We start from the raw sequence: 144,179 nt of genomic DNA, 5'->3' as shown, positions 1-144,179 counted from the left end.
TCTGTTCCATTGATCTATGTGTCTGTTTTTGTGCCAGTACCATACTGCTTTGATAACCATAGCTTTGGGGTGTAGCCTGAAGTCAGGGAGCATGATTTCTTTTGCTCTGCTCTTCTTTTTCCAGATTGTTTTTGCTACTTGGGGTCTTTGTATTTCCATACAAATTTTAGAATTATTTATTCTAGTTCTGTGAAAAATGCTCTTGGTATTTTCATAGGGATTACATTGAAGGTGTAGGTTGTCTTGAGTAGTATGTTCATTTCAGCAATATTAATTCTTCCAATCTAAGAACACAATATATCTTTCCATCTGTGTTGTCTTTAATTTCTTTCATCAGTGTCTTATAGTTTTCTGAGTACAGGTTTTTACATCCTTAAGTAGGTTTATTCCTAGGTATATTATCCTTTTGATGTGATGGCAGATGAGATTGTTTCCTTAATTTCTGTTTCTGATAGTTCATTGTTAGTGTATAGAAATGCAATAGATATTTGTATATTAAGTTTGTATCCTGCAACTTCACAGATTTTGTTGCTGAGCTCTAGTAGTTTTCTGATGGTGTCTTTAGGATTTTCTATGTGAGGTATCATGTCATCTGCAAACAGTGAAAGTTTTACTTCTTCCTTCCCAACTTGGATTTTTAAAATTTCTTTTTCTTGGCTGAGTGCTGTGGCTAGCTCTTTCAATATTATTTTGAATAAAAGTGGCAAGAGTGAGCATCCTTGTCTCGTTCCTGATCTTAGAGGAAATGCTTTCAGTTTTTCACCATTGAGAATGATGTTTGTTGTGGGTTTTTTGTATATGGCCTTTATTATATTGAGATGGGTTCCCTTTATGCCCACTTTCTGGAGATTTTTAATCATAAATTGTATTGAATTTTGTCAAAAGCTTTTTCTGCATTTATTGAGATGATCATATGGTTTTTATTTTTTCAATTTGTTAATGTGGTATATCACATTAATTTGTGGATATTGAAAAATTCTTGCATCCCTGGGACAAATCCCACTTGATTGTGGTGTATAATCCTTTTACTGTATTGTTGAATTCAGGTTGCTAATATTTTGTTGAGGATTTTTACATCTAGATTCATCAGTGATATTGGCCTGTAATATTCTTTTTCTGTGATATCTTTGTCTGGTTTTGGTATCAGGGTGATGATGGCCTCATAGAATGAGTTCAGAAATATTCCTTCCTCTGCAATTTTTGGAATAATTTCAGGAAAGGTGCAAACTCTTCTCTAAATATTTGATAGAATTCACCTGTGAAGCCATCAGGTCCTGGACTTTTATTTGTTCAGAGTTTTAAAATTACTGATTCAGTTTCATTACTGGTAATTGGTCAGTTCACATTTTCTATTTCTTCCTGGCTCAGTCTTGGGAGAGTGTACATTTCTAAGAATTTGTCCATTTCTTCTAGGTTGTCCATATTATTGGTGTATAGTAGTTCATAGTAGTCTCTTATGATCCTTTCTATTTCTGTGGTGTCAGTTGTACCTTCTCCTTTGTCACTTCTGATTTTATTGTTTTGGTCCCTCTCCCTTTTTCTTGATGAGTCTGGCTAAAGGTATCATTAAAAAATCTTTTCAAAGAATTAACTTTTAGTTTCATTGATCTTTTCTACTGAGTTTTTAGTCTTTATTTTATTTATTTGTGCTCTGATCTTTATGATTTCTTTACTTCTACTAAATTTGGGTTTTGTTTGTTCTTCTTTCTCTAGTTGCTTTAGGTGTAAAGTTAGGTTGTTTATTTGAGATTTTTCTTGTTTCCTGAGGTATGCTTATATCACTACAAACTCCCCTCTTAGCACTGCTTTTTACTGCTTCCCATAGGTTTTGGATTGTTATGTTTTCATTTTCATTTGACTCTAGGTAATTTTTAGTTTCCTCTTTGATTTCTTCAGTGATACATTGGTTATTTAGTAGTATATTGTTTAGTCTCCACATGTTTGTCAGCTTTTTTTCAGTTTTTTTTCTTATTGTTAATTTCTACTGTCATTGTGTTGTGGTTGGAAAAGATGCTTGATATGATTTCACTTTTATTAAATTTACCAAGGCTTGTTTTGTTGCCTAGCATGTGATCTATCCTGGAGAATGTTCCATATGCACTTGAAAATAAAGTGTACTCTGTTGCTTATGGATGCTCTCTATATATCAATTAATTACATCTGGTTTAATGTGTCATTTAAGGCCAGTAATTCTTTATTGATTTTCTCTATGGATGATTTGTCCATTGAGGTAAGTTGGAAGTTAAAGTCCTCTACTATTATTATGTTACTGTCAATTTCTCCCTTTACATCAATAAAATTTTCTGTAATACATATATACAATAAGCGTTCCTATGTTTGGTGCATTATTATAGTCTTTGTTTTAAAGTCTATTTTGTCTAAGTATACATAACCTGGCTTTCATTTGTTTCCATTTACATGAAATACCTTTTCCATCCTCTCACTTCCAGTCTGAGTGTGTCTTTAGATCTGAAATGAGCATCTTGTAGGCAACATATGTATGGGTCTTGGTTTTATTATCCATTCAGCCACTCTATATCATTTTATTGGAGCATTTAGTCCATTCCCATTTAAAGGAATTATTGATAGGTATGTACTTATTGCTATTTTGTTAATTGTTTTTCAATTTTTAAAAATTATCTTTTGTTCCTTTCTTCTTCCTTGTTCTTCTCTCTTCCCTTGTTATTTGATAACCATGTTTAATTTTACATTTGGATTCCTTTATCTTTTTTGTGTGTATCTATTTGAGATTTTTGGTTTATGGTTATCATGATATTTATGTAAAGCAATATTTGTAAATACATGAGTATTTTACATTGATGCTGTTAAGTTCAAGCACATTTTAACAACACTGCATTTTTTACTCCCCTTCCTCTTTTAATGTTTTTGACATCATGCTTTTCATCTATTTGTTTTTTTTGTTTCTTCTAACTACTTTTTGTGGATATAGGTTATTTTACTATTTTTGTTATTTAATCTTCCTTCTAATTTTGTAAATGGTTCATCTACTATCTTTACCTTCACCAATGAGATTTTTCCTTTTTAAGTTTTCATATTTCTAGTTGGGATATTTTCCACTTAAAAGAGTCCCTTTAAGATTTCCTGTAGAGATGGTTAGATGGTAGTGAACTCTTTTAGATTTTGCTTGTCTGTAAAACTGTTTATATTTCCTTCAAATCTGAATGATATCCTTGTCAGGTAGTGTATTATTTGTTGTAGGTTTTTCTCTTTCATTACTTTAAAATTATTGTACCGTTCCCTTTTGGCCTGCAGTGTTTCTGCTGAATATTCAGCTGATTGTCTTACAGGAGTTCCCTTGTATGTAACTTGTTGCTTTTTCCCTTGCTGCTTTTAATATTCTCTCTTTGTCTTTAACTTTTGTCATTTTAGTTCAATGCATCTTGATTTGTCTTCTTTGGGTTGATATTCTTTGTGGCTCTCTGTGCTCCCTTCACCTAGATAACTGCTTCCTTTCTCAGGTTAAAGAGATTTTCAACTATTAAGTCTACAAATATGTTATCAACCCCTTTCTCTCTTTTCTCATTCGGAGACCCCTATAATGAGAATGTTAGTACATTTAATTTTGTCCTAGAGGTCTTTGAAACTATCCTCATGTTTTTAAAACTTTCTTTCTTCTGATCAACTTGAATGATTTCTACTACTCTGTCTTCCAGTTCACTTATCCATTTCTTTGTATTATCTAATCAATTGTTGATTCCTTCTAGTGTATTTTTTGAGTTATTGTATTCTTCATCTCTGTTTTGTTCTTCTTAATATTTTCTAACTCTCTGTTAATGTTCTCACCCTGTTCGTTCAATCTTCTCCTGAGTTTATTCAGCATCTTTTTGATCATTAGCTTTAACTATTTTTGGACAAATTGCTTATCTCCATTTGGCTTAGTTCTTCTTCTGGTGTTTTGTCTTCTTCCTTCATTAAAAATTTTTTCTCTGTCACTCCATTTGGCCTGATTATCTATTTTTATTTTATATATTAGGTAGGTCAGTTACATTTCCTGATCTTGGAGAAGTGACCTTATGTAGGACACATTCTGTAGGTTCCAGCAGCACACTCCCCTCTGTTCACCAGAGCTATATGCTCTAGTGGTGTCTCCTATGTGGGCTGAATGGGCTCTCTGTATTGGTGGGTCCAACTATTATTGTGGGCACACTGATGAGTGTGACTGGCTCCTGGCCCATTTGGTTGCCAGGTCCTGCTTTATTCAGGGGCTGCTGGCTCCTTGTAGGTGGGTCAGCATGCCAGGGGAACTGGCTGAAGTCCTAGAATCCTAGAACTGGTGTTTGCCTGTTGGTGGGCAAGGTCTGTTTCAAAGGCTAGTGCTGAACCACTGGTGGTTGGTGTTAGATCTTTGGGCTGCTGGCTGTGGGTATCAAGGTGTCTCTAGTCTGTTGTCCACCTGCTGGTGGGCCAGCTTAGGGCTCAGGTGGTCCATAGCCTGGTGTCCACCCACTGGTGCATGAGGACAGGTTCCCAGGCTAGTGTTGGCCTTTGGTAGTATTACTGTTTTAACAATATTAATTCTTCTGATTCATGAACACAGGATCCTTTCCATTTATTTATGTCTTATTCAATTTCTTTCATCAATGTTTTTTAGTTTTCAGAGTAGACCTCTTTCACCTCCTTAGTTAAATTTATTACTAAGTTTTTATTATTTTTTATGCAATTGTATATGGGATCAATTTCTTTTAGTCTTTTTCTGAAAATTCTTTGTTTATGTATAAAAATGCTACTGTTTTTCTGTATGTTAATTTTGCATCCTGCAACTTTAATGAATTCATTGATTAAATCTAACAGTTCTTTGCTTGAGTTTTTAGTATTTTCTCTCTATAAAATCTTTATCAGCAAATAGAGACAATTTTACTTCTTCTTTTCCAATTCTGATTCTTTAAATTTCTTTTCATTGCCTGATTGCCCTACCTAGGACTTCTACTACTATGTTCAATAGGAGTGGTGAAAGTGGGCACATTTGTCTTTTTTCTGATCTTAGAGGAAAAGTTTTCAACCTTTCATCATTGGGTATGATGTTAGCTATGGGCTTATCATATATGGCCTTTATTATATTGAGGAATGCTCTTTCTATGCCTAATTTGTTAACAGTTTTTATCATGAATGGATGTTGTCAGATGCTTTTTCTACTTCTATTTAGATGATAATATGGTTCTTTTCTTTCATTCCACTAATGTGATGTATCACATTGATTCATTTGTGTATGTTGGACCAGCCTTACATCTCAGGGATAAATCACAGTTGATCATGGTGTATGGTCCTTTTACTGTGCTGCTGAATTTGTTTTGCTAGTATTTTACTGAGAATTTTTTACATTTATATTCATCAGGGGTAATGGCTAGTAGTTTCTTTTACTAGTAATATCCTTTTCTGGTTATGGTATCAGAAAAACGCTGGCTTCATAAAATCAAGTTGGGAATGTTCCCTCCTCTTTGATTTTTTTTAACAGTTTGAGAAGAATTGGTGTTATTTCTTCTTTAAATGTTTGATAAAATTACCAGTGAAGCCATCTGGTCCTGGGATTTTCTTTGCTGGTAGATTTTTGATTACTGATTCAATCTCCTTATTAGTAATAAGTCTCTTCAGATTTTTTATTTCTTCCTGATTCAGTAAGAAATTTCTGAATTTCTGAATTTCTTCAGTCAGTAAGTTGTATGTGACTCAGAATTTTTCCATTTCATCTAGGTTGTCCAGTTTCTTGGTGTATAGTTTTTCATTCATTCTAATTTTTAAAAAGGTTTTAGATATTATGTTTATATTGTTTGATTTCCCTTTGAATTCTCCTTTAAAAATCTCCATATTTTAAGTGGAATAACATATAAGTAATCACAATTTTCTAGTGAGTTTTAAAACATTGCTGAGTAAAATTTCAGTTACCTTCTCTGATGCTTTATCACCTGGAAGACTAGAAACAACTGTTTCTGATATAGTGAAGACAATATTCAATCTAATCTTCTGTCTAGGAATATCTCTATCCAAAAGAAAGCAGTTTAGCTGCTTTGAGAGTTTTTGGAGGGCTATAGTTAGTTTTTGTGTATGTGCCTGTGAGGATGTGGAACTTAGGAGGCAAGAAAGGTCAATCAATGGCAAACCTAAAATGCTGGTCATAAACAGCAATACTTAGCTCCTTCTCTCTTATAAATCTAAGGAAGCAACCAAGAGAAGAAATAGAGAAACATGTGAGGCAAAAAAACCACAGGATATTTTAGAATTGGAAAAAACTTGCTGAAATGTTTTACTTGACAGGTATCCAAGGCCATGGTACTAGAAAATTGGCAGGTACAACAACTTTATGATATAGGTATAATTTTTTTGAAATTTAAAATTTATTTTTGGCTGCATTGGGTCTTTGTTCCTGCATGTTGGTTTTCTCTAGTTGTGATGAGCAGGGGTTACTCTTCATTGCAGTGCACGGGCTTCTCATTGTGATGGCTTCTCTTGTTGTGGAACATGGGCTCTAAACAAGTGGGCTTCAGTAGTTGCAGAGCGTGGGCTCAATAGTTGTGGCTCATGGACTCTTGAGCACAGCCTCAGTAGTTGTGGCTCTTGGGCTTAGTTGCTTCACAGCATGTGGGATCTTCCTGGACCAGGGATTGAACTCATGTCCCCTGCATTAGCAGGCAGATTATTAACCACTGGGCCACCAGGGAAGTCCCTATATAGGTATAATATTTATATCAAATTTATGAATGATGAAATTGAAGTAATTCAGACGGAAAGTGGTAGATCTAGAATTTCAACCTAGATTTGGTTGGATTCAGGGTCTGTGTTTTAGTCTCTGTGCTATCTCATACACGTCTACCTATGAGGTCCTTTCTTACATTGGTTCGGTTTTTTTGTTCATAATGAGTGACTGCATTTATTCCACTGTGTTTTGCTTATATTCTCTAAAAGATTTAGGTGGTTTTAGTGTAAGGAAGAGACACTCCTTTAAGTTTGAAAGACTAGGATTAAACTTGTGCTTTTCCCCTCTAGAGAATTTTACAACATTCAGTGCATCCTGGGAGACAGAACAGGCAAAGAAAAAAAGGGCCTAGGAGTCAGGGAAGGATATAGAAGGGCCAAGCTGAGGGTCCAACAAAAACTGGGAAAAAGATGTGGGGAACAATGACCAAAGGATACTTCTAGCAAATTAATATCCTGAAAATAATGCTAATCATACTTTAAAATTGGCAAATAATGTTGGTAAAGGAGGTAAGTCAGATGAGTGGCTGAGTAAAAATGATCCTACTATGAAATAAAAAAGGACTCAATGATTTTGCCAAGGCCTGGCTTGACATTTTGAACATTTCATATATCTTTATATAATGAATAGGCAGGAAGAGAAAAGAAAGTGGGAGATCCTACATAAAGCACATTGCAGAGGATATATTTATTTCAAAATACATATATATATATATTCATATATATTATATCTATACCATTTCACCTATTCAGAACTTAAATTTTACTGAATACCTATTCTGTGCCAAGCCTTGCATAAGATATTACATATCAATAGATGACAAATACATCAATCCTAACCTCAACTTACTGCCCAGTAGTGGAAACAGACAATTAAGCCGACATTTGCTATATAATTTGTAAATAATAGGACAATAGAATTTTTAAAAAACTTTCCTCACTTCCCAGATATTTAACTAACTAATTAGTTAATTAATTATGGAAGTATAATTTATTTACATGTTATATTATTTTCAGGTATACAACAAACTGATTCAATATTTTAATAGATTATACTCCTTTTAAAGGTATTACAAAATAATCACTATATTCCCTGTGCTGTACTATATTTCCTGTTGCTTATTTATTTTATACATAGTAGTTTGTACCTCTTAATCATCAACCCCTATCTTGCCTTTCCACCCCTTCCCTGTCCCCACTGGCACCCAGCCTTTTTTCTCTATATCTCTGAGTCTGTTTCTGTTTTTTTATATACATTTGTTTTATTTTGTAATATTCTACATATAAGTTATGACAGACTATTTGTCTTTCTCTGTCTGACTTATTTCACTAAGCATAATACCCTCAGGTCCATCCAAGATTTTATGACTGAGTAATATTTCATTATATATATACAACTTCTTTATCCATTCTTCTACTGATGTGCACTTAAGTTGCTTCCAAATCTTGGCTATTGTAAATGATGTTGCAGTGAACATGAGGAGCATATATCTTTTTGGATTACTGTTTTCATTTTCTTTGGATAAATACACAGGAGTGAAATTACTGGATCACATGGTAGGTCTATTTTTGATATTTTTAGGAACCTCCATACTGATTTCCATAGTGGCTACACCAATTTACATTCCAACCAACAGTGTATGAGGGTTCCCTTTTCTCCACATCCTGGCCTACGTGTTTTTTCTCATATTTTAGATGATAGCCATTCTGAGAGGTATGAGGTGATCTCTCATTGGTTTTGATTTGCATTTCTCTGGTGATTAACGATGTTGAGCATCTTTTCATGTGCCTATTGACCATCTGTATATTTTCTTTGGAAAAATATCTATCAGGTCTTCTCCCCATTTTTTAATTGAGTTTTTTTTGGATGTTGAGTTGTATGAGCTATTTATATATTTTGGATATTAACCCCTTATCAGTTATATAATTTGCAAATATTTTCTCCCATTCAGTAGGTTGTCTTTCATCTTGTTGATGGTTTCTTTTGTTGTGCAAAAGCTTTTAAGTTTAATTAGGTGCTATTTGTTTATTTTTGCTTTTGTTTCTTTTGTCTTAGGGGACAGACACAAAAAATATTGCTACAATTTTGTCAAAGAGTGTTCTGCCTGTGTTCTCTTCTAGGGGTTTTATGTTTTCAGGGCTCACATTTAGGTCTTTAATTCATTTTGAGTTTTTTTTGTGTATGGTGTGAGAAAATGTTCTATTCTCATTCTTTTACATGTTGCTGTCCAGTTTTCCCAGCACCAATAATTGAAGAGACTGTCTTTTCTCCATTGTATATGCTTACCTCCTTTGTTGTAGATTAATTGGCCACAAATGTGGAGGTTTATTTCTGTTCTCTCTATTCTGTTCCATTGATCTTTGTGTCTGTTTTTGTGCCAATACCATGTTGTTTGGATTACAGCAGCTTTGTAGTATAGCCTGAAGTCAGGGAGCATGATACCTCAGCTTTATTCTTTTTTCTCAAGATTACTTTGGCTATTTGGGGTCTTTTGTGGTTCCATAAAAATTTTAGGATTATTTGTTCTAGTTCTGTAAAAAATGTCATGAGTATTTTGATAGGGAAGTGTTGCATTAAATCTGTAGGTTGCTTTGGGTAATATGGCTATTTTAACAATATTAATTCTTCCAATTCAAGGGTATGGGATATCTTTTCATTTCTTTGTATCCTCTTCAATTTCCTTTATCAATGTTTTATAGTTGTCAGAGTATAGGTTTTTCACTTCCTTGGTTAAGTTTATTTCTAGATATTTTACCTTTCTTGATGTGATTTTAAACAGGGTAGTGTTCTTGCTTTCTCTTTCTGATAGTTCATTATTAGTGTATAGAAAAGCAATAGATTTATGTATATTAATCTTTAATCCTGCAAATTAACTGAATCCATTTATTAGTTCTAACAATGTTTTGGTGGAAACTTTTGAGCTTTCTATACATATTATCATGTCATCTACAAATAGTGGCAGTTTTACTTCTTCCATTCCAATTTGGATGACTTTTTTTTTTTCTTGTCTGATTGCTGTGGCTAGGACTTCCAATACTATGTTAAATAGAAACTTCAAGATTAGGAATCCTTGTCTTGTTTCTGATTTTAGAGGAAGGGCTTTCAGCTTTTCACCATTGAGTATGATGTTAGCTGTGGGTTTCTCATACATGGCCTTTATTATATTGAGATATGTGTTCCCTCTATACCAACTTTGGTGAGAGTTTTTATCATGAATAGATGTTGAATTTTGTCAAATGCTTTTTCCATATCCATTGAGAGGATCATATGATTTTTATGCTTCAGTTTATTAATGTGGCATATCACATCGATGGATTTGTGGATATTGAGCCATCTTTACATCCCTGGGATAAATCCTGCTTGTTCATGCTGTATTATCCTTTTTATATATTGTTCAATTCAGATTGCTAATATTTTATTGAGAAAAATTTTTCATCTGTATTCATCAGAGATATTGGCCAGTAATTTTCTTTTTTTTTGTAGCATCTTTATTTCTTTTTGGTATCTGGGTAATGGTGGCCTCATAGAATGAATTTGGGAATTTTCCATCTTCTTCAATTTTTTTGAATAGTTTGAGAAGGAAAGCTCTTATTTATATGTTTTGTAGAATTCCTCTGTGAAGCCATTCAGTCCTGGACTTTTGTTTGCTGGGAGTTTTTTTAAATTAGAAGTTCATTTTCACCATCCTGATTCAGTCTTGAAAGGCTGTACATTTATAGAAATTTGTCCATGTCTCCTAGGTTGTCTAATTTGTTGGCACATAACTGTAATATTCTCTTATGATTTTTAAAAATCTCTGTGATACTGGTTGTTATTTCTCCTCTTTCATTTCTCATTTTGTTTATTTGGGTCCTCTCTCCTTTTCTTGATGAACCTGGCTAAATGTTTATCAATTTTGTTTATCTTAAAAAAACAGCTCTTATTTTCACTGTATTTTTCCTATTCATTTTTAATCACTGTTTATTTCCTCTCTAATCTTTATTATTTCCTGCCTTCTGTTGACTTTGAGCTTGTTTGCTCTTCTTTTTCTAATTCCTGTAGATGGTAGGTTAGATGGTTTATTTGAGATTTTTCTTGTTTCTTGAGTTAGGCCTGTATTGCTATAAACTTCCTTATTAGAAGTTTATTAGATGCTTTTGCTGCATCCCAAAGATTTTGGAAAGTTGTGGGGTTTTGTTTGTTTGTCTGGATGTATTTTCTGATTTCCTTTTTGATTTCTTCATTGACCTGTTGGTTTCTTAGTAGCATATTTTTCAGTGTTCATGTTTGTGCTTTTCCCACTTTTCTTCCTGTAATCGATTTCTAGTTTTATACCATTGTGGTTCAAAACAAAATGCTTGATATAATTTCTATCCTCTTAAATTTGTTGAGATTTGTTTTGTGGCCTAGCATGAGATTTATCCTGTGTACTTGAAAAGAATGTGTATTCCGCTGTTTTTGGATGGAATATCTATTAAGTCCAACTGGTTTAATGTGTCATTTAAGACCACTTTTTTCTTATTGATTTTCTGTCTGGATTTTCTGTTCACTGATGTAATTGGGGTGTTCAAGTCCCTTACTATTATTGTATTATTGTCAAATTTTCCCTTTATGTCTGTTAATATTTGCTTTCTATATTTAGATGATCCTGTATTAGGTGCATAGATGTTAATCAGTGTTATATTCTCTTCTTGTATTGATCCCTTTATCATTATATAATACCCTTCTTTTTATTTTTGCTATAGACTTTGTTTTAAAGTCTGTGGTCTGATATGAGTATTGCTACCTCTGCTTTCTTGTCATTTCCGTTTGCATGAAATATCTTTTTCCATACCTTCACTTTCAGTCTCTGTATCTTTTTAGCTCTGAAGTGTCTCTTGTAAGCAGCATATAGGGGAGTCTTGGTTTTCTTTTTTTTTAAATCAAATCAGCCACTCTGTGTTTCAATTGGAGTAGTTAGTCCATTGACATCTAAGTGATTATTGATAGATGTGTACTTATTGCAATTTTATTACTTGTTTTCTGGTTGTTTTTGTAGTTCTTCTCTTTCTATTCTTGTTTTAGTTTCTTCCCTTATGGTTTGATGTTTTTCTTTAGTGGTGTACTTGTGTTTGTTTCTCTCTAGTTTTTGTGTATTTATTATAATTTTTTAAAAAATAAATTTATTTTATTTATTTATTTTTTGGCTGCATTGGGTCTTCATTGCTGTGAGCAGGCTTTATCTAGTTGTGGTGAGTAGGGGCTACTCTTCATTGTGGTGCACAGGCTTCTCATTGTGGTGGCTTCTCTTGTTGCAGAGCACAGGCTGTAGGCACATGGGCTTCAGTAGTTGTGGCACATGGGCTCAGTAGTTGTGGCTCGTGGGTTCTAGAGCACAGGCTCAGTAGTTGTAGCATACAGACTTAGTTGCTCTGTGGCATGTGAGATCTTCCTGGACCAGGGCTCGAACCAGTGTCCCCTGCATTGGCAGGCAGATTCTTAACCACTGCACCACCAGGGAAGCCCTTATTATAGGTTTTTGATTTGTGGTTATCATGGGGTTCATATATTTTGACCAATAACGATATCTACTTGTTTTAAACTGATAGTCATTTAAGTTTAAACACATTCTAAAAGATCTCCACTTTTAAGTTCCCTCCCCCCACATTTTATGTTTTTGATGTCACATTTTACATCTTCATGTTTATTCCTATACTAATTATTGTAGTTATAGTTGATTTTAGTTTTTTTTCTTTTAATCTTTGTACTAGCTTAAGAGGTTGATTCTTAGCCTTTTTATATATTTTCACTTTTACCAGTAGATTTTTCCTTTCCTATAGATACTTACTTCTTATTATAACATTTTCATTTCTACTTAGAGAAGACCCTTTACCATTTCTTTTAGAGTAGGTTTAGTATTGATGAACCCTTTAATTTTTGCTTGTCTGAGAAGTTCTTTACCTCTCTTTCAATTCTAAATGATAATCTTGCTGTTTAGAGTTCCTAGGCTGTAGGTTTTTTGCTTTAAGCACTTTGAATATATCATGTCACTCCCTTCTGGTCTGCAAATTTTCTGCATAAAAATCAGCTTACAACCTTATGGGCATTCTCTTATTTATGACTCTTTGTTTTTCTCTTACTGCCTTTAGAATGCTCTCTTTAACTAACTTTTGTCGTTTTAAGTGTGATATGTCTTGGTGTGGGTCTGTTTGGACTCATCTTATTTGGGACTCTCTGTGTTTTCTGTACTTGAATATCTGTTTTCTTCTTCATGTTTGGGATGTTTCCAGCCATAATTTCATCAAATACATTTTGAGCCCCTTCTCTCTCTCTTCTTCTTCTGGTACCCTGATAATGTGAATGCTGGTACACTTGATGTTGTCTCAGAGGTCCCTTAAACTATTTTCTTTTTTTTTTTCTGTTCTGATTGGGTAATTTCCATTATTCTATCTTTCAGATTACTTATGTGTTCTTTTGTATCTCCTAGTGTGCTGTTACTTCCTTCTAGTGTGTTTTTCATTTCAGTTATTGTATTCTTCCATTCTGACTGGTTCTTTTTTATATTTTCTAGTTCTTTGTTAAATTTCTCCATGTGTTCATCTATTCCTCTCCATAATTTAGTTAGCATTCTTATTACTAATGTTCTGAACTCTTTTTCTGGTAAATTATTTATTTCTGTTTCATTAATTGTTTTTTGGGGGGGATTTCTTTTGTTATTTTTATTGAAACAAATTCCTCTGTCTGCTCATTTTGCTTAACTTTCTCTGTCTCTATGAAAGTAGGTGAAACAGTTACCTGTTGCTGTTTTGAAGGGCTGTCTTTATATGGGAGTGCCCCTATGCTGTCTGCACACTCCCAGTGGCTTTGGTGGGAGAATTAGATCTGAAATGAGCACAGGTCACATCTTTCCCCAGGGTGTGTTGGCAGCTATCACCTTGGTAGGATGTGGGGCTGGAGATGGAGGGGCAGGGCCAGAGCCACGTGTGACCTGGGGCTTTTCCTCTTCTCAGTGGCCAGCACCACCCTATTGGGAGTGGGGTCATGTCCCAAGTTTCTGAAGAAGAAGCCCTGAGGGTCATTTCCCAGCTGGCTCTATTCCTTTTAAATGTGTGCTCCTTTCCCCATCCCACAGTAGCACCCTTGCCCCAGAGGGGAGCAGAGCTGGAGCAAGAGTGGCTGGTTCATGTGCTCAGGTAGGTCTTGGAGTGGGCTGTGGCAGTCCCAGCAACAGTCAGAAACCTGGACCTCTTCTGGGGTTCTGCCTGCATAATCACCAGTAATGGCTGCCCCTGCCTTGGTCAGATGCTGCTCTGGGTCTGAGCCACCTTTGTCCCTCACAGCTGAGCTCTCCTCTCAGTCTCAGCAGCCCTTACCCCAGTGTGCAGCTGTGTCATGAAGCAAGTGGGGCTGGAGCAGGCACTTGCCTTGGGCTGTGGCACGTGCTGGCATGGTTGCAGGAAACTGGTTAGCATCTTGTGCACTTTCAATCTGCCCTCTATGCCCTGTTTTGGGATTACGCAAGCATGTGTGTGTTCCTCAAGAGCAGAGTCCAGGCTTCCCACAGCCTTCCTGTTAGTCTCAATGGCCCTCCAACCAGCCAAGGAGACTTGTGCTCCTCATGTCAGATCCCAGGGCTGGGGTGCCCAGTATGTGGCTTGAACCACTCACTGCCCAGGGAGGATCTCTTCCTGTGCAATCCCCCTCCTCTTCTGAGTCTCCTTCCAGGGGCACAGGTCCCAACCTGATTATTTCTCTTCCCTTACTACCTGATTCTGTGTGGAACTTTCTTACAGCCTTGGTTGTACAGGAGTCTTTCTGCCAGTCTCCAGTTAGTTTTCAGTGAGAATTGTTCCACATGTAGATGTACTTTTTTTTTTTTTGCGGTATGCCGACCTCTCACTGTTGTGGCCTGTCCCGTTGCGGAGCACAGGCTCCGGATGCGCAGGCTCAATGGCCATGGCTCACGGGCCCAGCTGCTCCGTGGCATGTGGGATCCTCCTGGACCGGGGCACAAACCCATGTCCCCTGCAACGGCAGGCGGACTCTCAACCACTGCACCACCAAGGAAGCCCTAGATGTACTTTTGATGTGTTCATGGGGTAAGGTGATTTCCACCTCCTCCTACTCCATCATCTTGATCTCTTCCCCAGTAGGACAATAGAACCTTAATACAACAATTTAAGCAAGGAACTCAGCTTGAGGTATCTGGGATAGCATCACAAAAATTTCTTTCAGTTGCATCCTAAAGGATGAAAGGAAGTTTGTCAGGTGAAGAAATGGAGGAAAAGGTATTTCAGGTGAGTGGCACTGCATGAGCAAAGAAATAAAATTATGAAAGGACATGCATGGAAGGTTTGGAGAAGTTAATATGGCTGTAGTTATAGGACTGAAGGTGGTGGCTACTATTATATTAGCTAGTCACAATGAAATTGTTAACAGTTATAATAACAAGTTAGTTCCATTTATGCTAATACCAGACTGGAATGTAGGTTGAGAAAGTCTGGGTCTAATAGAGTGAGAGAGAAAATTTCTGTATATGATAGAGGTTATTAAGATAAATTAAGAGAAGTTTCATATCAGAATGACTGACAATATAACCAAGCTTATTATTTGCAGAGTTTAAGGAAGTCTCTTCAACAAAGAGATAGCTAAATGGATTATTTAACTCTGAGATAGCAGTGGTATGTCATTTCTTGAAGACCAGATGAAACTTGGAGAAACCAGATGCAAAATATCATAGAATAAACAGAAAAATTTGTGCAGTACTCTTGAATTTTCTTTTTTCTTTTCTTTGGCCATACCACGTGGCTCGCAGGATCTCAGTTCTCCCACCAGGGATTGAACTTGGGCCACAGAAGTGAAAGGCCAAATCCTAACCACTAGACCACCAGGGAATTCCCATCTTTTTTTCTTTTTTCTTTTCTTTTTTTTTTTTTTCTTTTTTTTTTTTTGGCGGTGCCTCTCACTGTTGTGGCCTCTCCCGTTGCGGAGCACAGGCTCTGGACGTGCAGGCTCAGCAGCCACTGCTCACGGGCCCAGCCGCTCCGCGGCATGCGGGATCTTCCCGGACCGGGGCACGAACCCACGTCCCCTGCATCGGCAGGCGGACTCCCCACCACTGCGCCACCAGGGAAGCCCCTCTTTTCTTTTTTTAATAGAGAGAAATCAAGGAGTGAGCATTCTTCTTGTGCCTGGGTCTGACTGGCTCTGTGGGCAAATCACATGTTTATTAGTATAAATAATATTAATATTATTCTATTAACATATATTTATATTATGATAATTAGTGTTAATATAAAGAGTTAATAACAGTACAGTTCACCCTTGAACAATGCAGAGGTTGGGGCACTGACCCCGACACAGTTGAAAATCCAGATATAACCTAGAGTCTGCCTTCCATATCAGTCGTTCCTCCTAATCTGAGGATCTGAATTCTCAGTTTCAACCAAATGTGGATCGTGTAGCACTGTAGTATTACTATTGAAAATAATCCGTGTACAAGTGGGCCTTCACAGTTTGCCCGTGTTGTTCAAGGGTCAACTATATTTAAAAATATAACTTAATAGGATTAAATAAATAGTACTTAATTATATAATTAATATACATGATTAATAATAGTATTCATCATAATCATCATTAAAATGTAAATATTTGATCATGAATGCTCACAGCAGCACTATTCACAGTAGCCAAAGGGTGGAAACAACCCAAATGTCCATCAATTGATGAGTGGATAAACATAGTGTGGTAAATCCATACAGTGGAATTTTATTCAATTGTAAAAAGGGTTGAAAAACTGCTACATGCTACAAGATGGATGAACCTCAAAATCATTACTGTAGGTAAAAGAAACCATATGGAAATGTCACATATTGCATGATTCTTTTTATTTTTTATTTATCATTTATTTATTTATTTTTGGGCCACACTATGTGGCTTGTGGGATCTTAGTTCCCTAAACAGGGATTGAACCCGTGCCCCCCTGCAGTGCAAGTGCAGAGTCTTAACCACTGGCCCACCAGGGAAGTCCCTGTATGATTCTTTTTATATGAAATACCCACAATAAGCAAATCCATAGGGACAAAAAGTAGATTAGTGTTGGTCAGGGGGTAGAGGAGGGGTGACTGGGGAGCTAATGGATACCCATGTTCTTCTGAGGTGATGAAAATGTTTTGAAGCTAGAGAGAGGTGATGATTACACAGCATTGTGAATACATTTGATGCCACTGAATCGTGCACTTTAAAAAGGTTAATTGTATGTTGTCAGAATTTCACCTCGATTAAAAAAAAATGCATGTTTCAGTGCTTACTGCATGCTATGAATTTCTAGTTTACCAAGATACTGAGACTCTGTAAAGATAGGTAATTTACCATATGTCATACAGGTAAAAAGAGAAAAAAGGAAGATGTACAGCCTTCTCCTTTTCTGACTTCTCATTCCTGGGCATGACTCTCAAACACAAAAAATTGGGGTAACTCTGAATCTGTGCCTCTTCCACCCATCCCTGCCACACCAGGTCTTAGCGGAGACAGGTGACAATGATTAGGGGGTATTATTGAAAAGACACTTTCCTTGCTTGAGTGAAGACACTGACCCTCCCTCAAGTGTTTGCTGAGCTTTTTGTCATCACAGATACACCAAATATTCCAAAAGACTTGCCTCATCCAACACAGAGATAATAATTAGCCCTGTGACCACAGCTGGCGGAAATGGCTTTCCATCACATTTTTAAAATGCCATTTTCCTCTATGGAGACTGAGAGAGGCAAGGTAATGGAACCAAAGAGCTAATTAGTTCACAATGAAGGGAGACCTCGGTCAAAGGTGATGAGAACTGAAGATTCCTAGCGTCTCCTGCGGAGCTGTCTTGAGAGCCTCTGAAGACACCAGGGAGCAAATCTCTAGCCATCCTCTTGGATTTTCTTTTAAAGAACATGTCTAGGGAAAAGAATATGGCATTTGGAGTCTGAGAATCTGAGGTTTTGAATTCTGGCTCTGTCATTTACTGGCTTTATTGCTGCGGACATCTTGCCTCAGGAAGCCTCAACTACTTCATGTGGAAAATGGAAATTTAAGAGGTGCCTTGACATCTACATGTGGAACAACTCCTACAGAACACCTACTGAACGCAGGCAGAAGACCTCAGACCTCCCAAAGGCAAGAAACTCCCCACGTACCTGGGTAGGGAGAAAGAAAAAAAAAGAAAAAGAAAAACAGAGACAAAAGAATAGGGACGGGACCTGCACCAGTGGGAGGGAGCTGTGAAGGAGGAAAGGTTCCCCACACTAGGAAGCCCCTTCGCGGGCAGAGACTGCGGGTGGCGGAAGGGGGAAGCTTCAGAGCCACGTAGGAGAGCGCAGCAACAGGGGTGCGGAGGGAAAAGTGGACAGATTCCCGCACAGAGGATCGGTGCCGACCAGCACTCACCAGCCTGAGAGGCTTGTCTGCTCATGCGCCGGGGCGGGCGGGGGCTCGGAGCTGAGGCTCGGGCTTCGGTCGGATCCCAGGAGGAGGACTGGTGTTGGTGGCGTGAACACAGCCTGAAGGGGGTTAGTGCACCACGGCTAGCTGGGAGTGTGTCTGGGAAAAGGTCTGGAACTGCCAAAGAGGCAAGAGACTTTTTCTTGCCTCTTTGTTTCGTGGTGCGCAGGGAGAGGAGATTCAGAACACCGCCTAAACTAGCTCCAGAGATGGGCGTGAGCCGCGGCTATCAGCGCGGACCCCAGGGACGGGCATGAGATGCTAAGGCTGCTGCTGCCGCCACCAAGAAGCCTGTGTGCGAGCACAGGTCACTCTCCACACCTCCCCTCCCGGGAGCCTGTGCAGTCCGCCACTGCCAGGGTCCCATGATCCAGGGACAACTTCCCCTGGAGAATGCACGGCGCGCCTCAGGCTGCTGCAACGTTCTGCTTGCCTCTGCCGCCGCAGGCTCGCTCCGCATCTGTACCCCCCTCCCTACCGCCGGCCTGAGTGAGCCAGAGCCCCTGAATCAGCTGCTACTTTAACACCATACTGTCTGAGCGGGAAAAGACGCCCTCAGGTGACCTAAATGCAGGGGCGGGGCCAAAACCATAGCTGAACTGCAGGAGCTGTGTGAACAAAGAAGAGAAAGGGAAATCTCTCCCAGCAGCCCCAGGGGCAACGGATTAAATCTCCACAATCAACTAGATGTACACTGCATCTGTGGAATACCTGAACAGACAACGAATCATCCCAAATTGAGGCGGTGGACTTTGGGAGCAATGATATATATATATCTATATCTATCTATCTATATATATTTCCCCCTTTTTCTCTTTTTGTCAGTGTGTATGTGTATGCTTCTGTGTGTGATTTTGTCTGTATAGCTTTGCTTTTACCACTTGTCCTAGGGTTCTATCTCTCTTTTTTTTTTAGTTTAGTTTTTAGCACTTATCATTGGTGGATTTGTTTTTTTGGTTTGTTTGCTTTCTTCTTTCTTCCTTTCTTTTTTTAAATTACTTTTTTATTTTTAATAATTATTTTTTATTTTAATAACTTTATTTTCTTTTTCTTTCTTTCTTTTTTTCTCCCTTTTATTCTGACCCGTGTGGATGACAGGGTCTTGGTGCTGTGGCCAGGTGTCAGGCTTGTGCCTCTGAGGCAGGAAAGCCGAGTTCAGGACATTGGTCCACAAGAGACCGCCCAGCTCTACGTAATATCAAACGGCAAAAATCTCCCCGAGATCACCATCTCAATGACAAGACCCAGCTCCACTCAATGACCAGCAAGCTACAGTGCAGGACAACCTATGCCAAACAACTAACAAGACAGGCATACAACCCCACCCATTAGCAGAGAGGCTGCCTAAAATCATATAATGTCACAGACACCCCAAAATACTCCACCAGCTGCGGACCTGCCCACCAGAAAGACAGGATCCAGCCTCATCCACCAGAACACAGGCACTAGTCCTCTCCACCAGGAAGCTTACACAACCCACTTAACCAACCTTAGCCACTGGGGGCAGATACCAAAAAGAACGGAAACTACGAACCTGCAGCATGTGAAAAGGAGACCCCCAAAACACTAAGTTAAGCAAAATGACAAGACAGAAAAACACACAGCAGATGAAGGAACAAGGTAAACACCCACCATACCTAACAAATGAAGAGGAAATAGGCAGTCTACCTGAAAAAGAATTCAGAATAATAACCCAAAATCTTGGAAATAGAATGGAGAAAATACAAGAAACGTTTAACAAGGACCTAGAAGAATAAAAGAGCAAAAAAAACAATGATGAACCACAGAATAAATGAAATTAAAAATTCTCTAGAAGGAATCAATAGCAGAATAACTGATGCAGAAGAATGGATAAGTGACCTGGAAGATAAAAGAGTGGAAATAGCTACTGCAGAGCAGAATAAAGGAAAAAATAATGAAAAGAATTGAGGACAGTGTCAGAGACCTCTGGGACAACATTAACTGCACCAACATTCAAATTATAGTGGTCCCAGAAGAAGAAGAGAAAAAGAAAGGGACTGAGAAAATATTTGAAGAGTTTATAGTTGAAAACTTCCCTAATATGGGAAACGAAATAGTTAATCAAGTCCAGGAAGGGCAGAGAATCCCATACAGGATAAGTCCCAGGAGAAACATGCCAAGACACATATTAATCAAACTATCAAAAATTAAATACAAAGAAAAAATATTAAAAGCATCAAGGGAAACAAAGCAAATAATATACAAGGGAATCCCCAAAAGGTTAAGAGCTGATCTTTCAGCAGAAATTCTGCAAGCCAGAAGGGAGTGACAGGACATATTTAAAGTGATGAAAGGGAAAAACGTACAACCAAGATTATTCTACCTAGCAAGGATCTCATTCAGATTTGACAGAGAAATTAAAACCTTTAATTTCAAAAGGTAAGAGAATTCAGCACCACAAAACCAGCTTTACAACAAATGCTAAAGGAACTTCTCTAGGCAGGAAACACAAGAGAAGGAAAAGACCTACAATAACAAACCCAAAACAATTAAGAAAATGGTAATAAGAACATATATATTGATAATTATCTTAAATGTAAATGGATTAAATGACCCAACCAAAAGACATAGACTGGCTGAATGGATACAAAAACAAGACCCATATATATGCTGTCTACAAGAGACCCACTTCAGACCTAGGGACACATACGACTAAAAGTGAGGGGATGGAAAAAGATATTCCATGCAAATGGAAATCAAAAGAAAGCTGGAGTGGCAATTTTCATATCAGACAAAATAGACTTTAAAACAAAGACTATTACAATAGATAAAGAAGGACACTACATAATGATCAAGGGATCGATCCAAGAAGAAGATATAACAATCGTAAATATTTATGCACCCAACATAGGAGCACCTCAAAACATAAGGCAAATGCTAACAGCCATAAAAGAGGAAATCGACAGTAACACAATAATAGTAGGGGACTTTAACACCCCACTTTCGCCAATGGTCAGATCATCCAAAATGAAAATAAATAAGGAAACACAAGCTTTAAATGACACATTAGACAAGATGAACTTAATTGATATTTATAGAATATTCCATCCAAAAACAACAGAATACACTTTCTTCTCAAGTGCTCATGGAACATTCTCCAGGATAGATCATATCTTGGGTCACAAATCAAGTGTTGGTTAATTCAAGAAAATTGAAATCATTATCAACTATGTTTTCTGGCCACAATGCTATGAGACTAGATATCAATTTCAGGAAAAAATCTGTAAAAATACAAACACATGGAGGCTAAACAATACACTACTTAATAACCAAGATCACTGGAAAAATCAAAGAGGAAATCAAAAAATACCTAGAAGCAAATGACAATGAAAACACAATGACACGAAAATTATGGAATGCAGCAAAAGCAGTTCTAAGAGGGAAGTTTATAGCAATACAATCGTACCTTAAGAAACAAGAAACATCTCAAATAAACAACCAAACCATACACCTACAGCAATTAGAGAAAGAACAAAAGAAACCCAAAGATTGCAGAAGGAAAGAAATCATAAAGATCAGATCAGAAACAAATGAAAAAGAAATGAAGGAAATGATAGTAAAGATGAATAAAACTAAAAGCTGGTTCTTTGAGAAGATAAACAAAATTGATAAACCATTAGCCAGATTCATCAAGAAAAAAAGGGAGAAGACCCAAATCAGTAGAATTAGAAATGAAAAAGGAGAAGTAACAACTGACACTGCAGAAATACAAAGGATCATGAGAGATTACTACAAGCAACTATATGCCAGTAAAATGGACAACCTTGAAGAAATGGAAAAATTCTTAGAAAAGCACAACCTTCTGAGACTGAAACAGGAAAAAAGGGAAAATATAAACAGACCAATCACAAGCACTGAAATTAAAACTGTGATTAAAAATCTTCCAGCAAACAAAAGCCCAGGACCAGATGGCTTCACAGGCAAATTCTATCAAACATTTAGAGAAGAGCTAACACCTATCCTTCTCAAACTCTTCCAAAATATAGCAGAGAGAGAAACACTCCCAAACTCATTCTATGAGACCGCCTTCAACCTGATAGTAAAACCAAAGATGTCACAAAGAAAGAAAACTACAGGCCAATATTACTGATGAACACAGATGCAAAAATCCTCAACAAAACACTAGGAAACAGAATCCAACAGCACATTAAAAGGATCATACACCATAATCAAGTGGGTTTATCCCAGGAATGCAAGGATTCTTCAATATATGCAAATCAATCAATGTGATAAACCATGTTAACAAATTGAAGGAGAAAAACCATATGGTCATCTCAATAGACACAGAAAAAGCTTTCAACAAAATTCTACACCCATTTATGATAAAAACCCTCCAGAAAATGGGTATAGAGGGAACTTACCTCAACATAATAAAGACCATATATGAAAAACCCACAGCCAACATCATCCTCAATGCTGAAAAACTGAAGCCATTTCCACTATGATCAGGAACAAGACAAGTTTGCCCACTCTCAGCACTATTATTCAACATTGTTTTGGAAGTTTTAGCCACAGCAATCAGAGAAGAAAAAGAAACAAAAGGAATCCAAATTGGAAAAGAAGACTAAAGCTGTCACTGTTTGCAGATGACATGATACTATACATGTAGAATCCTAAAGATATCACCAGAAAACTACTAGAGCTAATCAATGAATTTGGTAAAGTAGCAGGATACAAAATTAATGCACTTGCATTCCTATACACTAATGATGAAAAATCTGAAAGTGAAATTAAGAAAACACTTCCATTTACCATTGCAACAAAAAGAATAAAATACCTAGTAATAAACCTACCTAAGGCTACAAAAGACCTGTATGCAGAAAACTATAAGACACTGATGAAAGAAATTAAAGATGATACAAATAGGTGGAGAGATATACCATGTTATTGGATTGGAAGAATCCAATGGCATGGACATATTTACACTACCAAATGTAAAACCGATAGCTAGTGGGAAGCAGCCGCATAGCACAGGGAGATCAGCTCGGTGCTTTTTGACCACCTAGAAGGCTGGGATAGGGAGGATCAGAGGGAGGGAGAAGCAAGAGGGAAGAGATATGGGGATATATGTATATGTAGAGCTGATTCACTTTGTTATAAGGCAGAAACTAACACACCTTGTAAAGCAATTATACTCCAATAAAGATGTTAAAAAAAAAAAAAAGGGTGCCTTGCAGAGATAATATAATGAAAGACGTAGCACAGTGCTTGGCACACACTGTGAACTCCCAACATGAGAGTTATTATTGCTGTGATCTCAGGGGTATTGCTTTGGCATAACTGAAGTTGCTGCCTTCTTCAAAAAACTATAGAGTAAACCCTTTGGAATAAGCTATATTCACCATGAACCATCTGTGTGGGAAGGTTGTATTGGTAGGATATATGTCTGTGGATAGGTAAGGAACTATGAATGAACTTGGGATGAATACCTGTGTTGAAAATTGGGGTTCAGTGTCGATTAATGCTTTGACCTAAGGTCTCTACAAGTATTTGTTTGTACTGCACTTTTTTTAAAAAAAATTGAAGTAAAGTTGGGACCTCCCTGGTGGCCCAGTGGTTAAGACTCTGCACTCCCAATGCAGGGGGCCTGGGTTCGATCGCTGGTCAGGTAACTAGATCCCATATGCTTGCCACAACAAAGATTTCACATGCCACAAGTAAGGAGCCCTTGAGCCACAACTAAGGGGTCTGCCTGCTGCAAAACTAAGACCTGGTACAACCAAATAAATAAATAAATATATATTTTAAAAATTGAAGTAAAGTTGATTGACAATATTCTGTTAGTTTCAGGTGTACAGCAAAGTTGTATATATATATATATAATTTTTCATATATATGAAAAAGAATATACATATTCTTTTTCAGATTCCTTTCTATTATAGCTTATTACAAGATATTAAATATAGTTCCCTGTGCTATACAGTAGGTCCACGTTGCTTATCAATTTTACTATAGTAGTGTGTACCTGTTAATCTCAAACTCCTATTTTATCTGCTCCCCGTTTCCCCTTTGGAATCCATAAGTTTGTTTTCTATGTCTGTGAGTCTATTTATGTTTTGTAAGTTCCTTTGTATAATTTTTTTAGATTCCACTTATAAGTGATAGCATATGATATTTATCTTTCTCTGATGTATTTCACTTAGTATGATATTCTCTAGGTCCACCCACATTGCTACAAATGACATTACTTCATTCTTTTTATGGCTGACTAATATTCCATTGTATATATAAACCACGTCTTTTTTTATCCATTCATCTGTCCATGGATATTTATGTTGCTTCCATGTCTTGGCTATTGTAAATAGTGCTGCTATGAACACTGGGGTGCCTGTATCTCTCCCCTTTTTTAAAACATCTTTATTAGAGTATAATTGATTTAAAATGGTGTGTTAGTTTGTGCTTTACAACAAAGTGAATCAGTTATACATATACATATGTCCCCATATCTCTTCCCTCTTGCATCTTCCTCCCTCACTCCCACCCTCCCTATCCTACCCCTCTAGGTGGTCACACAGCACTGAGCTGATCTCTCTGTGCTATGCGGCTGCTTCCCAGTAGCTATCTATTTTACGTTTGGTAGTGTATATATGTCCATGCCACTCTCTCACTTTGTCCCAGCTTACCATTCCCCCTCCCTCTCCCTGTATCCTCAAGTCCATTCTCTAGTAGGTCTGCGTCTTTATTCCCGTCTTGCCCTTAGGTTCTTCATGACCATTTTTTTGTTTTTTGTTTTTTTTTTAGATTCCATATATATGTGTTAGCATATGGTATTTGTTTTTCTCTTTCCGACTTACTTCACTATGTATGACAGACTTGAGGTCCATCCACCTCACTACAATTCACACAATTTCGTTTCCTTTTATGGCTGAGTAATATTCCATTGTATATATGTGCCACATCTTCTTTATTCATTCATCTGTTGATGGACACTTAGTTTGCTTCCATGTCCTGTATTGTAAATAGAGCTGCAATGAACATTTTGGTACATGACTCTTTTTTCTTTTTTTTAATTTATTTATTTATTTATGGCTGTGTTGGCTCTTCACTTCTGTGCGAGGCCTTCTCCAGTTGCGGCAAGTGGAGGCCTCTCCTCATCGCGGTGCGCGGGCCTCTCACTACCGCGGCCTCTCCTGTTGCAGAGCACAGGCTCCAGACACGCAGGCTCAGTAATTATGGCTCACGGGGCCAGCCGCTCCACGGCATGTGGGATCTTCCCAGACCAGGGCCCGAACCCGTGTCCCCTGCATTGGCAGGCAGACTCTCAACCACTGCGCCACCAGGGAAGCCCCAGTACATGACTCTTTGAACCATGGTTTTCTCAGGGTATATGCCCAGTAATGGGATTGCTGGGTCTTTTGGTAGTTCTATGTTTAGTTTTTTAAGGAACCTCCATACTGTTCTCCATAGTGGCTGTATCAATTTACATTCCCACCAACAGTGCAAGAAGGTTCCCTTTTCTCCACACCCTCTCCAGCATTTATTGTTTATAGATTTTTTGATGATGTCCATTCTGACCAGTGTGAGATGATATCTCATTGTAGTTTTGATTTGCATTTCTCTAATGATTAATGATGTTGAGCATTCTTTCATGTGTTTGTTGGCAATCTGTATATCTTCTTTGGAGAAATGTCTATTTAGGTCTTCTGCCCATTTGTGGATAGGGTTGTTTGTTTTTTTGATATTGAGCTGCATGAGCTGCTTGTAAATTTTGGAGATTAATCCTTTGTCAGTTACTTCATTTGCAAATATTTTTTCCCATTCTGAGGGTTGTCTTTTGGTCTTGTTTATGGTTTCCTTTGCTGTGCAAAAGGTTTTAAGTTTCATTAGGTCCCATTTGTTTATATTCCCATTTCTCTAGGAGGTGGGTCAGAAAGGATCTTGATGTGATTTATGTCATAGAGTGTTTTGTCTATGTTTTCCTCTAAGAGTTTGATAGTGTCTGGCCTTACATTTAGGTCCTTAATCCATTTTGAGTTTATTTTTGTGTATGGTGTTAGGGAGTGTTCTAATTTCATTCTGTTACATGTAGCTGTCCAGTTTTCCCAGCACCATTTATTGAAGAGGCTGTCTTTTCTCCACTGTATATTCTTGCCTCCTTTATCAAAGATAAGGTGACCATATGTGTGTGGGTTTAACTGTGGGCTTTCTATCCTGTTCAACTGATCTATATTTCTGTTTTTGTGCCAGTACCATACTGTCTTGATTACTGTAGCTTTGTAGTATAGTCTAAAGTCAGGGAGCCTGATTCCTCCAGCTCCATTTTTCTTTCTCAAGATTGCTTTGGCTATTCGGGGTCTTTTGTATTTCCATAGAAATTGAGAAATTTTTTGTTCTAGTTCTGTGAAAAATGCCATTAGTAGTTTGATAGGGATTGCATTGAACCTATAGTATGCTTTGGGTAGTATAGTCATTTTCACAATGTTGATTCTTCCAATCCAAGAACATGGTATATCACTCCATATATTTGTGTCATCTTTAATTTCTTTCATCAGTGTGTTACAGTTTTCTGCATGTAGGTCTTTCGTCTCCTTATGTAGGATTATTCCTAGATATTTTATTCTTTTTTTGCAATGGTAAATGGGAGTGTTTTCTTAATTTCACTTTCAGATTTTTCATCATTAGTGTATAGGAATGCCAGAGATTTCTGTGCATTAATTTTGTATGCTGCTACTTTACCAAATTCATTGATGAGCTCTAGTAGTTTTCTCGTCACATCTTTAGGATTCTGTATGTATAGTATCATGTCATCTGCAAAAGGTGACAGCTTTACTTCTTCTTTTCTGATTTGGATTCCTTTTATTTCTTTTTCTTCTCTGATTCCTGTGGCCAAAACTTCCAAAACCATGTTGAATAATAGTGGTGAGAGCGGGCAACCTTGTCTTGTTCCTGATCTTAGTGGAAATGGTTTCAGTTTTTCAGCATTGAGGACGATGTTGGCTGTGGGTTTGTCATATATGGCCTTTATTATGTTCAGAAAGTTCCCTCTATGCCTACTTTCTGGAGGTTTTTTTTTTTTTTTTTTTTTTTTTTGCAGGATGTGGGCCTCTCACTGTTGTGGCCTCTCCCATTGCGGAGCACAGGCTCCGGACGCACAGGCTTAGCAGCCATGGCTCACAGGCCCAGCTGCTCTGCAGCATGTGGGATCTTCCTGGACCTGGGCACGAACCCGTGTCCCCTGCATCAACAGGTGGACTCTCAACCACTGCGCCACCAGGGAAGCCCATCTGGAGAGTGTTTATCATAAATGGGTATTGAATTTTGTTGAAAGCTTTCTCTGAATCTATTGAGATCATCATATGGATTTATTTCTTCAATTGGTTAATATCGTGTATCACATTGATTTGCGTATATTGAAGAATCCTTGCATTCTTGGGAAAAACCCCACTTGATCATGGTGTATGATCCTTTTAATGTGCTGTTGGTTTCTGTTTGCTAGTATTTTGTTGAGGATTTTTGCATCTATGTTCATCAGTGATATTGGCCTGTAGTTGTCTTTCTTTGTGACATCTTTGTCTGGTTTTGGTACCAGGGTGATGATGGCCTCATAGAATAAGTTTGGGAGTGTTCCTCCCTGTGCTATATTTTGGAAGAGTTTGAGAAGGATAGGTGTTAGCTCTTCACTAAATGTTTTTGTTTTATGGTATGCGGGCCTTTCACTGTTGTGACCTCTCCCATTGCGGAGCACAGGCTCCGGATGCGCAGGCTCAGCGGCCATGGCTCATGGGCCCAGCCACTCTGCGGCATGTGGGATCCTCCCGGACGGGGCACGAACCCATGTCCCGTTCATCGGCAGGTGGACTCCCAATCACTGTGCCACCAGGGAAACCCTTCACTAAATGTTTGATAGAATTCGCCTGTGAAGCCATCTGGTCCTGGGCTTTTGTTTGTTGGAAGATTTTTAATCACAGTTTCAATTTCAGTGCTTGTGATTGGTGTGTTCTTATTTTCTATTTCTTTCTGGTTCAGTCTTGGAACGTTGTGCATTTCTAAGAGTTTGTCCATTTCTTCAAGGTTGTCCATTTTATTGACATATAGATGCTTGTAGTAATCTCTCATGATCCTTTGTATTTCTGCAGTGTCAGTTGTTACTTCTCCTTTTTCATTTCTAATTCTATTGATTTGAGTCTTCTCCCTTTTTTTCTTGATGAATTTCGCTAATGGTTTATCAATTTTGCTTATCTTCTCAAATAACCAGCTTTTAGGTTTATTGATGTTTGCTATTGTTTCCTTCATTTCTTTTTCATTTATTTCTGATCTGATCTTTATGATTTATTTCCTTCTGCTAACTTTGTGTTTTTTGTTCTTCTTTCTCTAATTGCTTTAGGTGTAAGGTTAGGTTGTTTATTTGAGATGTTTCTTGTTTCTTAAGTTACGATTGTATTGCTATAAACTTCCCTGTTAGAACTGCTTTTGCTGCATTCCATAATTTTTGTGTCATTGTGTTTTCATTGTCATTTGCTTCTAGGTATTTTTTGATTTCCTCTTTGAATTCTTCAGTGGTGTCTTGGTTATTAAGTAGTGTATTGTTTAGCCTCCATGTGTTTGTAGTTTTTACAGATTTTTTCCTGTAATTAATATCTAGTCTCATAGCATTGTGGTCGGAAAAGATACTTGATATAATTTCAATTTTCTTATATTTACCAAGGCTTGATTTTTGACCCAAGATATGATCTAACCTGGACAATGTACCATGATCACTTGAGAAAAAAGTGTATTCTGTTGTTTTTGGATGGAATGTACTGTAAATATCAGTTAAGTCCATCTTGTTTAATGTATCATTTGAAGCTTCTGTTTCCTTATTTATTTTCATTTTGGATGATCTGTCCATTGGTGAAAGTGGGGTGTTAAAGTCCCATGATATGATTTTGTTACTATCGATTTCCCCTTTTATGGTTGACTATCGATTTCCCCTTATGATTGAGGCGCTCCTATGTTCGGTGCATAAATATTTACCATTGTCATATCTTCTTCTTGGATTGGTCCCTTGATCATTATGTAGTGTCCTTTGTCTCTTGTAACAGTGTTTATTTTAAAGTCTATTTTTTCTGATATGAGAATTGCCACTCCAGCTTTCTTTTGATTTCCATTTGCATGTAATATCTTTTTCCATCCCCTCCCTCACTTTCAGTCTATATGTGTCCCTAGGTCTGAAGTGGGTCTCTTGTAAACAGCATATATACGGGTCTTGTTTTTGTATCCATTCAGCCAGTCTATGTCTTTTGGTTGGGACATTTAATCCATTTACATTTAAGATAATTATCAATATGTATGTTCCTATTACCATTTTAATTGTTTTGGGTTTGTTATTGTAGGTCTTTTCCTTCTCTTGTGTTTCCTTCCTAGAGACGTTCCTTTAGCATTTGTTGTAAAGCTGGTTTGGTGGTACTGAATTCTCTAGCTTTTGCTTGTCTGTAAAGGTTTTAATTTCTCCATCAAATCTGAATGAGATCCTTGCTGGGTAGCATGTATCTATTCATATTAGAGTTTTCTTCTTTTTTGGATATATGCCTAGGAGTGGTATTACTGGATCATATGGTAACTTTATTTTTAGTTTTTTGAGAAACCTCCTTACTATTCTCCATAGTGGCTGTAGTAATTTACATTCTCACCAACAGTGTAGGAGGGTTCCCTTTCCTCCACATCCTCTCCAACATTTATTATTTGAAGACTTTTTGATGATGGTCATTCTGACGAGTGTGAGGTGATACCTCATTGTAGTTTTGCTTTGCATCTCTCTAATGATTAGCAATGTTGAGCATCTTTTCATGTGCGTGTTGGACATCTGTATGTCTTATTTGGAGAAATGTCTATTTAGGTCGTCTGTCCCTTTTTTGATTGTGTTGGGGTTTTTTTGATATTGAGCTGTATGGGCTGTTTATATGTTTTGGAAATCAATCTCTTGTGGGTTGCATCATTTGCAAATATTTTCTCCTGTTCCATAGGCTGTCTTTTTGTTGCCAATAAGTGGTGCCAGACGGTTACATATAGAAGAATGAAACTAGAACATTCTCTAACACCATATACAAAAATAAACTCAAAACGGATTAAAGATATAAATGTAAGACAGATACTATAAAAAAAACTCCTAGAGGAAAACACAGGCAGAACACTCTTTGACATAAATCACAGCTATATATATATTTTTGATCTGTCTCCTAGAGTAATGGAAATAAATGCAAAAATAAACAAATGGGACCTAATTAAACTTAAGAACTTTTGCACAACAAAGGAAACTGTAAACAAAATGAAAAGACAACTTTTGTTTTGTTTGGGAATGGGAGAAAATATTTGTACTTCACTTTTGTGGGTGATATTGAGTCACCTGGAACCATCCTTGTCGGTCCACGTCCTTCTTTCAGAGTACTTTTGAGAGTAGATTTTCTTTTTTTAAATTTTTGTAGCACTCTAGGCCAAATAGCAAATATATGGATTTATAGCTTTCTTGGTCTGGCCATAAGTGTACAATCTGCTTCTGCAGCTGTACTGCCAGGTTCTTCAGGTATAAACTAAGAAGAATGCTGTGCCCACTTTAAAGGCTTAAGAGAGAGTTTTTCTTTGAAATAGTTTTAGAACAAAGAAAAGGAAATTCTACTTTACACAGTGGGCAAATGATAACTATGTGAAACTTTTTACCAGTTAATGTTATATGGTGACTGCCAATTCTCAGTGAAATCACAGACCCTTGTAAACCCCACAAGAGCTGGGTCATCTTCATCTTGTCATCATATCCCTAGTGCTGAGCACTGTATCTGACACATCACAGGCACCAAACAAATATCTGTTGAATAAATGAATGAAGGGTGAATAGTATTGAAAAGGTTTAGGTATGCTCAAAGATGGCAGAGCCTTAACATAATCCGAGGGAAAGTTGATAAGTATTTTTTGGGTATACTGGCTTGTTTATGTTGACACTGATGTAATAACTGTCATACTATCCCAGTAAATATTCCTTAGTACCATTTTCAGTGAGAGAATATTTCACTGGATGAATCCTTGAGCAGATGAAGTTCTTGAGAATTCCAGGTGGGTAGGTTTAGAGAGTTCATATCTGAATGGACATTGTTATACAAACAGACTGAAGAAAGGAATCAAAACGTTAATGAAGTTTTTACATTCCACTTTTAACCTGAAACCTAGGAGCCTTCAGATGCTTTCTGTACTCTTTTGTATTTTAAGCCACAATAGATTCTTTCTGCCTCTCTCAAAATTTCCCACTTGTTTTGTCATTTAGGAGGCCCCTTCTGAGTTTACCTCGTTGTTAAGCAGAACTGACAAAAGGTGAAGTTTTTCTGTTTAATGCAGACCTTAGAAGTTACCACCTGATTCTCAAATAGGGCTGAAAGACAAATGCTGGTATCATGTTCAAGATGCATTTTCCCTTGAATTCCTGTCTCTAAATATATCAGCCTTTTAACAGCAGCATGGTGATAACTAACGTGGAATTACTTACATTGGTAATATTTCTTTAGAAGGCAAAATTAGGCTTTTATATTTTGTTTTCATTACATTTAAGAAAGAATGTATCACATCCATATAAAGTAAAACTAGAAATTCCATTTTGGTGTTTTGTATTCAAAATGGTACAGCACCTTTATTACTATAAGAGGTTTCTGATGAAAAACACCTCCTCAAGTTAAAGAGTTTCTGGACAGTACGCAATTTTGATAACTTGTCATTTTATAGAATGATACCTGTTTTCAATAATATGTAACTGTCATATTTTCTCAATGAACCTCAAATATTTCTAATATTTTACATAACAATTTAGAGCATGTTTATGTCATCACATTTAAATTTTCTGAGGAAAAAGGGGGCTAGACCTTTATAATCTCAATTTAACCGATCTGTGGATATGGGCTTTCCCTGGGAAGGGGGTTTATGGCTGTCTCTGGCCAAAGTCAAGTCCCAAAGAGGGACTCAGCTGAGAGATGGTGGTTGCCAGCACTCCTAGGAGGTGTGTGTGTGTACTTCAGACCCAGGGTAAGGGATCTTGGTGGTACACAATGGCCTCTACTAGAAATGGAGGTGCAAAAAGTGTGTGTGACTGCCCATAGCTCGGGCTCCCTCCATTTTTTAATCATGGAAGCTCATATTTAACTTTAAAATTAGTTTTAAACTTTTTAATCATGACATCTAACATACTAGAGAACTTATAATACATGTATTACAAATAGACCATTTTCAATAACTTGGAAGCCCCCACACGAATCTCCTTAATTGTATTCTCTCCAGAGGTAACTGCTGGCCTAAGTTTAGTGTTTGTCATTTACTGGCTACTCTTCACAGCTTTTTTTTTTTTTTTTCTTAATAAGAATGTCAGGCAGATTGGGTTAGGGTACACAGTTCAGTCTATAACAAGATTGTTTTTTCCTTACAAACATCTTTATTACAAGTGTTCTTTTTAATAATCCTTCCTTCCTCCCTCCCTCCCTCCTTCTCTCTCTCCCTCCCTCCTTCCTTTCCTTCCTTCCTTCCTTCCTTTTTGGCTGCATTGGGTCTTCTTGCTGCGCATGGGCTTTCTCTAGTTGTGGCGAGGAGGGCTACTCTTCATTGTGGTGGATGGGCTTCTCATTGCGGTGGCTTCTCTTGTTGCGGAGCACAGGCTCTATGTCCGCGGGCTTCACTAGTTGTGGCATGTGGGTTCAGTAGTTGTGGCGAATGGGCTTAGTTGCTCCACGGCATGTGGGATCTTCCCAGACCAGGGATCGAACCTGTGTCCCCTGCATTGGCAGGCGGATTCTTAACCACTGTGCCACCAGGGAAGTCCACATGTGTTCTTAAGCACTTTTGTACATGCATTACAGAAAGGCTGCCTCATGCATTCACTGATATAGTACTGATTGTTCTCAACATGGCAAGCAAGTAGCACTCTTAGAAGCATCTTTCTTATATGTGTTCTTAAATGCTTCTCTGCATGCTTTCTTTTTATAGCTTTTTTTTGTTTTGTTTTTCACTATTTATTTAACATTTTTATTGGAATATAATTGCTTTACAATGGTGTGTTAGTTTCTGCTTTATAACAAAGTGAATCAGCTATACATATACATATAACCCCACATCTCTTCCCTCTTGCGTCTCCCTCACTCTCACCCTCCCTATCCCACCCCTCTAAGTGGTCACAAAGCACTGAACTGATCTTCCCGTGCTATGCAGCTTCTTCCCACTAGCTATCGGTTTTACATTTGGTAGTGTATATATGTCAGTGCCACTCTCTCACTTTGTTCCAGCTTACACTTCCCCCTCCCTGTGTCCTCAAGTCCATTCTCTTTTTTATAGCTTTTTAAAGCCATATAAGTAACTATTCCTAATCAATATATTTTTTAGTTTAGTTTTGTTTTTGAACTTTATATAAATGGAAACACCCCATTTTATATTGCCTTTTTCTGCTTAACATGATCTCATTTAGGTTTATTTTTATGGATGCTTGTAGCTGTAGCTCATTCTTCTTTACTGTATATCATCTCATTGTATGATGATTTATTATGTAATGCCACTGATTTGTTTTATATGGTCTTGTTTTGTTGGTTGGACTTTTGGTGTTACCTTTCCTTTCTTTTTTTAAATTTTAATGGAAGTATAGTTGATTTACAATGTTGTGGCAATCTCTGCTTTACAACAAAGTGACTCAGTTATCCACATATAGACATCCTTTTTAAAATTTTTTTCCTTTTTAATTAAAATTTTTTTAAAATTAAAAAAAATTTTTATTGGCGCTACCTTTCCTATGAGAATTTGTATTTTAAGAGCTTCTAATTTAACCAAAGCCTTAATCTCTAATTGTTGACTTCCAAGTACTGTGACAAACTAGATGTAAATATCTTATTCAAGTAGGAACCTTTTATTTTGATAGAAATATCTTCCTTATACCACCTAATCAGACTCTGTTGATCCACAAAGGATGGTTGATTTTTGTCAGGGCACAGTTAACATTATAAAATTCAACATTTTGTGACTTTACAGTTGAAAGACTATATTCAGGAATACCGTCTTTAAAAAAGATGTCTCGGGCTTCCCTGGTGGCGCAGTGGTTGGGAGTCTGCCTACCGATGAGGGGGACGCGGGTTCGTGCCCCGGTCCGGGAGTATCCCACATGCTGCGGGGCGGCTGGGCCCGTGAGCCATCGTCGCTGAGCCTGTGCGTCCGGAGCCTGTGCTCCGCAACGGGAGAGGCCACAACAGTGAGAGGCCCGTGTACTGCAAAAAAAAAAAAAAAAAAGACGTCTCATTTTTAAAAATGAGATTGAAAAGTTAACCAGGAGTCAGTAAATAACTGTGGTATATAGAAACAAATTTTGTGTATGGGCACCTCATGAATAATACTGAACATCATTTCTGAGTTTTATTGCTGTGATTGTCAAACATGGGGTCTTAGCCTGGAACACAGCTATTCAAAATAATGAATCATGGGCAATGAATCAAGAAATGTTGAACTTAAGCCTGCAACTCTAAGAATGAAGAATTCTGCTAATTGCTTGGGTTTTCATATTGTACTAATGTGGTGAATATCTTTTCAAAAAAGATTAATTTGCCTGGAAATGGCCTTTCTCTAATGGTTTTTCTCATGCAGAAGAAATTCCTACAGGAAACCTTGACCTTCAATGTAATTTCCAGTAGCTAAAGACAGAACAAATCAATAGCTTTTAGTTTGCTAAATGTCTAGGTCTACCCTGTTAGATCTATGAAGGCCCAGAGAGATACATTGAAATTTTGTGATTGTAGTTTAAACTGCTTATAATTAATGACGGTGTTAATTATTTGGGATTAATTATTCTGTTAAACTTATCAGTTATTAAAATAGTAGTCAAAGATCAAGTAAAAGGTTTATGGAAAAATTACTAGATTTATATTGAAAATGACCAGATATTTAAATTACGCTTATGTTTAAGAAATACAAAAATTTATGATATGCCAAAGATCCCTTTTTAACATTAAACAACTCGGTTAACAAACAAAATTAGGCTCTTCTGGGAAACTAATTTCCCTAATTCCTAGAAAACATAAGTGACTGGAATACCATATCGGGATTCAGTGAAGAAAACAGAATTCACTCTAGATATTTGAGTAGAGAGGACTTAACACAGGAATTTGGGTGTTTACACACTTGTGAAAGAGTTGGAGGAGCAGAAATCAGGAGGCCAGCTGCTGCTATTCCTGCCATCACATGTGTCGCTGACACGGCTGACAACTCACAAAGCTGGTAACTGGACACTGGCACACTTATATCTGTTGGGACTCGCTTCCCAAACACAACAGCAGCTGGAAAATGGCCTCCACATTCATACCCAACTGTGTCATGCTTGAGGAACCTAAGCTGCATCTAAAACCCCAGCTATAAGACAGTCTGAAAAATGTAGGTTTTTGCCTTCTAGCCCCTATGGCACAGGAGGGAATTCAGAAGAGGTGGGAGTGGGTGCTAAGTGTCCAAAGATAAGATCCATGAAGCAAAAATTCCACAAATCTATATAGGTCTATTTATCATGACTTGGTAATGTTTCCTAAATATCATGATATGTAGGTCAGATATTAGATGCCTTTTGTCAGACAGAGCCCCTGTGAGACGCATGGTATTAGACAACTGTAGATGGTTTTCCAGTTGACATTTTAAAAATGTTTATGACCTAAGTTAGGTGTCTACTTAAGTCTCTTTTCATTGCATAGAAACTATTTTCTCTTGACATTTGTCAGCAAATATATCGTAGAAAATAAGCTTTTATAGTCACATAGCTTTATGTACTGTATTTCAGCCACTACTTCTTCCCCCACCAGGCAATATGCTCCAGAACATGCTTCTCTGAGGAAATCTGATACCATTATTTATTTTTCCATTGAGTAGAATTAATTCCACAACATGGCTGAAGACTGCTTTGTAAAGGACTTTATCAACAGGTTAAAGGGATCTGAGGTCCAAAATTAACTCATTGAATTAACTTCCCTTTCTCTGTATTCTTGCTAACAGTTTAACTGTGTACTTTGCATTTTGATCTAGTACAGAGGCATTGTATTGATATCTTCTGGTTTGAAATTTTTTTAAAATTTGATTTTGTGCTAGATAATGGTATCAAGAAGCAATAGTTAGGATTAAGTTTTATCGTGAGTTATAAAAACTAAGATAATAATAGCATAAACCCAATAAAATTTTATTTCTCTCTCTTGTGTGCAATGTCTGAAAAAAGTGGTCTAGAGCTAGTGTGACCAGGTTCCACTCAGGTCACCGTGCTGCCATACCAGAGCGTGGCCTTCATCCCGTGGTCCAGGTGAGTATCATCAGCATTCCAGGAAGAATGGGTAAAGGAGACAAAAAGAGCAAAGGGCACATGTCCACTGTCTCTTAAGGAAGGTTTTGAGGAGCTGTTGGGTTACACTTCACCTACATCCCACTGGCTAGCACTTAGTCATATGACTTTACTCAGTTGCAGGTGAGGCAGAGAAATGTAGTCTTTATGCTGGGCACCATGTGTCCTGTTAAAAGTCAAGTGTATGCCTTACCCAACTTTCATACAAATATTTACTCTTGAAGGTTATCTGAATACTCTCCCCGCAAAATCACTTTTTTCAGAAAAGGAAATTAAGTTTTACTGTTTGGCTGACCTGACACATTATTTACCTTGGGTAGAACAAATTATTTTAATAGAAAAACATACTCAATATTTCCACCTAGGTTAGCAAGAACACATTGTCTCCTGCTGCACCCCTAAGCAGCAAGAAAGGGAATTGTTTCACTTTGTGCCCCTCGAAGTTTCCCCTGATTTGAATTCTTCAGGAGGATGGAGTTTGGTGTAAAAATGGGCAGGATAAGGGACTGTGGGGTTGTGGATCTCAGGTCAGCAGAAGAACAGTAAGCGAAACCTGGTGGCATGAGGAAGGGCTGGAGGGGGCAAGGAAATTCAACACCCAGGTTTTCCTTCCTCTATCATTTCCTGTTTTACCACTATGGAGTTTGCTTTCTGCTTTAAGGTGATCCCTGGGACACCGAAAAGCAGAGGAATAAAACTGAAGGCAGAAACTGAAGCCTGGGGACCTCTGGGCAGCAGCCAGATCTACAAAAAGGAAGTAATCACTAGGAGCCAGGCATTTTGAAAACATCATCTCAGTTTATTCCCTCAACAATCCTATAATCAATAATTTTCAACTCCATTTACCAATGAGGTAAAATTGACACTCAGGAAGTTAAACTCCCCAGAGTCACACAGCCATTGAGAAGTAAAGTCAGAATCCAAACCCAATTCTTTCTACTCAGCTAAACTAATGTCTCATTGAAGTAACTGGAGATTATCCAAACACCTCAAGCTCAAGCCAACTTTCTTCCAAGGTAATTTGGTCAATGAAGGTACAACTTCTGTTCCATAATTAGCAGGTAAAGGTGAGGAATAGTAGATGTCAAGAAAAGGAGAGAATGAAAAAAAAAAAAGGAGAGAATAAAAAAGAGACACAGTAGTTTCTGAAATGATTTTATTCTACCTCTACAGTTCAATTGAGCATCATCTTCTTTTATTGTTCTCCTTGAAATCATGATTATTCGCTTAACTGCAGTTCCTAGCTCTCCTATCATTCTTCAACCATAAACTTTCAAGGACTTTGTCCTAAATGCAATGCAACAGCCATAGTAGATAAACTTGCTCTTTTATCTGCAGCATTTGAAAGAACAGTTGTCTTATAAGTCAAATGAAATCAGTTTGCTAAAAAATGTTAATTCTTTTTTCTTTGAGTGTCTCTACATAGGGCAGGCAATGTTGGTTGATTATTCTGCAGCCCCCTTTTTCCTTGCTCAATTATACACTGACTTTGTTCAAGTATTCACCATTCATGAGTCTCAGGGAAGGTAGCCCCTGCCTTCGGTGAAATATGATTGGTTTAAGAAAGGAATAGTAGGGACTTCCCTGGTGATCCATCGGTTAAGACCCCGCGTTCCCAATGCAGGGGGCCCGGGTTCCATCCCTGGTCAGGGAACTAGATCCCACATGCCGCAACTAAAAGATCCCGCATGCCAGAACTAAAGATCTTGCACGCCACAAAAAAGATCACGTGTGCTGCAACTAAGACCTTGCACAGCCAAATAAATAAATAATTTTAAAAATAATAAATTTATAAAAAAAGAGAAAGGAATAGTAGTTTCATTTTTCTCACCAGGAATTGATTTAGGAATGGATGTGTGATGTAATTCTGGGCAATATGAAATGAGGGATGTCTGATGGAAGCTTCTGGGAAATTTTTCTTTGTTTTTAAAAAAAAGAATGCAAGAAAGGAATGTTTACTTTTCTGGCCTTTGGACGTGGCTCTGTGAAGGTGAGATGTTTGGAGTTGCTGCAACCATTTTGTCAACATGAAGAAATCAACCTGGAGACAAAACCTAATATGGTGAGGATGACAGCAGAAAGATTAAAGGAATCTGAGTTCTCTCTTTTTTAAAAAAATATTCATTTATTTATTTTGGTTGTGCCCGGTCCTATTTGCGGCATGTGGGATCTTTAGTTTTGGCATGCCTGTGGGGTCTGGTTTCCCGACCAGGGATCGAGCCCGGGCCCCCCTCACTGGGACAGCAGAGTCTTACCCACAGGACCACCAGGGAAGTCCCAGAATCTGAGTTCTTGATGACCTCAATGAACTGCTGAAATAACCAAACCTGAGCCTAAACCTGATGTCCCTGTTACTTAGGCAAAAATCATTTATTGCCTAAGCCATTTTGAGTTGGACTTTCTACTTACTCAACTGCAAATGAAGCATCTTAAGTGATAAACTAAAACAGGAGAAACACAACATGAGATGAAGAATTGGGTCATTTTAGAGATGAGACACCAAAAGTTGGAGTATGTTAATATGCTATTTAATATGTTCACACCTAATTCTTTTTAAAAAAAGCTGTTTTGACCGTACCACTAAAATAGATTATTTATGTCTTTTAAATTTAGGACTGCAAAAATCTCCAATTAGAGCAAGGAGTAAAAGAAACAAGTTCCTGAGGAAAATAAATTTTGTCTATTTTCAAAATATTAGAATTTTCATGCACTCATTACAGGAGTGTCAATTCTGACTTAACCCCTTCTGGCTAAAAACAAAGGTATTTTCTTAATTATTCTCTGCTTCTCACTCTAACCATTTCTTGTTTTATGAGAGAGATCTATTCCAGAAGACCTGTGTAGGTCTAGAGTGCCTTAACCCTCACCACACAGTTGATGACTTTTCATTTCCCAGGTGAAGCGAAGGGCACTGTAAACTGTCACAGTGAAGTCAGTTTCACGAAGAGCTGTGAGAGCTTCCTCAGAAAGGTACATCTCACTGGTCCTCAGCTCCAGGAACAAGTGCTCAATACATGTATGTTGAAAGATATCCTAATTGAAAATGGATACCCCTAACTTCCTTTCCAAAACAAGAAAACACCCAAAACACTGTTACTGGGAAGAACATACTGCAATGGTTCTAAGAAAATCTGCAACAATTTGGACTTGATTTTTATTCCTTGCCAGATGTGTGTTAGCAGCTTACAAGCAAAATTCAGGCTTCGGAGAGATTTAACTGCTTTTTGAAGTGGGATTTATGAAGCGGTCTGATCAGCCAGATGTAAGAATGTCTGTTGCTGTTTCAACCTGCTTCTCTGGGCTAATACGTACCTCCTGAGTTACCTTCTCATCCACAGATGCAGCACTCCAGGTGGGAATGAGACAAAATGTTCAGGAACTAGTCCTAAATCTATTGAAGTCGCTGATTTTCAGATTTTACTAAATGATGACTAAGCCCAGGTATGGTTTACTAGTAGTCCAGGTTTTAGCAAGATGAATTGGGCTAGACTGTGAACAAGATAAATGCCTTTTTTCCTCTTGACTATGGCTCACATCACTGCTGGTCACAGTGTTTACAACAGAAGCACAGCTTCAAGAATCATCTAGGTTCACTGATTGAACCAAAGGTTTGTGACATGCAACATACTGTAGCCCTTTTTGGAGATTTCACAATGTACGCTGCATATTAGGGGCTGTGAGAAGTCTTGTAATCCAGATTCTTTCAATATTTGTATAACTCAGCCCTTTTCAGACTTCAAGTATGGGATATTTCTTTGCGCATAACACTTATAAATACTCCCAAAGATCTTGTGTTCTGAAGAACAGACTTTCAGCAACACTTGTCTGGGCCATATTTATTTTCCTCATTTCTACCTGGCCTTCTGAGGGATGAATCAGTATGTGTATGTGTGGGTGTACAAAATGCATGGCTGGGGGGAAGGTCGGGCTTTTAATTGAACCAACCTATCTGAGAAGTGAGAAACTTCCCCCAACTAACCCTAACCTTAACCCTAACCCTTACCCTTACCCTCCCAGTAAGTAGAACAGTCACAATTTTGAGTTCAGGCTGGCTGGTCCTAGAATCAATCCTCTTAACCATTATGTCAGACTATCCTCTTAACTTGCCAAGAGACAAGCCAAAGAGAGCCCCACGTTTCCCTAGCACGGAGACCTGAGTCTTGCATTCTTGGCTCCCAGGGAACCCAGAGAGAAGCCATCCCACCTGGGTTTACATGGCCCCTCTGCACTTTCTAGCTATGCAGCTTTGGAATGTGACCTAACCTTTCTCTGCTTCAGGTTATTTTCATGTGTAAAATGTATTAAAAAAAAAAAAAAAGAAAGAAAAAGAAGTACATACCTCATGAGGAGGCCGTGAGAAGTGCTCAACATATGTCCACTCTGGTTCAGTCAAAGCCAGTCACACAAGCCTCTGCCTACTCACCCTGGTCTGTCTTCTACTCTGTCAGGAAGACTGTGTCATCTTCTACACCGTGGTCTCTCAGATATTTAAAGACAGATAACACAACACCCTTCTTCCAGGCTGGATATTGCTGGGTTCTTTGTGTCTCCCTATGACTTTCAAAATGCTTTCCCTTAACATATTTTAAACAACTTCTATGCCAATGTGTGGCATTTTGGTCTCTCTTTCTGAGTACATCATAAAAAAAGACGTTTTCCAGGCTTCCCTGGTGGCGCAGTGGTTGAGAGTCCGCCTGCCGATGCAGGGGACACGGGTTCGTGCCCCGGTCCGGGAAGATCCCACATGCCGCGGAGCAGCTGGGCCCCGTGAGCCATTGCTGCTGAGCCTGCGCGTCTGGAGCCTGTGCTCCGCAACGGGAGAGGCCACGGCAGTGAGAGGTCTGCGTACCTCAAAAAAAAAAAAAAAAAAAAAAAAAAAAAGAGTTTTCATTTTAGTTACAGTTCTTAAAGGGTTGAAGTTTATTTCATAAGAGATGAAACTGTCATTTCCACTATAAATAAAACATTAAATCTAAAGCCGAGTTTTGTTTTGAAGAGTTTGTTTCCTTTTTAATCTATTTTCACTTCCACAATGAATACTTTAAAATGCAACAGTTACTGAATTTGAAGATAGGCCAGTTACAGGGTCATGTTAGACATTAGTTGAATGAATGATTGCATGTTTTTCTTCTGTTACTTTAATAAGAACTGAGTCTTTTATGATACAAGAAGATACTCTAAAGAGGACTTGACCAGATGCCTTCTAAATTCCCTCCTAATCCTCAGATTCTGTGATTCAAGGCTTCTGCAATTTTGTTCAAAGTACACACATACCGAAGTCCTGCTCATTCCAATGCAGTGCCTTCATTATATATTTTATTCAGAGGAAATTTCATTTGTAACTATAGTATATAAATTACATATATATATACACGTTTCAATATATATTAAAACATACATATTATTTATATATTTAAAATTATTTATATATTTAAAACATACATATTATTTATATATATAAACGTATATATATACATTTCAATATATATTAAAACATACATATTTATATATATAAATATACATATTTATATATTAATATATAAAACATACATATTATTTATATATTATATATTTATATATATTTATATATAATATATATATTAAACATACATATTATTTATATATGTGTGTGTGTATATATATATATTTCTCCCCCAGCAGTTCCTTCTTTCTTCTAAGGAATTGCTTCTTCATAGGGTGATAAAATTGGTTTTAAAGTGGTTTATCTACTCATGCTGCTTATTTTCCCATTTGACATGTTAATCCCCTCTTTATCGTATCAAACAACCCTTTGGGTTTTTTCCATCTGGTATAAAATTTTTCATTTGATAGAAATCCAGGGCAGCAACCTCCCATATTCCAGAAGATCGTTAAGAATTCTTGACAAGGCAGCAAGGCCTTTAGATCTCTTAACATAAATGCATGCAGAGTCCCAGCTCAGTCCCTTTGTTCCTTTGATGACATGGGTACAGTCTGGGACACATAGAAAAGAAAAAAAGCTTTGTGTATAGACCTGTGATCAAAAGTGATATTCAGGGTGCTTCCCTGGTGGCACAGTGGTTAAGAATCCGCCTGCCAATGCAGGGGACATGGGTTTGAGCTCTGGTCCGGGAGGATCCCACATGCTGCGGAGCAACTAAGCCTGTGAGCCACAACTACTGAGCCCAAGGGCCACAACTGCTGAAGCCCACGCACCTAGAGCCTGTGCTCTGCAACAAGAGAAGACACCACAATGAGAAGCCCGTGCACTGCAACGAAGAGTAGCCCGTGCTCGCCGCAACTAGAGAAAGCCCGCGCACAGCAACGAAGACCCAACGCAGCCAAAAAGAAATATAAATAAATTTATATATAAAAAAAAAAGTGATATTCAACTGCATAAGGACCTCCTTCAGAAGTGTTCATAGAAAGTAAAGAAGTGAGGTTTTTGTAAACAAAGGGACAAAGCAGGACATGGGGATCAAGCATAGTCTATCTTTTCATGGTCACAGACCCATTCAATTTACTGAAATCTAGCAATACCTAGATTTGTATGTCTCTCCATTTTCACATGTTTTAGTCGCTAGCTAGTCCCATCTTTCTTATAGGAAGTGTTTCTTGGTAAAGAATTTAGGACTAATTAGGGAAGAAATACAGCAATTAAAAAGTATTAAACCCTTAGTAATTAAAGTTGAATTTATGTCATGTCAATCATACCACATACACCAAGATACACAAATAAATCAGATACTCACAGATACCAAGGCAGGCAATATTATTTTTGCCTCATTTTGTGTTTAATATTATTGAAGGCTCTACTAATGTCTTAAAAACACAGAAACTTCTTGAATATACATTAATTCTCTGGAGGAATAAATATACTCCAAATGCTTATCATCAGAATTCTGATAAAAGGGATATAATTTCTTTCTTCAGTATTTTAAAAATTGGTATCTAAATAATTTCATTTTGAACTAGGTTAGTAACCTAAGTCTTCTTCACTGAGCTTTTGAAATTGAAAAAATTTTAAGTTCCAAATATAATAAAGACTTTGGGAATTCCCTGGTGGTCCAGTAGTTAAGACTTGGTGTTTTCACTGCCGTAGGCTCGGGTTCGATCCCAGGTTGGGGAGCTAAGATCCCACAAGCTGTCTGGCCAAAAAAACCAAAACAAAACAAATATAATAAACACTTAAGTACACATTCAAATTGAAAGTGGCAATTTATTTCCTATTACACTTTTCTGGCCAAAAGGAGCTGAAGGATTTTTTTCCTTCTTACTTTCTTACAACAGATATTGTCAGATTTTTTTTTTAAAAAGCAAAATATAACAGAATTATAGTTAAGAAGACTAATTCTATCTGAATGGTATTAATCACAGCCCAGTTAAAATAACACTTAATATAGACTCACTTCAATAGATGATGCTGTCAACTTTAAAACATTGGTATTTCTCGTATCATTTCTGGACAGCCTAGACACATTTTTCCTCAACATAACTTCATTTTTTTTCTAGCTTTTCCTTGACTTAAAATAATGGCCTAAGGAAGGTCACATGAGTTTAGTGGTTCTATTTTTTAAATGTTGGGCAAAGTAGGGCTGGTTGATAATGTACTTCATTAAAATGAGCTGTGTTTTCAGGGCCCTGGCTGGTCCAGTAGTCTGAGAGGCCTAGGTTTCTTTTGTAGCCAAACAGTAGAGTCCATTCTTCCACCAGCCCATAGCAGTGGCTGAAGAAGTCCAGGAAATAGATTACACTGAATGCTACTGTCAGAAGAGATTTGCATTTAATGGTGTTAATATAGGTGAAGTATTTCCTTGAGTAAAAATCCTACTTATTCAGTATTTTGAGGGAACACTGAATTTCATAACCATAGTTGACTTTCTCTGTAGAAAAGACTTTTACATTTGCTATGATCACTTCCTTTCAATTTCTTTTCCTTATAGTCATGCATGTTCTGTGACCTAAATTCCTTAAGTTCATTGAAAATCAGAGAAAAAATTCAAGAGGATAAAAACAAGCACAAAGTAAACAAACAAGTAATTTTGTCATTACATTTTCACCTGGATAACCCCACAAATATTTCTTGTTGTTTCCATTCTGTTTCAACACTGCAGAACAAGACACTCATGGCTCAATGGTGAAGCAACGTGCATGTGAGTGACAAAACATGGAAACCAGAAAAGGAATATAAATGTAAATCAAACTTTTAAAATCCTAGTAATACAGCAGCTTCCTTCCTTATTTATTCTGTTAACGTCCATTCCACATGAATTCACATTTCGATTCCAGTAGGACATACACTGTCAGCCGTGATCAAAAAGACCACTATTTGTAGAGGGTAAAATCGAGCCTGTTGCCAGTATCCACTGGTGGCAAACTTGCAAATGTCCTCTGGAAAACTAATAAAATTATAGTTTGATTATTTGTTTTCTGGATCCTGGGGACCATGGATATAGAAAAGGACAGCAACAGGACACGCTTTTTTGAAGTTTATTGGGCTGGGAAGTAGAAAAATAGGTGTTTTCCTTTGGGGCTTTTTGTGACTGAGAATGATGAGGTTCATATTTCTGAGAGCACTTTTTCATGTTCCTCAGTCTTTCAGGGAGTGGTAGGCTTTGGCAGTCCGGCTGTTGACAAAATCTGTCTTCTTAAACTGAGCCTTTGAATAAGCAAACAGAAATGTGAAAGGTTAACAACATTTTCACACAAGAAAATGCAGTTTTTAGTGAATTCTCACCAGGGTCAAGTCAAGCGGGACATTATTATCTGGCTCTTTTTAGCATTCTTACCTTCTTGTAGGCATTATGGAGCTCCGTGTGGGTCCACAGAGAATATAGGAGAACAGAAGCAGCTTTACTTGCTTTGTTGGAAGCACAGCTGAAAAGAAGAAAAGGACATTTTTCGGAGATCAGTGAGAAAGTATGAGGCTTCTGGATGCTGTCTTTGGACGTTCTGTAAATCTTCTTCAATTGCTGTCACTCAGGAGCCATCCATTAAGTCAGGCCACTCACCATGACAAGAGATTAGATGGTGAGCTTTAGGAGGCCAGGGGCCACGTTGGTGCTTTTGTTTTTTTAAAAATCTTTTCAAACCACTAGCAAAGTGCTAACAAATAGTTTATAAAGCAAATTCCTGATATTTATAAGGCATGTATTCTTAGAGTTTTATAATTTCTTGAATTTATTTATAGCATAAAATTTATATTTGTACATTTATATTACATATTTTTAGAAAATACTTGTATATTTATAACGCATATTTATATAGTACAAACGCATGAAAGTATGATTGAAAAATATGTGTAACTCTTAGACTTAGTGACTCCATGAATGTAGGGATTATGTACCTTTTTCAAATTAATAAATTCTTACTGGAGCAGCTGTTATTTTAATACAGTTTCAAAATTTATGTTTTTGTATATAGCAAATGGAAAGTGTGTTCCTGTTATAAATCCAAGTCCGCACTGAATTTGACATTGTACTTACTTTTGTTTTTGGCCACACTGTGCAGCATGTGGGATCTTAGTTCCCCGACTAGGGATTGAACGTGAGCCCCCTGCATTGGAAGCTTGGAGTCTTAACCACTGGACTACCAGGGAAGTCCCCTTACTTTTTTTTTAAACTTTATTATTATTATATGTACTTTTTATTTAAACTTTATTATTATTATTTGTATATGTTTTTGATGTTCTGCTTTTAAATTTGTCTCAAACTTCTTGTTTCTGGCTAAGGATCAGTGCTTTCTTAGGTTTCTCTCTCTTCCATCACTTGAATTAGCACATGGCTGCATTTTTTCTTTTAACAAAGAAACAAAGATTTTATTTTTCCTATCACAGGAGTTTGTAAGCATGCAACCAAGAACAGAGAATGCAAAGCTGTATGAAGAAGCCCATGCTGGGTTCATTTAATAGCTAAAAGACCTTGCCTTTCATACCAGCAGTGTAAGGAGGGTAAGTAAAATTAGCACCTTACAGATTTTTTTTTAGTACCTCAGGGACTTTTCAGAATCACTTGCTAATAACTGAAGTACTAATAAATCCATGAAAACTGTGGATCTCTAATATTTAAAATTGTAAGTTCTTAAATTGCAAGGGTGTTATAGTCATGAAGTTTGTTCATTAAGTTGGTTGCTTGGCACTTGGAACTCATTTATTCAAAGATGAAATGTAAATGGTGATTGGTTATCAGGCTAGCCCATAAATTATGGGTTAGCTGTACAACACTCTAGCAAGGAAGAGACAGTAGACCCAACTGGTAGGAGTTCCTTGTTGAATTTTTTTTTTCTTTTTGGAGACAGGGCATATGAGGACTGGCTTACAAATGGGACACTCAGTGCAATGAAAAATAACAGAATAGCACACCCTGTAATTTTCTAAGCTACAAGCAATTTCCAAAAGTGATGGTGTATTCCCATGTGCTTCTTACATCTGAATACTCAAATAATTAAAGTCATACTGTCTTATAGAGATTTGGTTAGAAGTTTGGATGACAACTTGGAATAGTCGTTTCTGCTTTGCAGCAATAATTCATACTTTCCACAAAGGCTGAGCAACTGCTACTTGGGAGCAGGTAAATATTCCCTGCTTTTGGGAAATGGACATTCTAACTAGGGCTCCTTTTAATCATGTGACTCTGAATGTAGTCCTCCTTCCATGTGAGCTTTGCCAAAGGGGAACTGCAGAGCACAAGGGGCCTAAATTGGGCGGGGCTGTGGGGGGAAGGGTTGTGCTCATTCGGGATACCACAGATCCCTATGCTAGCCTCTGCACAGCCAAGCACACATTTTTCTACTACAGGTCAAGTCCGTTTGCTTTGCAACTCATTAGAACTGGCCTATAATAACATTTGTTTTCTTTTTTGGTTACTTACAAAACTAACTTTATTTAACAAGTCAAACAATTCAGAGTCATATAAAGAGAAAAAAATAATACTCTTCATACCCCCTTGGGATCCCATCACTCTGAGTTAACTAACAGTAATAATTTGGTTACACAATGTTTTTCATTCTCTTCTTCACCTTTTATTTTTAAAATGGGGAATATTTGAAGACACAGACACAAGGATGTGGGATGACTTACATGCATTAAACCTTCTACTTCAAAAGAGAATAAGAGATGGAAGAGATGTGATAAAGAAAACTGAGAAAGCAAGGATTTCTTGTTACGCTGCCTCCTACTTCCCCTCCTCATGCTATTACGGGTGACACCTGCTTCACATATTTAAGTGAGGAAAAGGGCATTCCTTGTCCATAGGACTCCAATTTGCTTACTTTCTTCTCTTTTTAAATCACAGCTGTGATTCTGGGAAACAATTAATTAGGTCAATAAAATGCTGGAATGCACGACCCAGATAAGCTATGGAGTTTTACTATTTCTGGATATTTTAGAAGAGAATGAGCAACTACTTGGCTTAGAGGATTCAGCTTTCACTTGCCCGATCACCAAGGACTGGAACAGATGATCCGGTCCGGCTTTACAATCTTATTTTTTGGCCATGTTGCCCATGGTACTCAATGCCTGGACATTCACAACTGCATTATTTACATATGAGAGTGGTGGTGGGGAAAGGCGAGACGCTGACAGGCAGATGCTAAAGGACTTACGTGTCACCTGTGCTTATAGTCATAATTTTCTGCAGGCCCCCAGTGTTTAGAAGATCCCGTGCATTCTGGTAACTATTTTGGATTATATTGTTCAATGTGTAACAGGCAGAGGCTGTAGTTTCAATGAGAAGATCAGTACTTGGGACTGTGTTGGGAATTATGGAAACCAAATCAGGTAGAGTTTCTCTGGCTACAAATGAAAGAAAAAAGAACACTTGATTAAAAAGATTGTTTCTTAACCTCAAGATCCCAATAACATTTAAGAAGAAACATTTGGTTAACAAACGTATGGAAGGATGTAACCATTTTAATACTCAAATTACCAAAAAAAAAAAAAAAAAGATTTTTAAAAAGATGATACTTTGTGCTCAGTGTACTGGAGATCTTTCCAGAAAGCAATTTGACAGAAATGTCAAAATTTTTTTTAAATTTTCACATTTTTTGATTCAGTATTTCCACTTTTGAGAATTCATCCTGAAGACATCACTTTAAAAATGGTAAAAGCAGAGATCTTTATTATAGTATTATATATATCATAAAAAATTTTAAAAAGCCTAAACATCCCAATAATATGAATATGATTAACTAAAGCACATCTGCAAAGAATATTATGCACCCCAAAACATATCTATGAAGCATGTATAATAACAAGAAAATATTTGTTAATATTCTATGTGAAAATAACCGGTATACTTAAAGGATAAACACATATACAAGAAACCTGAGAAGAAATACACTAAAACAGTAACAGCCCTTGTTCTTCTACAATAGTATTAGTGGTGACTTAAAAATATTAAAAAAAAATTATCTGTACTGCCCAAAGTTTCTTTAATACGTAAATAACCGTTATTAAAAAAAAAGGTAAAGAAACTATTTAAAATTTATTTTTTCACTACATATATAAAATCTTGGTTATAGGGTTTTCGTTTAGCTTTTTCTGTAGTAACAAGAGAGGTATTAATATTTGATGATGTCATTATACTTTGTCCTATGGTATATATTTCAGGCAATATGAATTTATGCTTGATATTTTGCAAAAGTTCTTTCCATGTATGCTTTTTTTCCCTGTAACTACTTTGGACTCTCCTTGAAAGATAGAGAGCATGCTTCTATTGCTTTGTACAAATACTTCTGCCTAATTTTATTTTCTTCATCTGAGTTTATGTGACACCTTGAACTGCACTTCTCTCTCTGATACCAGACTGTAATTAGCTATGTGCCTGTCTGAATTCCAAATGGAGCCATGAGTTGCTTGAGGACAATTATTGTATTCATTTCTGGATTTCCAGCATCGATCACTATGCCTAAAATAGAAAGGTACTCAATAAAAGGAACGGAACCATATGTCTTCCTTTGATAATACCTGGACCTGATTGACAGGAAAGACATACCTTCTGCTCAAAGGCCTGAACACTTCCTTTTTCACTGTTGTCTAAGCATCTTGGCATAGTGTTAGGAGCTCAGAGCTCAGTCTTTGAAGCTACACTTTGTTAGTTTTAGTCTTGTCTCTGCTACTTCATGGCTGTGTGGTCTGGGTAAGTTACTTAACCTCTTTATGCTGCATTTTCCCAATTTGTAAAATGGAATAATAATAGTATTTACTTCACAGGACTGTTTTGAGGGATTAAATGAGTTACCATGTGCTAACTGTATCACAGTTCCCGGCACATAGTAAGCTCTCCACAGATGTGAGTAACTACCAGAAGGCTTCCTCCTCTTAGTAAGTTAAACCACAGAATGAAAGGCCTTGAGAACCTGAATTTTCCTTTTGCTGAATTTAGGTCGACAGCATGAAAACAAGTGTGAGACAATCACAACAGAAAATGTACAACTGATCTCTCTGCAGGGTGCATCAATGGCTGGCTGAGACCAGGCTGCCCACACTGAGACTGATCCCTGCTGAGAGAGTTCCACCTCTCCTCCCTCAGTATGACCAACAAGAATGTTCAATTCTACAGATCAATTTTACGGTCGAAACTTTGGGTTATGTCTGAGGAGGAGTGAGAATTAAGAGAAGTTAGAATCTCTAACATTTTATATCATGTTTGTTTTTCTTAGAAGAGTAGTATAACTGTTTATATCGACAAAGTTAAACACTACAGTACAGTAAAGGAGGGGTCATTCCATCTCTCTACTCACACACACACACACACACACACACACACACACACACACACACACCCTGAGGGCCTGAGTAAATACATTCACTTTGAGACAAAGTTAGATCTTTAATAGTGAAATATAAAATCAAAGGCCCTATCATGATATTGGAGGGTTATAGCTCAATGTCATATTATTGAAGGAGATTTTAGTTAATGCTGGTGCTTGCACATACATTATGTTATCTGATCCCTGGAAAAACACTGTTCTATAGTGATTACTAATTTCATTCGGTTTAGGGCAGTTAAATGACTATCCAAGGTGACATGTGGCAAAGTAACATTATAGGATGCAGACCAATGTCTTCTGCATGAGACCTGTTACTCTGTCACCATGCTAAGTTGCCTATCTTCAAGTTTTTAAGAAAATATGTTTCAAGTTTATTTCTGTTAAATCTAAGTGAAATGTGATGACTTCATTCCAGGTCAGCCCATGGGAAGTTTTACTTGGCCTAGAAATCTCTCATGAAAAACACAAAGCTTGTATTTCAAACTGATTTTCATTTATTCCTGGCTATTAATACCCTGAATTAATACAAGTACTTTTACTCAAATTACATATTTGACATAAAGCCAATTTGGAATTCAAAAATTGCATTTATCTTGCTGAAGCCTCTTCTCACGATTGTCCTTAAAACAATCATGGGGAGGTTGATCAGTGAAATCACCTTATATATATTGTGGGGCTACAGCTGTATTGTTCCAACAGCTGGAGGACTGTGGAACTTAAGACAACAGCATTTCTGCCCTGAAGGCATAGGCACAGTGTGCAGAGCGCAGTTCTTCTCATCAGCTATGCTCTAAAGATGGACTTAACATTTCATTTGAGAAAAAATAAGTCAAAGGATAATACACCTGATTGAAGTGCAGCACAAAAGTCCATGAAAGACAATGAGAAGAACACTTTCATAATTTTGAGACAGTGCCTTTGGCAAGGTTTCTTTCAGATTCACGGAAAAATTTCCAGGCTCTCTACGTTCATAATGGGCACAAAGGCATTGTATGAAACCTCCTGTTCCATGTTGTACTATTGGCTGTTTTTGAAAATGACATTGTTAAAACATAACCACAGACCTTTTGGCACTGTGTCGGTGTGTGTGTGTGTGTGTGTGTGTAGATTTCAAAATAATCCAATTCATTAAAAAAACAAAAAAAAATTTAGTGGAATTTTTGAAAAACTGAGTTTTAAATTGTTAGAAATGACTAATTTATGGAGCATTAGAAAGCATGAGTAATTTTAGCATTATCTTCCTATTATCTAATTTTATAGTTTATGACTTAATTCAAAACACATTTTCAGGTATAAAGAAAATGAATGAAAAATGTTATTTGAAAGTGTAACATAGTTATCATCTTTGTCAATAATACGGACTTAGAAAAAAAGGGGCAAGTGTGTTTCATCATATTTATTCTAAAACCTATGCCAAATCTGTTATATTCATGATTCCTTCTTTTTGTGATTATCTGTCCAACCATACCATTTTTTTCTAGTACAACAATGGCCAAGGTTCTGAGGTGAACAACCGCTGTGTGTGTGTGTTTCTTTAATGTTTCAGAAGACTGGTGCTTAAGCAGGCCACACAGAGAACATTCTGAAAGACATGGCTTAAAGACTTCACTGGATGGCATAGCTGAGGGCTGGGAAATATCAAATATATTACCTATCTCATTAATTATTAGTACGGTCTAAAATTTCTCTTTGGTAGTAATTAGAACAAAAACAAAGCTGGATATTAAGAAAAATCCTATTTGAGGCCAGTGCGAAAGCCAACGCTTGATGTCTGGGTACACAAAAACCAGTTGTATTTATCACATTTTGCTCTTTATTCACATTTTCAGCTCATCATTGTAAAAAGAATGTGATAAGGACAATGTTTTATTGCATTTGTATTTTCAATATATACACTTTACATCTAGAGACTTATACTGACTTACCAATTTCATTCTGCAGAGAAAGATTCCGAGACAAATTCCTCAGCAGAGAGACGGCAGTCTTTTTCACACTTGGATCACCAACATGCAGCATCTTTCGTGTGTGCTGAAGGCCATTTTCTTTCTGGACAACTGTCTGAGCTACTGATGCTGGCATCTGTTTTGTGAGACATATTCTATAAATACTATTGTATTTTACTTCACGGTTAAAATTTCTTAATTTCTGTAGATTACTAGAGATTGAGTGAAATGTTTTAAAAGCTAGAGATACTTTCTTTAAATTCTTATTAGGTTTTCAATTTAATTACTGGATACAGACAGTTTATTCAGTATTTTTAAATATAACACTGGATTTGGTTAGCTATTATGTTTTTTGCATCTGGTTATAAATAAAATGGGTCTGTCTTTCCCTTTCCTTTCTTTTTTATCATAATCTTTTTATTCACATTTTCAGTTCATCATTGTGAAAAGAAAAGGACGTTTTACAATCACAGTTACACTAATGTCACAAAATTTAGTGGGTAAGTTTTTTTCCCTTTTTCTATTTTCTTGAACTATTTGTGTAATATAAGAATAATTTCAACTTTGGGGGTCTGGTAGAACTTAGCTCTAAAGCCAACTGAGCTGAGAAAAATTTTAAAGGGAGATGTCTTTGATTACTATTTCAATGTATTTACTGGTTGTTGGCTTATTCATCTTCTCTGTTTGTCTTGTTCAAATTTTGGCATTTTACATATTTAATAAACTTATTCATTTCTAAAAAGCTAGTTTATTCTGAAAGAGATACTGGGCTTTTAAAGAAAGGAATGTATGGCTAGTCAGATTACCTGTAACTCTATTCTCTGTATCAGAGGCTGCATGGGTAAGTTGCTGGTCCAGGTCTAGGTCCACCAGAGGCAAACCTTGTTTGGAATTAGGCTGGTCACCTACTTTCACAGGGTCTGAGTACCAACTAGGCCCTTCCTAGCATCAGCAAACGTCCAACAATACTAAGACCTTAGCTTGTGTCTGCAACTTTACATATTTTTATTTGAAGCTAACATGAGGCTACCATGCCAAAAATCCGTGTATTCTTGATCATTCTTCAGGGTGTCTATCTTCTCTGTTTATCTAAACTCTGCTTGCTTCCACTACCTCCTGCACAGCACCCTCCTTACATTCTCCACCGTACCGTCTAAAAAAGGGGTTCTTAATACAGGATCCAGGATAGGTTTCAGGGAGGGAACAGGAGGTCCTTAAAATTATTTTTGTGTTTATAGTAATCTTTTTCAGGGAAAGAGTCCATAACTGTTATTAGATACTCAAAGTGTCCATGACTCAAAGAAGTTTAATAACCACTATTTTGCAATGTTTGTTCCAAAGTTACACTTTGTCTTTCACTAATTTGCAGAACATTCCATTAGACTCTTTTCTTTCCTCTGGGAAGAATCCTTCACCTGCAGCCATTCTGTACAACTCCTCCTTGGACATGGAGGTAGATTTAGCATCCCTCTCTCTTCCCAATGGCCCATCTAAGTGATTATCTTTCCTCATATGCAAAAGCTCTGCTCTTCTGAGTCAATGTCGTCCAGCTCTATCTCTCTCATAGCGTTTTCTTTGTCATCTCAAGGCCGAGTATATAAAAATGATCACAGAATTCTGATTCATTGAGGGAAATGGGAGAGGCTGATGTGGAATGGTCTTTAGAATTTGCTCATAAAGGAAAATAAACAATCAGATTTACCAAATAGAGATTTCATATTCCAGCTTTAGGGAATTTGTGAGAATGACTGTTAGTTATTTACAAACAGCACTTCTAGTTCATATTGCCCTGAGGTTGAGCGCCTTTTCAAATGTTTAATGGCCATATATACATTATGTTTTGTGAAGTGCCTGTTCAAATCTCTTGTCCATTTTTCTATTGAGTTGTCTATCTTTTTATTGTTAAATCGATGAGTTTTCTTTTATTTCCTAGATACCAACTTTGTTACTTATATATGTTACAAAAATCTTTTCCTCCTCTGTGCTTTGCCTTTTTACTGTCTTTTGATAGCTTGTTAATAATTTTAATGTCAATTTATAAAATATTGACTTTATGTGCTTTTTATGTCTACTGTTAAGAAATCTTACCCTATTCCAGGTCAGGAAGATATTCTATGTTATCATTTAGAAGCTTTATTGTTTTACCTTCCACATTTAAATCTCATTGCTGTTGGAGCTGATTTGTGTGTAAGGTGTGAGACAGGGAACACGTTTTGTTTTTTTTTCATTGGACATCAAATTAAGTGCCTTTAAAGTGTTTTAGAAACTTGAAAACTGTTTATTTCAATGATTTTTAACTTGTACAATGAATGTTTAATTTTACATGTATATACAACATAATGAGTTGATATATTGCAAAATAATTATCACAATAAGTTTAGATAACATCCATCATCACACATAGTCACAAATTTTTTTTCCTTCTTGTGATAAGACCTTTTAAGATCCACTATTTTAGCAACTTTCAAATATACAACACAATATTGTTAACTATAGTCACAATGCTGTACATTACACCCCCAGGAGTTATTTATACTGTACTTTATACTTTATACTTTACACTATCCTTAGAGAATTTGCTAAATGGGTAAATTTTATCAACCCATCCCCTTTCCTTATTTATTATTTTGTGTTTTTTTGGTATCATTTAAAAAATAATGACCATTATACCTGAACTAATAAAGTTTACATTAAGGTATTCTTACCAGCAAGAAATTACTGCCATAATTTTATACTAAAATTATAGAATTTATCGTTTAGAAGCTATTCAGTCCAGTTCAGGTTCTTTGCCATCTAAGGCACATGGCCATCAATGCTCAGTGCTGTCTCAGTTATGAACACAGGTGAATGGACTGGGTATTTTTTGGAACTATGTTTAATGGTCTGCTTTTCATGTTTTTCTATTCAGTGATTCCTTTTAGAAATTACAAAGCCAGGCATTTTTTTATCACACCATCTAAACATAGCAAAATTAGGGAAAGTAATCATTAGAAAAAATATACATGTAAGTCAAAATTTTAATAAAAAGCATCTTGTAACTTAAAAGAACAAAGGGTCCTCATATCATTGTCCCATGCTGCTAATGATTTTCTCCTATAAATCTCTAGTCAAGATCAACTCTAATAGCCTTGAGTATGGATTAATACCAGTTTAGTGTAGGTCTCCTTTCAGGGGACTGGACTGGTCTAAGGTTAGGTATGATTTAAAATCCATTGCTTGGATTCCTTTAGAACTTGGAACTCTTAGATTTCTGTTTGTTTATTTCTTTTTCCCAGCTAGATTATTACCAAACACAGGGATTTTGTCTTATTCACCACCATATACTTAGCACTAGGCTAGTGCCTTTTATGTAGAAGGTGCTCAAATACTGTTTGTTTGATAAATGAATAAAGGAATTATGTAGTCTGAATAAACTACATATTCAGAATGGCATATTCTTGTATGTTGGGTGGCAAATATTCCTGTATTGACAGAAACATGGAAACACCTCTGGATAGTTTGGATTCCATGAAAGATTCTGGAGTGGAAGAGGCTAAAATCCAAGCTTAAAGGGTTAGCTCATATTGAACCATCCTCAGAGCACAGTGAGATTAAATACATACAGATACAGCAATTTAATTTCTGATCTTTTCTATTAAGTTGGCTGGTAGTCAGTTAATAAGAGGGCTTCTGTAGTTTGGGAAAATGAAAGAAATGGTTTTGGGAAACCAAGCATGGGGAAATGGGAAGATAAGACAGTAAATTATGTCTTTCTGTCTGTCAGGGCTCCCTGGTCACTCCCCATTTCTTTCTCTTTGCGCACAAGTACATTCTGAAGAATTTCAAAGAGATTAAAATTGGGTTGTATTCTTAACCACGGTGTTAAAATTAGAGAAATACTGGTTTTAGTATTTCACAATTCAAAACTGAGCAAAGAATGAACATGGTTCATTAAAGAATGAACATGGTTTCTCAAGTAAAGAATAAATAATATTTTTGTTATCAACAAGAGTGCTTTCCTCTATGATGATGGATAATTAGACTGGCCATAGAGTGAACTACTTGGGGAGAGTTTAATCATTTTATGATCAAGGCAAAGAATACAAGCTTAGTTCAAATAATTAAATATTTATAGAATCCTTTATTATGTTGCAAGCTGTAAAATACATGGGGAAAGGAACAACTTTTTACTCTTTTCTAAAGTAATTTAAAAAAATTATTTTATTGGAGTATAGTTGATTTACAATGTTGTATTAATTTCTGTACAGCAAAGTGATTCAGTTATAAATATATATACATTATTTTTCATATTTTTTTCCATTATGGTTTATCACAGGACCTTGTAAGTTTTTACTCTTTTTAATATTTTGATTTTGCTGGTATAAAGTACATCTGGAAAGAGAAGTAACTCTTTATTTTATAGTTGACTTTCTGGGACACAAAAGCACAGATAGCCTTTCCAACTGCAGTGGACATGTGTTGTCTCTGCCTTCTAGCGTTCATCCTTCCTTTTGGTAACAACACTCTGACTTTCCATTAGGGAGCCACTCCATGTGGTACAAGTGGTAGTGACCCTCGCTCACTGAAACCCCTGCCCCTGAAATTCACATGTGAGCACATAACCCAGACTTGGCCAATTAGAACATCACAGGCTCCTGGCCACAGGTACTGGTTTGGAAATGGGCAAGTGAGACTCATTCCCCCAGTTCTTAACAGAGCTATTGGGAAAACAGTAGTAGTTTCTTTTCCTGTGGAGACACTGAACTGGATAAGAGGTAAGCCTGAAATCACTGGTGGCTATCTTTGCCGTAATATGAGGCTAGCCTTTGAGAATGAAACCAACAGAGGAAAACAGAGTCCAGAGATAGAGAATCACAAATACAATTGCTGGGCACCTATGTCCCACCATGACAGAAGGAAAACCCACCCTGGACTCTTCATTTATATGAGTCAAGAAATTCCTCTCTTTTGCCTAAGCCAGTTCAGGTAGGATTCTGAGACTTGTAACAGAAAGAGTTCTGACTGATACTCATAAATACCAACGAGTCTTTCACTCGCAGTCTGACCTGGGTTTGCAGAAGCTGAGGCTGAAAGTCCTGCAAAGCCGAACTCTCTCTGGCAATTCCTGAGAACCGTCTTGATTGAAGCGAGAAAACTTATGTTCTTACTTCACTGTCATTTCTGAATTTAATGTAGGTGTGTCTACAATGCCATTATTTTTAAAAGTAAGCATGATACTCACTGGTCCACTTCCTGCCGTGAGATTCTGGAGAGCTCCCAAAGATGCTTCTTGAGTGTAGTTTCGGACACTCTTGGCAATCAAGGACAAATACATCCGTATCACGATGGAGTGCCACAGCCACTCCACGCCCTTGGGGTTGCTCTTTTCCTCTGGCATTGGCATGTCCTGGTATTGCTAACCACACACACGATGAAATCCAAAATTAATGCCTTCAAGTCATTTCTATAATTCCACACCCAAACCAAGAGACCAGAAGTACTGTCTTGTCTAGGGAGACTAATAATTAGCATAATAAGAAGCCCTTAAAATAAAAATGAAAAAGCAAATATGTATGATTCACAATCATTTAACTTTTAGCCCATAATGACTATTTCTCTCTCACAATACCCCATACTCACAACTTTACATTTCACAGCGAGAGAGAATGCAGAGAATTAAGCATTGACTGTTCTAGAATAGTTTTCAGGCTGCTGTTAAGCTAAAAGCTAAATTAGTCACATCCACTCTGAAGATAAGAAAAACAGGCCTCTTCCCTCAGAGTCTTGTGAAGTTGTCCAGGATAGCATCAGGATTCTAAATTTACCAGTCGTCCTCCAAGTTCACATACACCGTGATACTCTTGAGGAGTAGGAGAGATCACATTCCTTCTATTTCATGAAATGCCAGTCTGGACAGCAGTCCTTCCTATGTATGGGGTTTGCTTTTCGGATGTAAAAGTTTGTTTTTAGAATGTTTAAAGCTGAATGTCAGGGCTGCTTTTAATGTTAAAACAATGCTATGCCACTGGCCATGTGGCATTAAGCTTACTTCCTAACCTGCAGGGCATAGAGCAGTATGATTTGATGGCTAATAGTGTAAATCTGGGGCCAGATTATCTGGGATTCAATTCCATCTCCTCCACTAACTTGAATTATTCTGAATTAACCTTTCTGTACCCTCTGTTTCCTCATCAGTAAACGAGGGTATTAATAATACATACCTCATAGGGTAGATACAAGGCTTAAAAAAACTTAAAATGGAGCCTGACATACACTAAGTACTCAGAAACACACACACACACACTTATACTTTCAAAGGCCTCCCCCAACATACCTCTTTTACTTTCCTGCTTCTACTGCCAAAACACCCAATACTTCTGTTGTTGTCAGCCTGGATACTCCGGCTTTGAAGATAGATACTCTGGGAATATTTCTCTGGGAGCTCTGCCTCCAGCTGGTAGGAGAGGTTATGAAGAATGCACACACAGTTCTCTGTGGCCTGAGAAAACAGGACATGAATATTGATCATATACATATAGATATCCCTTTGCAAGTGTTATACCACAGGACCTCTTAGGCTTTAGATCTTACAAGGTTAATTGGATGCAACAGGGTGCGCTTGGACTGCAGGGTGGCTGGGGAGTGAAATGAGTACAGCTAGAAAGGCTAGGGCTAAATCATAAATGGTCATGAGCACAATGCTAAGAAGTAGAGGCTGAATGTTTTAAAACATTGAGGAGCAGTTCTAGTTTACTTTTAAAGAGTGTTCAGAATGATTTTAGATTTTAGGTACATTGTTTAGTAGCCACGTGGACTTGGAAAATAGGAGGAGATATTGCTTATAGAGACCAGTCGACTACAATAATCAGTATAAAAGATGCACAAACTATGACAGCAGTAGTAGCATTAAAGAGGACTGGTTAAACTAAAGAGCATTTCAGAAGTAAAATGCACAAGATTTGTTGTCCAATGGATGTGGGATGTGAGGGAAGAGAGGAAGTTCAACATTACTCAGGTTTCTATTTTCATTTGGTAGATGGTAATAATTATTAAGAAGGTTTATACAGAGGAGTAAGTTCAGAGATGAGGGAAGAGATGAATTTCATGGCTGAATATGTAGCATTTGGGCTCCTTTCAAATATCCAGAGTTGTTAAACAGTTAGAAATTTGGGTCTGGAAAGTAGAAAAAAAAATGAGGCTAGATAGATATTAATATTTATGAGCATGTATGGGAAATCTTAAGCTCAGCAAATCAGTTAATAAATAAAGCCAAACCCAAACAGCTACTTCAAGAATACTCTGAAGAGTCTTACTAAGACAAAATAAGTAAGTCAATATGAGAGACATCTAATTCTTGTATCACCTTGTCATCTGGCTGGTAATCTGCAATGGTTCCTCTGACATAATGGACCAGTGAGTCAATCAGTCCATCACACCTTCTCATCACTTTCCTCCCTTCAGGGCCAGCTGAACTCATGTTTCTATCAGGAAAAACAAACAAACAAACAAATAAACGATCAATCATAAGACAGGCAGTGTATCTAATAGGTTTTTGTTTCAAAGTTTCTTCCAAGGGTTCGGAAAACTGTCAAATTTGTCAAAGTATGACAGACTTGTCCTGGGGTCAATAAATCATCAACTGCCTATGGTCATCAAATCTAGACACAACTTGTAAATATATTCATAACACATTATTATGTCAATAAAAGTCTTCTGTCTACTTCATTCCAAGCACCAAGGTCAGAGCATTATTTATTTAATCTTTACACCATTTTGGAGAGGGTATAAATATATGAGGAAAACATTTTGCAGTTAAAAGGGGAACAAATGGCACCTTAGCCATAGCAATACACATGTCCAAGTCCCAACTTGTGCCATGCCTTAATTCTAAGTAACTTAAAGCTACTTAAATTCTCTGGGCTTCAGTTTCCTCATTTGTAAATACAGGGTGTTAGACTATATTATTTGGAGGTTTTGTGGGTTTCAGCATAAACTGTTATTGACAAATATTAAACCAAATGATCTAAAATGTGATAATTCTATAATTAAAATGGCAGAGTGATGTCACGAAAAATGTAGTTTTACACTGTGTAAGACCTAAGTTAAAAGCATGACCTATAAACATCTTTGCAATTAGTCTATTTTTTTTAAATAAATTTATCTATTTATTTATTTATTTTATTTTTGGCTGCATTGGGTCTTCGCTGTGGTGTGAGGGCTTCTCACTGAGGTGGCTTCTCTTGTGGTGGAGCATGGGCTTCAGTAGTTGCGGTGTGTGGGCCTAGCTGCTCCGCAGCATGTGGGATCTTCCTGGACCAGGGATTGAACCCGTGTCCCCTGCATTGGCAGGCAGATTTCTAACCATTGCACCACCAGGGAAGTCCTCTATTTCTAATTTGGCTAAGCCATGACACTTTTCTATAAACAGTGATTAAATCTACAAGTGCAAGTTGCTTTCTTATAGAGACTGAAGCTTATCAAACACAGCAAAGTAATACATGTAGGGATTATGTTTCAGATTCACATCATGTTTATATTCTGGTATTACTGTTACTATGTTCCTTTGCATTAAGTTCTTCTTGTCGGCATTAACTATTTAAAAAATTTTGTTTTCCAAAAATGTTAACAGCTCCATCAACAAGAATGGCAAAAGAACAATGCATTCAGGTTTTTAGAATTTTGAGAACCACCCTTATTCCCTTTTGTTAATTTCACTTGCTAAGAACTATTCCTATAAATTTTATCAGACCAGTTCCTTTCACTGGTAGGTAGAACATTCAAAGTATATTCTTTTTTTTTTTTTTTTTAGTTTGCTCCTTTTTAAAAATTTTATTTAGAATGCCTATTTGTTGAAGTTGGCATCATTTTACAGATTAGAAAAATTCAATTCTTCTGTCTCTGCAAAGATTTATAATAGGTTAGGAATAACAGATCAGAAATGTAATACATTACAAAACAGTTGCCTATGACTATCTGTACATTTACTATGCACCTTAAGGAAAAGAATTCGACAGTGTGCTGTACTTACACTGCAGATAACATCCTTTTATTCTATTTTACAAAACTGACCAGTGGTAGTGTTTGAATTTATAAATGGCCATTAAACAGGATATTTAACTTAGATATATAGTTAGCGTGCTAAAAAGTGAAAATTTTCAACTGAAGTTCTGTGGCTCACAAAGCATACTGTTTTTGTGTATAATGTCTCAGTGTGATTCTGAACATCAAAAGAACTACAATTCTGAGAAATTTTGGGGTAGCATTTTCTTCTTCTTTAAAATAATATATTACACTAAGTGATTTTAAAAAGTTTCTGTTCCCAAATACTGTTTTCAATACATTTTGTCAAAGAACAAATGTGCCCAGCATTATATCAAGAACTGCAGGGAACAAGGGAGGAGTATCCAGCATTGCATCCTGCTCCCAGGGAGATCACATCTATAATACTTGACTGTTTCTAACCCATGAAAATGCAATTTCATAATCCAACCTATAGTTGAGGAGATAAGACAAATACACCTAAAACTAAGGATATGCTAATAATTTAGTGGTTGCTGAATTGACACAATGAGTTTCTGATTTTAACAAAATCCCTTCTGTGACTTTGGTTCTCATTTGAGGTTTCTAATGTAATTATTCCCATCCTATTTTTCACTGTACCTGAAAGACTTTCACACTTAGTCCATTTAAAAAAAAAGATAATGAATAGGCTCATAAGCTGTAAATAAAACCATTTTTCGTACAGTTTGTTTTTCAAGAAATGATTATTTGAACCAAGATCCTCTATCTACTCTCTGAGCCCTTTATGGTCATGGGATCTTAAGAAGCTTGACAAAACTGAAAAAGCATCTTTTACGGTCTCCTTATTTTACACATGGAGAAACTGAGGACCAAAGAGTTTAAGTTACTTTTCCTGGTGAGATTAAATTACTGGTGAAGTCAGGATAGGAGAGCTGTTCTTTATTCTGTGCTAAGGGCGGCTCCAGAGTAGAGCAAACCTTACCTAACATTCATTCAGTCTGCCATTTGTTTAGCAAGTACCATATGTCCCCCAACTCCAAGACAGCGTTATCATATTTTAAAGCTCCCTTTGACCTTTTCAACATCTGGCTTTGAGAGACGGCAGTAGTTTTAAAATTGCTTTGCCAAATCAAAAGGTCTCTCTCCCTAGCTAAGCCCACTACATACCTTGCAGATGGATGACTCAGCTTTGTTTAACTTCAAGTCTGTTTATTTTGGGTGAGAATGGTAATTCAATTTGGCAGTACTGCCAGTTCACACACACTAACTGTTGTCTTGTAGTCTGGTATTATCCAGACTCTACTGGCTTGAAATGGGACTTATCAGTGGTTCCTGACAGTTGATACCTTTGCTGACAGAAAGTGCATGGAACCCCACTGCTTCAGTATTTGCTCCTGCATATCAAAAATAGTTCCTACCTTACTCAACTACCCAGAAATATGAATGATAAGGGTGGATTATTTTATAGCAATACATCCATGAATAGAGGTCACTAGTCAGAAAGGAATTTGTTATTGTACCACTCTGAAAATAATCAGAAATTATTAGAAAATGATATATTCATCTTAAAGTATTTTTTAACAGCTAATACATAAGTTTTTTGGAATCAGAGAATTAACATGGCCAATCTTAGGCAGAATTGATCCTTTTACACTGTATCTCCTGAGTCCCGAGAAACATTTATCTATCACTGTTTCCTATATGCAGCCCAATAGAGGTTTAATCTGGAAAACTATCTCAAAACTATACATGAAATATATCAAAACAATTATCTTGTTGAAAAGTAAAAAAGAAAGAGCATAAAAACCACAGTACTCAATAAAAGTTGATTATCAGAGTTACCAATGAACATATTGGAAATGTTTAATTCAGTGTCTATGGTTTGAATTTGATTAAATGAGTCTATTTCCCCTGGTATAATCTAGCAGAAGTCTGAGTAAATATGTGAGTACCTTTTAGGAAATTAGAACTGCACACTGTTGTATACTGAAATTTAAATACCAGGTCCTTGGGACTAGGGGTTGGGGCCTCGGGAGGAGGTGGGTAAAGAAGGATGTGAACTACTCTAAACATAAAAGCAGGACTGTTTCAGAGCTCTTCACCTTCACTGGCCCTGAGTGGGAGGATAACAGCGCGAACTGTGGCTTGTGTTTGATATTAAGAAGAATTTTTCTGCTAATATGACTTATAAAGGGTGAGAAAAATAGAATCTGAACCTCTGTATGTCTCTGAACAAAACTTCACATATTTAGGAGGCTTCAGGTGATTTATCTGAAAGCAAATCAGTGATTCCTGACTCTCTCCAGGACCATTTATCTCACACATTCCTGAGTGTCACAATGAAAAGGAGAAAAGAAAACCAAACACCCTGGACCTTGCTAGAATTAAAATAAAGAATGGTCTTTGTTAAGATTAAGGACAGTGTGACTAAATCTTAAATTTGTATGGCAAACCAAAGAGTGAACGGTGTCAAATGATAAGAATAACTGCAATTTAGTATGTGTGCTAGACATTATTATAGATACCTTGCAAATATTATGTTTTTACAAAATTCCTTAAATTAGGGTGTGCTAGAATCTCATTCAGAACCCTGACCTATGACTGTTGTTTAAAGTCAGAATTACCTGCTTCTAATGGGATTTTTAATGCCTCTTCCATAAAAAGTTATCTGTGTGGGGCTACGTGCAGGCATGTTGTCAAATACAGCTAGTCTGCCAGCACTGGAAGGAAGTTTGTTATAACACAGAATGTCCAAACTTGGGGTATGGACAACTGGCCTGGTGAAATGATGAGCTAATATGAAATGTTTAAAGTAAAAGGCTATAGTTAGTTACCAGGGCATGAGAATGGCAGGCAATAATAAGGCAGGAGTGAATCTTTTCAAGACATTTCACCAACAAGTAATTCTAAGATACAGAGATTTTTATTAAAAAATGGGGCTATTTCTACTGATAATAGGTGGTTTCCTACTAACATACAATTTACATGTGTATTAATGTGACCTGTCTTAAAGGTCTAACCAGCATACTGAGATAGTGAGCACCACAGTGGTTTTTAAAAAATTGTGGCTGTATCTTCATTTTCATCAATAATTATAGGCTTCCTAATACCATGTGTTATAAATTATATCCCAAGTGGTACCAGTCAATTAGGTGCTTGGTCCAAGTCCATTCAAAGACCCAATAGGTACTTGATAAGACATTAGCTGATAAGGAGGCATCCTTCTTCCTCTGGTTATTTGAGATTTAGGTCTGGGTTTTTGTTTAACTCTCAGCTGATACATATCAAACAGTTGGGCCTTGTCTGTGATTAACCTAGAGAAGACAGCATAGGCAGTTTGTGGTTGCACAGAACAAAAGAGGAGCCTCATTTGAACTGGCAGAGGAACAAAAACTCTAGGTCAAAAGAAGGGTTTGTCTGTTATTCTGAGTCAACATCAGATCCTGCAGGTATCCGCAAACATCAGCCAAAGTCAGCTGTTCATTCTGCAAAAGGAAGCAACGTTGGGAATAGAACAAAGCTGTACAACCTACACGTCTTGTTCCTTCCAGGACAAGGAACATCAACTTAATAAAGATGTGCTAGCATCTATTACACATCAAGAAACTAGAAGGTGTAGGAAGAGAAAATCTATCCTTAAAAATCCTTTAGTTCTGCTTTCCTACATTTTCAGGTCTTCCAAAAGTATGCTGAAGAGTCAGTTCAGAGACCCCTGCGCGCGGCACATGGGGCGCCTGACGGCCGGGCCCCCTCCCGCTCCCCTGCCCCTCTCGTCCACGTCCCCCGTCTGCACGGCCACCATGGCGTCCAGCGAGGAGGCCGGCACCAACGGCGGCGCCTCGGAGGCCTGCGAGGAGAGGGAGGCCGGCGAGGAGAGGGAGGCCGCGGGCAAGAGGAGGCGCCGGGGCTTGCTGGCCACCGCCTGGCTCACCTTCTACAACATTGCTATGCCTGCGGGGTGGCTGGTACTAGCTATTGCCATGATACGTTTTTATATGGAAAAAGGAACACACAAAGGTTTGTATAAAAGTATTCAGAAGACACTTAAATTTTTCCAGACATCTGCCTTGCTTGAGGTAGTCCACTGTTTAATGGGAATTGTACCTACTTCTGTGCTTGTGGCTGGGGTCCAAGTGAGTTCAAGAATCTTTACGGTGTGGCTCGTTACAGTGTAAAACCAATATAATTTTTTTTTATCATCTTATATCCTGTTGGAGTTGCTGGTGAACTTCTTACAATATACGCTGCCTTACCATATGTGAAGAAAACAAGAATGTTCTCAATAAGACTTCCCAATAAATACAATGTCTCTTTTGACTACTATTATCTTCTTCTTATAACCATGGCCTCGTATATACCATTGTTTCCACAACTCTACTTTCATACGTTAACGTCAGAGAAGAAAGGTGCTTCACGGAGGGGTGACTGTCGAAAAGGATGATTAAATGATCCCTACAACAAGGTGCTTTTTCCAGAATAACCAGGATTACTTGAGTCCAACTTTTAATAACAAGAATAAACAGCTTCATGAAAAAAAAAAAAAAGAGTTCAGCCAGAAATCATCTGGTTGGTCAGCAAGAGTCATTTCCCCTTGACTTAGCAGGCTGTTCAAGGTAGAATGTCAAATTCCATTTTAAATGAATTATAACAGCAAACTAATTTTAAAAATATGCCCAGGAGCCACTGGAACTTGAGTAGACATTCTTAACACCTAAAGGAGAGGTTTGGGATGCTAGACTAGGACAGATGAAGATGCTTAAGATCTAGAGTAGTATTCTACTCTAGAATATGGTGCTCAGACAGCCTGTGCCTCCAAGATAGGCATATGTTTTTTAAAATTTATTTTTTATTGCGGTAACATTGGTTTATAATATTATACAAATTTCATGTGTACAGCCTGATATTTCTACTTCTGTATACACTACAGCGTGCTCACCACCAAGAATTGTTTTCATCCTTCACCATACAGTTGATCTCCTTTATCCATTTAACCCTCCCCTGCCCCCTTCCCCTCTCGTAAGCACTACTCTGTTCTTTGTATCTATGTGTTTATTTTGCTAGGTTTGGTTTGTTTACTTATTTTGATTTTTTGACTGTTTTTTATAGGAGTGAAATCATTTTCTACATATGAGTGAAATCATACAGTATTTGTCTTTCTCCATCTGACTTATTTCACTTAGTGTAATACCCTCAAGGTCCATGACGGCATAAACTTTAACCACAGGATAGCAATAAAGTCATCAGTGGCTTTATCCAAATATATCAACTCACTTTTTTTTGATGAAGAATTTTAAAACATTTAACAGTAGTTCTATGACAGTATTAATATTTTTTGGAAAATGACTTCGAGTGTCATAAGATACAGTTAATAAGACACTACCTTCAATTTAAGATACACACAGAATTTTTTTTTCCCCCCGTACGCGGGCCTCTCACTGTTGTGGTCCCTCCCGTTGCGGAGCACAGGCTCTGGACGCACAGGCTCAGCGGCCATGGCTCACGGGCCCAGCTGCTCCGCGGCATGTGGGATCCTCCCAGACCGGGGCACGAACCCGTGTCCCCTGCATCGGCAGGCAGACTCTCAACCACTGCGCCACCAGGGAAGCCCCACACAGAATTTTTAAACATGAGGATGCTTTAAAAAAAATCTCTGACAAAAATACACACTTGGTTTCAGCCTAGCGCTGCAGATATTATCTGTTGCAGAGGGAGATGGGACCTTTGTGGAGAGAACTGCCAGATCACCCTTGACCAAGTGATCAAGCTTGACATCATGGACAATAGGCCAAAAGGATACCATGACACCCAACAGAAGTACACAGCATCACCCCCGACTTTTCTTATTAAAAAGTTTGACTTGAATCTAATCTTGAAGAAACAATTCAATAAACCCATACTGATACAGTCAAAAAAAAAAATCTCTGATAAAGACATTCTTGGCAATTTCATTTTCTGTTCAAGACTCATCTCATAAACTAACTGATGCAGAAAAACAAGCAAATACAGTCCTCTTGATATAATAAAAATTATTCTTCTGTTTCCTTCGCTGATTCTTCTTCCTCCATATTATCCCTATTCATGTGTTTTCTTTTAACAATTATCCCGGGGGGCTGGACCCAAAGTAGACAAATGATATTTATGAACTGGTTGGTAAGAATGAAGAATTTCTTTGGCAAACTGAAATGTCATATAATTTCTGTGAAGTACAACTTTTAATCTGGGCCCACCTGCTAAGGACACGAATAAGATAGTGGAAAATTTACTCTGAAGAGTGGGGACCTTTGCAAGGGGGCTGCTTAACATTTCTAATGAGACAAATATTCTTTAAAACATTGGACTCAGGGAGACCAGACAGGGGTGACCAGGTAATCATGGCCATATTTGCTTCGTTTGTTTGATGTGTCTGCTTTAACAAGTTAATTATTGTTGACAGATTTAAAAATGACCTAAAACCCCTGAGGCTTAGTTTATAAAACAGTTATTTTTAAAAATCACTTATACCTTTTAAAATTACTTAAAGAGAAACTTACACAATAATTTAACTCATTAGGGCTTCCCTGGTGGCGCAGTGGTTAAGAATCCACCTGCCAATGCAGGGGACACCGGTTCGAGCCCTGGTCCAGGAAGATCCCACACGCTGCGGAGCAACTAAGCCCATGCTCTACAACTACTGAGCCTGTGCTCTAGAGCCCTCGAGCCACAACTACTGAGCCTGTGAGCCACAGCTACTGAAGCCCACCTGCCTAGAGCCCATGCTTCGTAACAAGTGAAGCCACTGAAATGAGAAGCCTGCACACCACAACGAAGAGTAGACCCCACTCACTGCAACTAGAGAAAGCCCGCGCACAGCAACAAAGACCCAATGCAGCCAAAAATAAATTTTAAAAAAAAAATAATAATTTAACTCATTAAGCCACATTTGTTTGTATATCTAAAATATTCAATGTATAAAATGTGATTATGACCAACAGAGTAATATGACTAGAAATACTGCCAATTCCATTATTTATGGACTTTATATTGGTTATGTTTATACATCAAATGTTAAGAGTTTCAATAATTAACCAAATAACTGAGGATGAAGTTGATAATTCAACTTTTTATTTCTGGAAAAGTCATTCTCCAGACTGAACTATCTGGATACTTCTATCAGGTTTCTGTGTTGTTTACACTGTCTCAGCTAACATTCTTCTAGTTTATGTTAAACTATTTTCTAGAAGTAAATAACCACATATTTAGATTATGGTTTTAAAAAATATATACACTACCAAACGTAAAATAGATAGCTAGTGGGAAGTAGCTGCATAGCACAGGGAGATCAACTAGGTGGTTTGTGACTTAGCTAGGAAGGGTGGGAGGGAGGGAGACACAAGAGGGAAGAGATATGGGAACATATGTATAACTGATTCACTTTGTTATAAAGCAGAAACTAACACACCATTGTAAAGCAATTATACTCCAATAAAGATGTTAAAAAAAAATAAGTTCTGGCCTGCTTTTAAATCTATAGTCTTACAAAAAAGGAAAATACTTATTTGATAATAAGGGAAATTAGACTCTCATTTAATTACTAATTCTTAATTATTTAAATAACTAAATAGGATTATGCAGAGACATAGACCAGATAAATCCTTTTCTGTTAGGAGTATTTAGAATAAGGGATAACTGAGCAAAGGTAAATAGAATGAAAAGCATAATTAAGGAAATTCAGATTCAGCAAAGTTCTGAAGTTTGATATCCAGATATACATAAAAAATGAAATTCAGGAACACAATGACATGTTTTATTGTACAGGAGTAGATAGATATAATTGAATATATTAAAAATTTACATGGAGATATTATTTTTCCAGAAAGTAGTTGGTATTGATATTACCAAAAAACTTGCCCTTAACCCAGAGGCTCAACAGGATTAAGGCTGATAATTATAGCTTTTCTTTCTAAATGTAGTTTGCTTCCTCTGACCACTCCCCACCTTAGCTAGATTTATCATAAGTGACAATGGAAGTTTCTTTTAAGACATCATAAATTTTAGTACAAATAACTATATTACACATTCATTAAAATACATTTACTACACTATGACACATATAGGAAAGAGTGAAGTTTAAGTCACTTGTAGGAGAAATGCATTACCAATTGCTTTTCCTCTTCAACTGGCATAAAATATAATTAAGAAAAAGGAGTATATTTCATAATGTTTTATAGTAATGTTTTGTCATTTTGTCCTATTATCCTAAACAAAATGGCAAATTCTGGGGTAGTCTTTACAATGCAGAAACAATTGTGTGTTTTATAACTTTTAATTTATATTGGAGCATAGTTGATTAACACCGTTGTGTTAGTTTCAGGTGTACAGCAAAGTGATTCAGTTATACATATACATGTATCTAGTCTTTTTCAAATTCTTTTTCCATTTAGGTTATTACAGAATATTGAGGAGAATTCCCTGTGCTATACAGTAGGTCCTTGTTGGTTATCTACCTTAAATATAGCAGTTTCAATCCCAAACTCCCAATTTATCCCTCCCCTCCACCCTTTCTCCCATAACCATAAATTGGTTCTCTAAGTCTGTGAGTCTGAGAAACAGTTGTTAATCAGATTGTGGCGATAACATTAAGGCAGCAAGTTTATAAGGCTTTCTCATAAGCAAATGGTTAACAAATAATAGGAGTTTAGGAAAACAACTTTTCAGAGTTTTGTGAATTCATATTTTTAATGACTATATTGAAAAAGGATAGAGATGAACTAGTGATAGCATGATGAGCTAAAGACTGAGCGGGACATTCAAACAGCTACTCTTCCTTTACCAGCTCCTTAAATGTGACTCTCCAGTCAACATTTTTTCCCAATCCCTAGGCAACATCAGTTAAGCAACTCAATGCCTGCATTAACAGTCTTTTTAAACCTCTTCTACACTTCTTATCAAATGGACTGTGATAATCTCTTCTGGTGCCTTTCCCCCACTAAAACTGGAGTTCCTCCAGGGCAAAGATAGGTCCCATTCCCCTTTGAAATTTCAGAAATTTAAACAGTGCTTTGGATACAGCAGGCACTCAAGTACTGGAAAGGATTGGATAAGAGCAAGAGGGAAGACAGACCAAGTGGTAAAATCCCAAGAAGGCTGGATTAGTTGCTTTTCTCAAGTTTCTGATAACTGCTTCTATTATTGTGGAAGGGTCACTAGTACTTAATTTCTTCAGCTGAAGAATGAGACCGCTAACAGAGGCTTTCTCAGAAGAGTCTGTGTTTGGCCTGAAGTGTTTTCCAGAACTCTGAATGTCACTGCTCCTGGGGTAGGCATTTTTTTCCATTCTCTAGTCTGATAGCAGCCCATAGTCTCACACTTGTCCACTTAAGTGCCTGTCTGACCCCTGGAGGCATTTTAATTTCTGACCTCTAAATTGTTTCCACCTCTTCCCTTTTAAGAGAACAAAGAAGACTGAGGTAAGAAAAGAAAGAAGGAAAGAAGGTAAGAGAAGGAAAGAAATAGTGAGAACCAAATGGAAGAATGGAGAAATAATGGTAAATCTTTGGTAGGAATTTTGAACATACACCCTGATAATGACCATTGGTTTTATTTATGTCACATCCAAAGGTGTCCCAAAAGTGTGGCAATCAGTGAGATGGAACATAGAGAATTGACAGCCATGTCACACCAATTCCCAATGAGTTACCCATACTAAATTGACAAACAGGGGCTCGCAATAAGTATGTGTAGGAAGGGTGTACAATCAAAGAAGGCAGCTAATGCTCTTTGGTAATTTACAATTCTATGGTTGTCACATAAGTCTTTTGCAGTTTGAAATGTTTGGAAGAGTATCCTACTAATCAAAATAAATTATTAAATATTTTAACTGTTATACTTCTTGTCCTAAGTAAATAAAAATAATTTTGAAAAAAAGAACGGGGCATTTTAGTAGGTTTTCTCCACTCAAAAAAAAAACGTGGGGTGGATAATGCTTCATAATGCCTTCCAAGAAGACAAAGGAAATATTTCTTCTTTGAAAAGAGATATGTAAGGAGAAATATGCCTTTACCCCAATTATCCACATCTTGATGTTAATCAACTAATGGAAATTCAGTGCCAGTGGTATGCCAACCAGCTTTCTGGGTTGGTGGAGTGGGGAGAGCTCTGATTTGTAGCATTTGCCAATTTCTATAGTGTAAATACTCCCACCATGGCTGATTTCAAGCTACCAACATGATGTCACTGAATGTGGAGGTATGAGGAGATCCTGACAACTGCTCTTGATGGCTCTAGCACAAATTGGGAGTGTATCAATTTATTTTTCCTCTCCTAACTTGGATTTTATTATTCATTATGCTGGCATAGTGTTTAAGAAAAAACCTGAAACTTGCAATGATCATTGTTTTCCCTATTGCAAAATTTGTATCACCTGTCAGTGAGTAACTTTAGTCATGAAAAGTATGTAATTCCAAAGGAATTACCTAAAGAAAGCACCAAGGCCCACGGTAAATGCTGCGGCAGGCAGATGCTAATTCTGTAGAAAAATGACCTGATACCTGACAGATACGGTGTATCTGACAGTTTTTGAAGGATAAGCTGTGCACGTTCTCCTGTCTGAATGTGATCGCACTGTAGCAGCTCCAGGTGGGCAGAACTGGAGTCACTGTCACAAGTTCATTAATGAAGCAAAGATTTTACCTGCTGAGCAGATTCACTCTGCACCACTGCTATCTAAAGATCAGGGAAGTCCCTCTCAGAACTGATCTCACTCTCAAGTTAGTAAAGGGACAAAGTCACTGGTCTATGCAGAAGTTCTACTTCAAAGTAGATTGAAGGAATTTAGCTACACTAACCTAAGTCAACACAATGCCCAAAATACTACTCATGCTGCCAGTTGCCAGTGGCGGAGGCCATACCTCCAATGAACTTGTAGCAGTTACAATATTTGCTAACATTTATTTTTATGTAGTTAAGATTCACTCTTATTAGAGCTAGTCAACACCTGTCTTAAAATCTTTTTAGAGTAACTTGGAGTCAGAAATAAGCAACTATTCAGAAGACAGCTCTCTTGTGAAAATTGAGACTATTTGATTACAGGTTCCCTACAAGTCCCTTTCTAACTCACATCTCCTTACTGACTTTTATACTCATTGTGACAACATCTACCCGAAGTTGTCTACAAAGCCATCTCCTCTCTTGGAAAGACCTCCCAGTTCTTATGCTTTCTATTTTCTCTGTTAATAGGAAATGTAGTGCAGAGTTCCACTTGCATAGAACTCCTAAAAAAAGACAACACTGAAATGCAGACACAATGCCCATAATGAGACCTGAACGTGACTGTACACTGGCCTACCTGACCCTGCGAGGCTGCGAGACTGTGAAGGGCAGAGGCTTAATCCACAGCAGAGCAGTCTGTAGACATGTGACTAATATCAATGTATCCAGCACACTGATGAAGAGCTTGGCCCTGGAGACAGCCTTCCTGGATTAGAATTCCAGCTTTGTCTTTTACTAGCTGTATGATGTTGGGAAAATCTCTTAACCTCTGCTCTCTGAGCTCCAGTTTCCTTATCTATAAAATGGGAAGGCCTACTTTACAAGGGTTGCCCTGAGAAGAAACTGAGGAAATCCTCATAAAGCATTCTGAACAGTTTTTACAACATAAATATTAGCTATTATTATTATAAATTAGATACACAGATGAAATAATAGATATTTTAGAAGCAAATACTATGATACTCAATTTCCCAAATATTTTGCAATATTCTGCTTCTGAAAGTAGTTCAAATCAGTGGTTTGGACTGACTTTGCAAACACTGTTTAAAATGGTGTCATTATGATGGGAGTGGATTCAGGCAATAACATACCTGAAAAATGTGTGCCAACAAGGGCACTGCTTCACCCAAACCACGCAAGTCTGTTATTCCTTGTTCATAAAAGGAGACTACAGGAAAAGATGTGCAACCAACATCTTTATTTTTAGATTTCCACCTTCCCAATACACCTTTCATGTGGATATTATAATTTTTCTTCTTCATGCAGAACTTATATTTCTATCCTCCCCACACTACTAACTTTGCTTACAGAAGAAAATTATTAACTCCTTAACATGATTTATAAGGCCCCCTCAGTCTGGCTTTAGCTAATGTTTCCAACTTCTGTTTGATTACTTTCCATCACAAATTTGATACCTTGCCAGACATGATTATCCACCTAATTCCTAATGGATTTTCATTTGCTCATTCGTTCATTACTCATGTCACTCAAATACTTTATACTTGCTTACTATATGTCAGAAACCTTGCTATGTGCTAGGAATTAGAGATTAGAAAAATGCATAGGCTTAGCTCTTAGAGTTTACAATCTAATAAAAAAGGTATGTAAACAACTTCCCATAAAAACAGTAATGTAATACAAAGTCTGTACAGAGGTGACTTACCTGTAAAAAGTCCTGTTTGAATTCTTATAAACAAGTAATGGCTTTTGCCTGAGGCAGGAAAATGTTTTACAGAAAAGATTAACTTTATCTTTGCTATTATATGACTAGGAGATTAAGTAATCAGTAGGCAGATAATAGAAAATGTTTACCAGGCAGTAAAATTGAATAAAGCCTTGGCTATATGAAATTACCTATAATATCTAAGGAAAGCAAGTACTTTGTAGCTTGCTTGTACTTTGGGATATGTTTGCAGGAAAATGGGAAGTAAGATTGTAAAGAAGGTTGTGGATAGACTGAGAAAGGTTGCATATGCTGTAACTGAGGAAGGTGTCTTCTATTTTTGTTTTGTTTGTCCACCAAGTGTTCCCCTCCCTCTTGCTACTTTAACAGACCTTGCTGCTATTGTTGCCATGAAGCAAGTATCTGATCCAGGTCTGGTCAATCTAGGGGAACAGAGGCTCAAACGATACACAGCTTTCAGAAGCAGAGTCAGGGTTAAACCTTCCAGGAGATTGACATTTAAAGAAAGAAGTGCACTTTTTCTGCTGGGTGGCTAAGCAAGGGCTGCCTGTGATTTAGGGATCTGCTACGTGGAGAAGGCTTGTTTGCATTTTTAGAGAATGAGCCCAGTAGTCTTCAAAGAAGACGAGTAAGCAGAGATGAGATATACAGGCATACTTCGTTTTATTGTGCTTTGCTTTATTGAGCTTTACAGACATTGCATTTTTTTTTTATCAAATTGAAGGTTTGTGGCAACCCTGTGTTGTTAGATGATGGTTAGCATTTTTTGTAATAAAGCATTTTTAAATTAAGGTATGTATATTGATTTCTTTAAGACATAATGCCATTGCACACTTAATAGACTGTTGCATAATGTAAACATACTTAAATAAGCACTGGAAAACCGAAAAGATCGTGTGACTTGCTTCATTGCAATATTCACTTTATTGCGGTGGTTTAGAACTGAATCCATAATATCTCTGAGGTATGCCTGTAAATAGGAGACTGAGTTCTAGAGATGCTGAATTTACGTCCCAGTCCTTGAGGCCATGGTTCCTGATGCACTTCTTTCACTTCCACAAGTGCCCGTCAACATCTCAGCCACATGAGCCACTTGATTTAAGGAACTTTGAATTGTGTATCTGCCATTTTCAATTGAAAGAGTCCTGAGTCTGTCATGCTAAGAACTCTGTCGCACATGGTAAGGCAATGGGAGCGACAGAAAAATTTTAAGATGCAAAATGTTTTTAAATGAATCAAAATGTTTTAATGAATCAAAAATACATTAAAAAGTGGTTCCAAGTGGGTGGAGTACTAGGAGGATGTGGAATTCGAGTCTCCACACAACTAGGGCACTTACCAGGCACTGGTGGGGGACCATGGACAGCTAAGGGTACAGGAGGAACTCCCAGCGATTGGTTGTTAATTATAGTTTTATTTTTCCTAATATATTTTTTAATCTTTCTAATTTTATTTTGTTTTTTATTCTTTGATATTGTACTGCTCCTTTTTTTCTTTCTTTTTCTTTTTTTTTTTAACCACACCACAAAGCTTGTGGGATCTTGGTTTCCAGGCCAGAGGTTGGGTCTGAGCTCATGTGGTGGGAACTCTGAATCCAAACTGCTGGACTAACAGAGAACCTCAGACCCCAGGGAATATCAATTGGAGTGAGGCCTCCTGGAGGTCCTCATCTCAGCACCAAGACCCAGCTCTATCCGACTGCCTGCAAACTCCAGTGCTGGATGGCTGAGGCCAAACAACCAGTAAGACAGGAACACAGAACCACCCATCAAAAAAAAAAAAGAAAGGACAAAAAAAATATCTTACAGATGAAGGAGCAAGGTAAAAACCTACAAGACCAAAAAAAAATGAAGACGAAACAGGCAACCTACCTGAAAAAGAATTCAGAGTAATGGTAGCAAACATGAACCAAAATCTCGGAAACAGAATGGAGAAAAAACAAAAAACATTTAACAAGCACCTAGAAGAACTAAAGAGCAAACAAACAGTGATGAACAACACAATTACTGAATTAAAAAGACTCTAGAAGGCATTGATAGCAGAATAACTGAGGTAGAAGAACAGATAGGTGAGCTGGAAGACAAAATGGTGGAAATACTGCCAGGGAGCAGAATAAAGAAAAAAGAATGAAAAGAATTGAGGACAGTCTCAGAGACCTCTGGGACAATATTAACCATACCAACATTCAAATTATAGGGGTCCCAGAAGAAGAAGAGAAAAAGAAAGGGTATGAGAAAATATTTGAAGAGATTATAGTCAAAAACTTCCCTAAAATGGGAAAGGAAATAGTCAATCAGGTCCAGGAAGCACAGAGAGCACCATACAGGATAAACCCAAAGAGAAACACACCGAGACACATATTAATCAAGCTATCAAAAATTAAATACAAAGAAAAATATTAAAAGCACAAGGGAAAAACAACAAATAACATACAAGGGAATCCCCATAAGGTTAACAGCTGCTTTCAGCAGAAACTCTGCAAGCCAGAAGGGAGTGGCAGGACATATTTAAAATGATGAAAGGGAAAAACCTACAACCAAGAGTACTCTACCCAGCAAGGATCTCATTCATATTTGAGAGAGAAATCCAAAGCTTTACAGACAAGTAATAGCTAAGAGAATTCAGCACCACCAAACCAGCTTTACAACAAATGCTAAAGGAACTTCTCTAGGCAGGAAACACAAGAGAAGGAAAAGACCTACAACAATAAACCCAAAACAATTAAGAAAATGGGAGTAGGAACATACATATCGATAATTACCTTAAATGTAAATAGAGTAAATGCTCCAACCAAAAGACACAGACTGGCTGAATGGATACAAAAACAAGACCGATATATATGCTATCTACAAGAGACCCACTTCAAACCTAGGGACACATACAGACTGAAAGTGAGGGGATGGAAAAAGATATTCCATGCAAATGGAAATCAAAAGAAAGCTGGACTAGCAATTCTCATATCAGACAAAGTAGACAATAAAATAAAGACTATTACAAGAGACAAAGGACACTACGTAATGATCAAGGGATCAGTCAAGAAGAAGATATAACAATTGTAAATATTTATGCACCCAACATAGGAGCACCTCAGTACATAAAGCAAATGCTAACAGCAATAAAAGGGGAAATCCACAGTAACACAAAAATAGTAGAGGACTTTAACACCCCACTTTCACCAATGGACAGATCATCCAAAATGAAAATAAATGACGAAACACACGCTTTAAATGACACATTAAACAAAATGGACTTAATTGACATTTATAGGACATTCCATCCAAAAACAAGAGAATACACTTTCTTCTCAAGTGCTCATGGAACATCCTCCAGGATAGATCATATCTTGGGTCACAAATCAAGTCTTGGTTAATTTAAGAAAATTGAAATCATTATCAAGTATCTTTTTCAACCACAATGCTATGAGACTAGATATCAATTACAGGAAAAAAACTGTAAAAAATACAAACACATGGAGGCTAAACAATATATTATTAAATAACCAAGAGATCACTGAAGAAATCAAAGAGGAAATCAAAAAATACCTAGAAACAAGTAACAATGAAAACACGATGACCCCAAACCTATGGGATGCAGCAAAAGCAGTTCTAAGAGGGAAGTTTATAGCAATACAATCGTACCTTAAGAAACAAGAAACATCTCAAATAAACAACCTAACCTTACACCTAAAGCAATTAGAGAAAGAAGAACAAAAAACCACCAAAGTTAGCAGAAGGAAAGAAATCATAAAGATCAGATCAGAAATAAATGAAAAAGAAATGAAGGAAACATAGCAAAGACCAATAAAACTAAAAGCTAGTTCTTTGAGAAAATAAACAAAATTGATAAACCACTAGCCAGACTCATCAATAAAAAAACAGAGAAGACTCAAATCAACAGAATTAGAAATAAAAAAGGAGAAGTAACAACTGACACTGCAGAAATACAAAGGATCATGTGAGATTTCTATAAGCAACTATATGCCAATAAAATGGACAACCTAGAAGAAATGGATAAATTCTTAGAAAAGCACAACCTTCTGAGACTGAATCAGGAAGAAATAGAAAATATAAACAGACCAATCATAAGCACTGAAATTGAAACTGTGATTAAAAATCTTCCAACAAACAAAGTCCAGGAGCAGATGGCTTCACAAGCGAATTCTATCAAACATCTACACAAGAGCTAACACCTATCCTTCTCAAACTCTTTCAAAATATAGAAGAGGGAGGAACACGCCCAAACTCATTCTACGAGGCCACCATCACCCTGATACCAAAACGATACAAAGATGTCACAAAAAAAGAAAACTACAGGCCAATATATCTGATGAACACAGATGCAAAAATCCTCAACGAAATACTAGCAAACAGAATCCAACAGCACATTAAAAGGATCATACACCATGATCAAGTGGGGTTTATCCCAGGAATGCAAGGATTCTTCAGTATATGCAAATCAATCAATGTGATACACTGTATTAACAAACTGAGGAATAAAAACCATATGATCATCTCAATAGATGCAGAAAAAGCTTTCAACAAAATTCAACATCTATTTATGATAAAAACCCTTCAGAAAGGGCCTAGCGGGAATTTACCTCAACATACTAAAGGCCATATATGACAAACCCACAGTCAATGTCGTCCTCAATGGTGAAAACTGAAACCGTTTCCTCTAGGATCAGGAACAAGACAAGGTTGCCTACTCTCACCACTACTATTCAATACAGTTGTGGAAGTTTTAGCCACAGCAATCAGAGAAGAAACAGAAATAAAAGGAATCCAAATTGGAAAAGATGAAGTAAAGCTGTCACTGTTTTCAGATGACATACTATACATAGAGAATCCTAAAGATGCTACCAGAAAACTACTAGAGCTAATCAATGAATTTGGTAGAGTAGCAGGATACAAAATTAATGCACAGAAATCTCTGGCATTCCTATACACTAATGATGAAAAATCTGAAAGAGAAATTAAGGAAACACTCCCATTTACCACTGCAACAAAGAGAATAAAATATCTAGGAATAAACCTACCTAAGGAGACAAAAGACCTGTATGCAGAAAACTATAAGACACTGATAAAAGACATTAAAGATGATACAGATGGAGAGATATATCATGTTCTTTGATTGGAAGAAACAATATTGTGAAAATGACTATACTACCCAAAGCAATCTACAGATTCAATGCAATCCCTATCAAACTACCAATGGCATTTTTCACAGAACTAGAAATAAAGATTTCAGAATATGTATGGAAACACAAAAGACCTCAAATAGCCAAAGCAATCTTGAAGAAAAACGGAGCTGGAGGAATCAGGCTCCCAGACTTCAGACTATACTACAAAGCTACAGTAATCAAGACAGTATGGTACTGGCACAAAAACAGAAATATAGATCAATGGAACAGGATAGAAAGCCCAGAGATAAACCCACACACATACGGTCACCTTATCTTTGATAAAGGAGGCAAGAATATATCATGGAGAAAAGACAGCCTCTTCAATACGTGGTGCTGGGAAAACTGGACAGCTACATTGAAAGAATGAAATTAGAACACTTCCTAACACCATACACTAAAATAAACTGAAAATGGATTAAAGACCTAAATGTAAGCCCAGACACTATCAAACTCTTAGAGGAAAACATAGGCAGAACACTCTATGACATAAATCACAGCAAGATCCTTTTTGATCCACCTCCTAGAGAAATGGAATTAAAAACCAAACTAAACAAATGGGACCTAATGAAACTTAAAAGCTTTTGCACAGCAAAGGAAACCATAAACAGGACCAAAAGACAACCCTCAGAATGGGAGAAAATATTTGGAAACAAAGCAACTGACAAAGGATTAATCTCCAAAGTATACAAGCAGCTTTGCAGCTCAATATCAAAAAAACAAACAACCCAATCCAAAAATGGGCAGAAGACCTAAACAGACATTTCTCCAAAGAAGATAAACAGATTGCCAACAAACACATGAAAAGATGCTCAACATCACTAATCATTAGAGAAAAGCAAATCAAAACTACGATGTGGTATCACCTCACACTGGTCAGAATGGCCATGATCAGAAAATCTACAAACAATAAACACTGGAGAGGGTGTGGAGAAAAGGGAACCTTCTTGCACCGTTGGTGGGAATGTAAATTGATATAGCCACTACAGAGAACAGTATGGAGGTTCCTTAAAAAACTAAAAGTAGAACTACCATATGACCCAGCAATCTCACTACTGGGCATATGCCCTGAGAAAACCATCATTCAAAAAGAGTCATGTACTACAATGTTCACTGCAGCACTATTTACAATACCCAGGACATGGAAGCAACCTAAGTGTCCATCGACAGATTAATGGATAAAGAAGATGTGGCACATATATACAATGGACTATTACTCAGCCATAAAAAGAAAGGAAATTGAGTTATTTGTAGTGAGGTGGATGGATCTAGAGTCTGTCATACAGTGTGAAGTAAGTCAGAAAAAGAAAAGCAAATACCATATGCTAACACATACATATGGAATCTAAAAAAAAAAACGGTTCTGATGAACCTAGGGGCAGGACAGGAATAAAGACACAGATGTAGAGAATGGACTTGAGGACACGGGGAGGGGGAAGGGTAAGCTGGGATGAAGTGAGAGAGTAACATTGACATATATACACTACCAAATGTAAAACAGATAGCTGGTGGGAAGCAGCCGCATAGCACAGGGAGATCAGCTCGGTGCTCTGCGACCAGCTAGAGGGGTGGGATAAGGAGGGTGGGAAGGAGACGCAAGAGGGAGGGGATATGGGGATATACATACGCATATAGCTGATTCACTTTGTTATACAGCAGAAACTAACAACATTGTAAAGCAATTATACTCCAATAAAGACGTTAAAAAAAAAAGAAAAGCAGTTCTAGTGGACTGTATAGCAAATAAATTTCAAGGGATACTACCTAGAGAATTTCTGTCTACTGAAATAGCCCACCAAAGCCCAGCTCATTTGGCACCTCTGATCCCACTCAGCTGGCATGAATGGTCCTTTTGTTCTACATCCCTGCAGCACTTCACTTGTTCCTGACACGTGTTCCTGAAACTTCTGATTTAGTAGGTCTGGGGTGAAAGCTGAGAATTCTAATAAGTTCCAGGTAATATACATGCTACTAGTCCAGGGGCCACGCTTTGAGAATCACTGCTGTAACATATTTCATTGCATTCTAGTTTATTTGCTTATCTGCATCCCCTGCTAGATTAAAGGTCAGTTAAGAATTTTCTTATTCATCTTTGTAAAACTCTCAGTGGCTAATGTAATTCTTTATAAAAAACTGGCATTTGATATGCATTACTGTGCGATTAACTGTGGAGATAAGATAAACATCTTACCATAATAAATTCCCTCTGTTATCATCCAAACAGATTCCCTCAAGAAGTGAACTGTGAAACTAGAGAAAAGATCAGAAGGCAGAATATGACCCAACTTATTCTGGGCTGCCTATTTTTGATTGCATATCTATCTGGTTTCTTTTAATCCTTGGACATAAAGGACAATGATTATTTTCAAATATATATAAGAAAGCTTGAGAGGCACGCTTCTACAAGAGTTGAGACTAACGTTTCTTCCTCTTGCATGTGTTTCTATTTCCTCTTGGTTTAGCTGGCATCTGACAGCCCAGGGGAGAAAACAGTTCTAGCATTTTTTCATCCCAATATTTAGAAATGCTGATCAAACTAACGTTTTTTGTAAGCTATTCTTGTGGCAAGACATTCTATCCTTTCAGGCTTTGTTGCCTATTTAAAAACTGCAGGTTCAAAACTATTTTTTTAATCATGTCATTAAATTATATTTTTGTGAACTAAAAATACAGCATGGAGCCTGGCTTAAATCCTGTGAGACAGGAAAGGCCAGTGTGCCTGGACTTCTAGGTGTTCGGACTGGATTTCTAGTTTCTTTATTGGAAGACATGCTCTCTCTCATGAGCTAATGTGGGTAGCTTCTGCAATCAAACATGTCTGGAAAAAATACTCTTTCTACATTGTGCTTCTAGTATTTAGAGTGATGTTTATAATTTTTACCATATCTCCAGGTAATTGGGTAGAGTTTTAGACAGATCTGGATGCAATATTTAAAGTGTACAGAGAAAAGGTTGAGGGCGGTTGTAGAGTGGTATTACCTTAGGCATCCTGTGACATTGTAGAATATATCAAAATCGAGCAAACCATTTGCTTTGGGGTAGTCTCCTTCTGGCCACCCCGAAAAGGGGATGATGATATTCTCAGTCAGGGTAAGCAAGGCTTCTGTTACCATGAGATTCTTCAGTCTGTCATTAGAGGACAAATTCCACAGCAAACCTAGAAAAGCAAAGAGTACCATCAAGACAGTGCAGGGTTGGGTCAAAACGACTGCTGAAAAGATCAGTTAAGACTGTCACCCCTAGAGCTATGGCTACTTATAAAAGGAAAAAAAAAAAAACAAGGTAGGGGGAGACAGCCCTTTTCCCAAGGGAAAGAACCTGTTTAGACCTCATTAGATGGCAATGGAAGCTGTTCCATAAGAAAAATTAAAATATATATATATATATGTATACTAGTGGTGAGACAATGGAATATTACTCAGCCATAAAAAGAAACGAAATTGAGTTATTTGTAGTGAGGTGGATGGATCTAGAGTCTGTCATACAGAGTGAAGTAAGTCAGAAAGAGAAAAACAAATACCGTACGCTAACACATATATATGGAATCTAAAAAGAAAAAAATGGTCATGAAGAACCTACGGGCAAGATGGGAATAGAGACACAAACCTCCTAGAGAATGGACTTGAGGACACGGGGAGGAGGAAGGGTAAGCTGGGACGAAGTGAGAGAGTAGCACTGACATATACACTACCAAAAGTAAAATAGATAGCTAGTGGGAAGCAGCCGCATAGCACAGGGAGATCAGCTCAGTGCTTTGTGACCACCTAGAGGGGTGGGATAGGGAGGGTGGGAAGGAGGGAGACGCAAGAGGGAAGAGATATGGGGACATATGTATATGTATAACTGATTCACTTTGTTGTAAAGCAGAAACTAACACACCATTGTAAAGTAACTATACTCCAATAAAGATGTTTAATATATATATATATATATATATGTATACACACACATATACATACAGAGAGAGAGAGAGGGAGAAAGAGAACTTACAGTGTAAAACTATACATGTTTAATCAAGAACATAAATGAATGCCAAAAATCCTTATTGCTGTTTCTCTTAAATGACCCTACCACAAAGCTGACCTCATTAGTATAAATTCTAGGCTCACCAACAGGAAAGCTTGAAATGATCCTGTTGTAATTAAGAGTTCAGCATTTTAAAAGTCATAGTTTTCTCCCTTAGATACATACATATCTAAGGACATCTCTGCCTGCCTACTGCTCCCCACTGCCTGCAACTCCCACTTGACATCTGCCTTCCAATAATAGCGGGAAGAGCCTCTAGAATGCTTTTGCCTATGCCTGTCAACAGCAGGCTTCTCAACATCCCCAATTAATATTTATTAACTCCTACCCAATGGCAGACTTTATGTCCTGCCAGAATTTATGCTGGCTCTACCTCATCTACTTCTTATATTACAGTTTGGCAGAGAAGGAGAGACAAGAGCATTTTATATACCTGCCAACTTGCATGGCCTAAGCATTGGTCTAAGACTGGTACCACATTTACTCACTTAACTTTCCTATTCCTCTTGAATCCCCTCCACCCCCAATTAAAAAGAAAGGCCATATAAGCCAACTCAGGAAGAAATTAAGATAACAGGATACTGTATTTCCCAGGGCATTTGTGAGACAGGGACTGAAGCTGGGTACTGAGAGAGAATACAAAGTGGCATATACACTTAGGATTTGTTTTTCTCACAAATTTGGTGCTTAAATACCTCTGATTCAGTGGAAGGACTATACCCTTATTGCTTGCTATTCCAGTGACTCCCAGCAGGTGTCAAGTTGCTTTGCCATCATTCATTCTTCAGTAAGTTACTCTAACTCGCTATCATCCAGGAAAGGAGAAACAGAGAGGGGACAGAAAGAGAAGGGATCTTCATTTTCTTCCTATTTATGCCCCCACCGCCCAGTCAGTTAAATCTTACCTCTTAAATTTACTGCTTCATCTGCATGAAGGACAGAGGAAGCACAGATATACAGGACAGTCCACTTTATGAAAAAAGCAAACATGGTGGTCTTGCCAGAATTACATGGAGATATCACCTCCCTTGATATTAATGACGGAAATAATAGTCTGTATGGTTAAAGCTTAGTAGTTAATCAACCATACTTTTATTTGGCCCATCAGTTAGAACACTCTAGGCCTAATGTAGTCTTTTGGGCTTAAACAGTTTACTTTGTGTACAAGTAACTAATTTTTTAAATAACCAAATTTCCACCATAGCTTACATCTAGCTGCCATTAGACAGAGCAATGCTGGGTCTAGTGCTTCGTGAGGACTAGAATTCTGGCTGATGAAGGTGTTTTCCTGATCAAACTGGCATTTGGGGTTAGTCATGAGCAGTGTCCCTCCGCCACAGGTTTTGCAACACAATGACTTCATGGGTCACACCTCATCTTAAGAGGCCCTGGAGAGGGACAGACAGAATAAAACTCCAAAAACTCCTAAGGTGGTTGAAAACAATTGAAAGGGAGGTCTGACGTTGAGTTTTGGTTACTAAGCTATAAAAGAAAGCTAAAGATAAGAAAGAAAAGAAAAAAACAAGCTTCCTCTTCTAAATAAGCAAACAAATTAACAGTCTCTGCCTGTCAGAGGCTTAAAAATGTGAAGCATAATGATATTTCCTCTCTTTAAAAAGGACCACACAGAGCACTCAAAGGAAAAGTACACCTTACAATAAAAACCAGAGAGGATTAGTTTGAATAAAGGGAGTGGAATTTTCCTCCAACAGTCAATGTCCTTTGTAGCTTGTCATGCTGTATTATTTCTACAGAAGTATAAGGTTTGGGGAGTTTTAGTATAATTTTTGAATTTTTAATGTAGGATATTGTACAGAAATGTCATGCTTGCCAAATTTCTGTATGGTACAAGGCTAAGGAAGAGCTTAAATGTTCACTAGAGATTCGGGATTGTACTTATACACACACACCCTCACACACATACATACAAAATCAATAAATGACCAATTACAAATTGGGAAAATGTGCATGCTGATATAGGACAAAGGGTTAAATATCATTAGTATACAGAGTTCTTATAAATCATTAAAAATTAAATTACTAGTAGAAAAATTAACCCAAAGCTAAAAGAGTCTAATATACATAGGAATGCAGGCTCTCTAGTAACTAAAGAAATGCAAATTCAACAACTACATATTATTTTCTGTGGCTATAGAAGACAAAACCAGACCAATGAGCAGAAATTCTGAGGATGGAGATTTTGGCTCAGTGAAAGTATAAACTTCTAAGACAGCTTTGAAGAAAACAGAAAGATCTGCTTATAAGATCCAGCACTATCACTGGAGCCAATTAAAAAAATGAGCTCATCCTTTATCAAAATATCGACAAGGGGGTTTAATCTTAAAACTAGAGTGTTTGAAGAGACTAGCAGTCACCAAATGAGCCCAGTGACAAATTAGAATCACATATTCCTGGGCCACACCACAAACTTACTAAGCCTGACTCCCAGGATGAATTCCAGGAATTTATACTTTAAATATGATTCCAATTTCTCTCATTGGGAAATTAATGGTTTAGATGACACTAAATAGATGTCCCTTTCAATGATTAGATTCTATATTCCCCGATACTGTATTATATTTAGGGTTTGGATTTTCATTTGTTTCACCTTTAACTTCCGGTCAATTTAATCATAGTGCCTAAATTTCTATTATTATAGTTCTCTGTTGTAGCTGTTCTGTCCGTAATTTTCTATCACTAAGCTCTCATTCTAGCCAAAAAGAAGGGGAACTGGATTCTGGTAAGGGATATACTTTGAATAATTAGCAATTATAAGAAAGATAATGATAACTGCATTATCTAGGAACTTATTGCCAATTGATATCTACAAAATGCAGCTACCTAGTAAAGGGATTTAATAGATATTGAAACCCATGTTTTATTAATATTGCTCTTTAGGACTGGAAATATAGTTATTTAACTAAATCTGTATAATGTTTAGTAGCAAAACTTGTAAATTTTATGATTAAATCTTCAAGGAGGAGCAGGAGGAGGAGAAGTGGTTCTTTTTAAACTTGTTTTTCAAAATTATCACAGAGCAGGAGGAATACGTTTTTGCAATTTCCCTTGCATGGACATACTCCTCCTTTCACCTAACTTCTGTTAAGTCTTACCTGGAATATCACATTATAGCAAAGGCCATTTATTCAAAACTATAAATAAACTCAAGGTACCTTACTGCACCATTACAAATGCAGAATAAAATAATTATACATTTAAAGAACGTGCGTAATGATTTTTTTTTTTTTTGCAGAAGCAGAGTGGTGGACAGACTGGGAATGTGCAATACTGAATTATAGAGGCCAGGCACAAGGTTACTGCAAGAGTAGACCAGAGAGATGAAGAGGGTTTGAATCAAGGCAGTGGCAAGAGGAGAGAGAGGAAGGGCCAAAAAGGAGCAAGGGAGAGCTCTCTGATCCAAGATCTCAAAGACAAAGCCCCTTCCTAAAGAAGTGTAAAAATGAGTCACTCTTTGCCCCCAAAACAGTAGGTGGGAGCCACTTTGATACAGCAAAACACCCAGATAATACTGGGTTCAAATCTGGCCTTGTTCTTTGCTAGCTGTGCAACCTTGGGCAACTCAACCCCCTGAGCCTCACACTGGTCATATGTAAACAGTCAATAATACCATACCTTATGGAGCTGTCAGGAAGAACAGAGATAAAAAATGGAAAGCCCAAGCTTATGACTAGCATGTAATAGAGGCTCAATAAAAAGATGTTTACAAAATAGACAAGAAAAGATTCACATATATGGTTACTCGCTTTGTGGGTTTTTTTTTTTTTTAATTGGGGTATAGTTGTTTTACAATGCTGTGTTAGTTTCTACTGTGTCATTTTGTGTTTCTAAACAAAGATATAAACATGTCTAAATTAGTCAACAATTTATTTTTGAGGCCCAAAAAGCACTTATTTAGCACTTCCATTAATAGAGCTAAAGGAAGTTATTTAGTAGGATTTGTATCAAACATTCAACTATCAACTCAATTCAATTAATATGTAATGAACACTTTCTGGTAGGGATGTTTAGCTTATACTAGAAATCCTGGGAACTGCACAATCAAACTCCATTTGTCACCTCAGTAGATTATCTAAAGAAGACAGTGGTTTCTGTGGCATCAATACCACAGAACATTCTCTGTCCTTAGCTTCCTTCTTCCTACACAAGAGAAGAGGAAGTTCATAAACAATGGATTCCTTGACACAGAGCCACACATCCTCCCAACATTTCTGGCTACCACACACCCTAACCTCGATCACTCTATTACCCAAGTTTCCTGTGAACGACCAGCAGCTTCTTTGCTTTGCTAGTGATTTTCACTTTGCTGGGAATAACTTTCATTCTCCTTCAAAACGCTAGTCCAAAGCCTAAATCTCTTTTAAGGTCCACAGTGAAATATATCTCCTCATGAAGTCTTTTCTGAGTGTAAAACAGAATAATCTGTTTGATTCTCTTTCGTGGTTCATAACTGTTTTTTAATAAAGAAAATGTTAGGTTCTAAACATGAGGTTTGGTTGCTATTTTTTTGTTTTTGTTTTTTTTTAATGCCAACCATCACATAATTGTTCACGTTTTAGTAGATGGAAAATAAAATTCACAACCTCTCTAGACTGTGATTCACCCTGGTTGGTACTTGAAGGCTGCCCTCTAAATGTTGGCTGAATGAATGAATGAATGAATAAGTGATATCACTCTTAATTTCTGTAGGTGTTTTAATATAAGTCATGGATATGAAAGGAAATCTCTCATGGGACATGACAGCATGCTGGCAGAAGGGTAGTACGGTGCAACCCTTCATATAGTTTTATAAAATTAAAATATATTGAGATAGAAAAATGTGATATTTTGAGATATAAATGGATAGAGAGGATATAATGACAACATTTTTATAGAAAAAAAGAATACTTTTGTATAATAAAGGATGGCAAAAGTGCAACATATATTCAGTTCAACTTAAGCAATATTTATGGAGTACTTCTTTTAAATAAGTATGAAGACTGTCAACTATTATCATTAAAAAAACTTTTATATGATATATTAGAAAGGGTTAAGTTCTTTGGACCTTAGTTTCGTCATCCGTAAAACTGAGATTTAGTAGCCAATAATACCTAAAAATACCCCAAAACCTAAGGTTTTTGTGAGAATAAATTAAAAATGTCTATTACCTGGGACACTGAAGATACTTAAAAGTTTCCCCAAGGCAATACTACTGATGATTACACTCAGTAATGTTTCTTGCACTCTGTAATGTGTTCATGGAGCTTTAGCCGAGAGCTGATGAACCATTTTCATTTCATTTTCAATGAACTATCTTCTCTTCTATCATACGTACTATTCATTTAAATGAAACTAGTCCTCCTTTCTCCATGCTTCAAGAATTACCAAAACCGTTAGTTTAGTTCTATCTGATTATTTTAGTTTTCCAATCCATGCACAGAAGGGAGATATTTATTTTTCCAAATCAGTATTTGAGTAGAAATATAAAATGGAGAACTGAAAAACATATCCAGTCATGCTTTTTTCTTTTTTGGGGGTGTAGAGGGACAGGTAAGCTAGGAAGCTCGTATTGAGAGAGGTCCAAGTGATGGAAGCTGCATAGAACTTCTAACTAAAAATATTAACCAAAAGCCTCAGAATCATTTCCACTTCAGAAAAAAGGAATTCAAACTTGACTTGAATCTGGGGTCTAAGCTAGCAGTAATAATGTTCCTTGAAAGCCCTCTCAGATAACAATGAGCCCATCAATCATTTGTTCCAGGAAACCTCAGAAAAAACAGATGATATTAACACATCTGGCTGGGGTGCACTGTGCTACCCCCTGTAATAGTCAGTAAGCACTACCTGTTATTTGTTTCTTAGTCTCCAAGTCTCTGGTTTGCTTCAGCACCTGGAGCAGCCGAGGTACTCCACTGAGTTCAGCTACCTCCAATTTGTTGTCATTATCTTCAAACACCAAGTTTCTCAAGGCCCCACACACAGCTCGCTGGATATCTTCATTCTGAATTTTGAGGAGCTGTAGAAGCTTGGGGATGCCATGAAGCTGGTTTACCTGGGGAAGAAGGAGATGCATATTTCACATATTTATTAATTTTGATGTGGCATTAAAAATCTTCAATGTAATATGAATGAACAGATGAAGTTCACTGACTTTGTTGATAACTCCCACCAATCAATGTGTGGCACAACCTGGGACTCCAGTGTACAATATACCCCTGCTCTAAGGCAGTATCTCTCATCAAGGAGCTTAGAATAAATCTGCGAAATTAAGACTGAAACCTATGAAAAAATTAAAGGGCAAAGTTAAGTGATAAAGGGTTGAATAAGTGATAAGTGGATAGAAAGAGTTGAATAATAAAAGCCTTAATCATAATGAAGATGAAGAGAACTGGGAATCAGAGGAATAAAGTTTTATGGAAGAATATTATATTACACGAATTTTTTCCAGGACAGAACTATACAGTCAAAATAATATTTTATTTATTTTTGGCTGGATTGGGTCTTGGTTGCTGCGCATGGGCTTTCTCTAGTTGCAGCAAGCAGGGGCTATTCTTCGTTGCAGTGCGTGAGCTTCCCATTGTGGTGGCTTCTCTTGTTGCAGAGCATAGGCTCTAGGCACGCGGGCTTCAGTAGTTGCAGCACGTGGGCTCAGTAGTTGTGGCTCGTGGGCTCTAGAGTGCAGGCTCAGTAATTATGGCGCACGGATTTAGTTGCTCCATGGCATGTAGGATCTTCCCGGACCAGGGCTCGAACCCGTGTCCCCTGCATTGGCAGGCGGATTCTTAACGACTGCGCCACCAGGGAAGTCCTATACAGTCAATATAAATAATAGAAATCACTCCCATCAGCAGTAGAAATAAAAATTCATTTACCATGGCAACTGCAGTAGCAATGCAAAACTAACCTTAAATGCAAGCTATTTTTTTTTAATCAAGGTATAAATGACATATAACATTATATTAGTTTCAGGTGCAGAACATAATGATTCGATATCTGTACATGTTGTAAAATGATAATAATAAGTCTATTTAACATCCATCACCACACATAGTTAATTTTTTTTGTGGTAAGAACTCTTAAGATCTATTCTCTTAGAAACTTTTTACAGTCACCATGCTGTACATTACATTCCCATGACTTGTTTATTTTATAATTGGAAGAGTGCAAGCTATTTTTATGATCAATTGCTTTCAGTATTTAAAGACACTGAAATAAATTATGCAAGCATTTTAGGTAAATAACATAACTTTACGCTTTTTAATGTGCTATTTTCTTTTCTTTTTTTTTTTTTTTTTTGCAGTACTCGGGCATCTCACTGTTGTGGCCTCTCCCGTTGCAGAGCACAGGCTCCAGACGCGCAGGCTCAGCGGCCATGGCTCACGGGCCCAGCCGCTCCGCGGCATGCGGGATCCTCCCGGACCAGGGCACGAACCCGTGTCCCCTGCATCGGCAGGCGGACTCTCAACCACTGCGCTACCAGGGAAGCCCTAATGTGCTATTTTAAAAATATTTCTTCTATAGACATATGCAAGAAAGGGCATGATATTAGAGAAAGAACCAGAGGGTCAGAACTAGGAATAAAAAAGAAAAATAGAAGGTTTTGATTCTGAAACCTAAGGCTGTTTAACAAGAGGCCAAATAATGAGTCTGAATAAAGTGACTTTGTGTTTTAGGCTGCAAATATTATCTAAAGAAATCAGGAGGAGGATGCAGCATTGCTGAAGAGAAATGTTAAGTTGCAGACTGAGGGCTTTCTTTCTCAGAGGCTTCCACTAGCATCTGATTAAAATTTTTTTAAGTTGGTAAGAGCTTTTTGGTAAAGATCTCAGTCATTTTCACCATCTTAATGCAGAAATTTTTAGGAATTAAGTTGCTGTGAATGAGCATAAGTTTCCCATTCAGATGATGTTCATCACTTATGAATGATGCCCTAACTGCACGACAGTTCCCACTCAGGAGAGAGCTGCACACCTGGTCCAGTGGCACATTTCACATTTTCTATGTCTCTCATAGACAGACAAATGGAATTTAAGACACTGTCTTCCAATCTTACATCTTCCTTTGTTAGGACTGGGGAGTAGACTAGCAAGTCAGGAATAAAAGTCAAGGTTGTAAAATAATCTAGTAAAAATAATAAACATAATAATAACCACAATACTAACAAAATAACAACTCTTCCTCCCACTTCTATCACTAGGAGGTGTTGGCATAGTGTTAAGAATTTTATATACATTCTCTAATCAATAACTTGCAAGAACCTTAAGAGGAAAGTACTCTTTTGGTCCCTTTAAGGCTTCAGTGGCAGCAGTAAGGAAGAATACTTCCACTTTTGGCTCCCTTCAGAGGAGACATTTGCAGAACAGGAGACAACTGGAAGACTGGCTATGTCTAAAGCCATTCTAATGTATTTGTATGAAAATGCTAATGATAGCTATCAATAAGATCTGGTCCAGCAGATCATCTATTTGATCACTTCATCTATTCCTATTATTACACTTCCTTAAAAGCAGAAAGGCACAACTTATTTGAAAACAGCCTGTAACTCATGTTTTTCACTAATTCTGTCAATTTCTATTTCATAGTTAGGTTTTATGATGGTTGAATTCATACGCTCTAGACTTCATAAATGGCAGCTAGACGATAGAAATATTTCATTACTTAATTTACAACTAATAAGTTGCCTTCTTCAAAATATGATGTGAAATGGCCTCCTGGCTAAATTGCATTTCCAGCTGTGATGATAGCATGAGTGAGAAGTGGCTAGTGGAAGCCTCTACTGCCCTGCCTGGGTGGCATGAATGGCTGTCTTCTGCTAATAGCACTCTAACCCATTCCCTTACCCTGTCACCTTTATCCCCTTGGCTTTCAGCACTTGCTCCAGCCTGGAAAGAAGGAACTGCAGACACCTGATACTCAGATAAATGCTGAAATCCAGCTACAGCTCTGCTCACTGTAGAATGTGACCTCCTAGTATCTGGCACCTACCTCACATTTAAAAATAGATTTTAGTTACCTTTATCCATTTTATCAAATAGATATATATCATATCAAATACAAGAAGTTGATAATATTCTGCTCATTGCTTATAACTAGGGCAGTTGGTAGTGACTCCTATTCATATTAGTTCCAACGTTAAATGCACTGTTCTTGCCCCTCTGAATTCAGGGAAACAGGTGGGACCAGAGAGGTTGCATATGTTTGTTATACTGAATCCTCATGGGATTTGTTCCCCCTTTGGGAAAGGAAACAACCAGACTAACACAAACATCTCAGAACTTTAAAAAAAGCTTCATTTGAGATGGCTTCTAAATATGTGAAAGGGCAAAATCGCATATTAGAATTTTAACTTTCTCCTTGACTGTTCTGATTCTTTTCCCAGCCAACTCTAGAAGAATTAAATGATGAGGGTTTCTGGTGGCAAATAAGTTGAGGGAACAAACTCTGTTGGCTCCCTCATGCCTGGTGCCTTTGCTCTCAGTTCCTTTCCTATCTGGAATGCTCTGCTCACTCTGCTTTTTCCGGCAAAGTCCTACTCATCCTGCATAAGCCAGCTCAAATGTCACCTCCTCTGTGAAGTGTCACCTTCTTTCTCTCCCTTCCCTCCCATTAGAATTAATCACTCCTTGCAAATTGGCATAACCTTTCAGGAAGGCAATTGTCAATATGTGTCAAAAACTTCAAACATATTCACTTTTAGTAAACTTCATTAGGAAATAATTTGAAATGCAGACACGGACTAACATGATAATAGTAACTAAATTATTTATAATATGGAAAAATAAGAAAGCATAAATGTCCAAAGATGGGGGAAGACTGGTTAATGACTAATTGTCACATATCCATAATACTGAGGTGTCCACAGGAGAGGCACAGCAATGTTTGAACTGACATTTTATTTGTCATATAGTTCCCTCATCAGTCAAATGGGGATTGTGCAACATTAGCAGTGTGCTAGGCCCAGAGTAGTTACTCCACACATCATAGCTACCACTATGACCATTAATATGCCACCATTAAAATGAAGTTTACAATATATATATATTTTTGGCCATGCAGTGGCACGACCAGGAATCAAACCCGTGCCCCTGCAGTGGAAGCGCAGAGTCCTAACCACTGGACCACCAGGGACCACCACTTTACAAAATATTTTTAATGTTATAAGAAAATGCTTGAGGCAATGTTATTGAAAAAGTTGAATAAAATATCTAATGCATTTCTGCTCACAGACATAAAGAAGGGAATGAAACTAGGGGGTTTGGGAGAAATGTTGGGGTTATAATGTATGAATGGGGCATGCTACTCTGTATTTTTTTAAACAACAAGCATGTATTTAGGCATGCTTTTTAAAAACAAAACATCCCCATAAACAAAGCTACATATTCAATTTGATGACAGCTGTGTACATGTATGCATTAAAAAAATCAGAGAGCAATACCAAATGATAACAATAGAAGGACTGTGGGCTTTTTTCCTTTTTTCTTTCTTAATTTCTCAAATTTCTTATAATCAGTTTATATTAGTTTTACAATAAGATTTTGCAAGACAGTTATTGCAGTCACTGCTTCGGTGATGAGATTTGAAGCAGGCATGGAAACAAAACCAGCTTAAGAAGGGTCTTGCAGATTAAATTAAGGGATTTGTCCTTTATATTGCAGGCAAGCAGGGCAGATATTGGAAAGGTCTTGCTGGATGCTGTGAAGAGACTGGGATTAGGAGTAGATAAGAATGGAGGCAGAGAGATTAGGAGGCAGCTAGATTAAAAGGATGATGGTAACAGGGATCAGCATCATGATTAGGGAGAGCAAGATGTAGGCAGATTCAGGACACTTTTAAAATTATTTATTTATTTATTTATTTTTTGGCTGTGTTGGGTCTCAGTTGCGGCACACGGGATCTTTGTTGAGGCATGTGGGATCTTGTGTTGTGGTGCTCTGGCTCTTGGTTGTGGTGCACGGGCTTCTCTTTAGTTGTGGCATGCAGGTTTTCTCTTCTCCAGTTGTGGCGCGCGGGCTCCAGGGCACATGGGCTCTGTAGTTTGTGGCATGCTGACTCTCTTGTTGAGGCGCGTGAGCTCACTAGTTGTGGCGTGCGGGCTTAGTTGCCCCGTGGCATGTGGGATCTTAGTGCCCCGACCAGAGATTGAACCCACGTCCCCTGCATTGAAAGGCAGATTCTTTACCACTGGACCACCAGGGAAGTCCCCAGGACACTTTTAAAAGCAGCCTTAATAGGACTTGAAGACTGCATGAACGTCAGAAGTAAGGAAGAAAGAAGGTTCAAAGTCTCTGTTTCTATTTAGGTGTCAAACTACCTGGGTGAACTACCACTCACAGAGGAGTGAGTTATTATTTCAGGGCAAGCATTGTATGATTATCTGATTGCATTCTCACAACAACTCTTTGTAGTAGGACTATTAGTTCCAGTTTAAAGGAAAGCTGAGGTTTAGAGTGGTAAAATATCTTGCCCAAGGTCACCCAGGTAATTAGGTTGCTGGGATTCACACCCAGCCCCTGGCTACTCTTGAGAGTCAATGCTTAAACCACCACATGCCCTACCTGCCAACCCAGCAGAAAGAACAAGTTTAGAAGGAGAACTGACTGGACAGTAGAGAAAAAACAGCAATGAAGATAATGTGTTCATTTTTAGATAAGTTGATATTGAGTTCAGTGGGATGTCTAGCAAATAGACGGACATGTGGTTTGGAACCCAGGGAAAGGTAAGGTCTGGAGATGCTGTGAGTCATTAGCACTCAGATTACACATTAGTGAAAGTCAGAGGAGTAGATGAGGTGGGTCAGGAGATGGTGTCAAATAAGAAAAGTCCCAGGAAAGCATCTAGGGAACATAAACATTTAAGGTACAGGTTAAGGATAATTTTTTTTTTTTTTTTAACAGAGGAAACCTGAAGGAGCCAGATAAATGGAAAAAGAGCCAGGAGACTCTGGGGCCAAAAGAAGAAAGTTTCAAAAAGGAATGAGGGATTGACAGTGTTAAATGCTGAGTCTTAATCAAATAAAATAATAACTGAAAAGTTGCCATTGAAGTTTATGATTTAAAATTTTGATCTTTATATTCAAACTGTAACTGTTTTTTGTAAGTAACATTAAAAAACTATAGTACCATTCTTAATATTAATGGGATTTTGTTAATGCCCTTGGGTTATATTTTCACTTCTTAGATTTTCTACCAAGCATATACGTGTATAGGTTTCATATAGTTTTCATGTTTCATTACTTTTAAAACCAGTCTTTGTTCTAGCTTTATTACAATGAATAAGAGCTAAGAAGGCAAGCATAGGTTTAATCCTATATGCAAGCAAAATGGTATTTACAATCAAATTAGTAATTTAGGGGATAGTGGAAATCTAGCCCAACTTGGGTAACAAGAGAAAATTTCATGTAATTCCACGTTATAAAATGAAAGCATGTATAAAAACGCTGAGTTTTAAAAATTGAGAATAAAAAAAGATTTGTGTATAAAGAAGGTTTATTACTAGCTAAATATATTATTTTTAAAAATGCTCACTGGGCTTCCCTGGTGGCGCAGTGGTTGAGAGTCCGCCTGCCGATGCAGGGGACACGGGTTCGTGCCCCGGTCGGAGAAGATCCCACATGCCGCGGAGCGGCTAGGCCCGTGAGCCATGGCCGCTGAGCCTGCGTGTCCAGAGCCTGTGCTCCGCAATGGGAGAGGCCACAACAGTGAGAGGCCCGTGTACCGCAAAAAAATAAAAAATAAAAAATAAATTAAAATGCTTACTTACTTTTTCCATGGAATAAACATAGGCAAAGGGTCAGTGAGAAATACCCAAAACGTACATAACTTTTAAAAGTAAAATAGATGGGATAGGTCTTTTGAAGCAATACATAAAATACAGATATCATGAAGAAAAATATTGACAAATTTACTTCATAAGAATTTAAAATTAGGGACTTCCCTGGTGGCACAGTGGTTAAGAATACACCTGCCAGTGCAGGGGACACGGGTTCGAGTCCTGGTCCGGGAGGATCCCACATGCTGCGGAGCAACTAGGCCCGTGTGTCACAACTACTGAGCCAGTGCTCTAGAGCCCGCGAGCCACAACTACTGAGCCCATGTGCCACAACTACTGAAGCCCACACTCCTAGAGCCTGTGCTCCGCAACAAGAGAAGCCACGGTGATTAGAAGCCCGTGCACCACAACAAAGAGTGGCCCTCACTTGCCGCAACTAGAGAAAGCCCGCACTCAGTAACAAAGACCCAATGCAGCCAAAAATAAAGAAAGAAAGAAAGAAAGAAAAAGAAAAGAATTTAAAATCATGCACAATGAAAGATATCATAAGCAAAGTTAGGAAACAACACTGTCACATATGTAGCAATGGATTAACGTGCATAATAGGTAAAGAACTCTTACAAATAATTAAGAAACAGACACACGTCTTGGGACTTCCCTGGTGGCACAGCGGGTAAGACTGCGCTCCCAATGCAGGGGGCCCAGGTTCGATTCCTGGTCAGGGAACTGGATCCCACATGCATGCCGCAACTAAGAGTTCGCATGCCACAACTAAGGAGCCAGCAAGCTGCAACTAAGGAGCCTGAGAGCTGCAACTGGGGAGACCGCCTGCCACAACTAAGACTCGGTGCAACCAAAATAAATGAATAAATAAATAAATATTAAAAAAAAAAGAAACAGAAACACGTCTTAGAAAAAATAGTCAATGAATTAAAAAATGACAACTGACTGAATAAAATACAAAGTCAAAAAAATATCAAAAAATGCTCATCTTCATGAATAATTAATGAAATGCAAGTGAAAAAAAATTAGTGGAAGCTCATTTGTCTGACTTACTAACTGATCTGCAGGATTAATCACATTCTTTTTTCCCTCTGTGACATCCACGGATTTTGAGTACTATCAAAGCTGTAGGTTAGTATATGTTGGTCTTTGCATTCTTATTTCTTCTAGTTTACCAAGAATAACTTAGGTTTCTTACCCAATGCATTTATGTCAGTTATACTTGTTATTGTAATTATGTAATTTACTTACCTACTCTGAAAAAGCTCTGTGTCTCTGAAAACTAATTTGAATGCTTTAGAAAGACTAGATAAAGGTGAAGAGCTTTAAAAAGCTCTGTAATTGGTTGTGGAAGAAATTAACCTGAAAGACTAGGTAAAAATATAAGAATCTAGAAGGATATGAACTCAGATGAATAAGGGCCACTAAGTTCTCATCTCACTCCAAAAAACCTAAAAATGGCAAATGAAACATAATTGGCATAGTTTATGTACGAAAGACTGACAAACTCTGTAAGTGTGTGTGTGTGTATAATTTTTTAAAAGAATTTCTCTGTAACTCTGATTACCTGATCAGTTATTCGTCTTTAGTTCCAGAAATAGCGAATTTCTTCTATAAAGAGATACCTTTCTTTCTCCTTATCAGATTAACAAAAATGAACAAAAAAGAATAATATCTTGTGGTAGTAATCGTGCATGTAAATAGGCACTTTGACACCATGCTGGTGGGAGTGTAAATTTGTATAATTTGGGGGAAGATTTATAGGAGGCTATTTATCAAAATTAAAAGTGACTCACTAGTAATGAGGACTGGATTTACCTACCATTTGAACAATTTTAAAAACCAGACAAAACATACAATAGTTTCAATAACTGGACATGAGGCAATGATGGACAGTGATCCCTAAGAGATGGAGAACAAGCAAGGACAGCCCTACTGCTGCCTCAGATCACAGTCTAGAGAGAGTTCCCAGGCTGTGGTGCGATTTGGGAAAACCTAAGTGGAATTCAACAAGCAGAGCTGAGGAGAAAGAGTGAAGAATCCAAGAAGAACAAAGAGGCTAGTGTTTGCAGGGAGGAGTAACAGTAAGAAAAGAGCTGCACAGAAAGAGAACTCCTGAGATCTGCAGAGGGTCCCCATTTAGCATTCAGTAGAGTATTAATCAGTTTATCTTTGTGAGGAAGTTGCCTGAGGCCAGGGAAGTAACTGCCTAAAAAAGTTACTGCTCCTCATGCTCACACAGGCCCGTGAACAGGGCCTGTTCTCACTAGCCAGCCAGAAAGCCTCATAATTCATAGTACATTGGGTAGAGTTCTCAGAAGTGTCTTGCCTTAAGAAGTGGGGACTAATTAGTTCTAGAATAAATGCTGCTCTGGTCCCACCAACAAATCTTAAAAGCAAGATTTGAAAGAGTCAAACTGTTTTCAAGTAATTTAATTGTATCCTTGAGTTTGTGAAGAAAACTCAAGAATATCTACAAATATAAAAATGTCCAGCATCCAACAAGATAAAATTCATAATACCTGGCATTCGATAAAAAATTTCCAGGCATGCAAAGAAGAAAAATATTATCCATAATGAGAAGTAAAAACAATCAAATGAAACCCACTCAGAATGTAAATTGGTGCAGCCACTATGGAAAACAGTATGGAAGTTCCTCAAGTAACTGAAAATAGAGTTGCCATATGATTCAGCAATCCCACTCCTGGGCATATATCTGGACAGAACTATAATTTGAAAAGATACATGTACCCCTATGTTCATAGCAGCACTATTCACAATAGCCAAGACATGGAAACAACTGACAGATGAATGGATAAAGATGATGTGATAGATATAATGGAATACTACTCAGGCATAAAAAAGAATGAAACAATGCCATTTGCAGCAACATGGATGGACCTAGAGATGATCATACTAAGTGAGTAAGTCAGAAAGAGAAAGATAAATACCATATGATATCACTTATATGTGGAACCTAAAATATGACACAAATGAACTTACTTATGAAACAGAAATGGACTCACTGACATAGAGAACAGACTTGTGGTTGCCAAGTGGGAGGGGGAGGTAGAGGAGGAAAGGATTGGGAGTTTGGGATTAGCAGATGCAAACTATTATATATAGAATGGATAAACAATAAGATCCTACTGTACAGCACAGGGAACTATATTCAGTATTCTGTAATAAACCATAATAGAAAGGAATATGAAAAAGAATACATATATGTATACCTGAATCACTTTGCTGGACAGCAGAAATTAACACAACACTGTAAATCAACTATACTTCAATAAAATAAATTTTTTTTTTTTGCGGTACGCGGGCCTGTCACTGTTGTGGCCTCTCCTGCTGCGGAGCACAGGCTCCGGACGCGCAGGCTCAGCGGCCATGGCTCACAGGCCTAGCCGCTCCGTGGCATGTGGAATCCTCCCGGACCGGGGCATGAACCCGTGTTCCCTGCATCGGCAGGTGGACTCTCAACCACTGCGCCACCAGGGAAGCCCCAATAAAATAAATTTTTAAAAAATGAAACCCACTTAGAATGGACACAGATGTTAGAATTAACAGACAAGGTCATTCAAGCAGCTATTTTAACAGTCTTCCCTACGCTCAGAAATCTTCAGGAAAGATGAAACATGTTAGGTAGGGACACAGAAGATATAAAAAGACTCAAATTTAACTTCTAGAGAGGAAAACTATAATTTACGAAGTAAAAAATATACTGAATGAGATTAATGGCATATTAAACATTGCAGAAGAAAATTTTAGTATATTTAAAGCATAGAAAATGAATTTATCCAAAAAGAAACATACAGAAAAAAGAAACCAACTAAAAAAGAAAAATAAAGTATGCATGAGCTGTGGGACAACCTCAAGCAGCCTAATATATATGTAACTGTAGTTCCCAAAGGTGGGACAGAAGAAAATTTCCCAAACAAAATTCCAAAATTTGATGAAAAGCAGGAATCAACAATTTGAGAAGTGTAATGAACTTAAGAAGCCTACGGAAAACTGCACAAAGGTACATTGTGACCAAACTGCTCAACACCAATGATTAAGATAAAATCTTAAAAGCAGCTTGGGTAGGCAGGGAGAGACACATCATGTACAGTACAAAAATAAGGAGGACAGGACATTTCTTGTCTGAAACAATGCAGGTGACAAGACAATGGCGCAACAACTTTCAAGTACTGGAATTAAAACACCATCAACCTAGGGTTCTGTTACTAGTGAAAATAACTTTCAAAAGCAAAGATGAAATTCTTTTTCAGATATTCGAAGCTGAAATAGTTAATCGGAGATTTGCATTATAATAAATGTTTTAAAAAATTCTTCAGGCAAAGGGAAATGACATCAGATGACACCTACAAAAAGAAATGAAGAGCACTGGAACAACTTAGATAAAATGAACAAAGACTTGGGTCTTTGAATGACATAAACTACCAAAACTCAATAGGAAGAAATAAATAGTCCAAATAGCCCCATATCAGTTAAAGAAATTAAATTTATAGTTAATAACCTTCTCACAAAGAAGACTTAAGATCAAAATAGCTTCACTGGTGAATTCCACCAAACATTTAAGGAAGAAATAATACCAAGTCCCATCAAAATCTTTCAGAAAATTGAAGAGAAGAGGAAACTTTCCAATTTATTCTATTAGGCTAGTATTACCCTCAATCTAAAACTGGACAAAGACATTACAAGAAAAGAAAATTACAGGTCAATATCATTCGTAAATTAGCTTTGTAATTTCTTGACAAAATTTTAGCAAATCTAATTCAAAAACATAAAAAGTGACAGTATATCATGATCAGGTGGGTTTCATCATAGGAATGGGTAACATTTAAAAATCAAAGTAATATATCGTATTAGCAAAATTAAAACCAGAGAAGTATTTCAATAAATGTATAAAAAGCATTTAATAAAATTCAACAGTCATTCCTGAGGGGGGAAAAGTCTATTAAATTAGGGACAGAAGGGAAGTTATTTAACTTGATTCGGTGATTTATGAAAAACCTACACCAACAGCTAACATCATACTCAATGGTAAAAAGCTGAAAGCTTTTCCTCAAAGATCAGAAGCAACAAGGATGCCCACTCTCACCACTTCTGTTCAACATAGTATTGAAAGTCCTAGCCAGAGCAACTAGGCAAGAAAAAGAAATAAAAGGCATCAAATCAGAAAGGAAGAAGTAAAATCATCACTATTTGCAGATGACATGATATTATGTACAGGAAACCCTAAAGATGTCACAGAAAACTGTTAGAACTAATCAACAAATTCAGTAAAGTTGTAAGATACAAAACTAATATACAAAAATCGGTTGCATTTCTGTATACTTAATAACAAACTATCAGAAAGAGAAATTAAGAAAACAATCCCATTTACAACTGCAGCAAAGAGAATAAAATCCTAGGAATAAATTTAACCAATGAGGTGAAAGACCTGTACACTGAAAATTATAAGACACTGATGAAAGAAACTGAAGAAGACACAAGTAAATGGAAATACATTCCATGCTCATAGACTGGAAGAATTAATATCATTAAAAACATCTATACTACCCAAAGCAATCTCCAGATTCCATGAAATCCCCATCAAGATTCCAATGGTATTTTTCATGGAAGTAGAACAAGCAATCCTAACATTTATATAGAACCACAAAAGACCCTGATAGATAAAGGAATCTTGAGAAAAAAGAACAAAGCTGGAGGCATCATGCTTCCTTGATTTTAAACTATATTAAAAAGCTATAACAATCAAACCAGTATGATTTTAGAATAAAAACAGACATATAGATCAGTGGAACAGATTAGAGAGCCCAGAAATAAACCCACACATTATGATCAATTTACAACAAAGAAGGCAAGAATACACAATAAAAGGTTTTGGGGAGGCTGCACAGCCACATGCAAAAGAATGTAACTGTACCACTATCTTACACCATACACAAAAATCAACTGAAATGGATTAAAGACTTGAACGTAAGGCCTGAAACCATAAAACTCCTGGAAGGAAACATAGGCTGTAAGCTCCTTGACGTTGGTCTTGGTGATGATTTTTTGGATTTGACATCCAAAGAAAGGCAACAAAAGCAAAATTAAACAAGTGGGACTATATCAAACTAAAAAGCTTCTGGCACAGCAGAAGAATAGATCAACAAAAGGCAACTTATACAATGGGAGAAAATATTTGCAAATCATATGCCTGATAAGGGATATATATAAAGTATATATACTTTATATACTTTATGTATATAAAGTATACAAAGAACTCATACAACTCGACATCAAAACAAACAACCTGATTAAAAAATGGGAAGAGGACATGAATAGACATTTTTCCAAAGAAAACAGATGGCCAATAAACACATGAAAAGATGTGTCACTAATCAGCATCATTAATCAACAAGGAAATGAAAATCAAAACCACAATGAGGTATTACCTCACACCTGTTAGAATTGCTATTACCAAAAAGACAAGAAACCCTTGTGTACTGTTGGTGGGAATGTAAATTGGAGCAGCCACTGTGGAAAATGGTATGGAGGTTCCTCAAAAAATGAAAAATAAAATAACCATATAATGCAACAATTCTACTTATAGGTATTTATCTGAAGGAAACAAAAACACTAACTCAAAAACATATATGAACCCCCGTGTTCACTGCAGCATTATTATTTTTTAAATAAATTTATTTATTTATTTTTAGCTGTGTTGAGTCTTTGTTGCTGTGCACAGGCTTTCTCTAGTTGCGGTGAGCGGGGGCTACTTTTCATTGCGGTGTGCGGGCTTCTCATTGCGGTGGCTTCTCATCGCAGAGCACGGGCTCTAGGTGCACGGGCTTCAGCAGTTGTGGCGCATGGGCTTAGTCGTTCTGCGGCATGTGGGATCTTCCTGGACCAGGGCTCGAATCCATGTGCCCTGCATTGGCAGGCGGATTCTTAACCACTGCGCCACCAGGGAAACTCGACTGCAGCATTATGTATAATAGCTAAGACATGGAAACAACCTAAGTGTCCATCGGTGGATGAATAGATAAAGAAGTTGTGGTGTGTAAATATATATATATGGAATATTATTCAGCTATAAAAAGGAAGGAATTACTGCCACTGCAACAACATGTATGGACCTTAAAGGCATTATGCTAAGTGAAATAAGTCAGACAGAGATAGACAAACACCCTATGACCTCACTCACATCTGGAATCTAAGAAACAAATAAAACAAAAAAACCCGAAAATCATAGGTACAGAGTACAGTTTGGTGGTTGCCAGAGGTGGGGAGGGGGTTTGGGGCAGGGTGCAATGGGTGAAGGGGGTCAAAAGGTGCAAACATGCTGGGGATGTAATGTACAGCATGATGACTATAATTAATAATACTGTATTGTATATTTGAAAGTTGCTAAGACAGTAGATCTTAAAACTTCTCAGGACAAGACAAAAAATTTTGTAACTATGTGTGGTGATAAATGGTAACCAGATTTATTGTGGTGATCACTGCACAATATATACATATATCATACCATTATATTGTATACCTGAAACTAATATAATGTTATATGTCAATTATATCTCAATTAAAAAAACAAAACAAAAAGCTGGAAAAAACTGTTGTTAAAAATACTAAAGTATCAGCCTTTTCCCTTTCTTCCAAAAAAAAAGCAAGAAAAGAAAAAGCACAAAAATACCCCAGATTAAATTCCTCAAAAAACAACAACAAAAAAAAACCTTACAGGTAGCATCAGACTTAATAGTGTAAGCACAACTGAATGCTTTCCCCTACAATCAGGAACAGGACATGTCCACTCTCACTTCTTTTTAACATTGTACTGGAGGTTCTAGCCAGTACTAAATTAAAAAAAAAAAAGACATATAAGTCATCCAGATTAGAAAGGAAGAAACAAAACTGTCTTTATTTGCAGTTGGCATGACCTTCTACGTAGAAATGTGATGAATCTACAAATATGCTACAACAGCTAATAAGTGAATTAGGTAATAACACAGGTACAAACCAACATATAAAAAAATCAACTGCATTTCTATCTACTATCATTGAACTACAAAAAATTGAAATTGAAAAACAAAACTTGACCATTTATAAAAGGATCTAGAAATATGATATCTTTAGGGAAAGATCTGACAAAAGAATGAAAGATCTCTAGAGTAAAAACTACAAAACACTGTTGAGAGAAATTAAGGAAGACCTAAGTAAGTGGTGCAGTATACCATGTTCAGAGGTCAGAAGACTTGTTTAGATGTCAATTCTCCACATATTGATCTACAGATTCAATGCAACCTCAAAACAAAATCCCAGCAGTTTTTTAAAATATAGAAATTGACAAGCTCATTTCTAAAATTCAAATGGAAAGCAAAACACCTAGAATAGCCAAAATAACTTGAAAAAGAACAAAGTCAGAGGGCTAACATTACCTAATTTCAAGACTTAATATAAAACTATGGTAATCAAGACAGTATGGTATTTGTATAAAGATAGGGCTTCCCTGGTGGCACAGTGGTTGAGAGTTTGCCTGCCGATGCAGGGGACACGGGTTCGTGCCCTGGTCCAGGAAGACCCCACATGCCGCAGAGTGGCTGGGCCCGTGAGCTGTGGCCACTGAGCCTGTGCGTCTGGAGCCTGTGCTCCGCAATGGGAGAGGCCACAGCAGTGAGAGGCCTGCGTACCGCAAAAAAAAAAAAAGATAGACAGAGATCAATGGAATAGAATACATAGTCCAGAAATAAACTCACATATATGCATATGATCAATTCCTTTACAACAAAAGTGCAAAAATAACTCAGTACCAAAAGGCTAGTCTTTTTAACAAATCCTGCCTAAACAATTGCATATACATATATTTTAACAAAAGGAATTTTGGTCCACATCTTGCAATATATACAAAAATTAACCCCAAAAGGACTGTTGATCAACTATAAAATATTATACTTAAAAAACTTCTAGAAGAAAATATAGAAGAGTATTTTTGTGAACTTGGAGTACAGAAAGATTTCTTGGATACACCATGAAAAGTATGACCCATAAGGAAAAACTGATAAATTAGACTCCATCAAAATTAAAAACTGTTAAGAGAATGAAAAAACAAAACACAACTGAGAGAAAATATTTCCAAATCATATATATGAAAAAAGATTTATATGCAGAATCTATAAAGAAATATCAGAATTCAATAAGAAAACAAAAGACCCAAATAAAAAAATGGGCAAAAGATCTGGAAACACATTTCACCAAAGAAGGTATATAGATGATACATAAGCAAATGAAAAGATGTTCAACATCACAGGTCATTAGGAAAATGCAAATTATAACCACAGTGAAATACTACTACAAACCTATAGGCTCTAATAAATACTGACCATGTCAAGTGTTAGGATATCGAGGAACTGGAACTCTCATACATTGCTAGTGGGAATATAAAATGGTACAGCTACTTTGTAAAACAGTTTGGCAACTCCTTAAAAAGTCATACAACTACCATATCATCCAGGCATTCCACTTCAAGGAATTTACCCCAGAGAAATTAAAACATTTGTTTGTATACATGTGTTCATAGCAGCTTTATTTGTAAAAGCCAAAACTCAAATGTCCATCAACAGGTAAATAGATAAACACATTATGGTGTATCCATACAACAAAATACTACTCAGCCATACACACACACACATCTTTTGATACATACAACATGGATGGATCTTAAAAGATTTAAGTTAAGCTGAGTAAAAGAATCCAGACAGGGCTTCCCTGGTGGCGCAGTGGTTGAGAGTCCGCCTGCCGATGCAGGGGACACGGGTTCGTGCCCCGGTCTGGGAAGATCCCACATGCCGCAGAGCGGCTGGGCCCCTGAGCCATGGCCGCTGAGCCTGCGCGTCTGGAGCCTGTGCTCCGCAACGGGAGAGGCCACAATGGTGAGAGGCCCGCGTACCATAAAAAAAAAAAAAAAAAGAATCCAGACAAAAAATGCATATTTACTAATATGATTCCATTTATATACAAACCTAGAAAATTCAACTTATCTATAGTAACAGAAAGCAGATCACTGGTTGCCTGGGACTGGAAGTGGGTTGTGTAGGGGTGGGATGTATTGATTACCAAGGGGCACAAGGAAACTTTGGAGGTAATGGATATGCTCATTATATTGATTGTGATGATGGTTTCACAGTATCAAAACATATGTCAAAACTTTGTCATTTTGAACCTTAGCAAGTCTGTTAAAAAACTGAACAAACAAAATTGGTGCACTTATACAAGAGAAATCTATGTGGCAGTTTTAAAGAATGAAGTAGGGCTAATAAATACTGAAGATTTCCAAGATATAGTGTTAGATAAAAACATAAAGTACTGAGTACTATAAATAACCTGTTACCATTTGTGATTTTATTTTAAACAAAAAAGGATATTCAACCAACCCATCCAATAATTGTTTCTACATGCATAACCTATCTCTGGAAAGATACCCCAAAATTGATGAGAGAGACAAAGAGAGAAGGAGGGAGGGAGGAGGAATGAGAATGGGAGGCTGAGAGAGAAAGAGGGAAATGGGGGGTAGACTGGGGTTTGGAGTAGGAGAGAAACTTATTTTTCACTGCATGCCTTTTTGAACTATGATTTTTTTCCCCCACAAATGTACCACTTTTGAAAACGAACATTGATTCCATTTTGGAGGATCTGTCCTATAGCAACACTGGTGGAAATGCCAGAAGATACATGTACAAAGCTATCCATTGTTGTAATATGTTAAAGAAATTGTTTAAGGAAAACAAAAATTGGACCACATTGCTTACATTTAATATATTTTTTTAAACATAGAAAATAATAGCCTAAAATGTACACTCATTTTCTCTCTCTCACTCCCTTTCTCTCTCAGAAAAATCTGAAACTATACAGACTGATACAAACAATTATCTCTGGGGATGGTTCTAAAAGGTCAGACAAAGACGGGAGAGGTATGTGTAGTGATTTACATTCTAAGTTTCTGGATTGCAGGAAAATTTTTTTTGGCAATCAGTGTATATTTCCTTTTAAATTAAAAGGTCTCAATAAAGGTTATTTATTTATTTAATTTTAAAAATTGAGCTACGATTGACATAACTCAATGAAGATTTTCAAAAATTAAAATAAATTAAAATTGGTTTCAGTTTGCAGTATCACCGTAATAGATGTGAAAGTGTGCTAGTTTTACATCAGACTTAATATGATATGCTCACCCTTTTCCGCGCTTCAGATTTCTGGAAGCACTCATGCTGTATGAAAGTAGCTGCAGCAGAAATCCTGGACGGCGGCATGTGGTCCGCCTCAAGCATACTCACTGCTCGCTCCAGAGTCATCTCCGTGTCTGCATTCCTAGACAAACAGTCACAGATTCAGCAAAATTCCAAACCTGCCCTCTCCTGTCAACTTGATCCTCCAGAGATGACTTGGCTAATATCGTGAAGCACCTAGAACGTCTGAGCCTTGCCTCCTCTTCAGCCAGAGGAATAATCAGCCTCTGAGGTCAGAAGGTATAGGAAGCTAGCAGCAGAAACACTCCAGCTCTGGTCAGACTAGCCTCTAAAGATACCACTGAATTGAGAGGAAACTTAACTCTGTTTAAGATAAACATGTATCTTACATGAAATTTAAAAGAAATTTGGTCACAGAAATTAAAAATTATTCCTACCCTGGTAATGTCACACCTGTAAGTTAAACACCTTCCCTCAAAAATCATTAGATTTTTCTCACCAGCTGCTCAAAATCTGTTACTTCACCTGAAAATCAGTTTTAAAAGAAGCATTCTAAAAGTGCTCTTATTTGATGAATATAGTAGTATGTAAACAGTACAAGCCAGGAAAACTGAGTTTGTTTGGTTAAAATAAGTCATGCTAGTGTGACAGAATCCATCAGGAAAGGTAATGATTACATGCAACAATAAAAAGCCCTTTTTAGGGGGCTTCCCTGGTGGCGCAGTGGTTGGGAGTCCGCCTGCCGATGCAGGGGACACGGGTTCGTGCCCCGGTCCGGAAAGATCCCACATGCCGCGGAGCGGCTGGGCCCGTGAGCCATGGCCGCTGAGCCTGCGTGACCGGAGCTTGTGCTCAGCAACCGGACAGGCCACAGCAGTGAGAGGCCCCCGTGCCGCAAAAAAAAAAAAAAAAAAGCCCTTTTTAAAGACAATTTTATAAACATTCTGTTACCATTTGCTTTGCCATTGTAATGACATTCAGTTTACATCTATCTAGTAGCATACTTTGTCCTCTACTAATTGCAGGTGTGTAGTGTTATGAAATCTGACTCAGTTTGATACTGACAGGATAATTTATAGAGAACAAATAAAATTGCTATGTGTAAAACAATAGCTCCCAAATGCCTCACAGAAGTGGCATTTTTTTCCTCCCCTTTTACTTCTGCCTAGAGGGTGACTAGGTTAGGTAGCCTATTACCAAGGTAGATGTGCACTTCCTTTTTTCTTTTGAACATCTGCACTTCCTTAAGTATTGCCTCAGAGAAACCATACTCAGGATGGCAACACGTTAGGACTGTGGCTAAAGACATGCTTTAAAGGTAACCTAGGACTTTTTTTTGGCTTCAAAGAAGGTTACACCTGATTCATTTCAGGTAATGGAGACTTCTAAGACATTATGGGAGGGAATTTTCCAGTACCTGCTAGCAAGAACTGTGAGGAAATTCTCTCTTACAGCTGGCTAACCCACCAATACATGCGCCTGTGTACAGAGGTGAGCATGTGTATGTTGTGAATGGCTGTGTGTGTGGGTGTGGCACAGGTGAGGATAAGAGTAATGGGCCTCATGACTAAAAACTAATTTCCACTGCTTCTGAAACACATGTTCAAACACAGAAGTGTTACCTCATGAGTATAAGGGTATTAAAAATGAAGCACTTCTGGCATCTATACTGAGAATTATATAATGATCTCATATTTTTAACTGTTGGGACTTAGCAATCAAGTTAATTGGTAAAAATGTAGGCTATTTTCACTAAAACTAGAATTTGAATCACTTTTATTTAATATAAACACCCTTTTAAAAAGAGATGGAACCTCCATCCTGTTTTCCAATAGTTAGCTAGTGGGAAGCAGTGGCATAGCACAGGGAGATCAGCTCAGTGCTTTGCGATGAACTAGAGGGGTGGGATAAGGAGGACGGGTGGGAGGCTCGAGAGGGAGGGGATATGGGGACAGGTATATGCATATTCACTGATTCACTTTGGTGTACAACAGGAACTAACACAGTACTGTGAAGCAATTATACTCCAATAAAGATCTATTAAAAAAAAAGAGATGGAAATATTTCATATGCATGGACTCCAATTCCTTTACAGGGAAATCAAAAGTGAAATTAGTTTTAAGTCTTTTACCATCCACCACTACAGGTGTTTAAACTAATGAAAGATCATTCATAACCTAAGAATAACCTCCTGTTTAACACTTCTTTTTTTTTCAAGATTCAGCCATTAATGTACTTCGTAAGTCATAAATGACTCAGGAAAGTTTGAATTCCCAAGTCTCTAACACCAACAATTAATTCCATTCCTGAACATGATTCACAAAGAACTTTTGCATTCACTACCAGCCAACCTAATGCTACTTTACTTTATTATTAAAAACAATTCCAAAACATAACAAAGACTTCCTCAACAAGAAGGTCTGCCACAGCTGTCAGGGCATCAATTTCCTGTTTTGTTATTGTCTGTAAAGTCCAACTCTATAACATGGCATATGTTCTGACCTCAGTCTGACTCCATCTCCTGCCATCCTCCACCCCATCTCCTCTCCCTCCCCTGATGGACTAACCCATCCTCCAATCACACCAGACTTTTAATCCTTCTCTAAACACTGCACGCCTCTTCACAAGCCACTCTCTCTGATTTTTCTAGAAAGCCCACCCTTCTACCTAATTTTTTTTTTTTTTTTTTTGGCGGTACGCAGGCCTCTCACTGTTGTGGCATCTCCCGTTGCAGAGCACAGGCTCTGGACGCACAGTCTCAGCAGCCATGGCTCACGGGCCCAGCCGCTCCACGGCAAGAGGGATCTTCCCGGACCGGGGCACGAACCTGTGTCCCTTGCATCGGCAGGCGGACTCTCAACCACTGCGCCACCAGGGAAGCCCCCCTTCTACCTAATTCTTAATTTTTCAAGACTCAATTCAAATATCATCACTTCTGTGAAATCTTTCCTGTAGCCCTACTCCCAGATAGAGCTATTCTTTTCCTCCTCTATTCTCCCATAGCACTCCTCCCGTTTCCCAACAAAACTGGAGTCTGCTAGTGCAACACACAGCAGTCAATCTAATGACACAGAGTTGTGGTGAAGGAAAGTACAGCATTTACTTCAGGGCACCCAAGCAAGGAGAATGGGCAGCTCATGCTCAAAAGACCAGATGGCTGTCAGGGAAGGGTTTTTGGTTTTTTTTAAAAATAAATTTATTTATTTATTTTTAGGGTTTTTGTTGCTGCACAGGCTTTCTCTAGTTGCAGTGAGTGGGGTGGGGGGGATACTCTTCATTGTGTGTGGGCTTCTCACTGCGGTGGCTTCTCTTGTTGCGGAGCATGGGCTCTAGGCATGGGCTTCAGTAGTTGTGGAATACAGGCTCATTAGTTGTGGCTCACGGGCTCAGTGTTGTAGCTCGCGGGCTCTAGAGCGCAGGCTCAGTAGTTGTGGTGCACGGGCTCAGCCGCTCCACAGCAAGAGGGATCCTCCCGGACCAGGGCTCGAACCCGTGTCCCCTGCACTGGCAGGTGGACTCTTCACCACTGCGCCACCAGGGAAGCCCCAGGGAAGGGTTTTTAAAGGCAAAATTAGGAGTGAGGGTTGCAGGGTGCCTGATCAGATTGTGGACATTCTTCTGATGGTGGTGAGGTAACAGGATGATGTTCCAGGAATCTCAACAATCAACCTTCTGGTTCCAACCAGTATGAGGTCTAGGTGTTGGTGGTCAGCACACAGTCACTATCCACAATGAGTGGCGGTCCTAGTTTCTGCAGAACTCAGAGATATGTGTTAGATTGTTATCTATATCCCTTCAGGATGAACTAGGAGTACTGTGACTCCAATGTTCTAATCATTAACTACTTGAGCCGGCTCTTTGGAACTCAGAGAGGGCCTAGGAGACAAAAGCCTTTCTTCAAACAAGAAACGTGGGATATGGAGGGAATTTTGCACCCAGGCAAGGCCCTGCAGGGTCCTGCCTGGTTTCACCTCAATCTCTCTTCCTCCCTACTTCCTTCCCTGCTTCCCTTTCCTCCTTCTTTCCCCCCTTTCTGCTCACTCACAAAACATTTCTTGAAGCCTGTAGAAATGTGGGTTGGGAGATGGGGTTGGGGAGGGAAGCATCAGGATGAGCAGTTGTTCCTCGGCCCCATTATCCACTGAGCAGATTCTCCAGAAGTGAGTCTTTTCAACAACTTTAGTTAATATGATATCAATTATATGTTTTACAAAAATGTAAAGAGGAAGCAGTGTAAAATATCACTGGTCAGAGTATGAGATATTATACGAAAAATTAAAAACGGTCCTTGTTTTTAGGTGTGCAATCCCTCAGCAACCGCATTCCTGCCAATAATAATACAGCCCTGCCCTAGGTTGGTTCCCAGATATTAGAATAGCTCTGAAGGCCAAGCAAACACCAGATGATGAATGAAGAGCTCCCTCGTGTTGTCAGATGCTTAGGAAATGCAAATCACCCTACCTCACAAAGATTTTAGGTGTGATGAAAGCACTGCTTTGGAAAGATGACTTTGGAGTGGATATGTGTCTCTAGACACAGTTTTGAGGGCACTACAAGAGTCTTAGCTGAAGCAATAAAGTTGTGAACTGGGCTGTTAAAAATGGAAATGGAAAGAAAGACATAACTAAAAGAGACCTGAGGAATCAAAGAACTAGAGAGGTTGTTAATTAAGAGGATGTGAAGGGAAGTTTTTATGACATCTTTTCTGCTCTGTGCTGCTCTATGTCACAAAGTTGACTGGTGATCCTACCAGAGATAAAGTCTCTCACCTTTCTCTCCCTCTACTAATACATCACTCTTTTGTTGTCTGAATTCCTATAGACACTAGTACAATCTAGCACTTGATGTGTCTTATTTTCTTTTTTACGGATCCTCTATGGTGCTTACTGCAGTGTTGGGTACACTGGAGCAACCTAATATTCATTTGCTGAACCACCAGTCCTCCATAGGTACAGAAATCATATTTTCAGTAAAACTGATCTACAGTGTTTTACTTGGTGATTTCTTAAACCTTTTTCATTAGTCTGATTTAGAACAGTTGTTCACTATCTCTCTTTACTCCAATGTTTTGATTTTCAGCTGCATTAGAAACTGACCAGCCATTCTTCTTTTAGAAACAAAGATCCATTGTTTAATACCTGTGTCATTACGTAGCTTTATAGTTTTACCTAACTACTCTATAGGAACGTTCCACAAATATGAAAGAACACTTCCTTACATGTGGGATTTTCACTAGACATAAAAAAGCAGCTTCCAAATATAGGGACTGGATAGAGGTTGAAATGTGAGACACTGCAAGGCAAAGGAGAGCAGAGTGTGTGTTCTCAAGGGCAGAGCTCTCAGGGGGCAGCCCGGGGAACTGAAATGAGCCATGGGGCACACCAAAGGAGGAAGAGAATCAGATATGGATGCCACCTTGATCATTATAGGAAATATCCCTGACGCCCTTTCCTTTCCATACATAGCAAAAATTTCAAGAAGTGTTCATTTCTATGATTTCTGGTCTCTAGGATGGCAACTTTGGGAATCATCAAGAATAGAATTCTTTCCCTTTATTTTAAATTTCTTGACCACACGTATTCCTTCTAGTCTTTGAAATATGATCAATTATTGTAATAAAATCCACCCTATTAAAACAATAACTCGAATTTAGAAGGGGAACAGATAAGAAAACTAACAACCACAATATACTATTCTGGTAGACACACCCACACAATACAGCTATCTGGGGCTCCTAAACTAGATTGTGAGGGGAGTGGTCAGGGAAAGGGTGGTAACTGAGATCCAGAATCATGAGTAGCCAGCCAAAGCTACTGGGAGGAGACAGATAGATAGATAGACAAAGAAAAGAAGGAAGGAGGGAAGGAGGAAAGAAAGGAAGGAAAGAAGTAGGGAAGGCAGAAAGAGAGAAAGAAAATATGTAAATAAATATTTTCCATTAAGGGAAGTAAAAGAGGTTCGAGGTGGTTTGACTGGGGATGTGTTTGGGGAAGGTGATGATGACAGGTGGAGGATAGTAGAAAGAGATGAGACTAGAGTAATAAGCATAGCTGAAAACATGGGCCTTGTGTGCCATGGTAAAAAGCACAAAAATTTGGTGGAATTATGGGAAGGTTATAAATTGGAGAGAGGAATCATCATATTTGGGAAGACCATTCTAATGGTCCTAGAGAATGGTTGAGTGAGCAAGACCAGAGGCAGAGAGACCTATGCAATAGACACAGAAAGAAGGGTAAAAATTTAAGACCCATTAAGGAGAATAAAATATGGCTTGGTGATATGTGAGTATGGAGGGAAAAGATAAGAATGACTCCCAGGTTTGTAAAGATAGGACGTAAATTTAGGACTTTAGTATGAGAAGATAGAAGTAGAGGGTAGGGAAGAGCTGATAGATTTAGTTTTGAACATACTGAGTCCATGACTTTGTTAGAAATACATACAGATCTAGAGTTCAGGATGGAGGACAGAGCTGAAAATAAAACACTGGGAATCACAGGATACAAGTGCAGTACACAGGGCCTCTTTAGAAGAGCACCAAGACCAGAAGAGAAGGGTTGATGAAGATGACTTCCTTGGGCATGCAGAAAAGTCTTCTCAGAGAAGACTAAGACATGGCTAGAGAAAACCAGGAGAAGCTGGTGCCCCGACAACCCAGGGAAGGGAGAATTTCACAGATAGTGGTGTCAAATGCTGCCCACAGACTGAGTAATATAAGGACTGCTTCAGATGTAGCATTAAGGCAATCATTGGTAGATCTGTGGGGAGCCTATTTCAGTGAAATGGTGGGGACTAAAGCCATACTGCAGTGGGTTGATGACAGACTGGGAAGTGACAAGGTGGTGGAAGCAGTGTGGGGACACAGAGATGCAAGAAGAGAAGAATGCCGGTTGCTGGAGAGCGTGGCACAATAGTTTTGTTATTGTTAGAATCATTTTGTTAAAACTGTGCTTGAAAAAAAAAAAAAAAAACTGTGCTTGACTCAAATCCTAGAATACAGTAGGCATTTAATACATCTTGAATTATCCATTTAAAAGACTTGACCAGCTTTTTCCTCCATAATTACCTCATGTATTTTTCTTCTTTATGTGTCCATATTGACAAAGATCTGCTTTCTACAAGAAATGTTGGAAGTCTCATGCTCAATTTTGCTTTATAAAAAATATTTCTTGCTTCAAGATTAGATTAGCCCTAACATCTTTTCTCACCAGTGCCTACCTAATCAATGAGTATACTGCACAATTTCACTTAAAGGGATGATTAAAGGTAACAACTTCCATTAGAAATTTTAAAAAGTCATGTATTTAATGTTTTACCATAATGATACCACATCATTATTTTGGGAGTTACTGATGTAATCATCCATCCATTTCTTAACCTTTCTCTTAGTGAGTTCCTCAGTTTAAGAAATTCGTGTTCCACCATTAAACTTGAATAAAGGTTAAAGTTCCAAAAACTAGATTAGTCAAGGTATAAAGTAAATAGGAGAGGCAAAGGAATGACTTTGAAACTTCAATTATTTTAATTTTTCAGTATTGCAAAACAAAATCCCTCCAATCACTGATACCAGAATCAAAAAGTAAAATTATCAGGTATCAAAGGAAGGAAGAGACATCTAGAAATTAGCTGCCTTTGCTTAGCTCCATCTTTTTGTGGTAGTGTTATCAGAACAGCATTTGAGGTTCACTCTTAGCACCAGGAATAAACACTTTTGCCTTTTTCCTTCCTTTATTTCAAGGAATGATTGAGAATAATTGATGCATGCAATTATCCATTTCTTGGTCTACTCTGGAGTTAGCTCTCATTCAAAGCATATTTTCATATAGCCAAGGGGCAGCCATCCCTCAGCCATCCCTTTAGCCAGCATCTAATTTGGAACAGATGGATTAAAAGTCACATTTCCCCTGCCGAGCTGCCATACAAGCAGGTAGCTTGGCCCCTGTCCCTGAGGCAAACAGGCTAATCTGTCAATTAGGCAGCTGCCTGAGAAGTCATTGTTTTAATCACTTATCTCTGGAAGCCTTTCTCTGCAGCCCCAGGAGCACCAGCTCACACGGTAAGAGCTGTGGGAACAGAATGTGCTGGCACCGACTGTGCTGCAGATTGAGAAGGGGACTCACCCAGCCTGCGCGTCGGTGAAAGTGCTTCTCTCCGCGAGCACGTTTCCACTTCCTCCTGCTGCCACTTGGCCCACAGTCATGTGGGTCCTCCTCCCGCCTAACTCGGCCTCCCTCAGCCTGCGGGTGCTGTGGAAGGAGCTCTGATGCCAGGACGACCGCGCCGCCCGGCCCTGCGTGCCCGGCTGCACGGACGCCGGCCTGGCCTGCCCCGCGGCGGGCCCCGCAGTCACGTAGTTCTCCTTCTCCAGGAGGTTGCCCAGGCTGTGGCTGGTCCCAGGCCTGGGGTACGTGAGCACCACCGGGTGGACCTGGGCGCCGTCAAAGACGGCGTCATTCACAGACCGGTACTGGTAGCGCCTGTACGAGTCGTAGTGGCGCTGTCTGCCCACCGCCCCGGAGTGGCTGAAACCCACAATTTCTGAGCGGGCGTAGCGAGGTGGCGCGAGAAGCGTGGACCTCCTGCTCTCTTGCTGCCGCGAGGTGTGCCCGGCCTGGCTTCTCTGGCTGTACTGGTGCTCGCTGTGTGTGTACTGAGCCCGCTCAGGGCTGCTGTCCGGGGAAATCTCAAGTCTCCTCAGAGGCTGCCTCAAGAGCCTTTCTTCCACTGACTTCTGAGAGCTGTACTGCGAAGTTCCTCTCCCCCAGTGACCTTCATAAGTGGCAGCTGTACCTGTCTGCGCAAGAGAGAAATAAAGTTTAAATGAGGCATGAATCAGTTTTCATCTTTGCTTAAGATTAACTATTCTAGGACTATTACACAAGGTGTTGATTTCTCTGAATCACACGGAGAAGTCAGCTCCTTTCTGGGTAAAATCTGTCTTTAAATAAGACTTGGTTGTCTAGTTATTTGCACCAGGATTTAATAGTTTAAAGTTTCCAGTTTTCCATGGTGTCCACTTCTCATAATTCATTTAGGAAATGGTAATACTTGAGAACAGTAAACATTAAAAAATAACCTACAGAAGTTTAAAAATGTTTTCTTGGTAACCTGGTAACTAGGGTTATATTCTTTGGTATCCTACCTTTAGCATGTCATACGTTTTAGTAACAGGTGAACGGCCCCCAGCAAAATCATTTTCAACCAAGTGTAGATTGTAGACATACTCAGGAACACTGCTAGTTCGGTGAAGATTTCCTGTAATCAAGCATATATTAAAATAAGTGGGCCAATCAGTAAATATTATATAACAATAATATATTTTAAATTTAAGTAGTTAAGGTCAGGACTTCCCTGGTGGTACAGTGGTTAGGAATTCACCTGCCAACGCAGGGGACACGGGTTCGAGCCCTGGTTCGGGAAGATCCCACATGTCACGGAGCAACTAAGCCTGTGTGCCACAACTACTGAGCCTGCGAGCCACAACTACTGAGCCCACGTGCCACAACTACTGAAGCCCTTGCTCCTAGAGCCCATGCTCTGCAACAAAAGAAGCCACTGCAATGAGAAGCCCACGCACCGCAGTTAAGAGTAGACCGCACTTGCCGCAACTAGAGAAAGCCCATGCGCAGAAACGAAGACCCAACGCAGCCAAAAATAAATGAATAAATTTATTTAAAAAAAATTAAGGTCAATGACAAGTACTAGATTTACATTAGTGTTTTTTAAGTGCTAGGTTATTAACAGGACCCTTGGATATGGCAAATGATTGCAGGTTATGACAACATTCTCCACAAGCTTTTCAAACTAAAAGTTGAATTAAAATTAAAAATATTTATTTAAAAAATTTTTTTTTGAGAAAAGGGAAGAAAGGAGAGAGGAGATTTTCACAAAAATCTAAAAATGTTAATTACAGTTAACAGTTCGGTAAGTCAGAGGAATACCCAAGGCAGAAACTCTGAAGCTTCCTGAGAGGATGTAGGTGAAGGCAATAAATATAATGGGTGGTGTGGTCAAAGAAAACATGGATCAGTTTGAAAAATGCCAAACCGGGGCCTGAGGCATTTAGCAACATGAGAGTTAGGCAGGAGAGAGAATCAACTTGTACACCACAAACAAATTGCCGGCTAGTTCTTAGTTTGGGGTATAACAAGTCAGCCCTTTCCTGCAGACACTGCACAGGAGGCAGCCCTTCCTGCTCAGCTCTGTGGGGCCTGCAGGGACTCTCAACTGAGGCAAGTCTTAAAATGCTCCTCTTTGAGCTTAAAAAGCTCCCAGCTTTTTGTTTGTTCTTTTGCGATCTCCCACTGCCCTACAAAAAAAAAAAAGCCTAATCAAAATAATAAAAGATCTCTAAAACCTAGGTAATTTCTAGTTCCCTAACTTTAACCAAAATTACTCTGTCACGTAGCATTCTTTTAGAAATCAGAGGAAAAAATAAAATACTCAACTCTTGCAGGATTGAGAGACTTGTGAAAGATGTTGGGAATAAAACAACACAGGTAGACCCTTTCCAGTACAATTGGAACATAGCAACATACTTTTCCAATAAATTGTTATAGAGTCTAACTGACAATACTTTCACAAGTTATTTTGAGGTAGAGGCGGAATGAAGAGTGTTGTTGCCAGAGAGCTAAAAAGTATGAATCCATCTCAAATTATGTTTGTATATGTGTGTTACTTCCTGGAGCCAAATAATCTGGCTGGTAAACAAGTTTCAGGCCTCAAGGGCTCCTGGCGGAGGCAGGTGCAGGCTTGTAACTGTCACCCTAAAGACCAAGAGAGTTGAGTCAAGCCAGTCTTCTCCTGTTTCCAGGGGCCTGATTTCTTCTCAAGGGTTAGCAAAAGGTCAGGCAGCTCCTTAATTTTTAACTTCAATGACAGAGGATGCCTGGAACCTGGACATTGAATAAGGGAAAGGAATCTTCCGTCCGACCCCAGAGCAAAAGCTGTGAGAGGCTTAAGTAGTAGCCCTCAATGCCTGCCTGAGGCTCCTGCTGAGGCTGCCCAGGCTGTCGGTAGTCCCCAACTCGGGCCCCACTGTTCCTTCTCTCACCCCCACCCTCACCCCAGGCTATCAGGGAGGCAGGGCTGCAAGGGTCCTGCTGGTGTGGGAAGGGAGGCTAAATGTTTAGTTTACATTCTTTAACTCACGTTGTTGCTGAGGCTGCTAAGGCATTTTAAAGCAACTCCTTACATTTCAATACTACTTTTCTTTAAGGAGCTCAAATTATTTTATTTTTCAATACTTTGTGATGCAGAGTTAGCTATTGGCATGTCCCTTAAAAAAGAGGGAAACAAATTACTTGCTTCAAATTGTGAAGAGATTTAATATCGGGTTTGAACTCTGGGCTCATTCTTTCCACTGATCTCTACTATTTGACTGCACTGTGGCTCTTCTGAAATTGCCATTTATCAAAACCCTGGAGAGATTATTATTATCAGAGTTTTTTTTTAATGAGAACCAAAAACAGTCATTCTCTTTCCTCTAGAACCTTTACCTGGGCAACTCCAAATACTCTGTAAAAGTTCTTTATTTGCTGACATAAATCCTTAAAAGGAAGCTTCTCCTTCAGTTTTCAGATGAAAGAATTGAGACCCATTTACTGGTTCCCAAAATAACTACAAGGTAGTTGGTAACAGGGAATAAAACCAGATTAGATCTTTAAACCACAGACACTCTTCCTGTTCAAGGAAAGTTGTGACTCCTGATAGTCAACCTGCAGGATGGCTCAATAGATGGTTTCTCTAGTTAAAACGCCAATCTTAAACGACAAATAACGCAGATTAATTTGCCTAGGCAGTCGTTGAGTTTGAGATCAGTATAGTGGATTAATGAATTAGCAGCTGTGTTCTAAGATTTTAAAGAAATTTTAAACTGGGTAGAATTAAAAAATAAATATTAATCAGAATGGAAACTAACCTCTTTAAGGCAAGTCATTATTTTCTGTTCAATTGGAGAATAAAACAAATAATAATATGACAGTTAAACATATAAAATAACTCAGCCATGCCCTTCTCCAAAAACAGAAATAAGAAAGCAACAAAAACATATTATACATACAGGCACATACTGCTTTAAATAAATCCAACATAAAAATCCATATTTTCTAACATGGAAAATTAGAGCATGACTATATTTCAAAGGGCTTGCTTACATCACAGAAGTATGTGGGTATCTTCCCTAAGCTGAAGAAATCTGTGGACTTGGTCTGGAGCCTCCAACTCTACTCCTTTCCGTGTGTCTGGACAAATCACCTAGATTTATTTCCCATAATTCCACCTACTAACAGAGTTGCTGAGAGAGAGGTTTACCTGAGAAAGCATACATTCAAATACTTTTAAAATTGTAAAGCAACATGCAAAAATGAGATACGGTTTTAAAAAAGAATTTGGGTCACAAAATCTGTTTTCCACACATTTTCATGAATTAATCTGTTGTAGAAAGAGGGATAAACTAGTTTGCATGCTTTAATTTACACAGTGTTGTATCTAAGAGTTTTGATTCGGGTACTGAATTTGGCTTTTTCTGGTTATTTTTGATTGACCCAGCCACTGAGGATGATCATTTTGTGGTTTTAACTGGTCATTCATTTCACTTACACGCTGCATAATGTGCTTTTGCTGTCTCCTAAAGAAGGCACTGATTTTTAGGGACTATTTCAAATTATTAATAATACTGACTCAGGCAACATTATCCACACCTTTTCTTCTAAGAACACTGTGGACATCTATGGAGCCCACTTTAAGGGAAATGCAGGACGCAGTTACAGAACTCCACCCTCCTCAAATAACAAGCAATTCAGGTCAAAGCAATTGTGGGGGCAGGGTGGAAGGGTGAGAACGAGGGGGGTTGGTTTCGATGGAAGGATTCCAAATTGCTCAGAAGACTGCAGAGGTGCAGACCTCACGGGAAATGTAATTTTCTCTCTTTCCAATTCTGAATGTTAATCTGAATGATGTGATCCCTAAGCAGCTGTTCGTGGGAAAATATCTTGATTTCTGGTCATCTATGCAAGTGTTGTCCAAAATAATGAAATATTGTTAGGGTTAAAAATAGAAAATTAATTTCCATAATCAGTTCTTTGTAGCTTTTGTGACCAGCTTTATTACCCAATTGGTTAAATTTAATATAGTTATGAAATCAAATTGACAAGCCTCTATTGTGACTCCATTACCGGTATCTGGGCACGTTTAAAAATACAGCTTCCCTTATGGTAAGCAGATGATAGAGAGTTGCTAAACAAACAAACAAGACCTTTAAATAACCTGCTTATATTAGAGAGAAGAGAGTAGCATTCACATTCAGAGAAGCATCTTTTCTTTCAAGCATCTAGCACTCTCTGAGCATAGGTGAAAAACTGATTTGGTTCACACTGAGCTTTAAAAGGAGAATGTGTAGAGATGGAGGTATAAGAAATTCCCGTGAAAACAGGTATGCATAGAAATCAGTATGTGTTCACTACCAGTACTGATTTAAATGCTACAATTTATTGTGCTCACAATCACAAGCAGTTGCCTTCACTGTGTGGATTCACAATGGTCTTTTTGATGGAAAGAGATTAGATTCTGGAAGTCTGAAAGCTCTGAAAGCTATCACTTTCTGGTATTTGGTCTTTTCACAGCAACCTCTGGGTAGCAACAGCTCTCTTTCTCCATATACCTTAAAAAGATTTAACTACGTGACCTCTTGAAACTTATCAGAAGGAATTTGTATAGCAATTCATATTTAAATGGATCCTTAAAATAATTTACTAACAAAAGTAGGTACTTAAAAGAAAACACAAAATATGTAAGGACCCATCAAGAACCATACAACAGGACTCCTGAGCTGGTGAAGGATTTTCCTTTGCCTGTGTGGGCATATAACATAGAATTCATTTTCCTGGACTTAACATTAAAAAATATATATTTCTTTTATCTTCTTCTGTTTTTACTTTCTAAGAAAAATGATCAGATATTCACACAAACCGCAATTCTACAACCTTGTGTGCAACTCAGGTAAGCACTTGCTCAGGCTGGAAGAGGAGCGGAATTTGTTGGCTTAAAAAACTATAGTGAAAAATTGTTTTAAAGCAGACCAAAGCCTAATAATGTTTTGCATTATTGAAAAATTAACAAAAAATGTGCAGTGCTGTAACTTACCAGTTAAGAAAGCTCACATAATCAACCATGAGGAACAACTCAGTGTACTGAGTGTACAGTTGGAAAGTACTGGCTATGAGTTCTTACAAAGTGGAATATGCCAGGAGTCAGTGTTGGTAGTACAGTGGTGAGCAGAGCTGGCTTCAAACAAAGTTGAATATGCCAGGGACAGACCAACAATCCTAGCAAAAGGTCCACACACTCCATGTGCCACTGTGTCACTAAGTCAATGGCTATCACCCACTAATAATATACTAACTAGCCACCAGAAGTCCTTATTTTTCAGGAGCCTCTTATGCAGTTTATGACATCAGTTTATGACATTTTGGGGGTAATCCTCAAATTACTGCTCTAGATAACCACAAAACACATATTTAAAAGGCCCTTAAAAAAAAAAAAGGCCCTTTTATACTGCAGGTGTCTATATCATGTATTTTGTTTGAGTAGCCAGAATATGTGATCATAAAATTTGTGATTATAAACTGGTAACTTAGCACACTAGTAAAGCACTAAGTTGGTACACCCTGGAGGTTTCTAAATCTATATGAATTCCTATAATTTATCACCTTACTTTGGCATTCTTGCCAATTCATTTTCTGAGATACCTCATAATGATCACTTGTAAAACTTTAGAACCACAATGACAAATAGCACATTATACTCACAGTGATGCAACTAATAGTCAAAAAAGATGAATTTAAAGAACGTTTTGCTTTAAAAACTTGCTATAGGTTTTTGTAATGACTCAAGACATGATATTTCCACTGCCCCTCACTTGACAGTACTAACCTCTTCTCTCCCAACTGATACATAACTGCTGTCCCTTCTTTAAATTCACCAAATCTGCCAAATGTATTTTCAGAAAACCCCTGCATTTTTTCATGTTTTTCCCCTACTGAAACATCTTGTGCGCATCACAGTGATCAAATCTTTAACTTGGATCAGGATGGATGAGGGACGGCTGCCTATACAGGGGCACAACTGAACTGAGTTTTGACTGGCGTTTAAGAGTTAACCCAGCCAAAAGAAGGGAGAGGCGAGTGAGGGCAGTAGGGGGTAGGGATAGGAATCGAGCAAGATAAATCGCTGGTGTTTGGTTGGGTGTGGGAGTAGTGGTGATAGGACCCAGTTTGAGAAGATGCAGGCATGGAGAACTTGGAATGCCATGCTGAATAAGAATTTCACTCCTATAGAGAACAGCAAGAGACCGAAGTAATTTAAATCAGGAAATGATGTGCTGAGATTTTAGAAAGTTTACTACCTAGGTGAGGAATGAATTGGAGTGAGGCCAGATTTACCTTCTTGATATAAAGAATCACATATTTTACTACCATTTCTGGCACAGTCCTTCATCAGCACCTCACAAATTAATGGTTGATTAGTCAATATTTCCTTGTACATTAAAAATATCCTAGTTATACACATTCAGTTTGCACTTAATCCTTCAGGCCTACATCTATCCTGTGGATCACCACAGTGGAGCCAAAATGTGAAGATGATAGTTGCATGTATGCTTTTGTCTTGGAGTGGATGGAAGGTGCTCAAATATTTCCTACTGTTTCTCTGTCATTCTGGGAATATAGAGAGAAAAAAAATTTTCCCCCAAATGCAGGCAGACGCTAAGTGATTAGAAAAGATGACTATGTTCGTTGTGGCAAGGTTGATTCTACATCTGCATAATATATATTTACTGTCATTCTCTTATCTGTATGGCTTGTGTTTTATCTGCAATATTTTGGTATTCTATAAGTTCCTACGATCTGTCAAGAAAAGTTTCCATTTATTTTCCTCCTTCAAAGAAAAAGGTAATCAAGATACAATAATTCGGATGTGATCCTTCTCACCCGTATCCTGTGAACATATTAGTGAGATTTAAGATAAAGTGGGAATAATTTATTAAGCTTCTAATGAGCAGTATTTTCTTCTGGATATCAAGGAATTGCAGAACTTTGATTATGATGCTTTGGCTAATTAATATTGTTAAGCCTAAAGCTGATTACTCCAAGAAAACAAATATGTGAATTCTTTTAATGGTAATGGTGAGCTGTGTTTTCAAATGCTCAAGATTCTTTTTTCTAAATATGCCTTTTCATTTAAGTCTACATATTGATTGGGCTCCCCAGCTCATCTTTAAGCACTTAAGAATAGAGCAACTGTTTTTACGTCCTATATCCAATCACCATTAATGGCATAACACAAAATATACACAATAGATTTTTCAATCATTCTATTATAAGAAGACCTGAAATTCTGCTTATTGTTCTTATATTAATAAGTCAGGGGAGTGAGATGGCTCACTCTAGCACAAAGATTAAGTTTTCTACTAATTGTGTCTATTCCCACTTGCAACACTCCTTTTACTGTTTACTTCCCTAGAAGGAGTATGGTATTTATATCTTCATACATTTGTGTGCTGGCACAAAATAGTTGGAGTCCAACATTTATCTCAGAATTGTATAACTTAAAATTCTTGAATGTCATCTGAGATAGTATCAAATGATCTTATTACAGACAATATTAATCAAGTCTGATATATAAATTCCAGAGGTTTTAGCAGCATATTTGTTATACATTATTATCATAGATAGGTTGTCAATAATATGCTTGCTCTCAGAAAAGAAAAAAATTAAGCTTTTAATAATTTCTATTGATCAGACCAGAAATTCAATGAGTGTAAAATTAATGTTGACTATTTGAAGATAAAATAAAGTAAATATGTATGACCTTATTTTAACACATAGGGGAAAAATTTAAAGCTGATATCCAAAACAATTAGGAGAATAAGCCAATGTGAACAACAAATACCTAGAATATCTAATTCAAGTAAGCTGTTCCCATGACTGGAACTTACTAACACAGGTCATAAATAACATTAATGCAGTCTTTTAAAAAGCCTAAGTGAACAGCTGTTTTCTCTTAAGGAAATTTCTTGCACCTTATCTGGGACACATAGAGCAATGTACTTTTATAATCAAACACTGTTAATACTTCCATTGATTCTGAAGCACCCCTACTCACGCCTTCACTCAAGACCTTATCCATAAAAGATATGTTTTCACCATTTCTAGGGGAGGGGAGTTAATTTTTTTGTAATCACCATGTTGTTAACATTCTATTTCCTTTGACTTATTATAATCAGAAGAATTTCTAAAAAAAAAAAAAAAGGCACTTTTTTTTTTTAAGTCATTGCAATTGATCTGCTAGACACTGGCAGACAAGGAAGTACATTAAATCATGTAGCACTACTGACATTTTACAATCACAGCAGCATGGCCATGTCCCTGCCACCCCACCATCTAACTTTTTTTCCTTCTCTCTTGATTTCTCCTGCTTTCTAAATGACCAGTCGCCTCGCTTCCAGAATTGCTTCATTCCTGGCATTCCTTTTTTTGGCAACAAATAATTCATACAGGATTTAAACAATGTCTAACTCCCCCCCACCCCACCCTGGGCCTCTGCCCCACAAATAATACCTATTAATTGCCTTTTTTGCTACCTTAGCCAATTTTCAGTCTTTTCTCCAAAATTCTTTCTGATTACAGATATTCAAAATATCTTGGCCAGGAAAACCATTTAAGTAAACAGCATGCCTTTGGCTGATTTCCAGAGAAGCTGCAAATTTTATTAGGATATTGTTCGTTGTGTTTTATACGTATCGTATACATACAATAATTTAAAGCATGACTTTCTTCCTTACCCAGGCACCCAAGGGGGAACTGTTGTAATAAGTAAAGTAGTAGTACTTTCAAAGTAAATGTAATAAATAGAATATGGACACTAAAAATTCTTCCCTTTGCTAATACTGTACTTGCAATTCTTAAATGTCTTCTATGTGACTTTTATAAAAGAATTTTTTAAATTTCCTACAATACAGACTCATCTCACAGTGCTGCTATACACCTCTGTTCCACACACCACCACCCCCCCGCCCCCCACTCCCCCATCCCCAAGAGTTACAGCCAATTTTAAAATGTTCAACACAATCTAAAATAACAAAAGTTAGAGTAATTTACAATGAAAACCATTCACTTATATAAAGGCATTAGAGAGAAGTTGACAGCTTAAAGACCCTTGCAGGGTATTTATCAACAAATCAGTCACATTTATCTCATCCCTGTTTTCAGCATATTATCTGCTGCCTCAATCTTACAGGTATGTCAACAATTCAGAATTCTCCAGGTCCCTGGAGCTAACAGCAGTTAACACCAGGGTCATTTCTTCCCGGAATTTATGTTGATACAGGATTCTTTCCAGGCCAGCACTGTTTCAACAACTGCCTGTCTGTTTCAACTTTAGAGACAGGATAGTAATACGGAAATAATAAAAACAATACTCACAACCATTAGGAGCCCCCAAACCTTTTCAAAGAACTTTAATTAAACAACATACACAAATCACCCCTGGTAATTGTTCCATGGTGTGTTAACGCTAAATTCCTTTGAAGCTGATTTCCCCTTTGAGTCTCAGAAAGCTGAGGTTTAAAGTAAATAGGTGTTGTTTGTTGCCTTATCTCTCTGCCTGGCTTGCACTTCTGTGTAGGCTGAGTGTATTTCAGCTTGTTGGGAAGCTCCTGTTGCAATAAAAATATTTCAAACACTTTGTTTCTTAGTTGGACTCAAGCAGTTGCCCTAAGCATTGGAGCAGAAGCATCATGACAGCGCCCTTTGTTCTATCTACGATATCAATTCTGTGAACTGTGTAATATTCCTGCTGTTCCCTCCTAGAATGCTCTTCCTCCAAACCCTTCCCTCTGTCCAATCCTACTGAATTTTTGAGACCTAAAATCCCAATTCCTCCAAGAAGCTTTTCAAAATTCCCTTCAGCTAGTAGTCTAACTCATTCTTCTAAACTCTATAATTCGTTGGCTCTTCTTCCTTTGGGTAGCTTACCATTTTTTATTTGATAACGCATTTTTTTAGAGAGAGCATTTTCCTTCTACAGACTTTGAACTCCTTGCTTTAAAGCAAGGAGAGTGTATGTTTAATTCAGCACCTGCATAGTGCCCTGCGTGAAGAACAGACTCACCTGATAGTTCCTGAATTCACCAAACAACATGAATGTGCCATTGTCAAGAGAACAAATCATGTGTGGGTTTGGGACTAAGCGTCCAATAAATATTGAGAGACTGACACATTCTTCATATGTGAAATGGATCTGCATATCTATCTCATATAATTGTTTTAAGGATATAATAAAATGCAAACATATTCTTGAACAGGGTCAGGCACATAGCAGATGCTCGGCAATGCTCCCTTTCCTTCTGTTCATTCCCTGCATTTATTGAATAGTTGATGTCTGGTTGCTCTTCCTAGCCAGCCATTCTCAGAGGGTAAGAAAGGATATTTCAGGTGCATCCCTTGTGTTCCCCTATGCAGAAGCAGTTAATTTGGTTTCAGTTTGGCACTGGACCTGCACAGACTAAAGGGGTGCAATGACTCCACTGGTCAAAAATTGACCTCAGTTGTCCTAGGGTCTTTAGTCAGACTCCTAAATGTAAATATACGTTCTTTTTTCCATGTGCTGTGGCAGTTCTATGTCACTGAGACCTCCCTACTCTCTCAGAACTATCTCAGTTTTATTTAACGGAAAATGGGATGGGGGCTTAGAGAGGCTTATGGTTTAATTAAAATCCCACTTTCTATTAATTACCAAAAAGCTTAACAATATAGCTGATGAGTAGTTTAAAAATTCAGGCTTGGGAGTTTAAGTACTATCAGTTTTGCTACTTACTACCTGTGGGAAATTGAGTGTTACTTAACTGCTTCGTTTCCTCATCTGTAAAATGGGGATTAAAGCACCATACCTCACAAGTTTTTTTTTTTTTCTGGAAACATAAGTAACATAATGAATGCAAACCACAGAGTTCAATTCTTGGCACATAGTAGGTACACAATTACATCAACTGTAATTATTAAACATCTCTTTACCTTTCAAGTATGTAAATATTGATTGCCTGATCCTTTAAAATTCTTTTACATAAATGTAAAACAATACAGCTTCGCAGGGTCTGCTGTTTTAAATCTCTGATCTGATCTGCAAGCATTTTTCTTTTTCCTAATGGGTTCTACATTTGCCATTTCTCAAGTTAACTTCCTAGAGAAACAGTTCAACATTGCAGGAAACAACTGATAACCCAACTTAACTGTTTAATTTCTTTCCTCTCGTTTCCATAATAAGCCTAGAATACTTTTATAATGAAAAAATAAACAACTAGTAAAAGAATTACTGAGTGGCTCTGATCATCTGACTTTTAGCAGGAGAGAAATGATATTTCACGTTCTCTAATTTTCACAACTGGTTTGCCATCTTCTTCCCCTTCCACCTCCTTTGACTATCAGTTACTAATATAGTGTTCTTTGTGTGTGTGTGTGTGTGTGTGTGTTGTTTTAACTCTGTTCACCTCCAAGTTTAATTTTTCGTAGGTACCAGCGCTGTGCTCACGAGTGCGTTGGCGGGGCACAGCAAGGCCGGCGGGGCTGCTGCCGGCGGGGCCAAAGTCCCCTTCTTTCTCCTCCTCGTCACCCGTGGGGTGGGGTGATTGTTCCCCAGCCCAAACTCTCCTACCCAATCTTTTCACTTCCTAGATCAACCACTCGTTCAGTACACTGGGTGGAGTGCTCCGAAGTACCTGGGCGAAGCACCACAATCGCAATTTACAGGTTGTAGGAGCGCCAGTGTTTTCAGGTTTTCTTTTTAAAAATATTTATGGAGGTCATAGATCCTTTAAAAATTTTTAGTAAAACCTAGGGGCGCTTTCTCCCAGAAAAATGATCATACCAAATTTCTGCAGAGAATTTCAAAGTATTTACAGACTGCCGGAGCCTCCAGATGAAGTCCCCTGGGGTGGGGGTGGGGGCGGGGGGGGCCTAGGGGAATAGGTTAAGAAAGGGAATCTTGGACTGAATTCTTTTCATATATATCTATATATATATATAAACACTTAATATACGTAGATACATATACGACACATCTGAGTAAGAGTTTGTTTTTAAAAACAGTGCTTTCCCAAAGTAAGCTGGTCTGAGTCTGGAGGCGCGACAGATCGTACAAAGGGCCGGCGACCCACAGGTGGGCAGAACACCAGGTTCCGCACCCTCAGGAAGAAGCGAGTCGAAGCAACTGGGCGCTGAGGGTGAGGGAGGGGGAGGGAAGGGATAAGGAGCAGGGTGGGGGCGGTACAGGGCACAGCGGGGCTCCACTCACCGTTGCCCACGAAACTGCGGCCCTTCCGGGCCAGGGTCTGCTGCACCTGCTCCTGGATCCGCAGGCTCTTGACCGCCTGGCCGCTGCTCCCCACCAGCTTCAGCTTGGCCTCGGAGGGCAAGGCCAGGCTGGAGCTGTCCAGCTGCCCCAGGATCTGCTGGCCCAGGACTGTACGGATGTAGCCGCACTCAGCCGAGGAGCCTAGAGCTGCCATGGGGCCGGAGCTGGCGGCCAAGCCACGCGCCTGCCGCGAGACCTGCGGGCGAAGCTGCGGTGGAGCCCGGGGCACTGGTACGAGCCCCGCCCCGCCACGCCGGCCCCGCCTCCGGCCCCGCCTTCGCGCCGGTGAGAGGCCAGAGCTGCGGCGAGCGAGGCCTCGGGAATCCTGGCGCTGGGCCTTTGCCCGGGAGAGGGGGCGCGGCTCCAGCGCGGCAAGCGCAATCCGCCAGGGAGCTGGGCCGCGCGGGCCGCGCGCGCCGACACCCGACTAGTTGAACTCCTTGCAGGGAAACGGGAGAGGGGCGCGGTCCGCCCCAGGGCGTGCACACTCTCCGAGTCACGTCGGATCCTGTGGCCCGGGGCCGCGCACCGCTCTCTTTGCCTCGCCCGGCCTCGGCCCAGCCCTCGAAAAGGATGTGATTTCCGCTTGATTGCTCAAGGGCCGACCTCCAGGCACGTGCACCCTGGAGAGTCACTTCTGTTCTTGGGCTCGGGTTTGCCTCTGGGATCCGGGAGTGAGTAGTCTATCTGGTTAGTCAGGCTCTGTCAGACTGTTAGAAACATTTCGTGGACCTGGGGTGAGAAGGGGCTATTTGGTCAGGCGGAAAAGGAAGTAGGAGGGAAATGTGCCAAGAAGATGTCTTGTGTAAAATAAGACATTTTAAAATTGTTTGTTTGTTTTGTTTTTCCTTTAGTACAGTTTCAGGGACTGTGTCCTTTTTTTGCACAGATGCCGTCCCGTAAACCTATGTTTTTCCTCACTGAGAGTTTCTGTTTTCTCTTGCACATACTCAAATTGTACCCAGTACACTCTTGCTCACCCACTCCTCTCTTAGGAACACACCCACACAGAGAAACTCCAATAAGAGAGCACACTTGCAATAGGTGATACTTTCTAACAGCCCTGCTAACGTTGATGAAGTCCTCTTTATGATAGGCTCTTTGTAGGGGTCCCATGGAAGGAGCCTCTGACTTTCAGTCCTATCTTCCACAACTTATACTTACCCGGCTATTAGTTATGTTTCACACTTAGTTGACTTCTGAGAACTTGAGAGCTAAGCTCAACAGAAAGAGTCCTTGACCTTAAAGTTTACAACAAAGCCACTCCATTCGTCCTGCTTTCCCTCTTTAGACTTGAGAAGCAGAAAGAAAACACCTACCCCTGGTATTAAGATAATCTTCCCTTTGATTGCTTGGGATTGTATGTCCACTTTCCCTCAAATCACTCAGTTATTGCAGAACCCCACTTATTCAGTGGCTGGAGAACACAGCTTCCCCTGTCCTCATTTTCCTACAGCATACCCTTCTATCTTCACACACACACTTAATGCACAGGTATAAGGCCTTCCGGGGGTGAAGAGGAAATCAAGGGGCCCAAAGCCTGGACAGCTGGAGCGGTGATAGCTCTGCCACCCTTTGTCAGCTTAAGTGAAGCCATGTGGATGGTGGGTCTTGGATGCAATTCCTTCTATCCCTGCAGGACCAGTCTTGTGAAGAACTCAATTATATAGCCAGATGTAAACATCCAAACCTGGTGCTGAGATTCAACTGAAAAGAGAAGGGTGAACTGAAGGGGAAGTGATATAGAGACTTCCAACATCAAACTCCATTCCTGTTCCCTTCTTCTTCCTCTCCCCCCTCCCTACTCCCGGCCTCCTGTGGCAGCTCTGTGAATGCTGCTTTGAAAGACAATTTCAGTACCTGCCCCACAGGGTCAGCTGGGTCATTCTTTGTTTTTTGTGCCTGGAGAGCCATAACTTACAAGGTCAGCTCTGTTTCCATCTAGATCCTTCACCACGGGGGTGGAGAGGAATGTTTCTCATTTATTTATTTGATTGAGCCAAACTTCATTTACTTTTTTCCTCTCAAATTGATTTTTTTTCCAAGTGTGATGTTGTAACTGACTAGCCTAATAGCCTATTGAGCACGTAGACATCTTGGTATTGGGTAGTTGCATGATTTGACAGGATGGTTAAAAGCACAGCTTGTGAATGAGGCAGATCTGGGTTCAAATCTTAACTTGTCCTTTGTATACAGTGTGGCCTTAAGCAAGTTTCTTTACATTTTTAAGCCTCAATCCTCTTAACTGTAAAATGGGAATAATAAAAATACCTACCATGAAGTGCTGCTGTGAGGATTAAATAAGTGGTTCATAAGAAACACCCAATGAATAATTGCTCAGTACTCTTTAACAAACATCCTCCTGAGATCCAGTTTTGGATTTCCTCACCTCCTTCAGGTCTCTGTTCATATGTCAACTTATCATTTGGATGAGATGCTTTCTCTCTCTCTCTCTTTCTCACACACACACACACAGTCACTATTTGCCTTCTCTGCTTCATTTTTCTTCATAGACTTATTTTCATACACATGCTTTATGTTTAATTTATTTGTTGTTTCCCTACTGGACTGTAAACTCCATGTGAGCAGGGACTGTTTTGTCCACAGCTGTCTCTAGGACCTAGAATAGGGCACATAGTAGAAGATAGAGATATGTTGAATGAATGAATGAATGATGTATAAAAACACTTATATATTACATGAGTACTCAACAACTGTTAGTATTTAGGTATTCTACTAGTTAGCTATGTAATAGTCCCTGTAAATAAAAAACAAACTAAACTGAGGTAATTTTTGAATGCTTTCAGAATTCAATGATTTATTAGAATAATCCCTTTGAAAATAAAGTAAACATAGAAATTAATTAAAAGAATAACTTTGGAGGTGAGAATCCTATTGCAATAACAATGGTTATTTACAAGGTAAGAAATGCAGACTCTGGCATTGTGCCCCCAAACATAGTCTAGATGTACTTCTGTTCCAACAGAGTGCAGGCCCTGTCATTTCCTCTGCATTTACTGGGAAAGCTGCCTAGCCGATTTCCTAAACTGTGAGCAATACGTGTGAGATAACTGCTAATCGTAGTTTCTAGCCAACAAATTGAAGCGTGGAAATTAAACACTATGAATACTTTTGTGGTGTTTTGCTGTTCTACAATCTGCTACTTTTTAGTGTTTAGGTTCAGTTTTGAAAACTCTTCCATCTCTTTTTTTTTCATTTACCAACAGAATCTGATAAAAGGAAAAAAGAAAGTAAAATCACAGGAAGTTTGAAGTGGAGTGTAAATAACAGATAACAATTATGAGGCTACAGTTCCTTCTGCTGGAAACCTACAATAAGGATTCAAAAATTCTTGAGTTTTAAACTTGCATTTTTATCTGATTTACACACTATAGCCTTAAAACACTAATCTTTTATTGTTTTCAAATCTATAGTTAGGGCTTCCTCAGTATAATCTCTACTTTCTTTAACCATATATAAATTCCAATATGAAAAATCCAGGAAGTCACTAAAAGACTAAACATAGTATAAATTTTAGAGCAGAAATAATATTTTAGTAGAAAACATTAAAGAACATTAATGGCACCAAAACTCTTTGGTTCAGATTTAAAAAATAAACTCTAACATTTTCATGAGTATCTTCCCTTATGAAATATTTTCCTGTTACTATTTGTAGGCTACTAATATCTATTGCTTTTAAAACCTATTTCCCAGGAATTCCCTGGCAGTCCAGTAGTTAGGACTTGGTGATTTCATTGCAGAGGGCCCGGGGTTGATCCCTGCTTGGGGAACTAAGATCCCTGCAAGCCTCGCAGCCCGGGCAAATAAATAAATAAATAAATAAAACGTATTTCCTAAATTAGTGTAAGAAACCTGGCAGATAGAAAATTTAATATAAACCACGGGCTTTATTTCCTCTTTTAGCAAATGGATATGTCGCCAAGGCAATGGTAGCAGGTTTATCTTTAGCCACATATAATGAGGCTGGATCAGGAGTGGAAAAGGAAGCTCTGAACATGAAGATGCTGAACACCACTCTCTGATGGGGACTTTCAACAGCAGTGAGGGTTAAAGTGTTTATCTTTAATGCAGACGTTCATTTTATCTGCTATTTTGGATATATTGTGAGTGTGTAGGTTTGAAAATTATTCTTTTTAAAAGACCCCAAATATGATGTGGGAGATGGAAACCAGGTGGGCAACCATGAGGGCTAGCAATGAGCAATTTGTTCATACAGAGGCTTTCAAAAGTTCCTTTCATGACTCATGGGCCTGTATGCTTTCGGTACATCAGTTAAAACTAGTACCTTCTGGGTGGATGACTACAGCTGATACATTAATGGTTGTCAGATCTTCCATCTCATGGCCAAAGAGGCTGAAGGGAGGGAACAATTTGGTGGATTTCCACCATAAATTTTTGGCTTCCTATGAGACAATGTTTCTTACTTCTTTGTCTCTGCCACAGAACCTAGTAATGAGATTACTAGCAGGTGCTCAATAAATAGTTAATTGAATGTAACCTCTCACCTATGGGCATTTTGATTAATTAGCTTGCCTCAGAGGGGGCCCAGGTGCAGCTGGGGATCCTGAAGGCGGTGGCTTGGCCTGAAACAAAAATCTCAAAGTGACTTGAGTGCCCAAGGGAGCACAATGTTTAGTGTTTTTAAGCTTATGAAGCTATGAAGCTTAAGTTTATGAAGGTATCAGAGAAATTTGGTAGAATTGATTTTTTGTAACTTTGTAGAACAGCAGTCCCCAACTTTTTGGCATCAGGGACCAGTTTCATGGAAGACAATTTTTCCACGGTGTGGGGGGCATGGTTCAGGTGGCAATTCGAGGGATAGGGAGCGATGGGGAAGAGCAGACGAAGCTTTGCTTGCTTGCACACCGCTCACCTCCTGCTGTGGGACCCGGTTCCTAGCAGGTGGCAGACCGGTACCGTGGTTTGGGACCACTGTTGTAGAGGATCTAGCACCTCAGCATCATGCATTGTTTAAATTTTTAAAATTATTGCACTATACACTTTTTGAGTGCTTTGGAAATTATTTGAATACATGATACTGATTGATATACGTGTATGTATATTCAGTGACAAATAAATTATCTGTATTTTAGATTTGTCTCCTTTTTCGATACATACTATTATTTTTTTGCAATTCCAAAAACTGAAGCATTATATTCCATGTAGAAAAATAATACAGGCTTTGATTTTAAAGGCCTCATCACCCACCATTTTTCCTTCACAAATATTATCATAGAATGATATTGGGCAGGCCAAAAAGTACCTTCGTTTTTAAAGTAACAATAAAAGACACATTTATTATTTTCACCAAGAACTTTATTGAACAACGTATTCACCCTTTTGTTCCCTACCTTTTGCCATTTTTCAAGCAAATTCATAATTCCATCTTCCCAAAGCTTTTTATTTTTTTCAGCAAAGAACTGTTCCAGGTGCCTTTTACAGTCTTTTACAGGGAATTGAAATTTCTTCCATTAAGAGAATTTTGTAAAGATTGAAATAAATGGAAATCCGAAGGTGCAATGTCTAGTGAATATGGCAGATGACTCAGAACTTCCCAGCCAAGCTGTAACAGTTTTTGCCTGGTCATCAAAGAAACATGCGGTCTTGCGTTATCCTGATGGAAGATTATGCGTTTTCTGTTGACTAATTCAGGACTCTTTTTGTTGAGTGCTGCTTTCATTTGGTCTAATTGGGAGCAGTACTTGTTGGAATTAATCGTTTGGTTTTCCTGAAGGAGCTCATAATAGAGGACTCCCTTCCAATCCCACCATATACACATCACCTTCTTTGGATGAAGACTGGCCTTTGGTGTAGTTGGTGGTGGTTCATTTTGCTTGCCCCACGATCTCTTCCATTCCACATTATTGTACAGTATCCACTTTTCATCGCCCATTGCAATTTGTTTTAAAAATGGAACGTTTTCTTTACATTTAAGTAGAGAATGGCACGTGGAAATACGGTCAAGAAGGTTTTTTTCACTTAACTTATCTGGGAACCAAACGTCAAAGGGATTAACATAACCAAGCTGGTGCAAATGATTTTCAACACTTGATTTGGATATTTTGAGTATGTTGGCTATCTCCAGTGTGGTATACTGTTGATTGTTCTCAATTAATGTCGCAATTTGATCGCTATCAACTTCAACTGGTCCACCTGACTGTGGAACATCATCCAGCGAGAAATCGTCAGCATGAAACTTCACAAACCGCTTTTGACACGTTTGATCAGTCACAGCACCTCTCCATACACTGCGCAAATCTTTTTTTGAGTTTCAGTTGTGTTTTTACCTTTCTTGCAATGATAAAGCATAATGTGCCAAAAGTGTTGCTTTTCTCCTTCCATCTTCTATATTAAAATGGCTACACAAAAATCCAGCAATTTTGATAAGTCTTTTTTAAATGTACGCTGATATGACAGCTGTCATATACAACCTAACAAAATTGTTTCCAATGAAGTTAAAGACAACTAAGTGCTACCAGGGCCATCTTACAGAAAAAACTGAATGAAACTTTGGGATAACTCAATACTTTAAAACATCCTCATAGAATGGTAGAGTGATATAAATAGTTTCCTGAGGCCAGAGCTTGATTTAATTTGTTGCTTTACCTTCAGCAAGTTACTTAAATTCACTGAACTTCAAGTTCTTTATTTGTAACGTGGTGTCTTTAATAGTATTGCCCTCACAGTATTGTTAAGAAAATTCATTTAGATACTAAATATAAAACACTTAGATCTCCTAGTCCATACTAAGGATATCATTTATCTATAATTACAAAAAATCCACCCCAACGTTTAAGAGCTTAAAGAAACGATTTTTTGGATTGGTTCAAGATGGCAGAGTAGAAGGACGTGTGTTCACTCCCTCTTGCGAGAGCACTGGAATCACAACTAACTACTGAACAATCATCAACAGGAAGACACTGGAATGCACCAAAAAGATACCCCACATCCAAAGACAAAGGAGAAGCAGCAATGAGATGGTAAGAGGGGTGCAATCACAATAAAATCAAATCCCATAACTGCTGGGTGGGTGACTCACAAGCTGGAAAACAATTATACCACATAAGTCCACCCACTGGAGTGAAGATTCTGAGGCCCACATCAGGCTTCCCAATTTGGGGGTCTGGCAATTGGAGGAGGAATTCCCAGAGAATCAGACTTTGAAGGCTAGCAGGATTTGATTGCAGGACTTTGACAGGACTGGGGGAAACAGAGACTCCACTCTTGGAAGGCACACACAAATTAGTGTGTGCATCAGGACACAGGGGGAAGGAGCAGTGACCCCATAGGAGACTGAACCAGACCTACCTAGTAGTGTTGGAGGGTCTCCTACAGAGGCAGGGGGTGGCTGCGGCTCACTGCTGGGACAAGGACACCGGCAGCAGAAGTTCTGGGAAGTACTCCTTGGCATGAGCCCTCCCAGAGTCTGCCATTAGTCCCACCAAACAGCCTGTAGCCTCCAGTGCTCAGTCACCTCAGGCCAAACAACCAACAAGGAGGGAACCCAGCCTCACCCAACAGCAGACTAGCAGATTAAAGTTTTACTGAGCTCTGCCCCCCAGAGCAACACCCAGCTCTACCCACCACCAGTCCCTCCCATCAGGAAGCTTGCATAAACCACTTAGATAGCATCATCCACCAGAGGGCAGACAGCGAAGCAAGAAGAACTACAGTACTGCAGCCTGTGGAATGAAAACCACATTCATAGAAAGATAGACAAAATAAAAAGGCAAAGGACTATGCACCAGATGAAGGAACAAGATAAAACCTGAGGAAAACAACTAAATGAAGTGGAGATAGGCAACCTTCCAGAAAAAGAATTCAGAATAATGATAGTGAAGATGATCCAGGACCTTGGAAAAAGAATGGAGGCAAAGATTGAGACGATGCAAGAAATGTTTAACAAAGACCTAGAAGAATTAAAGAACAAACAAACAGAGATGAACAATACAATAACAAATGAAAACTACACTAGAAGGAATCAATAGCAGAATAACTGAGGCAGAAGAACGGATAAGTGACCTGGAAGACAGAATGGTGGAATTCACTGCTGCGGAACAGAATAAAGAAAAAAGAATGAAAAGAAATTAAGACAGCCTAAGAGACCTCTGGGACAACATTAAAGGCAGCAACAATCACATTATAAGTATCCCAGAAGAAGAAGAGAGAGAGAGAAAGACCCAAGAAAATATTTGAAGAGATTATAGTCAAAAACTTCCCTAACATGGGAAAGGAAATAGCCACCCAAGTCCAGGAAGCACAGAGAGTCCCAGGCAAGGTAAACACAAAGAGAAACATGCTGAGACACATAGTAATCAAACTGACAAAAATTAAAGACAAAGAAAAATTATTAAAAGCAACAAGGGAAAAATGACAACATACAAGGGAACTCCCATAAGGTTAATAGCTGATTTCTCAGCAGAAACACTGTAAGCAAGAAGGAAGTGCCCCGGTATATTTAGGTGACGAAACAGAAGAAACTACAACAAAGATTACTCTACCCGGCAAGGCTCTCATTCAGATTCAACAGAGAAATCAAAAGCTTTACACAAGCGAAAGCTAAGAGAATTCAGCACCACCAAACCAGCTCTACAACAAATGCTAAAGGAACTTCTCTAAGTGGGAAACACAAGAGAAGAAAAAGACCTACAGAAACAGACCCAAAACAATTAAGAAAATGGTAATAGGAACATTCATATGAATACCTTAAATGTGAATAGATTAAACGCTTCAACCAAAAGACACAGGCTCACTGAATGGATACAAAAACAAGACCCATATGTATGCTGTCTACAAAAGACCCACTTCAGACCTAGGGACACATACAGACTGAAAGTGAGGGGATGGAAAAAGATATTCAATGCAAGTGGAAATCAGAAGAAGGCTGGAGTAGCAATACTCATATCAGATAAAATAGACTTTAAAATAAAGAATGTTACAAGAGACAAGGAAGGACACTACATAATGATCAAGGGATCAGTCCAAGAATAAGATATAACAATTATAAATATTTTTGCACCCAACATGGGAACACCTCAATACATAAGGCAAATGCTAACAGCTATAAAAGTGGGGGACTTTAACACCTCACTTACACCAATGGGCAGATTATCCAGGCAGAAAATTAACAAGGAAACAGAAGCTTTAAACAACACAATAGGCCAATAGATTTAATTGATAATTATAGGACATAACATCCAAAAACAGCAGATTACAGTTTCTTCTCAAGTGTGCACAGAACTTTCTCCAGGATAGATCACATCATGGGTCACAAATCAAGCCTCAGTAAATTTAATAAAATTGAAATCATATCAAGCATCTTTTCTGACCACAACACTATGAGATTAGAAAGAAATTACAGGGAGAAAAATACAAACACATGGAAGCTAAACAATACGTTATTAAAAACCAAGAAATCACTGAAGAAATAAAAGAGGAAATCAAAAAATACCTAGAGAAAAATGACAATGAAAACACGACAACCGAAAACTTATGGGATGCAGCAAAAGCAGTTCAAAGGGGGAAGTTTACAGCAATACAATCCTACCTCAAGAAACAAGAAAAATCTCAAATAAACAATCTAACCTTACACCAGAAGGAACTAGAGAAAGAAGAACAAAGAAAACCCAAAGTTAGTAGAAGGAAAGAAATCATAAAAATCTGATCAGAAATAAATGAAAAAGAAACGAAGGAAACAATAGCAAAGATCAATAAAATTAAAAGCTGGTTCTTTGAGAAGATAAACAAAATTGATAAACCTTTAGCTAGACTCATCAAGAAAAAGAGGGAGAGAACTCAAATCAATAAAATTAGAAATGAAAAAGGAGAAGTTACAATGGACACCACAGAAATACAAAGCATCCTAAGAAACTACTACCAGCAACTTTATGCCAATAAAATGGACAACCTGGAAGAAATGGAAAAGTTCTTAGAAAGGTATAACCTCCCAAGACTGAACCAGGAAGAAATAGAAAATATAAACAAACCAATCACAAGTAATGAAGTTGAAACTGTGATTAACATTCTTCCAACAAACAAAAGTCCAGGACCAGATGGCTTCACAGGTAAGTCTATCAAACATTTAGAGAAGAGCTAACACCACCCATAATTCTCAAACTCTTCCAAATAATTGCACAGGAAGCAACACTCCCAAACTCATTCTGTGAGGCTACCATCACCCCAATACCAAAACCAGAAAAAGATGCCACAAAAAAAGAAAATTACAGACAAATATCACTAATGAATATAGATGCTCAATCCTCAACAAAATACTAGCACAAATCCTCAACAAAATACTAGCACACAGAATCCAACGACACATTAAAAGGATCATGTACCATGATCAAATGGGATTTATGCAAGGGATGCAAGTATTCTGCAATATACGCAAATCAATCAATATGATACTCCATATTAAGAAATTGAAGAATAAAAACCATATGATCATCTCAATAGATGCAGAAAAAGCTTTTGACAAAATTCAACACCCATTTATGATAAAAAAAAACTCTCCAAAAAGTGGGCATAGAGGCAACTGACCTCAACATGATAAAGGCTATATACAACAAACCCACAGCAAACATCATTCTCAATGGTGAAAAACTGAAAGCTTTTCCTCTAAGATCAGGAACAAGGCAAGGATGTCAACTCTCGCCACTATTATTCAACATAGTTTTGGAAGTCCTAGCCACGACAATCAGAGAAGAAAAAGAAATGAAAGGAATACAAATTGGAAACGAAGAAGTAAAACTGTCACTGTTTGCAGATGACATGATATTATACATAGATAATCAGAAAGATGCCACCAGAATTTACTAGAGCTAATCAATGAATTTGGTAAAGTAGCAGGATACAAAATTAATGCACAGAAATCTCTTGCATTCCTATACATTAACAACAAAAGGTCAGGAAGAGAATTTAAGGAAAAAATCCAAATTTCCATTGCAACAAAAAGAATAAAATACCTAGGAGTAAGCCTTCCTAAGGAGGTAAAAGACCTGTATTCAGAAAACTATAAGACACTGATGAAAGAAATCAAAGATGACACAAACTGATGGAGAGATATACCACGTTCTAAGGTTGGAAGAATCAATACTATGAAAATGACTATACTACCCAAAACAATCTACAGGTTCAATGCAATCCCTATCAAATTAACAATGGCAGTTTTTACAGAACTAGAACAAAAAATATTAAAATTTTTATGGAGACACAAAAGACCCTGAATAGCCAAAGTATTCTTGAGGGAAAAAAGCGGAGCTGGAGGAATCAGGCTCCCAGACTTCAGACTACACTACAAAGCTACAGTAATCAAGACAGTATGATATTGGCAAAAAAAGAGAAATATAGATCAGTGGAACAGGATAGAAAGCCCAGAGATAAACCCATGCATCTATGGTCAACTAATCTATGACAAAGAAAGCAAGAACATACAGAGGATAAAAGACAGCCTCTTCAATAAGTGGTGCTGGGAAAACCAGACAGCTACATGTACAAGAATGAAATTAGAACACTCCCTAACACCTTACACAAAAATAAACTCAAAATAGATTAAAGACCTAAATGTAAGCCCAGACACTATAAAACTATTAGAGAAAACATAGGAAGAATACTCTTTGACAAACCACAACAAGATCTTTTTTGACCCACTCCTAGAGAAATGGAAATAAAAACAAAAATAAACAAATGGGACCTAATGAAACTTAAAACCTTTTGCACAGCAAAGGAAACCATAAACAAGACCAAAAGACAACCCTCAGAATGGGAGAAAATATTTGCAGATGAAGCAACTGACAAATGATTAATCTCCAAAATTTACAAGCAGCTCATGTAGCTCAATAACAAAAAAACAAACAGCCCAATCCAAAAATGGGCAGAAGACCTAAATAGACATTTCTCCAAAGAAGACATACAGATGGCCAAGAGGCACATGAAAAGTTGCTCAACATCACTAATTATCAGAGATATGCAAATCAAAACAACAATGAGGTATTTCCTCACATCAGTTAGAATGGGCATCACCAGGAAATCTACAAACAACAAATGTTTGAGAGGATGTGGAGAAAAGGGAACCCTCTTGCCCTGTTGGTGAGAATGTAAATTGATACAGCCACTATAGAGAACAGTATGGAGGTTCCTTAAAAAATTAAAATAGAATTACCATATGACCCAGCAATCCCACTACTGGGTATATACCCAGAAAAAACCATAATTCAAAAAGACACATGCACCCCAATGTTCATTGCAGCACTATTTACAATAACCACGTCATGGAAGCAACATAAATGCCCATGAACGGATGAATGGGTAAAGAAGATGTGGTACATATATACAATGGAATATTACTCAGGCTTAAAACGGAATGAAATTAGGTAATTTGTAGAGATGTGGATGGACCTAGGGTCTGTAATACAGAGCGAAGTTAGAAAGAGAAAAACACAAACTACCACTGGCATTTTTCACAGAACTAGAATAAAAAATTTCACAATTTGTATGGGAACACAAAAGACTCTGAATAGCCAAAGCAATATTGCGAATGAAAAATGGAGCTGGAGGAATCAGGCTCCCTGACTTCAGACTATACTACAAAGCTACAGTAATCAAGACAGTATGGTACTGGCACAAAAACAGAAATATAAATCAATGGAACAGGATAGACAGCCCAGAGATAAACCCACGCACATGTGGTCACCTTATTTTTGAAAAAGGAGTCAAGAATATACAATGGAGAAAAGACAGCCTCTTCAATAAGTGGTGCTGGGAAAACTGGACAGGTACATGTAAAAGTATGAAATTAGAATATTCCCTAACACCATACACAAAAACTCAAAATGGGTTAAAGACCTAAATGTAAGGCCAGACACTATCAAGCTCTTAGAGAAAAACATAGGCAGAACACTGTATGACATAAACCACAACAAGATCCTTTTTGATCCACCTCCTAGAGTAATGGAATTAAAAACAAAAATAAACAAATGGGACCTAATGAAACTTAAAACCGTTTGCACAGCAATGGAAACCATAAACAAGAGCAAAAGACAACCCTCAGAATGGGAGAAAATATTTGCAAATGAAGCAACTGACAAAGGATTAATCTCCAAAATTTACAAGCAGCTCATGCAGCTCAATAACAAAAAAAAAAACAACCCAATCCAAAAATGGGCAGAAGACCTAAATAGACATTTCTCCAAAGAAGATATACAGACTGCCAACAAACACATGAAAGAATGCTCAACATCATTAATCATTAGAGAAATGCAAATCAAAACTACAATGAGATATCATCTCACACCAGTCAGAATGGCCATCATCAAAAAATCTAGAAACAATAAATGCTGGAGAGGATGTGGAGAAAAGGGAACACTCTTGCACTGCTGGTGGGAATGTGAATTGGTTCAGCCAATATGGAGAACAATATGGAGGTTCCTTAAAAAACTACAAATAGAACTACCATATGACCCAGCAATCCCACTACTGGGCATATACCCTGAGAAAACCAAAATTCAAAAAGAGTCATGTACCAAAATGTTCATTGCAGCTCTATTTACAATAGCTCGGAGATGGAAACAACCTAAGTGCCCATCATCAGCTGAATGGATAAAGAAAATGTGGCACATATATACAATGGAATATTACTCAGCCATAAAAAGAAACGAAATCGAGCTATTTGTAATGAGGTGGATAGACCTAGAGTCTGTCATACAGAGTGAAGTAAGTCAGAAAGAAATAGACAAATACCATATGCTAACACATATATATGGAATTTAAGAAAAAAAAAATGTCATGAAGAACCTAGGGGTAAGACAGGAATAAAGACGCAGACCTACTGGAGAACGGACTTGAAGATATGGGGAGGGGGAAGGGTGAGCTGTGACAGGGCGAGAGAGAGTCATGGACATATACACACTAACAAACGTAGTAGGGTAGATAGCTAGTGGGAAGCAGCCACATGGCACAGGGATATTGGCTCGGTGCTTTATGACAGCCTGGAGGGGTGGGATAGGGAGGGTGGGAGGGAGGGAGACGCAAGAGGGAAGACATATGGGAACATATGTATATGTATAACTGATTCACTTTGTTATAAAGCAGAAACTAACACACCATTGTAAAGCAATTATACCCCAATAATGATGTTCAAAAAAAAAAATCTAGAAACAATAAATGCTGGAGAGGGTGTGGAGAAAAGGGAACCCTCTTGCACTGTTGGTGGGAATGTAAATTGATACAGCCACTATGGAGAACAGTATGGAGGTTCCTTAAAAATCTATAAACAGAACTACCATATGACCCAGCAATCCCATTACTGGACATATACCCTGAGAAAACCATAATTCAAAAGGAGTCATGTACCAAAATGTTCATTACAGCTCTATTTATAACAGCCAGGACATGGAAGCAACCTAAGTGTCCATCAACAGATGAATGGATAAAGAAGGTGTGGCACATATATACAATGGAATATTACTCAGCCATAAAAAGAAACGAAATTGAGTTATTTGTAGTGAGGTGGATGGACCTAGAGTCTGTCATACAGAGTGAAGTAAGTCAGAAAGAGAGAAACAAATACCGCATGCTAACACATATATATGGAATCTACGGGAAAAAAATGGTCATGAAGAACCTAGGGGCAAGACGGGAATAAAGTACAGACCTACTAGAGAATGGACTTGAAGATATGGGGAGGGGGAAGGGTAAGTTGTGACAAAGTGAGAGTGGCATGGACATATATACACTACCAAACATAAAATAGATAGCTAGTGGGAAGGAGCTGCATAGCACAGGGAGATCAGCTAGGTGGTTTGTGACCACCTAGAGGGGTGGAATAGGGAGGGTGGGAGGGAGGGAGATGCAAGAGGGAAGAGATATGGGAAAATATGTATATGTATAATTGATTCACTTTGTTATAAAGCAGAAAGTATCACACCATTGTAAAGCAGTTATACTCCATTAAATATATTTTAAAAAATAAATTAATTAATTTAAAAAAAAAGAAAGAGTAAAACAAATATCGTATATTAAGGCATATATGTGGACTCTAGAAGAATGATACAGGTGAACCAGTTTGCAAGGCAGAAATAAAGACACAGATGTAGAGAACAAACTTATGAACACCAAGTGGGGAAAGCGCAGTAGGGGTTTGTGGTGGTGGGATGAACTGGGATATTGGGATTGACATATATACGCTAATATGTATAAAAATACATAACTGATAAGAACCTTCTGTATAAAAAAAATAAAATTCAAAAAAAAAAAACCTAATGATTTCTTTCTCATGATTTGTGGTTGAGTCCACAATTCTTCTGTGGGTCTTGCCTGGGTTCATTCATGTGGCTGAGGTCAGCTGATGGCTTGGTTGGGGCTGGTTGGGTGGTCTAGGACAGCCATTCTCATGAATCTGGGGTCTCAACTTGTATGGCTGGAACATCTAGGATGGTTGACCCTCTCTTTTCATGTGGCCTCGCGTTCTCCAGTAGGCTGGTTTCGGCTTCTTTACAGAGTGTTCTTGAGCAGCATCTAAGAGAGCAAGAGCAGAGGCAATAGACCTTGTAGGCCTAGGCTCTGACACTTGCCCAATGTCATTTGACCACAGTCTGTTCATTAAAGCAAGTCAGAAGACCAGTCTAGATTCAAAGGGCAGTGAAAGACCCACTTCTTAAGGGAGTGATCACAAAGTTTTATTGTGGCCATCTTTGCAAACTGTCTAACATACTTTCTGCTCAATAAAAGGTAGCTGCTACTATTATCATTATTATTCAGAATTGGCTTATCTCTTGAAAGTTGGCAGGATTGTTGTTATTACCTTTTGATGGCTGGAGGAGTGAATCTAAAGGAAAGCAGTCTTGATTTACCCAAGATAGTGGATACATGTAACTCTCTGCCTGTTACATCAAAGCAGTTTAAACTCTATTCAGAGGAAGCTTGGATACCCTTAGAAATCGAGTGCAGTTAATCCAGACATATTTC

General features: G+C 38.0%; 1 protein-coding gene and 2 pseudogenes across 2 annotated transcripts; 1 reads left to right on the top strand and 2 right to left on the bottom strand.

The window, feature by feature from the left end:
* Positions 1-2,226, bottom strand: part of LOC115839089 (S-phase kinase-associated protein 1 pseudogene) — a 3,651-nt pseudogene extending 1,425 nt beyond the window's left edge.
* Positions 2,227-42,449: 40,223 nt separating this feature from the next.
* PKP2 (plakophilin 2) lies at positions 42,450-128,376 on the bottom strand. Of its 2 annotated transcripts, none has more exons than XM_030830395.3 (13): positions 128,136-128,376; positions 115,933-116,045; positions 114,911-115,584; positions 106,779-106,914; positions 88,630-88,837; positions 81,742-81,919; positions 59,496-59,613; positions 58,467-58,631; positions 57,375-57,548; positions 52,136-52,289; positions 48,042-48,231; positions 45,230-45,317; positions 42,450-45,099 (listed from the first exon to the last, which is right to left on the bottom strand). In XM_030830395.3, exons 1-13 carry the CDS (start codon positions 128,347-128,349, stop codon positions 45,031-45,033), a joined length of 2,481 nt encoding a protein of 826 aa, XP_030686255.1. In that variant the 5' UTR covers positions 128,350-128,376; the 3' UTR covers positions 42,450-45,030. The 2 variants fall into 2 exon arrangements, with proteins under 2 accessions (XP_030686255.1, XP_060161598.1); XM_060305615.2 differs by having other exon boundaries at positions 48,049-48,231.
* Positions 50,358-65,598, top strand: LOC115839106 (very-long-chain (3R)-3-hydroxyacyl-CoA dehydratase 1 pseudogene; annotated as a pseudogene).
* Positions 128,377-144,179: the final 15,803 nt, after the last annotated feature.

The sequence above is a fragment of the Globicephala melas genome, chromosome 10 (genome assembly GCF_963455315.2).
Source record: "Globicephala melas chromosome 10, mGloMel1.2, whole genome shotgun sequence".
Taxonomy (NCBI): domain Eukaryota; kingdom Metazoa; phylum Chordata; class Mammalia; order Artiodactyla; family Delphinidae; genus Globicephala; species Globicephala melas.
This window is presented reverse-complemented; position numbering and strand designations above follow the sequence as displayed.

What these genes read in the sequence shown, in the direction of transcription:
- PKP2 (XM_030830395.3), bottom strand. Translation starts at nt 128,349, where the DNA reads ATGGCAGCTCTAGGCTCCTCGGCTGAGTGCGGCTACATCCGTACAGTC. An exon ending in AATCTGAAGCGCGGAAAAGG is followed by an intron (nt 88,838 to 106,778) that starts GTGAGCATATCA and finishes CTTCTTCCCCAG; the next exon opens with GTAAACCAGCTTCATGGCAT. An exon ending in GACTAAGAAACAAATAACAG is followed by an intron (nt 81,920 to 88,629) that starts GTAGTGCTTACT and finishes TTGCTTTTCTAG; the next exon opens with GTTTGCTGTGGAATTTGTCC.